The sequence below is a fragment of the Penicillium psychrofluorescens genome (assembly GCF_964197705.1).
Source record: "Penicillium psychrofluorescens genome assembly, chromosome: 1".
Classification (NCBI taxonomy): Eukaryota; Fungi; Ascomycota; class Eurotiomycetes; order Eurotiales; family Aspergillaceae; genus Penicillium; species Penicillium psychrofluorescens.
Window position 1 is genome coordinate 5,786,656 of NC_133439.1, and position 102,651 is coordinate 5,889,306.

Genomic DNA, 102,651 nt, shown 5'->3' on the forward strand with positions numbered 1-102,651 from the left:
GCACCAACTTGCTACTATCGGTCCTTCAACCAACGCAGTCGAAACTGCCGAACTTATGCGTGAAGTTGGCCTCAAATGCATTAGCTTTAACGGCATTCCTCGTACCATCAACTGCCTAAACTCCTTCAAAGCCAGTCTACCCGCTCCCGTCGCCGCTCAGCTTTCATCCACTCCAACGCGTACTCCTACTCCGAACAACATCGGTGCTATCAGCGACCGCGGCCGTGCACTTTGGGACTCGATATACTCTCCATTTGAGACAAAGCTATATCGTAAACTTGCAGATTCGCATCCGGATTTACCTGTTCATATTTTGACCAGTCACTATGGGGCCTTGCTCTCTGATCCGATGCGTGCTACTGGTGCCTCTGTCGGGCGGGTTCTCACCTCTATCGTGGCTGTATCCTGTTTGCGCGCTCAATCTGGCGTTGGCCCACAGGTGACATCTCATATTTTTGGTCTACGAAAAGCGCTCGAGGATGGGTCATGGACGAACGATAGAGAAAATCAGGAGGCCATGCAGTGGCTTGCCAGTGATGAGGGCAACTCCTGGATTTTAAATAGTGTCGATACTATTGTTGAGGCTATCAGTCAAGGCGCTGGGTCGACTTTTGCTCCAAACAGGACGAAACTCTAACATGTACATAGCTTTTCAGGGCAAAGAAATGACTCCATCTCCCAATGAGTACAAAAAAATACCATATTAGAGAATGTCGCCGTTTAAACGAAAGGACAACTCTCTTTCAGCCAATGTTTTATATCCAAGACTTAAAACGGGACTCGAGAATTCCACAGCGACCGAGACACTCGCTCCATTCACCACGTGCCTACACTTATACTTTAGTAAAAAGAGTAAAGTTAGGTCTTGACCTAGTCTTAGAAATGAATCTCAGGTGAATTTTTACTTTCTCTTTGCATTTAATCCCATGGATTAGCTGATGAACTTCCGCTCACATGATCGGAAAGAACGCGGAGCAGAAGGCGGGTCCCTATATGCGATGGGAAAGATTGCTACTCTTGGCCAAAATTTCCATCGCTAGGCAATTAATGATGAGTGACTGGGAAATCTGTGAGTCTATTCAAATGAAGGCCTATTTTTGGGGGGGGGGGGGGGGGGGGGGGGTTGGCGATCAATCCAACCCTCGGCCATAGTAGGTGTAGTGTTGTGTGGGGCCCGAAATTAAGGATGGCAAAAGCCTATGCGGTAATTTGGTTATACGGTTATGACGACCGCTTAGTTCGTTCGATAGGGGTCTGCTCATGTGATAATTCGAGAATTTTATTTGAGGTGGAATGGGTCATGTCGCTTGCATTCAAACGAAAAACAAAGGAAGCCATTTCTTCTAACCGAAACCGTCCTAGAACTTTCCGTACCTGTCAACTCATGATATAGGGCATGACCGGGGTGACAGCCTCAGTTTCAAGCTACTGGACTGTGATTGAAACGCTCCAATGTGTCAAGTTTTTGATTCGACTCGGTACGATGAAGATTAAACCCGTAGACAATTGATGCCAACGCCAACTCTAATCCGTAGAATACAAGGTTGCGGCGAACGCCTGAGCCGCGCCAAGTTGGGGAACTGGGGAACTGGGGAACAACCTTACGCTCAGCGGCCCGAGATCGTGGATCCCCCACAAGAACAGGAGAACAGAGCCTTGGGATCTCTTCAAATGACCACACTGGATGGGAAAATCACCTTGAACCCGTTTTTCGAGACTGCACTCACGGGCATTTATCATGACATTCAACCCTCTCGACATCTCCTTTGAGTTCTTACCCGATGATATCCAGGTTTTGCTTCATAGTTCCTCCAGAAGTAGATAGATATTATTTAATAGAAAACAAAAAAGAACAATCTGACTTGAGAAATGGTCACGCTAGGTTGAGATTTACGCTCTTGGTTTGCGTAAATGATAGCAGCTCGTCCAGCCCTTCCTCTCTCCCCGTGCCGGACTCCTTAACCCCCCCAAACGGCACGCCCAGGAAGTGTCGACCGACTTGGTTGACCCAGATAAACCCGGCCTCAATCTGTGCCACGGTCCGCTGAGCGGTGGTCATGTTTTGTGTATACACCGCCGCGGTCAGGCCGTACGTCGTGTCGTTGACCTGGCGCAGAACCTCCGCCTCGTCCTTCCACTTAAATACCGACATGACCGGCCCAAAGATCTCCTCGCGCGCAATACGCATGTGTGGCTGGACATTGGTGAAAACGGTCGGCTCGACAAAGTATCCGCCCTCGATCGCTGGGTTGTTGCTGGGCACGACACCTCCGAGAGCGAGATGGGCCCCCTCCTGCTTCCCACTGGCAATGAAGCTCAGAACACGTTCCTGGGCGACCTTGCTGATCACGGGGCCCATTGTTGTCGCCATGTCGGTCGGAACTCCTGGCTTGTACATTGCCTGGACACGTTCTAATACGCGCAGAACAACCTCGTCATGGTGCAATTCGTGCAAGAAGACGCGGGAAGTCGAGCCACACGACTGCCCAGCCCAGGTGAAGTTCATCCCGCGAGTGATGCCATCGACGAGCCGGCCGATATCTGCGTCGGGAAATGCCAAAAGAGCGTTCTTCCCACCCAACTCGAACAGCGTGGGCTTGAGGGTGTCGGCAGCAGCACGCTGGATGGCCTTGCCCGTTGGCACGCTGCCAATCAACGTGATCTTCTTCACGAGCGGGTGCGTGGATAGCGACTGGCCACAAGGGACACTGCCGGGCAGAATATTTAGGACACCCGGTGGGAATACATCGGCGAGGATCTCTGCCAGCCGCAGACACGACAAGGGCGCCTGTTCCGGCGGTTTGACGATAACGGTGTTGCCCGCCGCCAACGGAGCAGCCATCTTGCCGCCGGCAAACATCACCGGGTGATTGTACGCGACAATGCGGGCGACAACGCCCAAGGGCTCGCGCAGGGTGTAATGGAACTGATCGCTCTCGCGAGGAATCGTCTCGCCCTTGATCATCGGGATCAGGCCAGCGAAATAGTCGAGGTTGGCCGCAGCCACGTTGGCATCGCTGAGCATCTCCGCGATGGGGTTGCCGGTGTTGAGGGCATCAATCATAGCCAGCTCCGCGGCATGTTTTCGGATCAGCTCGGCCGCCTTGCGTAGGTATCCTGCTCGTTGCGCCGGCGCGGTGGATCGCCAGGCTGGATAGGCCTCCGCGGCCGCTTGAACGGCTGCGTCGACATCTTGAGGATCAGCCTCGGCGACGGAGGTGATGACGCTACCATTGCCGGGATTGAGTGTCTCTCGATACTGCCGCTGGCGTGGCGCGTGCCATTCGCCGCCATAGAACAGCTCGCGATGGCTCGGGAGGGCTTCTGCTGGATCGGGAAGCTGGGTCATGATGGCACCAAATGTCGGCGTTTAATGATATGGACAAAACGCCGTACCTCTCCATCTCTTTATTTATCTGTCCCGCTTGACGGTTCCAGTTTCCGCGCGCTCTCGGCAACCTCTTCAGTTTCCGGATAGCTCACGGAATTGCCATCCGTGTGCTGCGAAGGAATGCGGGGAAGTCCTCTTCGTTCTCGGCTTCCCCCAGTCTGTACCGGTACCTCTTTGGAATATACAACAAATCAATTGCCATGGAAACAATGCACCAGTCTAAACGGCGACGCGTGGCCGTAGCCTGTGATGGCTGCCGACGACGCAAGATCCGGTGCGATGGCCAGCAACCTTGCTGCACTTATTGCCTAGACCATGACCTGTCCTGCGTGTACCAGAAAACACCGCAACGCGTGCAGGTATCGCAAGAGTACCTCAACTCCTTACTACATCAGGTAGAAGAGTTGCGTCGCAATGCTCCCCAGACTAATCCTGAACTGGTACCGACGGTGCTTTCGACCGCCGGGGACGCACTGCCGGCTATCATCCCTTCGCCGCAATCTGTTGAAGATCGCAAGAAAGAGAACAATGAAGAATTTTCAACCGATGCGATGGTCTTTGCAGGTCCGTCACCGCAGGCCGATGGGGGATATTTCGGTAATTCATCAACGCTGGCATTCCTCGAGGTCCTACAGACTATGACTTCTCGCAACGGCACCGCGGTGATGAAGGAGATGCATCCATCACCACAGATAGATGACTTATCAGTACCTGTTATGCCTGATCTTCAGGCCACATTGCTACCTCCTCGGTCGACGGCAGATCACCTCGTCGATACCTACTTTACACGGGTTTCATACCTGTACACGATTCTTCACGAGCCGAGTTTCCGCGCTCGGTACGAACAACTGTGGCAGCCCGGGCCAGACGACCCTGACCGCCTCTGGCTGTGTATCATCAACGCCGTCTTCGCGTTGGGGAGTTTGTTCTCGGATAGGTTGCCTGCGGAGAACAGCGAGGCGACGGCCCGGACGTTCTTCACGCAGGCCAAGGAGCTCCTCAACTTTGACTGTCTCGACTCGGGAAGTTTGACCATGGTCCAAGCTTTGTTGCTCATGGGTCAGTATTTACAGAGTACCACACAGGTCAACCGCTGCTGGTACGTGTTTGGGCTAGCAATCCGAACCGCGCAAGGGCTCGGGCTGCAGCTAGCGGAGGTCAACCAGCGCTATCCACCGCTGGAGCGTGAGTTGCGGAGGCGCTGCTGGTTTGGATGTCTCATAATGGACACAATGGTTGCCATGACCTTTGGAAGGCCACTGATGATCCCCTCGGAGCACTACGAGGCCGTGGTGGACAACGACGACGAGATGCCGGCTCAGGTGGATGATACGTGTATCACACCTACCCAAATCTTTGCTCAGCCAAAACATGCAGCTCCCCCAAAGATCCTTCTGTTTATCTATAAGGCCAAGCTCTATGTCGTGCTTCACCGCATCCTCAAAGCTTTGTATCAGGGAAAAGGCGAGGCGGCTTATTCTGGAGGCGAGATGCTCGAGTTTGACCGACAAATGTGTGCATGGAAGGATAGCTTACCACCATGCTTACGAATGGACAGCTCTGGGAATCCAAATGATGGTCTTGACTCACTCCGTCGACGACATGTTCTTCACGCACGCTATCTCACTATTCGGATCCTTCTCACACGGCCTAGTCTAGCGGCCGTCGCACAGATGGCAAGTGCTAACGAGGGCAGTAAGGACTATCTTCGCCCATTACACGACTCTTTTGCACTCACAGCTGCAGAGAGCTGTATCGACACCGCCACACAGCTGATCGAACATATCGAGCAGAATGTTATCGCAGATGGCCACTTGCTCGGCGCAGCATGGTACAACACGTACTCCGTGTTCAGCGCGGGATTGGTCCTGTTCGCCGCACAGATCATACCCGGATTGCAACGCGAGACGGCCGTGACGGCCTGGCGGGCGAGTAGGGAGATCATGAAGGCGCTAGCCGTGCGGTGCAGCGCGGCGAGGACTTGCGTTTCTATTCTCGAACTTTTCCAAAAGCATTTACAAGGTATGCTCACTTACTCCCTGAGAAAGAAGGCCAGTGCTCATTATTAATTAGGCCTTGAGTTTGCGGACAACGTAGACTTGGCGATGTCACCGTTGGCGTTCCAGGATTGGATTGGGTCCTTGGACTGGATGAATATCGACCAATTTAATGGCTAGTATTAATGGACTATTGGCCTACACATAGACCATACATACATATCAGGTGCTGCGTACGTCTTCGACCTCCTCCGTAGCGGTCTTTGACAACTGTCCTAGCTCCTGCGCTTCTTGAAATCCATACTTCTCTGCGAAATAAAAGTCGATCTCTTCGAGAGACAATCCTTTTGTCTCCGGGAACCAGAAATAAACGACCACAGCGTTGAAAGTGTTGAGAACGGCCAAGACGATGTAGAACCGATATTTGATGTTCGTAATCGCGACGGGCGTGACTTCCACGATCATAAACTGGAAAAGCCAGTAGCAGATGTTCCCCAGTGCGAGACCCTTTTCACGGATCTGCAAAGGCAGAATTTCAGTCGGATACGCCCACGATGGACCCAGCCAGGTCATGGCATTTCCACCGTAGAATAGGAAGAACATCACAACAGCGGTGATGCCAAGGGTGTTCTCGGAAGACGGAGAGGCGGATGGAGCTTCGGCCTTTGCCAGGATGACCGAGATAATCACGAACATGACGAGTTGCCAGACGGCCCCACCCCAAAGGAAGATCCGACGGCCAACGCGATCGATGGTGAAGACAGGCACAAGAGCGCACACCATGGAGGTCAGGGAGCTCAGCCCAGCGATCCAAAGGGATTTTGTGTGGGAAGCTCCCATGAACGTCTCAAGAAGTGTTGGCATGTAATATGTAACCGAGTTGATGCCGCCAAGCTGGTGCATGATCATCGTCCCGCAGGCGAGTCCTAGACGGCGCAAATTCTGCGTAGGACCCATGGTAATCAGAGACCTGTATGAAGATCCTGCGCTGCGCAGCTCGAGGGCAACAGCCTGTTCGATCTGCGCGAGGCGGAATTCAGCGGACTCATCATGCAGACGGCGAAGAACGGCGAGGGCCTCGTTGCGGCGGCCCTTCTTCACCAGCCAGCGTGGGGATTCGGGAAGGAACATAATCAAGATCGTGGATATCATCATAAACACCAATTGAAAGGCAAGGGGGAACACGAAAGCGACCCGCGTAGTCACGGAGTGAAAGCCGTAGTTGATCCACTGCGCAAGAAACAGACCTGTCGCGCTACCCCCCAGGAGCTGTAGTGTCAGGTACGCGCCGCGCGACCGCGGAGGGACAACCTCTGCCTGCCACAGACCGACGGTAGAAGTCATGATCCCCACTCCCAGTCCGCAAACAATCCGGCCGGCCACCAACTCGGCTAGATGAATGGAGAGACACTGGACAATCGCACCGATGGTACAGACCAGTAGACCTGTGAGGATGGTCCGGCGGCGGCCCAGCGGTGCCCCGATGAAGAAAGCCGTCAGGCTGCCCAGGAAGCCTCCAATGTTATACATGGCGCTCACGGTGCCGAGCAGCTGAGAGCTTGGGTTGTTGAACGTATGCAGGAACCAGGGGAGCACGACGATGCCGGAGAAGACGCCATTGTCGTAACCAAACAGGAGGAAGCCGCACGACGAGGCGATTGTGATCATGGTGATCAGGGGGGTCCCCTGAAGCGGCATGGTCAGACTCCGGGATAAACCAGTACGAAAATCGAGGATGGTCTGGAAACGGTTGAAGTGATAGCAATTCACTGGATCTTCGACCAGCATAGGAAGAGGGAGAGGGTTATCCCATACTAGTAGGCCATTGCATGAGGACGGCTAGTAGTTCCGGAGGCCTTCAGAACCGGCCGCTTTAAGCTTTACCCCAGGTTCTGTACCCCGGACCCACTACAAATATAGTACCCGTCGGAATCCTGAACCTTGACTCCGGGATCTCTTGCCGCGATAAGCAACAGGTCGTGATATAACCAAGGGCCTCCCCGCGGAACATCTGCCTTTGTTTTCCCTCCACACAGCAACTTGGCAAATCATTCATTATGTCCAATTTGATTTCCGATCGGCCATCTCGACCGGCCAACGTTGATCTGCAGTGGAACAGCGATGCGATCGTGGAGCAACTCTCCCGATTGGGCCTGAAATACATCGCACTGGTGCCCGGCTCAAGTTACCGCGGCGTGCACGACAGCTTGGTGAATTACAAAGACAACACGAACCCGCAGATTCTAATGTGCCTGCATGAAGAGCACACAGTCGCAATCGCCCATGGGTACGCCAAGGTGACCGACAAGCCGATGGCGGCAGCGGTCCACGCGAACGTCGGACTGATGCATGCGACGATGGCGGTGTACAACGCCTTCTGCGACCGGGTGCCCGTGGTGATACTCGGGGCCACAGGGCCGCTAGACGCGGCGCAGCGCCGCCCGTGGATCGACTGGGTGCATACGGCCGGGGATCAAGGGGCCCTGATCCGGCCATTCATCAAGTTTGACGACCAGCCACACTCGGTACCGGCCGCGATCGCGACTCTCGTCCGTGCGACGGGACTGGCAACACAAAAACCCCGTGCCCCGGTGTATGTGTGCCTGGATGTGACTTTGCAGGAGGAAAAGCTGGCGAATCCGGACTCGGTGCGCTTCCCGACCACAGAGCGGTATCTGAACCTCTCGACGCCCGGAGCAGCGGCGGATGATGTACGGAAGGTCCACGCACGACTGGTGCAGTCCCGCAACCCGCTCTTCCTGCTCGGCCGTCTCGACCGGACACAGCAGGGGTGGCGCGAGCGCATCCAGTTGGCCGAACGGTACGAGGCCCGGGTGCTCACAGATCTGAAGCAGGCCGCCGCTTTCCCGACGCAGCATCGCCTACATGCCAGCGCCCCCGCCGTGTTCAACACGCCGCGGACGTGCGAGCTGATCCGCCAAGCGGACGTGATCATCTCCTTCGAATGGGTCGATCTCGCGGGGACGCTGCAGGCCGCGTACCCACCGGGAGAGGAACCAACGGCCCAGGTTGTCCATATCAGCCTCGACTCGGCGCTGCACAACGGCTGGTCCAAGGACCACTTCGGTCATCCCCCGGTGGACCACTCAATCACAGCAGATGCAGACAAGATCATCTCCATTTTGCTTCAAACCGATTCAGTGTCACCTGTCACCCGAGAATGGACGGATCCCCCTCCTCTCCCTGCATCAGTCCTGGCCGACGACGAGGAGATCTACATGAGCCACCTCGCCCAGGCGCTGTATTCGACCGTGAGCCCCGATGATATGTGTATTATTCGGATCCCGCTCGGCTGGAAAGGCAGCGACATGCGCGCGACGCACCCTCTGGCCTACCTGGGCCAGGATGGGGGTGGCGGCGTGGCCTCCGGCCCCGGACAAGCTGTCGGATCCGCACTGGCATTGAAAGACAGCGATCTGCTGCCCGTGGCGATCCTGGGCGACGGCGATTTTCTGATGGGTGGATCTGCGCTGTGGACGGCGGCACGATACGACCTGCCCCTGCTGGTGATCGTGGCCAACAACGCGTCCTTCTTCAACGACGAAGTTCACCAGGAACGCGTGGCCCGGGCCCGCAGCCGGCCTGTCGAAAATAAGTGGATTGGGATCCGGATCGATGACCCTCTACCGGATCTGAGCCAGAACGCGGCCTCGCTGGGGGCGACCGTGGTGGGCGGGCAGGTGCAGCGGCGGGGGGAGCTGGGCCAGACGCTGCGACGGGCGGTGGACGAGGTGAGGCGAAAGCGCACAGTGGTGGTTGTCGATGTGCAGGTGCGGCCGGATGGGTATTCGGCGGCGTTGGAGAAGGCGGACTAGTCAGATTTGGCATAGATTATTATTATGATTGTTAGAGTAGAGCCCCTAGGAGGTGTATTCCGATCTTCTTGCTAAATTTGGAATCCTTGTTTCTGTCTCACACGATGGGACGCCTAGATGACGATCGTCAATTAGGTTTAAGGCTGAAAGGGTTCGTTACTCACGCGGTGTGCTTCACGGGGGACCCGGTCAGCACTAGTTTCAGTACCCAAATAGACATGGTCTTGCCGACTCTCGGTGCTCGATTATTATTAGTTCCTGAATTCGCAAAACCTGAAAAGTACCGGCATTTACACACAGCTGCTAGAGCGTTGAATCCTTACCCTCTACTGAGACAGTAGGGGGGCGGAGCACCCTCTAGTCTCATAATCTACATTGCGTCACTATTTTTGAGGACCAGATTGATGGAGTATAAGAGGACGTTCATCTCCATATGAAATGCAACCATAATCAGCAATACAGCCTCGCCCACAAGTACTACTCTTTTTGTCTATTATTTGAAAAATCCAAGTCGCGAGAAGAATGAAGACCACTACAGTCTACTCCATTTTGCTAGCTGCTGGCACTGCTCTAGCCGTACCTGCCACGCGAGGTGCCGAAGTTGTCACCATTAGCGGGCTTCGTGCCTCCCAGACCGAGCAGACGGGATATGTCACCTTCCACCTCAACGACCCTAATTACCAAGTTGAGACTCTTGCCAACGTTATCTGGTATGCTTCTCTCTCGTCTCCTCATGTTCGACGGTTAACAAAGATGGCTAGGGATCGTCCAGGAAACCCCCAAGAGAATTCCCGCACCAACGATGAAGCCTACCATGTCCACTTTCCAGGCGGCGTGAAAGATATCTCCGCTTTTGACTTGCAGCTCGAACGGGTCAACGGCACCGAGAAGTTCTCCGTGTGCATCAATGACAACAGAAACGGCCAAGACACCAAATGGATATGTGGCACGGCGAGCGGTGTTGAAATGTCGAAGAAGTGCCACTACGATGGTGACATTACCGTAACCCCTTCCTCTTAAGTATTAATGCCTTTTCATTGTGCTCGAGGTAACATAGGTTCTAGAGGTTTGTGGGTTGTGGGTTGTGTCTATTAATTGAGTCTCGTATCTTACCTGCTTGACATTCACAGACAAATGCTTTACCAAAATACAATTTCTGTTCCTCAATTCTTAGGCTATTCAAGTGCATGAGCATTCCTACAACCATTCCGTGTTCGTCAGGACCCTCAGAGCGAGAGTTTCCAGTACCTAACCTACGCGTAGTGCATGGTTTAATCGAGGTCGAAACCAATTGTCAGCGCACACAGAAATAAAGGTGCGAGGAGTTGCCCTGTTTTCAAAGATCGGAATACGCCAGAAGGTGAAAGACAATGCTCGACAATAAGAGTTATGCTTATTTGACATAGTGCTTTGATACGTAGTCAACGTAGATCCTACTACTGATAGGCGACTACATGATTACGCTAAATGCCGTTCTATGTCTTGGCCAACACTAGTTACTGTTGGTTCCACTTAACTTCCAACAGTTAGTTCCGTCCTTCTTTGTTACACGTTCCCAGGATAACCAATCATGAGATGCAGTCATCTTGGGGGCTAAATGTCACCAATTCATGAACCCTCCCTCAGACTGGTGTCCTTGCACCCAACTCTCATTGCTTCCTATACGTGAGTCACAAGGTGGCCTGCCTAAGCCTGAATATGGGAATAACTCGCTCTGGGTCTCCTACTCAATCTGGGCTTGAAGTTGCAAGACCAGTCGATGGTTTATTCATCTCCCATGGCTATGACCCAAAGCCTCTTTCAACAGGCGATGGTACCGACGCGCCAATACCAGTCAAGGCAGAAATGCCTCCCGAAAAAGCCAAGTTACGCCTACGATATGTCTGGATAATTGTGATAGTTACCGTTATCGTCATAGCTGCAGCTGTTGGTGGAGGCGTTGGCGGGTCAATCGCGTCCAAATCCAACCGCAGCAAGTCCAGGTTAGTGTTTCTTAAATTCACATATCCTTCGACCTTCAGAAACTTATTATATCAATATCAAGCGACTCCACCTCCTCCGACTCTACCCCTCCCTTAGCTGCTTCTACAACGACCAAAAATGCTTCTGCTACAGTTTTTCGGCCCTCGACAGCCACCGCCGTTGCTTCCGACTGTCCTGCAGCAAACGGAACCACACATTCGCTTGAGGACACTACTTATATCCAACTATGCAACACAGACTTTTGCTCTTCTACCAGCTGTGCAGAATCCACAATTTCTGATCACGACCTACCAGACTTTACAGCGGAATCGATCACTAAATGCCTGACGAAATGCATCCAGTACAACAACGTCTTTACAGGGCAATGCTTGGGAGTTACATGGGATGAAAGTGCGCCTGCGGAATCAAACCACACCGGCAGGTGCTTTCTGAAGAATGACACCAGTCTCAGGGTACCGCCTGCAGAGGGGTGGACGGTGATCAGCGCATATTTCAAGAATTGACCATAAAGTTCTCCTCATCTCTGTAATTGCTGTTTTCGATGCATTTTAATGTCAAATCTATCTACTTGTTAATTTTGGAGAGCCAAAAGTCGTCCTAGCAATCCTCTATTGACGTGTATTAGCTCACGCATTAGGATTTTCCTCCGGAATCATGCTATTGTTGTTTCAAAAATCCTGCAACCATCTCCGTAAGTACCGTAGGCAATCAGGCTTCTACTGATCAAGGTGTTCGTTGGGTACATGATCCCAAACCAAAAACAGGATGCGATTTGCTGTTTATGCGATTGGAAGATTGTAACAAGGTGACTTTTAATTCTTCCCTAAACAGAACCAGAAACTATATTCATGGATGTTTGCCCAAGGCATTGTCTTGTGTGTTTGGATTTGCCTGCCCTATCGACACTATTTCAATTTTGGATCATAGTATCTGGGGATTGGCCCAAAAGATGACGAGACGGCTCTCTTCACCAAGATTACAAATTGAGCCGTAGCCCGGTGTTTTGCTTCGGAGACTGCTCGTTGAAATAAGATACAAATTTCTGAAAGAATAACATCAAATAAGCAGCAAAAAATAACGTTCAGAAAGCTAGACATAAGACCGTTTTGAAGTACATTCGCTCCCTGCAACATTCCTTCACTTCCATCTTTTCTCGGAACTACTTCATCTACACGGCGAAGAGTAACTTGGTCAACCAAAGCAAACAAGCTATCCACGATGTGCTCTCAAGTACAGAGAGACTGGCCGCTGCAGCGCTCGGGCTTGGTGACGCTTGGCCCGGGGTTGAACTGCTTGAGGACGCCGTCGAGGAAGATGACATGGATGAGGACATGGAAGATGACATGGAAGATGACATAGAAGATGACATGGGTGAGGACATAGACGAGGACGTCATGGACGGTGAGGTGCTTGCCGTTGTAGTCTCCGTGGTCGTGGTCACGCTGGAGCTAGTCGAAGCCGAGGTGGTAATGATCGGGCCGCCGGGATTGATACTGAGCGAGGTCGTGCTTGTTGCGGTTGCCCCCTGACATTGAGGTGCGCCCATGACTTCAACACACGCCGCACCCGTTGGGCAACAATCCGTCCCCCCGGGGCAGGCGGTTTGCAAGGTCTCAGGGCATACCAGCTCGGCTCCTCGCGGGTGCAATTCTCCAGGAACTAGAGCCGCCCGTGGAAAGAAATCGGCAATGGCAAATTGGTGGAATAGGCAACTGGCCAAAGCGAGGAGCACGGGGCGATACATGATGGTTTGTTGGTGAAATAAAAGATATCAATATTCTGTCGGTCGTGGCAGGTGGCTCAGAATATACCCTCGGTATTTTGTAGAGTTCTTGTTCGGAGACGGCGGTTTGAAGTGATTTTAAGAATACTAAATAGTAATGCGCTTTCTGGAACCCTGCCGCCCCCAGAGATACCCTCGTATCTTTCCCCGCACGGTGATACCGTCGATCTCCGGCCGAAACGTTCCTTAGGTCGTCAGGAACGGATAATCACGACGCAATGCTACTGTACTCCCTGAAACTTGGTTGTTGATCAATAACCGGTCAGCCAGTGGAGGCTTGGCCCAGGCTTTCATTGTCGTACGGGGGTTTGATTTTCGGGGGTGTTACATTATTGCGTGGCGGTCTAGCGCCGTTTCAGTCAAATGTCTTGGACTTTGCACATGGCTATGATGTCATCGGGGACGTGTGCTTTCAGCTGATCGACCACATCTGAGAGAGGAACCCAATCCAGGGTCCCCTGAGCTGTTCGTAGAGCATGTCCGCTGTAAAGGACACGCGCAAAAGCCTGGGAATCAGAGGTTTGCCTAGAACGGTCAGCCTGCCAGGATGCGCTGAATTGCCGATGGGTACTTACCACACTTCGAATGCGATATTGGACCCCATTCCGGGCCATCGCAATTGTTGAATCCCGAGAGCACCTAAAATAGGGCCTATGTCGCCATCATGTACGAAGCTATGCGTGTACACTCGGTCGAGGGCCCCCTGGGCGATTGCCTCTAGTCGTCCCACAATTTCCCGCAGAAAGAGGCCTTCCACTAATTGAATGTACCGCGACGCATTGCGGTTTTGATTCCACCAGTAATTCCATTCCCAATCACCAGCCCGAAAGACTTCGTCGGCGTCGGCAGTTGTGGCACACGCAGAGGGATCCGTCCGACTGCATGGTAACCGGTCTCCGTTACATAGCCGCGCCTGGAAATTATCGGCGAAGTGATCAAATGTGGACATCCAGTCACTATTATTTGCGTCAAAGAGGGTGCCGAGCCGACTCCGCAATGGCTGAGTGATCGCAAGATGCTGATTCCACTCGTCGCTCGACTGGATGATCGCGAGCAGTTGGGAACGGGCAGCACACGAGAACCCTTCATTAACAGTGTCCACAGCCGCAGCTTGCTGGTGTAGTGGCAGTGATCCGCGATAATCGGGCCAGATGCCTCGCAGGACGGCACCAGCAGAATCCTGCGTCAACGCGGAGCTGCTAGATCTAAACCATACCGCGGGCACCTTGGGGAAGGTCGGTAAGAGGCCCATTTTCTCGCCGTACACCCCCCAAAGATCACGGCCATGTCGATAGCCATCTAATACCCCACCGATAGTGAGCTGCGGGTATTGACAGGTGCCGTTAACATAGCTGGCGACAAACGGGTTGTTGGCATCCGTGTATGTCTGCGCATAGACGGGGAGCGGTGAGCGCGACAAATCCTCGTCGGTAGGCCCGGCATACAGGTACGGCTTAACGTCGTCACATTCGTATCGTTGGTCCTTTTTTTGGTGGGTCAGCGGAGGACGATTCGTCTCGAAGATGTATGAAGTACCTCGCCACCAGGAAGAATGTTATATGCTGTGCGTCGCTGGTGCCGCTGTATGTACTCCACATAGACCAATTGTGCGTCGACGGAGTGGTTATGAACAGGAGGCGGAGATTGATAGTTCTTTGGGCTAGGATGAGGCATGGTACAGTAATCATAAGAGCCAGACAGACTCTCTGTAGCTTCTCGAGCGGGTGCACTGAAAATACCGCCAAATGTCCCATACTCCGAATTGGTGATGTATGAGAGGGAGCTTAATGGCGGGTAAAAGGAGCCTTCCGGGGAGATGGACGGTGTGGGGGAGTCGAGCAGAGAGAGGGCCAGCGAGAACATCTTGCTCGGATCCAGAAGGGAGGCAAGTACAAATGAGAAAGTCATCATGCCTAGAGCCATGACGCTGTTACCCACTACTAATGTTGTTTGCAAGCAATTTTCGATGGAGGAAGTGAAGAAAGGAGGCGGGAGTTCAGGCGCTAAGGCAGAAATGGCTTGACACGGGCTATTACCCTCGGCCTCTCATTCGCAGACTACTAGGTATCCAGCCGAAGGTACGTAATATGAAAATTAACATCATCTTCTCTAGGAGAGATGGATGATTCTCAATGAAATGGTTTGCTCTGATAAGTAAACAGTCAGCTCTCCTGTTAGGTACTAGTGGAAGCACCATTATTCCGAGAAAGAATGGAAATATATATTATCATCAGCAGAAATTTTGAACCTGCGTCATTCTTGCATCGAGGTTTATTGATAACACGCAAAGGTTCCAAAAAAACTCGACATATTATTTCCTGAGAGCTCTTTTTTTCGAGCCTGCAACTTTTGGCCCCCTTCTCAGAGTCCCAATTCACTTTGTGCAACAAGCCATGGTGCGCTATCTTTCGCCAATTCCTCGAATCACGACTATTGATATCAAAGAAAGAGTAATATGACCTTATATCTACTCATTTTCACTTGAAATACTTGGAAACAAAATTCAAAACGGCTGTATCAACTTCTGACGCGTGGACATGGTTCAGGAAATGCGCTCCTCCGTCGATGCCGACCAAGCACGCGTCCGGTGAGCCGGTAAACATTCCGATCTCTTCTTTGGCATTTGCCATGGAAAACACGGCATCTTCGGTGCCCTATAGCAGTCAATATTGAACTCCACATGACAGAAAGGGTAGACAATGAGCGCCTTACATGCAGCCACATGACCGGGCACTGAACATCCGACAGTCGGAGATGGAGGCTACCACGCTCCGCAAGGTTGACGGCTGCCATGCGCATACGGCGCCGACCCTCATCTCCACGATAATTGGACTTGATTGCCGTCCTCCAGAACTCGCGCACCTCATCAGGACACTTGTTGAACCCAATATCGATAAGCGCGTCACAGAATCCCAGGTCGGGCTCAAAGTCCGGCGTAGGCTGACTGCTGCTCCACTGGTTGACAAAGCCCGCCAAGATCGTCGGTCCATCCCAGCACTGCAGCTGGCGACTGCGCTCCGACTCATTGTCCATGGATGTTCCTACAGGGATAATACCGACTATCTGTTGATGGTAAGACATGGTTAATTCCCAGCAAGGCACAAGGAATATGGTACCTTCTCGGGCTGCATCAGCGCCATCTGTACTGCCACCCAGCCGCCTTGGCTGACACCCAGCGCAAATGCTTTCTCAATGCCCAGCACATCCAATACTTGAAGGTTCATCTCCGCCGAATCCCAGTAATTCCAATGCTCGCGAGCTATGCGCGTCTGACCGTGGCCCAGTAGCTCGATAGCCAACAGGTTCACGGTATCGGTCAACTTGGAGTTTCCAAATTGCGCTTTGAAAAACTCAGACGACGTGGTAAATGCATTTATCAAGATGAGAGTTGGCTTGGTGCGATCGTATGGTTTCGGTATCTGATAGGCTGCATCGATACCTCCAAGATGGGGGATATGAACGGTGTTGATGTTTGGCATGGCTGCGAGGGAGTTGGTGACCTGCTTCCATATACATGCTTAACTATATACTTATGATTGCATCAACCCCTCACCTTGAACATGGCCCTTTAGGGTTTGGTCGGGGAGTTAGGGATCTCCGGAGTGGGGTATTTAAGGGCTCGATCAGTTCAGTTATACTTCATGTGAGAGCATTGTCGGGGATATCGGATAAAACACAGAATCACGAAGGTCCACTTTACTGACCCTCTGCTAGCTCCACTACAGGTCCCGTAAATCGCCTTTTACCGCCCAGATAATAGTACAACCCGCCGATCAACATCCATCCCATCGTCACGACTACGCAATAGTTCATGTTGACCGGTGTCACTGGCTCCACGGTAGGGAACGTACTGAACACCATTGCTAGCAACAACCATAGGATGGCCATGACGTTGACCACCGGTCCCCATCGCGGGCCCAAGGTGAACGAACGTGATCCCAATTCATGCGTGATCGACGAAGAGGAAAGTCGACCATAGAGTAACATAAAGAAGATTGACGGCAGGTAAGATGCGTACATGCCTAGGATGGCCATAGACAACACGGCGTTAAAAGCGGTCGAGCTACCCAGATAAATCAGTCCGAGCAACATCTGCAAGAAAACCACCAGCACAATCATGCGCACAGGGACCTTCAGCATCGGATTTATAACGGACAGAAAGCTAGATGCAGGCAAACCGCGGTCACGAGCAAATGCTGTGAGGCTAGTTGAGGTGACTCCGGCAGAATTAGCGGCCACGGCGATTAAGGTGACGCAGAGAGCCAGAAGCGATGCTCCAGCAGGCGAGCCCGTCACATTGAGAAAAAGTTGCATAAGGGGAAATTCAATTTTGGATTGGAGCAAAGACTGAAGATCGCCAAGGGCAAATAACAGCACAATGGCATACACCAAGCCGATGATCCCGTTGATGGCAACACTACCAACCGTAGCCAGAGGAACATTGTGAGAAGGCCTGGGGAGCTCTTCACTGAGATGGCATGCAGCATCATATCTAATGAACTTTGTCAGTATTTGTTTTGTTTCCTCATCAAGTTTGGGACAAGCCTACCCCAGAAAAGGGTACACAGTGCTCAGCAGCCCGACCAACCAGGACACGCCATTGTTGTCCCAACCACTGGAATTGGAGAACTCCGTAAACACATACTCTCCCGAGTGCTTACAAGACATAGCCCCTAACACGGACACGATAGCGAGAAAACCAATGACGTGCAATATACCTGCTTTGTGCTCAGTCTTAATCCCCAATAACTTCGGAACGCGAGCTTACCAGCTGCAGTATTCGTGTGCGGAAGAATATTCGACCCCAAATGTTAACCATGCCCGAATATAATGGGCTTCTCGGGCCCAAGGGATTCTGTACCGAGCTCAGCCATGATTTGAACAGTCCAGAAGTAGACAAGGGACAAAAGTTAGTGATACCCCCGGGAAGTCAAGGGGCCGTAGAAGACAAAATCGGGGGGATTTAACGATAGTTATATGCCTGCAGAACAGCAGAGGGGCGTTCTGCAAGATAGTTTATTAGCACTAGGCATCACCACGGGCGGCCTCCGCCTGCGGAATGTTTCGACCGGGCAAACGAGAGCGACATAACAGGGCGTATCTCGTTGCCACGGGTCAAACAAGATATCTCCAGGTACTGCGCGGGTGCTCCCCCGCATTTCGAAGGTGGTGATCGCCTTATCGCGGAAGCAATTCCAGGGCTCCACTTGATTATTACCGTCGGTAGGAAAGGGGCTTTCACATATGATGGCGCTGTCGTATTTGGGCTAAACCATTTACAGCACAGAGTGCGGTCTAGATAAGTGCCTTTGAGAGGCCTGCGAGCTCTGTGTGCTACTGCGTCTACTAGTTCTCAAAGATGTAGGTAGGAAGAGGTCATTTGTAAATATATGTAGCCCGCGATTTAACGATTGTTGGCGGAAAAAGGACATAGATAGCTCATCACTGTCGAGCATTGGCGTTACTAGCCACCACAAGCCACGCATGAAACCTGGTCACGGCATCGTCTCACCCCACTCCACTTCGTTCCGAGCGCATACCGACTTTCCGAGACGTTTGTTTCTAGCAGATAACAATATTAATAATGGACTTCTATAAGATACATTTCCCCCTTCAGCCAGCTTTTGGTATTGGAACATCCATTCTTGCACAATGATTCACCCACTCGCCATCCTCTCCGAGGCAGAGACCAACCTGGCCCGTGATGTGGTCAAGGCCGCCCATCCCGGCACAGTGATTGATTTTCGCGAAATCTTTTTACAGGAACCGCCCAAGACACAGGTGCAGGAATTCCTGGCTCTTGAGCACGCTGGTCGCCTGAGCCCGACTACCGCGCGACCGCCGCGCCTGGCTTTGTGCCAGTACGATGTGATCGGGGCCGACCGTATCCCCCTGTTCCACGAGTCAGTCGTGGACGTGGTCTCGCGCACCCAGGTCAACCACACGGTGGTCGGGAAGCAACACCATGCCAGCTTGGTTCTGTATGGCTTTCGGTCCTCCGGTACAAAAGAGTGTCAACTAAAAATACCTTCAGGAGCGAGTTCGATGTCCTCTTGGACCAATGCAACAAGTCACCCTTGTTCCAGAAGGCCCTATCTGATTTTGATCTGCCAGACGGCTTTGAAGTCGTGATTGAACCGTGGCCCTATGGCGGGTTGGATCTCACGGATGGAAACCGGCGCTACTTCCAGGGCCTCTGCTTTGCCCAGGACAAGCGATTGGGCAACGAAGATTCCAACTTCTATTCTTTCCCTTTGCCCGTGATTCCTGTCATGGACGCACACACCCAAGAAATCATTCGGGTGGATCGGCCGGCTACTGGCGGCAAAGACGACGGGCTGCTGCAACAGACCTTCAAGCGTGATATCATCGGCCATTGCAAGCCTTCCGAATACATTCCCGAGTTGCTGCCCGAAGGAACGCGAAAGGACCTCAAACCGTTGAATGTCGTTCAGCCGGAGGGACCTTCTTTCCGCGTGACGGACGAATCTTTGGTCGAGTGGCAGAAGTGGCGGTTTCGTGTTGGGTTCAATCCACGAGAAGGCGCCACTATCCACGACATATGGTATGACGGCCGCAGTGTGATGTATCGGCTGGCAATTAGCGAGATGGTGGGTGATTGATACCCCTTAACACACGTTTGCGAGATTGACACGACGCCATAGACGGTCCCCTACGCCGATCCGCGTGCTCCATTTCATCGCAAGCAGGCATTCGATTTTGGCGATGGTGGCGGCGGCAACATGGCCAACAACCTGTCCCTGGGCTGTGACTGTCTCGGGGTCATCAAATACTTCGATGCCGTGATCACGCAGGCAGATGGCACCGCCCAGACTCTTCCCAACGCCATCTGTCTCCACGAACAGGACAACGGCATCGGATGGAAGCACTCCAACTGGCGAACAGGCCGTGCGGTGGTCACCCGTAACCGCGAGCTGGTCGTGCAGTTTATCATCACTCTGGCGAACTACGAGTATATCTTCGCCTACAAGTTCGACCAGTCCGGTGGTATCACTGTCGAGACACGCGCGACTGGGATCCTGAACGTCGTCAACATCGACGCAGGCAAGGTCAGCGAGTACGGCAACGTGGTCAGCGGTGGTGTCCTGGCCCAAAACCATCAGCACATCTTCAATGTTCGGATTGATCCGGCCGTTGACGGACCACAGAACTCAGTGGTAGTTGAAGAATCGCACCGAGTGCCCATGAATACCGCCACCAATCCCAATGGGAATTTTTATCAGGTCAATAGACAGACGGTGGATCGTGCGACATGGCTCGATGCCGCCCCGGAACACAATCGGACCATTAAGATGATCAACCCGCACAAAACTAACCCAATCAGCGGAAATCCGGTAGGGTACAAGTTCACTCCGTTGCCAACACAGCTACTGTTGGCGGATCCACACTCGGTACAAGCGCGGCGTGCCCAATTTGCCCAGCATCACGTCTGGATCACTAAGTACCAGGACGGGGAACTCTATGCCGGCGGGCGATATACGTTGCAAAGCCAGAACGAGGTGGACGGAGTCGCGGATGCTGTTCGCCGGGGAGAGGCCGTGATCGATACGGACGTTGTGGTATGGAATTCTTTTGGTATCACGCACAACCCGCGAGTAGAGGACTGGCCCGTCATGTATGTTTTGGCGCTCCGTTTTCCCCAAATCCTAGACTGACAGCCGCAGGCCCGTGGAGGTCTTTCAGCTTATGATCCGCCCCGCCGACTTCTTTACAGCGAACCCATCAATTGACGTGCCTTCATCGAAGAACGGATCGTCACGGTTGGCGGACTCCGAATGCTGCCGCAATTCACATATCTGAACCAGATGGGGGATGAGCTACACCAAAGTGACACGATCATGATCATTGAAGCGATTTAAGCATGATTTTTGTAGCTGCGAAGGATAGGAATCAGAGGCAAAAGATACGACGGTCCGAGCTACTTCAGGAACAAAGCCGACTGTTTTACATTGAATTCCTAAACACAAGACACTGAAAGTCGCAAATGGGTTATCGTGTTAGTTAATCCGCAACGCCCGAGGCGAAGGCCCGTAGTCATTATTATTGAGCCCCCGGCTGTTCGATCAGACGTGGGGGCGACGACCGTGAAGAATCAGTGGGACCAAAGTACTCCTTGAAGGTCTCCTCCATCACCTTCTCGGACAGATGCATGTGCTGGCCGGGCACCGTGCGAAATTCCAACTTGTCCTGATCCCCGAGCTTCTTCAGACCTAGCCAATCTTCCTTGTAGATCGGTCTCTCGCGTAGGGGAGTCACCGTTCCATCGGTGGAATTGACGTCGGCGAACCATGCGCTCTCCTTGGGCACGGCAATAGTATCCTTGTCGAACATGAACATGGCGAAACGGTTCAGCGTTGCCAAATTTGCCGCGTATGTGGTGTTCTTGTGCGCGCGCTCGTTGTTGATATCGGCCAGATAGTTGCTATGCTCGAGATACGCGTCCAGCTCGGCCGGGTCACGAAAGTACTGTGCGGGCACCAGACGGCTCTGCACAAATTCAGTCCACCGGCCTGCATGTAGCAGTGCCTCGGCGCCCTGGCACACCCAGTCGCCTGTCGAGCACGACTGAAACTCCGCTATCCCGTTGTGCTGGCTTCCGAACGTGACCAGGTTGTGCACTCGTGGCGCATTGCACCGCTCCACGTAGCCGCGAAGAAACTGGCCGCCCTGCGAGAAGCCCAGCGCGTTTACCGCCGGTGCACTCCCCAAGATCGGATCTGCCGCCAGCTGCTCACACACTGTGATGAGTTGCTCCGTCAGATTTCCCATGAAGGTCGCTTGTCGGTCGTCGCTTCCCGTGTCCGCCAGCTGTATTAGATGTACGTACGTGCCTGGATTGACCTTGGTAGCCAGTGCAGCGATCTCCTGTAAGCCCTCCCGTTCGAAGTCGTCGCCCAGTCCATGCCAGATCACCAAAGGGAGCTGCGTATCGCGGTCTGTGGCCACCGCCCACGGCTCTAGGAGAGCAGCTGACAAAGCACTGGCCGCCAGTGAAGCCAGGGTAGGAAGTAGATACTTCATTTTGGGGAGGGAGTGGGGGGAGGGCAATGTCAACTGGAAGAGGATGACAAGACTGGAGAAGCAGAGGCGACGACCAGCTGGGCGGACCGGGTGTCACGTGATATATCGTAAATTGGGAGGCGCAAGGAGAGGACATGTGCCAATTAACTAGTTAACTAAGTTGCATTATTGACTAAGTGAACTTACCAAAGAGGAAGGCAGATGGATTACGCTATGGGGCTTAGCACCTTTATTTGGGGGAAACGTCCCCTGTGACGAGGCCTAGCCATGGCAGTTGCGCAAAGCGTCCTCATTTTTCATATTTGTCAAATTTGGTCTACGGCTCGAGTCGTCAATCTGGTCTTCGCTAATAGCCGATTCTTTTCATTATGGCACATCGTACGGTCTAGAAATTTGACTGGTTTAAATATAGAATGTGATGATATGATCAGGCCCACGTGAGCAGGGCATTATGGTCCTTGCAACTACCAATAAAGCTCCATTGGGAAAACATCTAGTGGCTCACAGCCTGTCGCCGTCAATCGTACAATTCGCTCTGTCCGAAGACCCCCAACGCCCGGTACCGTGATAGTACTCTTCAACGTGAACACCATGTTCTCCCGCAGGATGGTTTCGTTCCCAGGGCCAATCCACGGCTGCTCCTCCTCCGGATCCATACCCGTCCCATGGCCTGTTCCGTGTCCGCGCGCCTCGCTCGAGTATTCCTCGTAGCCGGACTTAACTAGTGCTTTCTGGATCACCACGTTAAGATCTGAAGCCGTGATACCCGGACGTGCTGCCGCCAGACCGGCTTCGACGGCAGAAGCTGCCGCTTTCACAATCGCTATCTTTTCCGCGCTCGAGTTGCCGTATGTGAAGCCTCTTCCCCCATCAGCGACGTATCCGCGATAACGGGCGCCTATGTCAGTCATGACCAAGTCACCGGGCTGAACTATGCGGTCAGTGGGTCGAGCGAGATTGTAGGCCGAGCGCGGACCGGTTTGCACCATGGAGTCATAGCCGGTTCGCTCAGCACCCCCGGCTAGCATGGCACGATCCGCAATCAAAGCCAGCTCCCGTTCTGTATGTGGCATGCCATCGGCCAATGTATCGCGGATGGCAACCATCGCCATGTCTGTTAATGCGGAGGCTTTGCGGATTAACCCTACTTCGCGAGCGCTCTTGATCGCCTTGATCTCGGCCAGAACCTGGGTCTCCTCAAGACTGAGATCCCCAATCGATGACCTCACTCTGCGACCGAGGTCTTCTGGGAAGTAGAAGGCACCGGCCAACCCCAGTGTACCGGTTTGAAACCGGGCTGCGAATGCTTCGAGACGCTGTTTCATTTCGTCAAAGCTGTAGACAGGGAAGGTAGTGACTTCCGAGGCGTAGTCAACGCATTGTTTAGAGACGAATAACGCAGGGTCTTCTTCATCAACACCAAGAAAGAAGATCGTGTTGGCGATATCAGATACTCCATCCAGGGGTCGGAATTCCGTGAAGTAGCAGATGTTGGCGCCCCGCCAGCAGTCACCAAAGGAGATCAATCCAACCAGGCCAGCAGACTTAACGGCTTTTCGTACTCTTTGAATGCGTTCCTGATATTCCGCAGCTGGGATGGATTCATCAGACAACACAGGAGTGGTCGTTCCTTTCTTATGCGAGGCTCCGATCATGTTTGCAGTTTTCTGTTCGACAAGGGCTGTGAGATGAAAACGAAAGCAAGAGTACTGGCCTGAGGTGGGCTTTATGATGATGTTAATTCAGTATTCAATTGTTACGCCGATCATTGTGAAAACGAGAAAAGATTCATCTCCGCACCGAGCGGAGGAATCAAGGATGTAGTCGAGAATCACATGTGGACATTAGGTCCTTCAATTCCCGCTTCTCCCCAAAATCCGAGTCATGGATGAAGTTAAGCTCGTCAATTTCTTCCGTTGTTTTGTGTTGCGCGTTGGTGTCCTAGTGGGGCGGAGGGGTGGGGAACGATTTCTGATCGGCGGCCAAAAAGGGGATGGTGACCTCTTCGCCGAAGATTTCCTTTTCCTGCGATTTAAATTCCCGCCACAGCGCGATCAGAAGAATCAAGGCTCCATGAGCATGTGAGCAACGGTTCAAAATCGGCGATCTATCTGAATTGGCACACGATTCTTCGTGTTGTGTGATACTCATTGTTTGTTGAAGTTCATATTCAAGGTACGAGTAAGATTCCCTCTACTGCCCTAATATGAAACCATGGTATCCAGAAAAGCTCAAAGATACTTTTTCATATTGGCCTAATTACTATTATAAGTACTAAAAATTTATGAGCTGCCTTAATGGTATAGAACATGACTATATACAAAAGGTAGAAAGTTTTATGTCCGAGCATCACCACTGACAGGGAGAGAGTAGTAAGTTCCGGTGCCCTTTTTGAAAGAGAAAGTCTTCATTATTGTATATGGAAAGGTATTATACGTGATTAAATGAAAATTTCAGGTCATGACCGACCTTATTCCCTCTTCACAGCATCCTCATCAATGACAATCACGCCCTTGCCCTGGTATTTCCCACGGCGGAGCATGTCGACCGCCTTTGGAATCTCCTCAATACCGTGGAAGATGGTGGTATTTACTTTGATATTATGCTTGACAACAAGGTCCAACATCTCGGTGGCCTCTTTTGGAGAACAAAGAAACGAGCCCTTCACGCAGATGTCGCGAAATATTATATCCTGAAATGGAATACACACTTCGTGGCCCTAGAGTCAACTCTAACGGTCAGCATTTCATCACTTTCGAGTAAACTCATAGAAGGAGTCCAGAAATGGAAGCTCAAGAGCACGTACCACGGGAACATATACCATTGTGCCGTGCCTCCTCGTGATAGCGCACGCGGTTGCGGTTGCAGGTTTAGCATCGCTGACCGTGATAGTGGCATCGACGCCTCTGCCACCAGTGACTTTAAAAACTTCACGAACTACCTCTTGCTTCCCCAACCGCGCATCAAGAACTAGGTCTGCACCAACCGCCCGAGAAAGAGAAAGCCCATCGTCTCGAGCGTCCGTCCCAATCACATTTAAACCTTTAGCTTTGGCGAATTGGACCCCAAGATGGCCAAGCCCTCCTCCCGATCCCACAATCCCAAGCCACTGTCCTGATTTAAGCTCTGTCTGCAGTAATGCTCTCCAGATGGTGATGCCTGCACAAGCAAGAGGAGCGGCAGTAAGAAACGACATCTGATCTGGGATCCGACACGCTTGTCGTGCATCGACCACGAGGTATTCCTGAAAGGCGCCATTCCTCTGGGTACTCATCATCGGGCCTTGCTGTTCACAGTAATGCTGGTATTTTTCTGGTCCTTTGCAATCATCACATTCTCCGCAGCGGTCGAATGTTTGCCCAGCCATTATTCGATCACCAATGGCAAACCGAGTTACAGCGTCTCCTTTGGCGATCACGACACCAGTCCCTTCATGGGAGCCGGTGACAGGAAGAGTACAGTCGAGAGCGCCATTCTGATACTCCAAATCAGAATGACAGAGAGAAGAAACTGCAATTTTGAGAAGGAGGTCATATGGCTTAAGAGTGTCCGGAGTAGGTATCCTTCTTAGTTGGTGTGGTTTGTTGTATTCGAGGATCTGGCATGCTCGCATGGAATCAGGAAGACCCTTGATTGTTGCTTGTCCGCTAGTATTGGCCATTTGGAAGGCTCGAAATCGCCCTCCTGATCTAGATGCACTTTCTGCTGTACCGAAAATCTTCCTCAACTGCGCAGAGAAAATTTAATCGGTGGAATACGAAGAGAGCATGAGAAATCAGCGGTATATGAAAAAAAAAAAAACGGTTATACTGGCAGACATTTACCGAGATTATTCTCCATATTACCTCACTCGTATCTGTCCCTCTTTCCCCATGCTTGGGACCTTAAGCTGGGAATTCATTACTGCAGATTTCTTTTGCATTCTGGATATTATGGGGAGTCCATGATCCATTTGGCAAGCTCACTCCACGGAGTCGTCAGCAATTTCCCAAAATACTCGGCCACTCGCCACAGATATATGGATCTGGCTAGTCCTACCGTATATTGCGTGCCACATGTCAATTAGCAAAAGATACGACGCTTAAACGGCTAAATTTCATAGTTTGTGAGTCCTAAGTACGTGATTTCGGAGGTTCCTTACCGAAATACTGGAGGCGGCAGGCCTTATGTGTCGTTCCGCTTTGCCAATTTCAGCTTCCACTGGTTGGAATCCTCTAGATCATCAGGATTCAGGCAAGGGCATTTTATTCTCACTTTACGAGCCGAACACTGCATCTGTACCATGAGTTCTACCAGGTCTCGGTTCCAGTGGCGAGCTAGCAACACACCAAATGGGTCTCTCGGACTTCACTGCTCAAGTATAACAATGTAATATTCTCGATCATCCCCGCAAAATGATCACAGAATCAACTGAGAAATAGGTCAGTCACGACAGACCGTACCCAAAGTGAAAACTTCTTCTTTTTCACCTGCCCAAGATGTCAGCAATGATTGTTCCATTTGGATTATGGGAAGTTGCTGTCGTTGCCTTCTTCGGCATCATGCTGATATGGCCCATATTAAGCTACTTCCTCGACCCCAAGAAGTTGCGTCGTTTCCCAGCTCCTGGAATCGCTGGATTTTCGAATCTCTGGATGATGTACCATGCATACGACTTCCGACGGCCAATGGCTACTCATGATGCCCATCAAAAACTAGGAAAGGTAGTTCGAGTCGGCCCGAACCACGTCTCTTTCATCGGCAGGCAGGCCGTGAAGGACATATACGGCCATGGTACGCCGGCTCAGAAGGACAAATTCTACATATCTTTCACGGGGACACACGAAAGCAGCCTAGATGTCACGAACCGCCAAGCGCACAGCGATAAGCGCAAGCGTCTTGCTGCTGCATTTTCTCTGAAGCGGACTGCAGATATGGAGCATTTTGTGGTAGAGGACGTCCAAAAACTTCTGGATCGCTTTGACAGAGCAGCTGCCACCAAAGAGCTTATCAACGTGCGTTGGTACATCAATATGCTCCTATTTGACCTCACTGGACATCTGGTTTTCAGCCAGAGTCTGGGATGTGTGGAGCGCGGGGACGACATGATGGTCGCACAGAAGTTGGATGGCACCCTCTATCAGTCCAAGCCGGCAAATGCTCTTCGGAACTCACTGCGCATCGGTTCTACTATGGGATGGATCCCATCACGTTTTGGTCTTCTCAAGCGACTTACCTGGTGGCATCCCGGTTGGAAGGGTGGGGCGGACTTTACATCCATTGTGTTGCACATGGTCCGCACCCGGCTCGAGATGGAGAAAGAGGACGGCAAACGGAACGACTTCTTCCACTCCTTGGTCTGGAACAAGGACCACGAACCGTTGGGCCTAGAGATCGGTGAGATGGTTGCGGAATGTGGCCTTCTATTGAATGCTGGATCCGACACCACCACTATCGTTCTGGTCGGAACCATTTACCTTCTGACCAAATGGTCCCGCGTCGCCGAGAAACTCCGAAAGGAGCTGGATGAAGAGTTGTATGGTGAGGATGGCGTCATAGCTTACGAAAAGGTTAAGAACCTGCCGTACCTGCGTGCTTGCATTGACGAAGCGATGCGCATACGTCCGCCACTCCGCGGTGGTCTCCCCCGGGTCACGCCTCCGGAGGGGATGATGGTGGAGGGAGAGTGGATTGCGGGCAACACCACGGTCTCTGTTCCCACATACTCTCTCCACCATGATCCAGATCTTTTCAAGGATCCGTACACATACAGACCAGAGCGTTGGCTTGCGGAGGATGCTGCCAACCTGCAACAAGTGTTCATCCCTTTCTCTGCTGGTGGGCGAGGCTGCAGTATGCTTTCAATCCCTTAGCCGTATTAATTTATTGCTAACAGCTGTTCTAACCTTTAGTTGGCCGTAATATCTCCTATATGGAATTGCTAGTCGTTATAGGAACACTGATGCGTCGTTATGAATTCGAGTTTGAATCGTCGAGCTTTGAACTCGAAACCAAGGATACGGTCAACGCACATCCTGGAACTATGATGATGCGAATCCATCGGCGATGTCCTCCCGAAAAAGGCACTTCTAAGTCTTGAAAGGATATAACCTAATTATGGTGAGATGAGGTACTCTGGCTGGGCATCAAGTTTGAAAGACCCGCAGAGGGAGGTTGAAGCCGGATTGGGGAAGTACTTATTACCTGTGGACGAGTCTCAGCAACGGCATCGTAGAAGAATGAAGATCCCATTACGATGGCGTTAGCCAATATTGATGGACAATGAACTATTTGACTTTGATCTTGAGCTTTGAAATTGTAGCTAAATTGGAAAGAATCTCTTTCTGTGGTTGATTCACTCCTAATATTATCCCTTCATGTTCATCCCTGCCATCACCAGTCCCATTCTTCCATCAATCCTTGAATCAGCGACTCCGTGGGCCGTGCACTCTCCATTTCCGTGCGCCGGAGTAATTGGAGCAGTAGTTCTTGCTCTGCTCGAGGCCGGTCATGAAACCACGGCCCGCAGGCGATAACCGCCGTGCACGCTGTCAACTGCACTGCGACCAGAGAAGTCGCAAAGGCAATCCCGCACACAGCCTCAGCGTTTCGAAGGACTTCATCAGAAATGCTTTTGCGGTGTTTTTGGTATCCCAGCCCAATCCGAGGTACAACTGGATTGTATACCGCGAGGAACAACTTCGCAATATAGTAGTATTGGATTCCTGTGACTATGTGGTCGACAAATTGGCGATCAGTAAAGATGGAATGAATATACAACAGCCAGCATCTGCGAAGAATGGGGAGAGAGAAATAAAGCCGAAAGCCGAACTTACCATGCCAGGGATGTCCCAGTCGGATTTCCGGAAAATATCTTTCCGCGTGCTCATCACGATCAATGTATAGTACGGGATCAAAAGACTTTGGTCGCGCAAGATTCCAGCGCTCCGTCTTGACCCGGGCAGCCTCCCAGTTGCTATAGCTCAATTGATCGCCAAAACAGAAACTTACAATCTCGGCCACAATCCAAATCATCCGGTTGGCCCATGTACAGTCCGCCGTGGCATTGAATCCCAAATCGAAGGACAAACGCTCTTCCCACCCGGCTAGGTCTACCTTGAGTGGCCTCTGGCTCAACAGGGACATGTAGATATCTTGTCGCACAAAGACCCAGAATGCAGCATGGCCCAAGCCACCCCAGGTACGAAATTCAAGCTGGGCGTTGGCGAAGACTGACGTACCAGTGAGATGCCGTTCAGGCTCGCCGCCCATCTTCGACTCTGTATGTCTCATAATTTAGTGAATCAAAGTGGAAATATGCTTTCGGTGAGAAAGAGCTCCGCACCATTTGTCTCCTCAAATGCTCTGAGAATGACTGCTGCCGCGAAGAGAGTTTCGTCCGCGACAAGATCCTTCTGATCCAGCATTGGAATGATTAAAGAGACACATTCATGATGGTAATGGTCAGCAACCGCCGAGTCGAAACTCGAGATTCGGCTCAAATGCCGAGCGGAAAAGGCCATGAGGGAATTTAATAGCACAGGACAGCTAAGAGCAAGTTCCGGCACATCAACGGCAAAGTGTCGCTGGATGTCTGTAATATCAAGCTGTAACCCGCGAATAGTTAGCATTCCAGGTAGCCCTCGGCCGCTGAAACCGCCGAATTAAAGACCCTTGCGCGGACTAGAAAACAGGAGAACCTACCAAAGCTGCCAAAGATTCCATATAATGATGGAATAGTAATGCTTCTTGAGGAACCTTAAAAGGCAACCGCATCCGGTCCTTGTAGAGAAGAAGACCCACTTTGCGATTAAGTGCTTCTGGACTATTCAACATTTCAGATGAAACATGGGAAAGGCCATCTGCGTGATCGCTGCCATGGGCAGAGGCAAGAGGGATGCTGGCAATAGAGTGGCGTGGAGAGGTTAGATGCAAGTAATCCGGCGGCGATGTGGTTGGGCGGTGTGAGCCAATTCCTCCCAGATCATGGCCCGTCAGGCCGAAGGGACATTCATGTCTGCTGAATCTAAGACTGGTTGCGCTGTGAATGATAGAAGAGCTGCGAGCAACAGCTGGCGGTGAGGTGTCTCCCTGGGTTGCCAATGGAAAGGGTTGCGTAGAAGCGGGCGAGACAGAAGACAGGAGATCTCTGAGAACAGGTGATGTGGATGGACATCGCGAATGGCAGAGTGTGTGCTGATGGCGATATTCTGCAGTTACAATGGGTGTTTCATCGACAAAAGTTACTATGAACGTTCATAGTCAGCATCTGTCCAATCAAGATGAGTCTCTGCATAGCTGCCCTCACGCATTGACGGCGTTGCGAGCCACTGGTGATCTTCTGCGAAAATATTATCGTTTTCTGGATCCTCCTGAAAATCATGTCCACTGTTCCGGATAATGGCAGCTGTGCTGCCATTGCCTCTGATTTGCCCTCGAGCGGCTAGCTTTTGCGCACTTCGAAAGGTCAGCAGGGAGTCTGGGATGCACTCCCTTGCGGTTCGTCGGCAACGCCCACATCGGGGTTTTTCTTCGTCGCATTTGAGGTGCCGTCGACGACATGTCAAGCTGCACATACACTATATCAGATACGAAACTCACACGTGTCGCACAAATGCACTTGCTATTGTCCTCACCATCCAGTCCGGCCCCGTTTATTGATGGTCTGTGCCTCTGCCGTCATTGGCATTGGCAGCGTGGTTGACATCTGATCGTGGAGCAAGGTCAAAGGTCAAGGGTCAAGAGTCGGATGTGGAAACAAAAAGAAACAAGATGGTCGGGGTGATTTGCCAAAAGCGATAATTCTTTTTGGTCTTTTGGTGCCGCGGGAAGGCTTTGGAGATCAGGGTACGTATTCGACTGGAATTTCCCCCGCGGGCGACAATCCCCACCGGTTTCCCCGCTCCAGGGATGCCTCCACCTTCGTGGGGCAAACGTAGGCGGGAGCAAATCCGGGGAACGAGCCAGCCTAGATAAACGGACGAGAAATCCTTGCGACTGAGGGCCCGTGCCGAATCGAGCCTCTGGATATTCTCGGAATTATGACTGACACGAACAATCGAGTTTTCTTCTCTTAATCCTTCTCACGAATTCTAAAGTGGCCACATACGCAAAAAAGGATCAGGGAAACATTGCGTCCATTCTATCAATGTAAAAGCTCATTTATTGGAGCAGTAGGAACGCTGCACTCCAGCAGAGCAGAGTGAGCCAGCTGTGAACCAAGAGTTTGATATGTGGCACAAAAGAAAAGGAGCAGTTACTCGGACTTCATACAACTAATTTATGGAACACTTCTCAAAAAGAATGTTGACGTTTCTCCTGCTCCGTCCAGAACCGCTCCGGTATGAGAGAAATAGAAAGCGCCAAAATGACATCGCCATGATTACGTCTTTTCTTGATGCTCGAAAATTTCGGACGCAAATTGAGAGGGCGGATTGAATCCAGACAAATTCTGCTCACCAGGCTGGATTGCCCGATGGTATGCTCCTTCAATGTCGTTTCGTCGGTCTACAACCCGCCCAGTCTTGGACAAAACTCCACCAGTGATGCCACCCCGCTCAAAAATATGATCGATGTCCTCGAGGCGCATTCCCGCAGTTTCCGGGAAGAAACAGTAGACAACGGGCAAAATGATGCCCGCATTCAAAACCGCAAACAAGATGTATCTGGTGCGTACTTAGAATAAATTTATAGCTTTCAAGCAAGTAGGAAAAAAGAAAAACTCACGTTTTATAGCCGATGTTCTGGACACAGTATGGAGTGATCTGGACAACCATGAATTCAATAATCCACGCACCGACCGAAGCCACAGCTGCGCCTTTGGCACGCAGCCGCAAAGTAGTGATCTCGGCGGGATAGACGAAAGGAATCGTGAGCCATCCAAATGCGTAGAAAGTGTTGTAGCCAAAAATCATGATGACAGCCACGATACCAGCAGCATATCCACCGTCCTGTACGCAGCCCGCTAATACTGCCATCGTGATGATCTCTCCCGCGCTAGAAAGGAACATCAGTGTTCGGCGCTTGAAATACTTGACCAAGAAGATCTGAATGATCGAAGCCACGAAGTACTCTGTGGTTATAATTCCAGACATCAGCAGCGACATGTGTCGCGACATGCCCACGGAGCCCGAGAGAACTTTGGGGAGGTAGTATGTGATGACGCAGATACCGCCAAGTTGCTGGAAAGCATCCACGGCGAAGCAGATGCACATTCGGCGGAAATTCTGTAACTTGCCGCCCTGGAAAAGCTCTTTCATCTTGAAGGGTCCACCCGCGGATTCGAGTTCAATGGTTTTCATAATCACGGTGGACAAATCCAACACCCGTGGGTCGTCGGCCATTACGTCTTTTCCGACCAGTCGCGCAATTACTTCATCCCCTTCAGCGTGACGACCCTTCTTGTGCAGCCAGCGAGGGCTTTCAGGTAGGACCATCGCCAACAGCAAGACAATGACAATGAATACCATCTGGAAACCGATGGGGAATCTCCATTGAGCGGGCCCGGAAACCTGGGCAAAGCCGTAGTCCATCCAATAAGCAATCAGAATGCCAAATATCATCAGGGAGCTGTCGACCGCAACGAGTTTTCCGCGCTCCTTGGCTGTGCTGGTCTCGGACTGCCACACCGGTACGGTCGACGTATTAGCTCCGTTACCCTGTTGCAGAGATTAGTCTTAATTCTTGGGCGTCATGAGTACGCTCGCACATACGATTCCGGTAATAACCCTTGCGGCGTACATCATTCCCCGATTCTTGGCCGCAGTTTGCAGACTCGCGCCAATGAGCATAATGGCGGTTGCGTAAACGATCGATTTCTTTCTACCGAGATAATCACCGACAAAGAATATGCCGATGGATCCAGCCACATTTCCCAGTTGATAAACAGATACAATTAGTCCCTGAGTATTAGCATCGGGATGGTTGAAGTCCTGACCGAACTGGTTATCGGCACCGATGATCCCCGACAATACTCCCTGGTCGTAGCCAAATAGCATGAAACTCATCGAACAGGTGAGGGTGATGAGGATAACGAGGGTTCTCCCCGTGAAGTTGAAGTCAAACATGGTGGAAATTCCTGGTGAAATAGACTAAATAAATCAGTGAAAGGTAGAGCGATGCTGCAAGCCCCCTGCAATTTGTGACAGAAAGTCCGACTCCCTTGGACGAAGGAGAATGATGGCCGATTTGATGGGATTGAGCCTAGAGATATAGGATCCATAATGAGCTAATCAAGGATGATTAGTTTGCCGGCGGCTGGACGCAGTTCTTTGTGACTATCACTAACCCAACCCCGGATTTGGCCCCGGATGGGAACCAAGAGTGGGGTAAGATAGAATTTCGAAACGACCATTTTTCGGTGGCTTGGGAAGAGGCACCCAAAAAGATGTTTCGGAACCTAACAATAGAGGGAAATCTTGACGAAGTCGTGGCACCAAGATCTTGTTCAGAATCTGGTCAATGCGTAGTCCGAACCACTGATCGCAGGGACAACCACGTGCGGGTCACCACTGAAGCGAGGCAAGATTAACCGTTTAACCGCTCTGCCGACAGTCGAGAACGCCGATGGAGTCCTGACGTCCTTCAGGAGGAACGGCGTGCACTGCCGAGTCGAGAAATAACTATCGAACTCGGCATAAATCACTTCTTTCCCCGCATTTCCCCATGAGCGCACTCTCCGCAGTGGGATTTGAAGTATGCTTCCTTGTTTGGATACAGCTGACGATAGTAGATCGCCATCACATATCCGCCACATAGAAACAACCCGATAGGCAGAACGGGAGTACTAAGAAGCATTCGAAGTTTTTAAGGGCCTTGCAGGGCCCAATTTTATCAAAACGTTGTTGTGCGTTCTCTGTATCGTATCTTTCCCCTGTGTTTTATTCCGACCAACTAGGTCAATACCACGAAATGTCCACGCAGCAGCTTACTTTTCCAAATGTCTTCGTTCGAGTGCTATCCGAAGCGTCCACTCGACTGCGTGTCGGCGACTGGTTGGTCCTTCTTTTTCTCGTAACAGCCTCCGCATTTTACCTTGGAGATGGAACGTTGTGGTTCATACCAGATTCTCATACATATCTTATGTATGTTGCGCCGCAGAAGTCTGGTGAACTGAGAGTGCCACTAAAGCGGACCCGCAACATCGGGCAGAGGTTACAGGAAACGGTAAGAGATTTTTGACAAAGTTTCAAAGGGCTGTTTCGATTTGACGTTCTGAATAGGGAACCGATATCGCAATCTTCTGGGCCTCACAATCAGGAACCTCGGAACAGTTCGCTGAGAGATTATCTCGGGAATGGAGGTCTCACTTAGTTCTCAAACCCCTGGTCTCGGATTTGGTTGACTATGACCCTGAGTACCTGGCGACGTTCCCCAAGGATAAATTTGCCGTCTTTCTGATGTCTACGTATGGGGAAGGAGACCCGCCAGACAATGCAGTTAACTTCTGCAGTAGACTCGAAAAGATGCACAAGAACGGAACCAGGCTAGAAAATCTTCGGTACTGCGCCATGGGGATGGGAAACAAGAACTACAAGCACTACAACCAGGTGATCAAAGTATGTCATCCAAGTTTGGCGTCAAATTGCAACAGAAATAAAGTAACTCATAACCTTCAAGGTCTTGGATAAAGCTTTAATGGATCTTGGAGCTCATCGGGTTGGCCCGGTTGGACTCGCAGATGAGAGCACTGGGGCAACAGAGGATAGTTTCATGGAATGGAAAGATGACGTTCTGGAGAGCCTGGGCGACATAATCACATTGCATGAACGTGAAATCACCGACGAACCTAGTATCAGTATAAGCCATGCCAGCGTTGATCCCAGTCTCCTTTACCTAGGGGAGCCGAGCGAGAAAGAGCTTCTTGGAATCAAGGATAAAGTCACCTACAATTCTCAAAACCCTTACTCTGCACCCATTGCACAAAGCATAAAGCTGTCCGGCATGACTGATCGCATCTGCGTCCACCTGGAATTTGACTTTTCTGCGGCCCCGGCGTTACGCTATCAGACAGGAGATCATCTGGCGATTTGGCCTATCAATCCTGATAGCGAGGTAAATCGACTGCTGCGTCTCTTGGATCTCGACGATGAACAGCAACGAAAACAACCAATCACGCTAACTGTCAACGAAGGGTCGATGAGCAAGTGTGGTCTCCCTTCACCAACCACGCGAGAAGCGCTGCTCAAATACTATCTCGAAATCGGTGCTTTGGTCTCGCGCGGCTTTCTTCTTGTTCTTTCAGAATATGCGCCCACCAAAGTGGCGAAGGCCGCTCTATTGCGTCTGGGGAGTTCCAAAGACGTTTTCCGTAGGGAAGTTGCCGCTCATTTTCTCTCTGTCGGTAAGATTATGGAAATGGTCGAGCCAACCACGAAGTGGACAGGGGTTCCTTTCTCTCTTTTGGTAGAGAGCTTCAACCGTGTCCAGCCGCGCAATTACTCCATATCCAGCTCGTCATTGAAACAACCGCGACGACCGTCAATCACTCTGGTCATTAATAGGCGAAATATACCGACCCTGGCATCCAACAGGGACGAGATGTTCTTTGGCCTCACCACTAACTACCTTTTGGCTCACCACTACAATTGCACCGCAGACGGCTCCCCAGGCGACTCGCTAGAAGGGCCGTCATACGATCTCCAAGGACCACGACAGAAACTCGACGGCGGGAAAGTCTATGTTCATGTTAAACATTCGACTTTCAAGCTGCCCCCCAATCCTGCGACTCCAGTCATCATGGTAGCGGCCGGCACCGGTATCGCTCCATTCCGTGGCTTTATGCAGGAACGCAGTCGCCTTGCTGAGCTGGGAAAGCCAGTGGGTAAAATGATTCTTTTCTTTGGTTGTCGTAACGGTACAACAGACTATCTCTATCGAGAGGAATGGCAGGATTATGAAGCCCGTTTTGGAGACATGTTCGTGATAGTTCCTGCGTTCTCACGTGAACAGGGTCAAAGAAAGTGTTACGTTCAAGACGTGCTTCTTGAGCAAAAGAATATTGTCCTTTCCCTTGTCCTTGATCATGGTGCAGCGTTCTACATTTGTGGCTCAACTGCTATGGCAATAGAAGTCAGAACACGGCTGCTAGAGATAATAGCCAGTGCCAACATGCAAAGCCTAGAGGAAGCCGATGCAATCATAATGGGAAAGATGAAAAAGGCCGGACTTTACCATGAGGATGTGTGGAGCTAAGGATGAGACAAACTGGGATAGCATGAATTACACCAACATGTGGAGCACCAAAGCAAGACTGCTTCTTACTTATTCTTCCATTTGCTCAATTATATGGCATAAGTTGTTGCTTAGCTTGCTAGACATTGAATAAGGGTTATAATAAGATAGGTTTGTTCGAATTCCAGCTTTGAGCACTTTCATTACGCGACAATTTATGTTCTCTTTTTGAGCCATTTTTAGCACCCGATGAATCCGAATTTATCTAGCAATTATTTCTCGAAACTGATTTTTCATGGAGCCTAGCTGGCTTTGAGAATATTGAATAGTAAATTATTTTGGATTTCGGAGAGGGTCATATTTGCTTATCCCCCGATTAATAGTTAACTATTAACGTCAACTAAAGTGAGTAATGCTGGTTGGTTCACTCATTGAATTAAAGCTATAACAAACCGAAGGACAGTTCTAGTATCCACACACCTTCTATATCAGCAGTTGACAACATAAACAAAAATAGTGAGACTGTCTGTTTCTTCTGTAGTTTACTGCTGCTGCCCTCGCGAGAGACCCGTCCCGGTAAGTCAAGTATGTTGAAGACCAACATACTACCCATCTATTATAAGTCGAAATAACCACTACTCTGCGAAGGAGATGGCATGTCTAAGGTAAATATCGGTAAGGTATTTCAAGGTCATCTTCTGGCTGATATTGCTAATTATCGAACTTTCCTCTCTGGGAGATAGCCTCGCCTATAGAAGGAACCTGCAGGATGTAACAATCGACAGCCCACAGTCGACGTTCTCAAACAAATCATGAATCAAATCCAAAAGACTGAATAATATTCCCCGCTGCACAACATACTGCCCGATGAACACTCGTTCAGCGATAGTGACTAAATCAATCCCAGTGTAATTTTCACTCAGATCTCCTGGTATCATGAGCTACATAGAAAACACCTTGAGCTCTGTCCCTAACAAACCTGATCTAGAACCGTAGGATGGTGTTAAGTAGGCATACCCTGCAGTCAAAGCACATCATGAGACATCCATCATTTGGCTTGATCTGTCAATGTGCTGACCGCCGACGGGTCTCCGTCTTCGACGCCGCAAACCAATCTCTTGCATCGGAAATGCCCGTATCTAGAGAGACTTGAGAAATGTCACATATCGTTGACCGAGTATTTCAGGACATTCCTCTGCCAGCTGATGGCCATAGTGAAACTCTGCGTATGTCACATTCTCCGCCACACGTTCCATCTGCTTTTTCACCTCGGCGCCGATAAAACTCCCTGCTCCGACGGCCAGCACCGGCATAGCCAATTTGGTCCGCGCTGCCTCGCGGTTCTGCCTAACATTCGTTTCTGTCGCACGATATATGTTGCACATACTCCGAATACCGCCGGGCTGCGAGTACTTGGTCACGTACTCGTCAATAGCGTCGTCGTCAATGCTGGAAGGATCGTATGCTTCATTCTTAATGAACCATGTAAGATACTCGCGCTCTCTACCAATCAGCAACATCTCCGGCACGTCGCGGACGTAGTAGAAGCTGACGTGCCATAGATGTGTTTCGGGACGATCTGGGCGGAATTGAGCCCAGTCCTCGAGTCCGAAGCCGGGAAGGAGCATCTCCTGAAAGACGAGACTCAGCACTCGGTCGGGATAGCGCGCGGCCACTTGATACGCAGCGGCTGCGCCCCAGTCCTCGCCAGCAATATGGAAGGTCCGATGACCCAGCGCGGCCATTAGATCGGCGAGGTCGTCTGCCACCGTACCCATGTCATAGCCATTATCCGGGTGGCTGCTATCGCCCACTCCGCGCAAGTCCGGCACAACGACGGTGAAGGACGAAGTCAGATAGGGAATGACCTTTCGCCAGTAGTAGCCGGTCTTCGGGATCTGTTTTGCACCCGTCAGCGTCTCTGAAGGAGAACACGCGTGGTGAGTCTTTTCGTATAGTTGTCTTACCCCATGCTGAAGCAGCAATGCCGGACCCCTTCCCGCGGTGTAGTAATGGATTCGTACACCCGTCGGCAGGCGGATTCTTCCGTGTTCAACAGGATTCTTTGCATGGTCCAAGATTGTGACTCCCATTGTGGAATGACTAATATGATGGTGCTATATACCCGGAAGCTCGATTACTCTGAAGAAGAACCTGGGTAAGAATTTAATAACAACCATTTATTCCGTAAACTTACCTGGGTAACGCCATCAGCCTTTTACCTTCGTGTCACATATATATATCTGAAGAAATTTCTTGTGACGCCACTAATGGCTAATAATCAGTACCAGACATCCAATGCATGAGCACAGGGTAGCTTCCCCGCTCCTAGTCCCCAAAGTGTCCAATCCGCACAAGTGTTTCGTTATGGTTTGCAAAGAGCCCCTCTAATGGACTCGAGAGATCGGTCGGTCTAATTCTCGAGCCGATCTGCCTTTTTCCCTTGCTCAGCGTTTTAGCTTTTAACCGAATATTGGTATGAACCAGTCGGAATTGATGTCAGAATCTACCGTTCTCATTGGTCAGGACGCTCTGGTCCGCCCCCAACCCGCGGGTCAGCTCTCCCCCTGGCTTTTTCCCCGAAAATGCGGACATGGTTTCTGGGCCGTTTCTGGGGCGACTGTGCCACCGCGCGGCTCAGCTGGACGGACTTGATAGTTCAATTTGCAAGATGTTAATACCGTATCCTACGATGACAGATATAAATACGCGGCCATGGACGATATCCTCTGCACGCAGATATTCCGGCTCCTCGGGCCCCATTTCTCTGCGTCACCCAGTATCTACCCGTGAACATGGCATTCGCGCCATGGAAAAGCATTCCGGGTTGGCTCGTTCTCTGGGCCCTCAACCTTTTCTCTGGAATCGCCCTCATCTATGAGGGTTACAACCAGGGAGTCATGGGCTCTGTGAACTCGATCCCCGGATACATTGACAAAATGCAGATCGGGACCAACGGGAAGATCACCAACGTCACGAAGCAAGGAGGCATCGTTGCTGTTTACTACTTTGGCGCCATGTTCGGCTGTTTTACAGGTGGTCGTCTGGCGGACCGATCCGGCCGCAAGCTTGCTATTATCGTGGGAAGTCTATTCGCAGTCGTGGGAGGATCACTGCAGGCCGGGGCTCAGAACAGCGATATGATCCTCTGCGCTAGAGTAATTGCGGGATTTGGCATTGGTTTCATCAACACGGTATGGGGGTCTTTTCTTTTTAGCATGGTATTCCTTCCGGCAAAGCGGATTCGCTTACGGGTGCGATCAGGTCACCCCTGCCTGGGTTTCGGAATTGGCCGTGGCCCATACTCGAGGAGCCTCATTTGCCTTGGTGTAAGTTCAAGGTGACGACATTCTCCCTATCATTATTCACTGACCCGGCCATCGTGTTTAGATTTTGCGCCAATTATACCGGCATCACCATTGCCTACTGGATTGGCTACGGCTTGAAGAATTATTCAACATCCTTCCGGTGGCGTTTCCCACTAGCGTTCCAAGTGGTTCCTACCGTTATCCTTCTCCTGACTGTGTGGTTCCTCCCAGAATCGCCGCGATGGCTCATGGCCAAAGGAAGACGCAGCGAGGCAGTTGAGATCCTGGCTAAGATCCGTGGGGACGTTCCGCTGGAAGATCCCGGCCTGATGGCTGAGATCGAACAGCTGGACGCAACTGTTGAGTCGTCGAACCACAAACGCTACCGTTTCTGTAATGTCACCTTTGGTCGTCACTCGGGCAAGCTTCACCTGGGAAGGAGGGTCGCGCTGGCGGTCGGCATCATGTTAATGATGGAATGGACTGGCATTCTGGCCATCACTGTCTACGCAAGTACGCTGTTTAGTCAAGCCGGGTACGATAGCAACAAAGCCGGATGGCTATCCGGTTTGGTCAACACGATCGGCGTTCCGGCCACGATTGCGGGTATCTTCACAATTGACCGGTTTGGGCGGCGCATCTCAATGTATTTTGGCTTCTCCATCCAGAGCGTGGCGCTGTTCCTCTCCGCCGGCCTGGGCCGCCTGGGACAACTCAACCCGGACGGCGCCGCCGCGTACGGCGCTGCATCGGTCAGCATGGTCTTTATTTTCACCTTCTTCTTCGCGCAGACTGTCTTGATGATCGCATTCTTCTATCCGACGGAAATCTGGCCACAGGAGATTCGAGCGTTTGGAAACAGTTATGCAGTGTTTGGATGGGCCGTCGGTTGCGGCATCACGGTATGGCAAAATCACGAATCGCGCACCGAAACCTAGTTCTAATCCTGTCACACAGACCCTTGTGATTCCAAGCATGTTTGCCAGTCTCCAATGGAAGACCCTGATGGTTTTTGCGTCGTTTAACATCGCTTGCCTGCCGTTGGTGTACTTATTCTTCCCCGAGACCAACGGCCGCACCCTCGAAGAAATCAATCTCCTGTTCATGGCGGACAGCCCTCTGGTTTTTGCCAACGAAAAAGCCTTTGCTGACCGACTTTCCCAAGCTGGCGGTGACATGGCCGAAGCCGAAAGACGACTGGCGGCCGAATTGGATGCGCCTGAGAACAAGGTGGCTCATGTTTGAATGCCGCGGTTCGTCTTCTATATGTAATTATTGCGAGTGCGATGGCTGGTCTAAAAATCAGGCTTGGCCGCTTCCTCAAAGAAGCACAGGTTAGATATCTCAATTATGAGGGAGGGAGCAAATCATGCTATATTAATCTTAATGCTTTCCCACCCTCTTTGTGTTCTAAGGCTATTTGTTAACGGATTTGAAGGCAATCAACGTACATCCTCCCATCGATTTGTGGAGACCCTTAACTGAAGTAGTGCGACGTGTACAGATATCCGTGTGATAATGGTGACGGTCTACCGACAAGTTAGAACGTTATTTATAGTAACACCTCTAATCTGATTACTCAAGCGCAATCCAGGTATGATCGGCCTGGTCCATGTTCAAGTACGCCCAGGTGCAAATGACCTTTCCAATTAATCATCATTCAGAGCACTTGCTGTACACATCATAGTGTATCTCTAGCGCTTTTCAAATTGGAGTCAACGTGCTCGTATTCCAGTGGCTATTTATACTCTAATTAGAATGTCACCGACGATCTTTTCTTGGACAGTATCAAATGGAAACTGCGCAGAGGTTTTTGGGGAGATTCACAGTGTTTACTGATTCATGGAGTGGGAATCGTAGTCGTAGTCGGAGTGGGTATTTGGCGATTCGTAGGATTTGGACATTAATCAAACTCCCAACCGTACTCTGCGACTGACAATTGATCTCTGAGTGCATTTTTCTTATAGATGTCTCTCTAATAGTGAGTCTCTCTTTCACAACTTTAGGGAGCCAATTTGGGCCGTAGCTCCTTTGCTAGAAAATCATGAATTAAAAATTTGACATGTCCTCCAGCATCCAATGTTCAAAGACGACAATCTGGTTGATCAAAATGGGGAGTTTGTCATTCTGCGAGGAGTCGCTATAAGCGAGGAGTGAAGGGAGTCGTCTTCGTATACAAGGTGTTGTCCAGGCCATCAGCATGGATGTTCGTGGAAACACGTTTTGCCCATTGCATTTCCAGCATCATTACAAGTATGATTACTCTGCGGTGTTGTGCTTGAATGGCCGCATAACTGAAGATTCCTGCACCGAAACAGAGAGGACGGGGCTGTTGGATTATTTTCCGCTTGATGAGCATGACGAAGATGGATGAACGGTCGATCTCTGGGATGACATCTAAGGCTCGCTCTTGAATACCCCATTCAAGCAGCTTGGACTATCAGCAAGCACACGGCTTCATCCTGCCTTCCTGCTAAAACCGAAGGCCTCCAAATTATTATCCTAGATTATCGTCCTATCTTAATGAACCCAATAGTATTATTAATAATAACCGAATCCTTTTACGAGTCATTCCAGGTTACATCTGAAATTTTTTGTGACGAACTCAGGCGACTGGACCCCAAGTAAAATGTTGTCTAGTCCTCCAGATGTTCGGATATTACAATTTTGGAAGTTTCAACTTTTCTTCCAGGACTAGTATGTCTCATCTAGTCGACGAAAAATAGTTCCATAGACAGGGCATAAATGCCATTTTGGGGGCAATCTTAGCAAGCATTAGGACAGGATGGCAGAATTCGTACATTTATAGTTTCCTATTCATCTTAAATGACCACAATTCGATCTAAAGAACGGAATGACTCAAAATCCTCTGCGCACTGTGCACACAGCGATCGTGTTACGCAAAAATGCTTTAATTTGCAAGCCTTTAATTTTTGGTGCCAGTACAGCCCCCAACCTTAGTCGTTAGGGGGGTGGTAATGGAGAAGGTTGCACATGTTAGTGCTGAAACGCTACTAGGTGGTGCTGGAATTCAAGTCGTTCCTGCAGGCACAAGCGTATTTGGGTTGTCTCCACCGACCTCCGCAAATTTCCCACGCGATGGAACGATACGACCGCGAACGGCGAAAATCGACAATCTAGGCCCCGAAAAGAAGACAAGGCTCACTCGGAGCTTACTTGCTCTGCTCCACGGTGCCGATTCAAAGCAACGGGCTGTGATCCGAAAATTCTGATGGAGATATGCCGCATGAGATCGGCGCCTGTAAAGTAGTATTCGAGTTCTATCTCAAGGGGGTTATCTGTGAATCAAAACCTCGTCGCAACTTTTTATGTTTCTTCTGAAACCAAGGCCACCAATAGGCACCAGATGATACTCAGGGATGGCTTTCTTCCCGAACGAAATCACGGTGCGTTTGCGTCTTTTTTTATCGCGGGACCCGCGCAACAAAAATGAATCGTCAAATTAACTGACGGCGGCTTTAATCATATCTGCTTGTTGCGTAACTCGTACCCAGCATTTCGGCCTATTGATGCTGTACTTCGGCCTATAGGTGAGAACGGACCGCAAACGCCTAGTCTTTATGCCGAACGACAATGAAGTTAGGTTCTGAGCAATGCGTCTCCAATATGCGACTAACGCAAAGTCATCTCCAATCTGATGTAGTTACAATGACAATCTCTAGGTGGCATACATGTGTGTGATTTTTAACTTGAAACATGGATGAACAGGGTCACTACTAGAAAGAGCAAATAGCAAATGCGACATAGAAGGAATGGAAGTTCGTCCGCCCAACAGATATCTATATAATAGCCCTGATCTAACGACTTGGTTGTCTACATGCAGACTTTGTTCATTCAGAGCTTCTTACTACTTGTGATTTCTAAATCTTTGGTCTTTGGTGCATTACTGCAGGCAGTAATCACAATGCCTTTACTTAAAACATTTGCGGCTGTGGCAATTGCCACGTTCGTAGGTCATTCTCTGGCCGTTCCTGTCGTTCCCCATCCTAGTGTTGCGAATGACCTTGTCCTTACGCCGGAAAATACTCTCAGCGAGACCAATCCCTACCGCAACGGTCCCCATCGCAATGGCCACAAGATTCCTGCCTCATCTAACTCCGCCGAGGAGCTATCTGTCTCTGTGTACAACAACCTTCAGAGTGATAGCATGAATGCTTATGTCACTGGACTTGATCCAAATGGGATCCTTGTCTGTCTCACACCTGGTGGAAGTTGGTTTGCTCCGAAAGCCAATGGTAGCATCAGTGGCATCATTCCGCAAATAATCACAGAAGACATTGCCATTCCTATGGGTGATTATGGAACAAATACTTCCTTTACCATTCCGAGCTACGTGCAATCAGCTCGCATTTGGTTTGCAGATGGCCACTTGAAATTCTACACTGGATTGAATGCTACGGGTTATTTAACCCTGGTTGAACCGTCTCCATCCAATCAACATGATCCTAGTGCAAACGTCAATTGGGGCTTCGTCGAGCTCACGACAAATTCTGACGGCCTCACGGTCAATCTGAGCTATGTCGACTTCGTCGGTCTCCCGCTTGGTATAAAGGTGCAGGGCAGCAATGGCACCCAAACGGCTCTCGGTGTGCCTGCAGATGCTGTGTCATCGATCTGTAGCGCCTTGAGTGCGCAGGCATCCTCAGATGGTCAGCCCTGGGACAAGCTCTGTATTTCTGACAGTAGCGGCAATGCCCTCCGCGTTATAGCCCCTTACGACTATATACAGCAAAACCCAGGCGCTTTTGCTTCCTACTGGACACGATACATCTCCCAAGTCTGGGCTAAATATAGTACGACGCCCCTGACTATTGACACCCAGGCTGCAGCTGGCCTAGTGAACTGTACAACGTTAGGCAACAGTACTTTAACCTGCGACGGCGATAACCGACCATACGAACGGCCATCCGCCGGCGATATTTTCGGTTGCAATACTGGTCCATTTGCAATTGAAGAGACTGATAACGACGTCCATCGAGCTGTTGTTCCGCGTCTCTGCGCCGCATTTGACCGGTCAACATTTTTGCTCAGGGGAGGTAACGTACAACCGAGCCTCGACTCGAGCCATTACTATACAACATCTCCGACAGACTATTACAGCAAGATTGTGCACGAGCAGGAAGTGGATGGGAGGGGGTATGCCTTCGCTTATGATGATGTCAATCCTCCTGATGATGATGGGTCAAATGCCTCTGGTCTTCTGAATGATCCGGACCCCAGTCTCCTTAGTATCACTATTGGAGGACCGACGTCTTGATTGAACAATTTTGGAAGGTGCTATGTACATATAGGGAATATCTCTTTTTTTAATTTGGTCATATCATACGGTGATCGATAGTGGCCATCGGGCCATAATCAGAGATACACCTAGAGTTACCGCCGTATATAGTGTAGAGGGTGCATTGTCATGCCCCATGGTCCTTATAAGACACGTCTCATGACTAATGTCATAGATCATCGCCCTATCTCCAAGGTGGCGGAGGTGGCGGAGGTGGTGAAGGAAATGAAGAATCGGAGAAAAGAGTGTTGGAAAACAGGCTCAACACGACGCCATGTGCTTTTGACAAGTGTGCCTGCATTCACCAGCCGTTGGCGTCTTAGCGGCTGTTGTAGGCTTTGTATAGTCAGTTGGTATCTTAAGCGGAAAGGTGCGATTCTGCCTGCAATTAACACCCTCCAAGATGAGCCGCACAAACCTCTTTCGGAGCATTTCCTTCCGCTACAGCGTGATATCTTTCAACTGCAGCTGCTTTCAACAGATTTCCACGGATTGCCAATGCATTTCGGCATGCAGATGAATTTCGTCCGCCGCATGCATTTCGAGGCACCACTTGAAATCATCAAGGTATGGATCTATGTTCGTGATGAGCTGTTAGATTGGGATACATTTCCCATGTTGGAGTTGAATACGTCACCAGCAGACAATGGCAGAGATCATGTTAAGTAAGAGGTTCAAAGCGCACAATGTCCTTCTCTACCAATTTCGGAATAGAGACTGACCGATTTTTCCGGGAATGTTTCAAAGTGTTTTGCCAAGAATTAATAGTAATTTAAACCAGTGATATCTTCCTTTGCATCTTCTAATTTTACTCAGTCAAGCATCTGATTGTATAGTTATCGACCTTCGTGGGTTAGGGCGACGCCACTCCAGCACAAGCAGCCACAAGAGGATCTGCTATGCAGGAAACCATTGTCCAGCTCTACTAGTTCCAAAACTGTGTCGAGGCCATAAGTCTTAGTAGTGCAGACACCACCGATGAACCTCATATAAGCAATATCGACATTGCAACCGTCACCACAATCCCCTTCCTACAACCAGGCCCGACCTCTTCTCTTCATGCTGGCAAAGAGCTTGAGCTTCTACTCATCTCGTGGTCGAGTAAAGTACTATATTACTCGACGGGGTACTGCCCGATAGCAGGAAGTCAAATTTGGGACCGGGCATGTTGCAGCGGTGAAAAATTGGGCGTAAAAAAGGCGTGCATTTGAAGTTGCTGCTGTTTATGGATTCCGGGATATGATATAGAGGTTAGGGTTGCTTCCAGATAAGCGGTGGGTCCATTTATTTTCATCGTGTTGACGTACTGATGTGCCTATACGTTCAGGGCTTTTACTGCAAGGTGAGCATTTGCTATCTCGCCTGACGTCGCTTTCAATATGTCCTCTAAAATAAATTCTATGCTGTTTTTGTCGTGGATTGTCGATGGAAAGGTCCTCACCGAAGTAACGGTCTAGTTTAGGATTGCAAAGAAAATATGAAGGCGATTAGCTAAAATATATTTGTGGTACCAGACAAGGGTTGATAATTAAAAAGAAAATGGTTCCAGCAAAATCATTCACCTTGCTAAAGCCGATCTCACCCAAAATCAAGGATAACCAAGTACTTCAAGCTCTGGTTGACTTCTCTAAGCCAGCAACATCTCACACTATCAATTTGAAACCTAAATTTCCAAGGTGAGGGTTTTGATAGAAGATAATTCTATACATCATTCCTCCTTTTCGTCGACCTTGCGCGGCGGAATAAGATGACTCAAGTCCCCGAGGGGAATTTGGTATGGGAACTCCACTGACGCTAGCATAAGGAAGACGAAAACATACCAGCCTGCGATATCGGCTACAAAGTAGCAGGCACCGGAAGCCTGATGAAATGATTACTTTAGCTGCTTTCGAGTCCCTGTCTTAGGTAAATCATAGGCTTAGATAAACTCACCACTTGAAGCCGGTGAGCCATGGTCACGTTTTCTTGGGCAAGCTGCCAATATGAACCAGAAAGTAGAGTGAATCCCAGAACGAGGAACAAGAAGATTAGAAAATACATGATATTCGTTCGCAGGGAGCAGATCATGAAGACAAAAGTCGGTACGGCCATGAACAGAACGGCAAAAGCTGTACTCGCATGAGATTAGTCCTTTGAATCAAAATTTCTAACCAGACTTAGAACATACCAAACGAATCATGGAAACCAGGATTGATCGGATTCGAGGGCTCGTAGGTAGCGGTAGCATTGTACAGCGGAGTCAAGGTAATTGCCTGAGCTATCCACCAGCCACCTATCTGGTGTGTCAGAAAAACATACGGCCATTTAATGCCCCCCAGGTTCAAAAGTTGAGCAATCGATACTTACCATAGGTGCCAAAGGCAACAAAAGTAAAAGTATTGCCGATAACAAATTCGAGCACGCTCGCAACCAACATGAGCACGCCACCCATGCTATACCAGACCCCACTACACATAGCAAGCAGGTCAGTTGTGGTCGAGAAAGGTTTTCAAACAGCAAAGTGAACGTACACTTGCGATGCACTCGTGCCAGCCACCCCTCTCCACCCCATTAGTTGGCATGAAACTGGGCCTAGTGAAACACAGAACCCCAGGAGGCCGCTATTGGCTTCGTGGTCAGTCGAGAGCTTCAGCAAGAATTGTTCGTGACAATCTTACAGCGGCGAGGGGTTTCCAACGGTTGATCGAAGGTGACCTCTGACGCGGTTTTTTGGTTGAAGGTATAACTTCTCAAAAAGTTCAGGGGAAATCGAGAGACTGCCCGCAGTCCTCATCCTGGTCAAGGCTTCTTCTCGACTGTCCGAGGCCTGGAAGTCCCGGGTGGTCTGTTCATTCTGACTAACGTTGTTCTCGACGTCCCACATTGTAAAGCCTTGATAATAGAGAAAATGGTCACTGAAAAAAAAAAAAAGAAAAAAAGTTGATGAAAGGGGCTCCTCGGCGAGCAATATCCAAGCGAAAGGGTCCTGAGAAGCTTATAGATGTGGTAGAACAAAATCACACAATTCTTGCGTCTAGCAGTAACAGCCGGCTGCCTGGCTTCTGGGGGATCCTGTCAAGTTATCTAGTCCCTGTGATGATGCTAGACTATCCCTCTTTCCCTAAGATGAACCAATAATAATGAAATGCTATCCTCATTCACTGCATTTTATTCAGCAAACAATGCCGGGCCTCGGATGTGCAACGAAACTTGCTCCAAAGGGAATTATTCTGTCATGTTGCATTGCCTTCCCCCCGCAATAGGGAGATCAACTCCCCGCAAACCTGTAATCTCTATCGCTGCACGGACCAAGCGAAAGCGCAGCGCAAACGGAAAAGGAAGCTTCTCCGCAGGAGACCCTACCACAGTATGATCTATTCTAAAACGGGAAGGTCCTTAAGAGACTGAGCGAGGTCGCTACCAGGCGGCAACTCAGCTTTTTCTTCCCATTTTGAAGCCAAGAAACACTATTTACCTCATAATGACTATGGTGGTGATTGATCGTCTATGCATCGGTTGCATGGTGGGGAAGGGCGAACACCAAAATCAACATCACGTCTTTCTAATATGTCAATCAACTGACAGAGGGCTCCTGGCTCCGTAAAAGCACCTTGAAGGCAATCGAACCCCATCGTGCTGGTGTTTGGCATACCTCAAACTCCTCGACCAGGCTACGTGGCGTAGGCTACACCAAAATCCACGTTTGGGGACTTTGGACCCAAGACTCTACCCACGACCCATCATGGGTACCCATTGACGCCCCATGAATACCCAACTTTGCATAAAACGTTGGTATTGGCATTCATAACCCTGCTGACTAATCTAAACAAATAACGCAATTTGTCGATTCTAGGCGGTGTATGTGATCCACCACGAATTACACTAGTAATTCCTGAATGTGGTCGAAAATCTCAAGATAGAAGAAGTCTGGCATTCTGTATATAATCTAACTATCCCTTTTATAATACAGTACGCATAATAAGCGAAATGAGCGCACAATGCCAAGAATGTCAAAAATCAAAAGCAGTTTAGTGCTGTACAATACTTTTATCCATGGATCCACCATGCTGGAATCCCGACACAATTCACTAACGTTAGCGAGCCGCCCATCAGCCAGCTACTAATATTTTGGATCGATTTATTGAACAAGGGCGAGACCCAAGTTGATTCGGACACCCCAGTTGACTCGGTGGATATAAACCACGAGAGCAGGAGAGGGCCCATGGTAACCGTACATGCTCCTTCCCACACTCGAGGATTCCAGCTACATCGAAGCTATTCTCATTTACCAAGATGTTACTATGAAGAAGTGATTGTGATCCAGAAGGAACGGCCCTTCATTGCACAAGGGCAGTCGGCTAGCCATCGCTGTAATCTACGATAGGAACATATCGATAATGGCGATCATCCGTTCTGTGACACAAGCAAAACAGGGCGCTCTTACGTAGCCTATGGTACAGTATTCGTCGTGTTTCAAGCCTCTGGCCACGGATTTCAGGTGAGAGGGCGGGATTTGATCAACTTTCATGATAGCTGCTAACACAGTGTCTCATTTCTGTCCAGTCCAGCCGGATATCCCAGCTATAGGAGGCGGAATACGACTTTTGCCAACTTCCGGTTCAAAAAAACCCTATCTTGTCTTCGATGAATTTGATGGTCAGACAGGCATCATAATTATTTTTGTACTCAGCTGCCAACAGTATCTCCCCATTAGGTCGCCTCTGCTTTTTTAGGCTTTTTGATGCATGTTGACAGCTAGTGGCATGAAGTAAGATCCACAAGTCGACTTAGCAATGCTCGAATCCCATTCGCCGGACTGTGAACCGGTAACATACCACACTGTTGGTCCGGGTACGTTGTTCATTCCATCTGCCAGAAAAGCGTAGATGCCGTTTATGAGGGCTTCGCTCACACTTTGAGACGAAGTTGCCGCACACCACGCCATAAATTCAGCTACCGTATAATCGACACCGGAGTAGAAAGGAATCCCATAAGGGTGTAGCTGGCCTTCATACCATATTGACTGCATCTCATAGGTCGTTTCATTGAAAGTGTTTAGCCCTAGCATTTTGTCGAAAGCAAAGGGATATGTGCTGATCCATGAGGTATCCGGGTCACCGTAGTGAGCGATGATGTGGGTGTCGTTGGAGTCCGTTCCTAGCTTTAGAATTACAGACGTAAAGTTCTTCCCAATTGCAGTGTAGTTAGATTGCTCCGTGAGGGCACCGAAGGAAGTGAGTCCAATAGCCGCGTACATTGCCAATATTGTTTGATTCGCTGTTGGAGTAATGCTATCAGTCGAAGACATTTGTTTGGCAGGATATAATCCATTGTTGACCAAATAGTCGGCGAACTTTGTCAGTGCCGAGATATAGGGCTTCACCCACTCTGTGTTTTTGGAAGCTCGTTGGTATGCGTAAGCCATCCAGAGTAGCACAGATGTTTGGTCTACTATGAGGGCCTCTTCCGTGGCAACCGTCTCACCGGTTGCATTGGGATAATCTGGCATATATCATTAGCTACGCTACCAGACCCAAAAGTGGAGGTTAGAAAGGTGAACATACGTTTTCCGAGATCATGAAAACCAAATTCGGCCGGCCATACCAATGAGTACTCCATCAGTGGTTTGAGAAGTAGTCGCATGTAATCAGGGGCGAGCGTATAGAATACCGGGAAGGATTTCGGTAAAAGATCAGCCACCGTCTGTACGTTTCCATCGGTAGATATCTCTTTCATCCAGGCTTTTGCCATGGTCGTATCTTTGCTAGCCTGTGGTATGAGGATCTGGAACCCGCCCCAGCTATTACGAGAACAGTTAGCCGATATCTATATCAAGTATCAAACCTTTCGTAAGAAAAGGACCACGAAGCATACATCTGCCGAATTGTCGACTCCAGTATATCTGAATAGTTGGACGATATTTCAGCTCCAATGTCCGTGATTCTTTTATCCAGTACAATTCCCTCCGCATCAGCAGTAAATGCATCAGCGAAGAAATGATCCACGACGTTTTCAGTGCCACTGATTGTCGCTTGATAGTATCCAGTCTGTGGTTCGCCAAGCCAGTTGAACGCATTGTCTTGTTCTAGGCCGATGGCAAACGTGACTGATGTCGATGATGACTTCGACCTCGGGGTACTTATATGGTACGCAAGAGCAACTAGGTCACCAGATTGGTAACTAGCATACTCGTCATTCAAGGTGCCATTTTCTTTGAACCGGGTTGCGATATCATTGGCACTGCCCGCCTGAAAGGTGACCTTATTAGCTGTGTTTGTGTCCGCAGCCAGGTTAACCAGCCCCCATGCAGCCATGTCGCTGTTTTCCGCCCATGTGTAAGAGCTCTTGCCTCCCAGAGAAAATATGAGCGAACCATTATCGCTTTTGAGTAAGTCGACCTGGGTGTTCGGTTGCTGGGATGTCCAGGTATCATCAATGGCAGTCAGGATATCGATGGTTGACATGCTAGGATTAAGCGTTACATCTATATTGAGATAACTGTAAGGAATGGATTGGCGAACGTAGTCGGTCAAGGAAACTGGAGAGAAAAACTCCAGCAGAAACTGGGCTGACCCAGCCTCCAGAGTGATGAGAGTCCGTGTGGAAGTGAACGAAATGTCTATCTGCCTAGCCATCTTGAGGGCAGAATTGGCACATCCAAATAAACAATAAGCATGGTCGTTTACACGAGCCATAATTTGCCATGTCAACGGCTCGCCAGTCCAGAATATAGGCGTAGCTGAGGGGACATCGGTTGACTGGTTATAACGCAGCCATGCTGTATGTTGTACATGGAGCAATATTAGCCAAAGATACATAGTTTTTCTTCACTCGCTGTGCCAAACCCTTTCAGTCTGATGTGGAGATCTGTGACGTACAGGACAGGTATGGAGATTTCACAGCCTGGTTGGAATAAGTTCGTGATCAGCAATTTAAGTCGGAAAAAAAAAACAAATAGACATGTCAGGTTGAACCAAAAAGCGAGCCCCAATCTTGAGCCTCGAAACTTGAGATTGAATAAAAAAAATGATAGGCGTATATCTTTACCTACCAGAGGATAAGCAGGCAAAGAAATTTGACTTGCCAATGAAGTCACGGCTAACGCAAGTAAACCACAAAGCTTCATTCTGGCGAATAATGCTGACTGGTTTCGTTCAACGCGAGTATTACTGAAAATATGAGAGGAAGTTTTTCAGATTTTGCTATCGCTTTGTCTATCCTAACCATGCCGCATAACTAGTATTTATAATTATATTGTCTTAGCACGCGATAATCATGATTGCAGTCGTGATATTCGAGGAATCAGCTCTTCAACTTCCTGGGGTATGCAGAGCTCGCGGAGCTCGAGAACTGGCAAGAGAGTCTCTGATGAATATCATAGGCAATTCTCACTCCAAAAATGAAGAATGAGCTGTGCATTCATTAACCACGCGGAGCTCGTGGATCTCGTGGAGCTCGCGGAGCTCGCGGAGGTGATGAGTTTCCCTGTAGCCCCCCAGCTACGACGTACAAATTAAATACTTTAAAAAACTTACCAACCTCCCGGTTCGTGGACCGCATGGCGATTGATTTAATGGAAACTACATGGCATCCACAAGGAAATTGTTTAGCCGATGATATAGAGTAATAAGATGAAGTAAAGCCTATTTTTCATTATGGCTCTAGACAGGGTGTTTGGACTAGGTTAGATCTACACTTCGCGAGTGCTAGATTAGCTATTCCTCGTCCTGTAGTAAGCCGAGGGGCTACTCTGCATGAATTCATAGAGTATTCATGTTGAAAGTGATTGCTTTTCAGTTTTATCTTATTTATGACTGCGCGAGTTTCGCTTTGATTTTTCTAGCTAGTGAGGCGGTTCCGTAAAGTAGGATATATATTTCAGTTCGGTGCGCTACTTCGCGAAAAGACAAAGTTTTTTCCTTCTTTATTACCGAGATGGCTAATAAACCCTACCTTCTTATTCAATTAATTTTGAGAGGATTAGGAGCGAATTGGTGCCATGGTGGGTAGTTAGAGTGGAAGAGTGTAAATAGTGGCGCATTTCGCCCTGGGTACACCACTTAGCGAGTTACATTTCATAACGGTACAGCTGCCCTCACGTCGGTTCGATTCAAATCCTGGCTTGGGGGTTGCCGAGGAGAAAGAGCGTCGATTATGTTGATGTCGAACCTGTCGCAAACGGACGTGCGACGACACGAATCCGAAAACTATTCTATCTGTGGTGAACCAGGAACAAACAAGACGGGCAGACGGGCGGAATCGCGGGGACTGGCCCGCTCTCTCGGGGCGCACGCCGCCGAGGTGGTGGTTGGTGGGGGGGTGGGGGGGTGGGGGGGTGTTATGGTAGTCCCTAGAGGGATAATGCGGGAATGGACGCAATGACCATTAGACCAAAAAGTCTGCATAAAAATAACAAACCGCTTGTTATCTTGCCGATTCCACTTGTATAGCTGATTCATTCAATGTTAGGGACTATCCCATAGCAGGGGGCAATCAGACTGTAGAGGCTCTTGCACCGATCGGGCATATATGCGAGAGCTGCTAGTTCGGTTCGTCAAGGTATAGCCACTCCACCGAGTCTTGTACAACAAACGGCTGACCTCACTGTAATCACGATCTGCAGTGATGATCTGACTCTACTATCCCGGCTTCTGCTCAAATAACCGGATCTACTCATAGGTCCAGGCGCAAATAGGATCAACCAGATCTGCTCCAGTAGGTTTAAGAGGCGGAGCGAATCAGAAGAATTGTCTTGGGTCTTGAGAGAGAGAGCGCTGGCAGTAGACATTGTCTTAGAGATCTGAGCCTTTTTCTCCACTAGAAGTCCAAGCAAGACCAAGGACGGGGATGGAATCCGGATCTGCTGCTGAGAGGCATCGGCCGAAAAGAATTCCTAGACTTTTTTATTCAGCCGAGAAACTGCCGTATTTGATTTAAGTCCTGATATCCTTTACTGTAATCTTTAGTGGTAGGTAGGACGGCATAACCGTGAGGCTTGCACACTCATACCTGATATGCCAGGAGAAAGCGAAAATACTCCATTGCGGCCTCTGTTAGGGTCGAAACTGTTAGGGTCGACACGTCGGGCGAGAAAGGGCGGTTGAGGAACGACACAGTTCACATAGCGGAGCGCAGGAGAACAAGAAGAAGAAGAACAAGAAGAAAAAGAAAAACAAAAAGAGGAAGAAGAAGAAGAAGAAGAAGAAGAAGAAGAGGAAGAGGAAGAGGAAGAAAGATGCTAGGGTGGTTAAAGCATCGATATGTCGCGCGTCAATCAGGATCATCAACAAGCTTGTCCGGGGCACGCCTACCGCTGGCCCACGCGTCGCGATTCTAGGAGGGAATGCGCGGGTATAGCCCCTAGGCGGAGGATTTATCAGGGAGTAGATAAGTGGAGGGATTAACTCCCTGTCGAATCTAGGCGGCGTATCTTATCAAACACGGACTAAACTAGTAATTCCGCGACGTGGTCGAAAATTGCAAGATAGAAGAAGTCTGGCATTCTGAATATAATCTAGCAATCCCCTTTAAACACAGAATGCATACATAGTAAGCGAAACCAACGCAAAATGCCAAGAATTCCAGAAACAAAAGCAGTTTAATGCTGTACAAAACTTTTATCCATGGATCCACCATGTTTGCATCCCGACACACCCCCCTATAAGACGCTATGGATCAGGCCGTGAACGAGTGGCTTCAGAATCCCAGCGATTCTAAAAGAAACCTAGACGAAAGCGCTTAAGATGTTTGAGTGCGATCGGTCGAGAATAGGGTGAGGGAAAGTTTAAGGAAACTTCATCGCGGATTCAGTGATGGGGTACGTTGAGACCTCATCGCGGGAAGGTCTTTTACAATCGCGATACACCCCCCTCCCCCTACTAGGAGCAGGCGCGAGGTGATTCGACCGTTGGCAGGGTCGAGCACGTACTAAGTGGGCCCTCATTGAGTGTTCTTCAAGAGCTAGTTAGGTAATTGAAACCTGTCTTGATTACGAAGGATTGTCGGACGGTTAGGGTGCCGGTAGTCTCTTTTTTATCCGGCTGTTTTTAACTCCGAGCAGAATCATCGTTTACCCACAAGCTGATCATTGGTTAGTTGGGAAGGTAAGTCCGACACCTTCGGAGCTACTTACTTTTTGTGAAAGGCACTAGCGTGGCTTGACGAATTGTAGGAGATTGGGCAACATGGAAAAAATCGAAAAAGGGTGGATGTAAAGGTCTAAAAAAGCTCAAATAGATCATCCTTTAATAGATGTATGCAGACGAGTACCCAACATTGATGAAAGTTTCCACATCTTCAAATGGTCACACCAGAGAGGCGTATGCCCAGCCCATGCTATGGAGTAAGGCAACGGCGTTTTCTTCAAGCCAACGCTACCTGTTCGGGCCGATCGTGGGGAAGGAAATCCTGGGCGACCCATCCCTCCATATATAATGAATCGCTAGTTCCTCTCCTTTGGATCTCCTTTGGACTTCCGTAGCCTCAACTTCTACCACCGTCTTTTGAACCTGAATTGGCTTTGGGTATGTACGTTTTCGCTGCGATCGCCCATGCTGCCCTAGCGGCCGGCTTTGCCGCCGCGGACTGCCCCTACCTTGAGCGTGCCAACGCCGCTACTGCGGTGGCCTGCCCCTATTCGAAACATGCAGCTGCCGCTGCCCCGGTGGATGTCCCGTCGCCACGAGCGCCGGCTGAGGGCAAGAACGGCATCTTCTACAGTGAGTAGAATTTCGGAAGCCTGTAGGCGGGAGAAATATTTATGGACTGGCAGTGAATCGTATTGGACCTTCTGGCTCGCAACTGTGGATCTCCAACGCGGATGGCACGAATGCGACCAGGCTGATGGGAGGCCAAACTCAACCGTTTGATTACCACGCCTCGTGGTCACAGGACGGCCAATGGATCGTCTTCACCAGCGAGCGCCGCGGACGGGGGCAGTCGGACTTGTACCGGGTGCGGCCAGACGGAACGGGGCTAGAGACAATGGCAGCAACGGATTTCGTCGAAGACGCTGGTGTGCTGTCTCCGGATGGGAGTCAGGTCGCGTATGTGTCGACGCAGGGCAATTACACAACCAACATTTGGGTTAAGGACCTGAAAACTGGTCTGGCGCGTAACCTGACCGATACCATGGCGACACGCAGCAGCAACATCTGGCCGTCCGGCCACTATCGCCCCTCGTGGTCCCCCGATGGCGAGTGGCTCGCTTTCAGCTCGGACCGCAACACTGACTGGACTGGTCACAGCGAGGGCGTTGGCTGGGAGCACACGCAGAGCCTAGGTCTATACGTGATCCGCGCGGACGGCCACCTCTTTCGCAGATTACACCACCAGAGCGGCTATTCGCTGGGCACCCCCCATTGGTCGCCAGATGGGAAACGTATCATCTATAACAATATGACAAGAGAGAACACATACTTTTGTCACGGCGTCTCCGAGGAGCAGCAGGCCGTCACTGCGCAGATCTATAGCATGGACTTCGCTACGGGCGAGGGTCTCATCGCCCACACTTTCGCTGACTATCCCAAGGTCGGCCAGCAATACATCGGCAACTCGAGTAACATAGGCTACTTGATCAAGGCCGGGCCATTCGAGGGGATCAACTACACCGCCCCCGATAGAACGCACAAGGCATTTAACCGGACTTACCTGCGTGACCCTTCATGGTCGCCAGATGGGTCCAAACTCGTGTACCATATCCCCGACTGGACGCAGCAGGCCAGCGAGCTGAACCTGTGGAGCTTCGACGACGACTGGGAATACCGCTACATGGACGTCTTCCCTCAGCATAATACCGTCGCGAACCGTCTCGCGTCTACACAGAAAGTGCTGGGAAGCGCCAACGGTTCTCTGGTGACCTCATCGCCCCTGTACACGGACCTGACAGACGCGCTCGACTCGTTTGACGTCTACTCTATCAACAATTCCACGGAAGTCGAATGGCTCAAAGAGGGTAACTCGGGCGCATTCCAGCCCTCATGGAACCCATCCGGCACCGAGCTCGTCGTCGGCTTTGGCGCCTGGTTCGAGACGCGTGCCGAGGATCCGGCCGCCATCTACCGCACTTTCGCCAATGGCAGATCCCACACCAACTTGACTAATTGGGCCGACAACAATGGCTTCCCCTCCTGGTCCCCTGATGGGTCGGCCATCGTCTACCGCAAATGGAGTCTAGAGACCGGCGCGCCCCTGGGCCTGCACATCCTCAACTTCACCACCGGGAATACTGATCAACTCACCTGGGGCTGGGACAACACTCCTAGCTGGGCGCCGAACGGCGAGCGCATTGTCTTCACCCGTAACAACAACTGGACCAGCTCTTACGGCGCTCGCTGGTACGCAGACCGCTTTGACATCTACACCATTCGCCCCGACGGCTCCGAGCTGACGCAAGTGACGGACAGCCTGGCCAACGACGCTCAGTAGGCTTTTCCTGAATACCCCTCCTCAATTTCCCTCAGAAGAATTACTGACGTCTCTTAGTGCGGTGTGGTCAAAGGACGGCCAGATCATGTGGAGTAGCGGCATGTACGGGTTCAAAGACGAGAGCGCACTTCAAGACAACACTTTCCAGCCCTACGGCCAGATCATGATCATGGACTACGACGGCGCTGACAAGAGGCTGCTCACAGATAGCCTCTGGGAGGACTCGATGCCTCTTTACGTGCCCAACGAGTACCTTTAGTAGGACTGTACAATGGCTACATACAATATGATAGTATACTTTGATAATTCTACCGCCACCAGAAGTGCTTGGAGATAATATTTCCATGTGTGACGTTTCCTCCCTTCCATCTTTCAAGTTCTATAGAAGGTTCAAGAATATCTCTCTCTTAAACTCTTGGGGGACCGATATGGACCTGGTCATCGCGGAGAACCAAAAGAGAAATCATCTTCAACGGTTTTAGAGGCCATTGTCTCAGGATAACCGCTGGGATTGTGGCATGGGTTAGCTCCTCCGCATTGGCCAAACGTCGGTTGGCTCTCCCTGCGTAATCTACAAAACTCGATGGTGCAAAATAATCTATGCAATTGGCCATCCTTGAATTTTATAGCTCGACATGTCAAGATGTTTAGTTGGCCGATCGACTGCAGTATCACACACGGCACTAGGCTAGAGCCTTTGCGGGGGGAGACCCCGACGTATCGTGTTACTACTGAGTCTTTTCCACCAGTTTCAGCAGTGTTCAGGATAAAATTGGCACATTTCTAGGGAGAGCGGACGAGTTCCATTGAAAGCGATGTCAATCGTCCCCTAATACGGACATTAGGGCCGAGAGTCACTACTAGTACCGTCGATCTACACAGTACGTATGTCCTCAAAATTTCTTTCGAATATGGAAGGGTGGGGGGCATCATTCGTCACCAGCCGCGTACCTTCAGCCTGAAGCTAACTAAGGAATGACCGTCAGCGCAGCCGGAATATTCTCTAGTCGCAAGAACACCACCAGTGAGTATTGTCTCTACCTAAATATCTGGACGCCGGCATACCAGGAAACCACCGATCTCACATCGAAAAACCTTCCTGTCTTTTTCTGAATCTACGGTGGACGCGTCGAGGGTGGCTCTGGCGACGTAAAAACCTACGATGGAACCGGATTGGCCTAAAAAATAATTATTGTTGTGGCTTTCAACTACCATCTTGGACATTAGTCCACTGAGACAATGTGGCTGGGTGACTCGTGGGAAATGGGCCCGATCTCCATGAATCAGCGCCGTATCAACTTCCTCTACGAGTGGACTTCCAAATTGCCGGAGTGGTAAAAGTCACATTTCACGGTTAGGTTCTCTCTTTTTGTTGCTTTTGGCTCATGCCACTTCTTTCCTTTCGATTTCTACACAGTACACAGTTCTATCTAAACTACATACAAGCGCATTTCTATAAATATTAAGATTGTGGCCAATTTTTCAATATTGAAATAGAGTTTATGTTTATCCAACAGAATCTGGAGAAACTTCAGTTTTGATTCAGGCCTTGTCTGGATAGGAAAGTGGTCGCTACACCAGATATAGAGCCTATAGTTATTATAATGGAGATGATTACAAATTAGCTCTGAGGATTCGTACTATAACATTATATCGACCCCGTCTGTCGCCTACGCTTACTGCGCTTACAAAACTGGGAGTGTATTGTTTTGGATGTAACCATGGTTCGTTTCAATCATTGACAACAACAACACCCCATCACAGAAGCAAACGCTCCGGTATCTTTACAATAGTAATCATCACCTCTCAGATGATGAAATCTACCTCGGAGTTCAAACACTCGACCTAGAATGGGGTGTTTGTTGTTACGCCATATGTCTTTCCACAGGACAGGAATCCTCACGGTGACGGTCACGGAGAACATGACCGCGAATTAAACCTACAATATCACCCGCGACTTTACCTTGGAAGATTTCTACAAAGAAATCTTCTACAAAAACCGACCTTACGTGCTAGATTGATCTCACGCCAGGGATTCGTCCACCTTGAGCTTCTCCTTGGACAAAATGAACACAGTTCTTTGTAAATAGATATTTATTGATTACACCGCGAATGATGGCTTTCTGCTATCGTCCCGCTATATACATGATGACGCTACGGCTGTCTCCGCAAGACAGGCATAGGGCTTATGATTGTTCAAATAAAATTAATTTCATCAAATTTAGTGCTTAGCCTGTTCTGTGTAATTGTTAGTACACCATCATACGGCTGCCATGCGGGTCGGCTTACCCTTGTGAAGATCGGCCTTGGTATCGTGAGACTTTTCGTCCTTTTTGTCGACGATAGCATCCTTAGCAGCGGTGGCACGGGTGCTCAGCTTGGCTTCGTCATCCTTTGCAATCTGTTTGTTGGTCTCCTTGGACACCCCGGCACCGGCGCCCTGGATAGACTCAGAAACATAGTTTGCGGTGTTCTATTGATAATCACGTATTAGTGGGCGTTGACGTAAATGTTGAGCATGATCACGAACCTTAACAGTGTCCATCGTGAATGAAGAAAGACTTCGAGGATTCAGAAATAAAATGATATTCGGTTGTGCTTGAGGATTGATTGGAATCCAAACCACGCGGGAGAGAAAGGCTATTTATGCTGGTCGAAGACCAATATCTAAGTAGTACGACGTCATCGTGCCCAGATTCAACAGGTTCCTCTGACGTCATCTGTCGTACCAGTTTACTAACTGTATCTCACAGCCGAGCCGTCAGCTTATCAACTACTTCTATTTTAATTGATTTATTAGACCACCGACGTCATTAATTTCAAAATTCTACCCAGCAGATCTATTAGGACAATGCGTTCTTTTACACTCAGCTTGGTTACAGTTGCAGCATCCTGCGGGAGGAGGGGGTGCAGGAATAAAGGAAGCTGTGGTGCACCGTTTCAGATGTGGAATTCTAAATGAGGCAGTGTTGGATAGCGTACAAGCGCACTGTTTGATTTTTAAACTCCTGATAATTCACTGTAGAGACACTGTATTCCGAGCCCTATTGCAGCTCTAGCCTGCTAAGACTACCAAGACTGCTTGTAGGCATGCGCAGGGCGGCTGTCGTAATTCACTGCTATCTCATCGGTGCGCCGTATGCTGCCCAAGGCATGGATATTATTGGTGCGCTGGAAGTCATCAGAAGGCAGGATGCTCTCCTGACTCTCTTGGCTCTCAACATTTGTAATGCTGATATTGGGTTTACGAACCGGATTAGACCGCGTACTCCGATCAAAGGTAGAGTCATCCTGGAGCTTGCTGGCTCCTTTATAACGGTTGCCGGTACCCTGGCTGTAAGAACCCATCGCACGCCTGCCCAAGATGACTTCGAGAAGAGGCTGCAAGGTAGGAATGCATGAGGCGATTACAACAACGTCTGCTTCAATACTAACGGAGGACCAATAATGTTAGCACACAGCTTTAGAAAATCCCAAGTGGATAGAAAGAGGGAGGAGGTCCTACTTGGTCCACATCACGAGGTCGGCAGTCCCGTCTGGAGTTGAGTCAGTATCATATTAGTTTGTATGAATATCCTCTAGGACTCACAGGTATAGTCCGCTTTATCAGCAAGTCCGTTTAACTGAGTGCATTTGATAATGGCCATGGCGCTAGCACTGTGACGAAAGCAGTCAGTTTATTACTCAATCGAATGGTCAGGTCTGAACTTAGTGACTCACATAGCACCAAGTCCAAGAGCGGCACAGAGGGCCAGCCTCTTCCGCAAAGACATTTGAAGCTTCATTAGCACGATCATGGGGTAGATAGCAAGCCAAAGATCCACTAATGCAGATAGCGCTAGAAACATCAATTAGCTTTGGAATACCGCGTACAAACCAAGGGGTAAACCCACAGCCAGTGAAGATGGCATAGTCTACCAGCATCCAAACGTTTTTGCATGTGGCTCCGTATTCTGGTGCGAGGAGATGAACTTCCCAAAGCGCTTTAGGGGGATCGCACATGGTGAAGAGAATAATTATGCAAATGCAAGAAACAGCAGCGGCAAGCCCAACCAAAAACCATAACCACATCTTGGCTAGCCAGCCCGGATTAAGGATCCGGTTCAACATGGCTGCTACAGCAAGCTTGGGAGCCGTGAATGAGAGAATCCCAAAAAGAAAGCTAACAGTATTTAGCATAATTGCAAGCTCCAGATTTTTCTCTGAAAGTGCTGCGGCGTGCTTTCCAAAGCCGACCGAAATAGCAGCGGTAGTTACTCCGCAGTAAACAAGACCTAAGATCTAAATTGTGGGATTAGCACATTGTTAGTCATATGGTAATATGCAGCATACCATTGCAATAAAAATTAGATAGTCATCGATACCAAAGTTCTTCAAGATTTTGATCCGGATCCAAATTCTGGCTACCACCATAATTGTAGTGAGACCTGTCAAGGTCCAGAGCACTGCCAAAATCTTGGGACCTTTGTCTTGCTCGAGATAACCTGGTGGATACTGTGAAGCCATTGTGAAATCCCAGTGTGAAGATCAGTCTGAGATGGAGGTCGGACAATATTTCAGACAAGGATGACATTGAGGATTGACCGACTGTGAACACCACGTTCCATATATAAGTGGCAATAACAGGACTACCCCTATTTCGTATACAGACATGTCAAATCCTTTTGAGATCCTCTCCCGTCAGGCCAGAGACGAGATGACCGAGCGTGCCACTTCTCTTCCCTGTGGGCCTTCGGTAAAGCCTGCATTGGTCTACAAAAGGCCGGCTGCTCCAAGACAGTGGTAATAGTGGGGCTGAATTTGAAGTTGGTAGACACGAAAATCGTACCGTTGAGGAAAGTCAAGTTGCGCATCATGCGAAAGCCCAATGGAAGCGAGTCGGCTGGATTTAGTTTCCAACATCGAATGAAACGGTCACCCGAATGACAGCGGGCGAGCCGCAGGTGGAGCTGTTAGCATACGATCCACTTTAATAGACGCCGTCTGGTGCCATCGAGACGGCGCTGGATGAGGCCCACTTGAACAAGCGGCACTAAGTACTAGCCTATCGCATCGAGAGGGAGGGGGCGCGTGGAGGGCATAGCGCGGCCGTTACGCCGGGATCACCCAACCCCATTTCCTTAAACGTACTTGATTGAGCGCTAATAAAGAGTTGGTCGTTAAAGATTTTATGACGGTTCGGTCTTTCCCCACTTCGGGCGGTTGAATCAAAATCCTTAGAGCAGCCACAGCATTTTGACCAATACGATTAAGGCCCAGACCGCGATAGTTTCCCTAAAATATTGACCAACTGATTCCACTGCCTAGCGCAGGCTACCATTGCCCCGTTATAGTAAAGTATTGCTTCAGAACGTGTTACGCAATTTCAGACACGTTTGCACGTTTCCAAAACAAACAGATCACAAATGACAATTTTACTGTCTTATCTATATTCTTCAGACTAATTCCTCTGGAATTGAATAGTTTACGCCTCTTCGCTAGGCTTTCTACTTTCCACTAGATAGGCATTTCATTAGAGCATTTGGGAATGGAAAGGGATCATCGGCACTCAACGGCCATGGAGACCTTAACATTGAGCTGTCAGCTCGGGCTATTGGCTCCGACATTAAGGAATATGTAATTACTTGGAAAGTACGGAGAGCATGGACATCCGTGCGCAAATTCATTAGCTATTTGCCGGGCCGCGATCAGCGGTGGTCGGCTCAACGGCCGTGCCCTTCATCAGCGACAAATTTCAGCAATGAGGTTGTTCGTTCCCAATGCTGCAGTATCCTGGGTGAAACGAGACATATCTGATAAAGATTGACGCCACCTCTCCGCAGCTGGATCATGAGTTTCATGTTTCTTTTTGTTGATAATATCACGCATTTCTCGGCGTACCTGATAGAGCTTACCTTTTTTAGGAAGGTTCAAGGGGCCTATCACGGCTTACACCCGGATCCGAGCTATCATGACAAAGGGCCCTTGTTTTCAAACATCTAGCGTGTTATCCACCTATTTAGTGTCTTGTGACCCCGACCAGGGAGTGGGGCGACAGAACTGCCTGCCGTTAGGTATGTCACTTCCATTGCCCCTTTCAACGTGGAAGATGGTAGAGGGCAATAAAATAAAAAGACGTTATACCCGAGCCCCTGACAGTTTTTCCAATTCAATTGCGCCTCGATACCAACCAATATCTTGTTGAACCCTTTGGACTGCAATCCAATTGCTTATAATTCCTTTTCTTCTACAATGACTGTCAGCAAGGAAGACACACACACTAATGGCTCGGCTGCAAATGACCGTGCGAAAAGTGCCTTTGTTGACAGCACCAATGCAGCAGTTTCTCCCAACACCCCGGAGAAAGTTCCTGCTCTCCTTGAAGGGATTTCGTCTTTGGGGAAAAGATTTACCTCGGAAGATATCAAGGCAAGGGCTGAGCTTCTCGATGCTGCTAGATCGCTAGTCTACGCGCTCGAAACTCCCAGAGAGGCTATGATTAGATTTTGCTGGTCTCAGGTATGCTCTTTTTCTACCAAGAGCTCTTTACCACTAGGTACTGATTGAATTACCTTGCTTAGCCAACCTCCTATGCCGCAGTGGAGACCTGTGTTGACCTTAACATATTCGCCCATCTTTCCAAAGATGATAAACCCAAAACTGCTGCTGACCTAGCAGAGTCTGCTGGGGCGGACGCCACTCTTGTTGGTAAGTTAATTGAATTCTAATGCCTTCTATTCACGAGCAAGTTACTGAGTCGTGACAAGCTCGCCTTCTTAAGCACATTTGCGCAGTGGGGGTGATCACCGAGACTGGACCTGACACATACATCCGCACCGGCTTCTCGACCTCTTTGAGTATGGATAGATATAGCGATGCATTCCCTTGCTTGTGAGTACCTGTAGCTCTTAAACATGCGTTGCTGTGAAGACCATCTGACAAATTATCGATTAGAACTGCTTGCATCAATAATGGCATCTTTGCTCTTCCAGCCCACCTAAAGAAAACCGGCTACAAAAACCCCTCCGACGGCAACAATTGTGCCTTTCAACTTGGATATGGGACAGACCAACATTTCTTCGAGTTCCTGAAGCACAATCCCTTGGCAGGCAAACAATTCAACAATCACATGAGCGCGTACCACCAGGGCCGTCCTAGTTGGATGGATGTCGGGTTTTATGACGTGCCCGGTCTTTCTCAAGCAGTGGAAAATGAGTCAGACGTGCTTTTGGTGGATATGGGTGGTAGCTTGGGCCATGATGTGTCGGAGTTCTGTCGTAAATGGCCCGATGCCAAGGGCCGTCTGGTTCTTCAGGACCTGCCAGAAGTCGCTAGTCAGGCTAGACAGCAGTCCTTGCACAAATCGATTGATGTTATGGATCATGACTTCTTTACAGAGCAACCGGTCAAGGGTACGTATCGTTCTTTACGATCTTACTTGGTTGCACGCTAACAGTAATCCGGCAGGAGCTCGTGCGTATTATATGCATTCTATCCTCCACGACTGGGCTGACGAAAACGGCCTGAGAATTCTCAAGAACATTGTACCTGCTATGAAGCGGGGGTACAGCAAAGTTCTGATCAATGAGAACGTGATTCCGGACACTAATGCCTACTGGGAAACCACCAGCTTGGACATTATCATGATGGCTGACTTTGCTTCGACAGAACGCACTGCAGCCCACTGGCACAAGCTTGTGGAGTTGGCTGGCTTGAAAATCACCAAGATCTGGACTGCTCAGCGCGGTGTTGAGAGCCTGATGGAGTGTGAGCTCGCCTGACCTAAGCCTAAACGAGGGGTGATCCTGGAAGGGGGATAAGTCATACTTTGTTTGCCTAGCCCGTGTAGATACTAGATGGCCAGCGCTGCTCTGTCTTTAGTTTTCTCTTCTTATACCCTTCAAGATCTTCGTTAAAAGACAATATTTTCTGTCCAAAATTGGTCCCCATACCCTAGACATGATGTCACTGCAATCGTCGAGGGCGGCCCAGTGATATTCACCCTCATCTCTATTGGTATAGCCGCCTCACCGCTGCGTGGCCTTGCCCGTAGCGCTCCGTCCCCGAATCGGACCAACCAACGACCATCGTTATACTGTACTTTATGCCACTACCTACGACTGTTTACTCTATATTTTGGACCATGACTAGATTCAAAGGATTTTGTTTTTGGCATTTGACTTTGCTTTTACTCACTCCCTTCCTCCCTCACCTCACTAGAATTGCGAGGTACCTAGAATCGATATTGACCCTAACGCACCCCGGACGCGTCGTAGCATAAGAGATGACCACGATGCGGCGCCTTATGCCCCCTCGTACCTTATACCCGCTCCCTCGTGAAAGTCGGGACCTCGTAATAGTCGGGCCCTTACCACTCTCGCTAGTGAGGGCCAGACTATTACGAGAGGGCGGGTACACCACAACGTTGTCAATCTGCCGTCGCTACCGCATATATAGACGCGTATCGCAGTTAAAGCGGTTGCTAGTTCGTTTTTCCTCTATTTTTTTCTCTAGTTCCTCTATCATCTACCTCTTATCCTATTCAAAACTCTTTATTTTTCTCCTCATTTTGAGACAGGAGAGCCATTTCCAATCACTCCAAAGATTCGCAGCGTTGCACATGCAAAGCTACTGGAGAGAGAATATGAAAAGGTGGCCGATATTGACAAAAGTGGGTTCGCAAAGCAATATTGAGCTCCCTAAATCTTGAGAGAGATGTGCAGTTACGCCAAATAAAGTGATAGATCTATTGAAGTTTGGTACTGTGACTCCTTCCCTCCCAATGGATTTTTTGGTGGCAGAGGCAGAAGAAGGTCTAACTTATAAGCTTTCTGTCTATAAAGGTAGTATCTATTACTACTAGTACTATTCAACATTCTCTTAGACTTATACCTCCGCCTATGTCTACCCCCTAGCCTACTATAATAAGTAGGCTAGCTACAATATACTACTATATAAGGTCCTAAGAGGTAAAGTTGATGTATTAAATAAATACGAATAAATAGATATATAGATAGAGAAGTGGGTGCCTAAAGGTAGCTAGGATAAAGTAGACCTATCTAGACCTACCACTACTAGATATTACTAGTCATAAAAGTATATCTAAGTGGTTTGTCGCTGATGATGTGGGTTAGGGACGCGGCCACAAACCTTTATGCATGGTCCACCATGCTAGCATCCCAACAATTTGTTTTGCTTACATTCATGCTGTGGGTGGTCTGCATCATGAATAGACCGCTAGAATCTCAGTGTACAGAGAGACCTGAGTGCTGCGCACCATTCTCGCTGTCAGGCAGGGTTGATTGCACTCTCGCATAGCAGCTGTAACTTAAGGCAAGCTAAATCGGGCAAATGAATACCACCACCACCACCACCACCACTACTACTGCCACTACTACTACTAAGTACATTTTACAACTGGAAGTAATGGCCTAGAAATCATCATATAATAAATAATACGTATAGAAAATAAACTGTGTAGTAATAAGAGTCCTCTAAGATATACTAGTAGCCCCTCAAATCTAACTCCTAAATTTTTACCTCAAATGCTCAAGTAGGATATATGTGATAGTAGTTACTAGCTACTCCCTAGTAATTAAGGAAGCGTAAGGCTCCCTTCCTAGTCGTGCCTTATCAAAAATGAAGCTAATTTCGAATCCCTATAACTATACTCGAATAGCGGGATTAGGGCTAGAAATTTAAAAAATTATTTAATAAAAACAATAATCGAAAAATTAGATTCTAAGCGTCGTCGTCCTCTAAAATGCATACCAGTACTTTCGCTAAATGTCTACCAGGGCGTATAGTCGCTATCCTATACTTGAGTACATCCTAATCTTATGTAATCCCACTAGACCTATGTACATCCTAGTACCCCCTATGGAGCAGAGGTAACTTATTACAAGAGCGCAGCCAAATGGAGTCGGTATGTAATGCATAAAAGCTCTTGATCTAAACGTTTAACGACGAAGTCTTACTGGAGAGCCATGTATGCCAGCAGCCCTGCGGGGAACACTTCAGGGAACAAAGTTGCTGCAACTCTCATTGCGCCAGCAGTTGAAGTTGAAGTTGACCTGCTGGAGCCAGTGCTCGTGTTTCCACGGGCTTGCGCCTCCTTCGATGCGTATTTCGCACACATGCCTTTGGTTACGGTGGCGTTGAACTCCATGCCTTCAACCCAAACCTTGATAATGTTTCTTGTTGCGGAAATATCTTTCGTTGGGTCACCATCAACGAGAAGTAAGTCCGCACGCATTCCTTCTTTAATAACACCTCGGTCATTCAGACCGAAGTACTGAGCGGGCATGATCGTTGCCGCATTAAGAGCCTCGACGGGGCTAAGCCCGACCCCGACGAGATTTTCCATTTCATCATGTAGGCTAGTTCCGAACGGGACCATCGCCGGCAAATCCCCCCCGGAGTTTGAATCCGTGCCCGCGATGATTGGAATACCCACCTTGTGCAAGATCCTTACTGTATCAGCCGCCGGCAGAAAGGAACCCGTTTTATTCTGTTTTGGTATGGCACGCATCATCGTCAGCGTCGGGCAAACCACCTTGGTAGAGTTTTTGATCTTGAGCAAGGCGACAAGCTTGTCATCAATAGGCACGTCGAGTGTTGAGTGGTGGATTTGATCGGCACCGGCTATTATTCCCTGTTCATATGACTTGTAGCTTGAAGTGTGTAATACGACCTGTTTCCCTTGATTGTGTGACGCCATCACCAACGCGGCCTGTTCGGCTTGGCTCAATCCAGGCACTGGCGGGTTCCCACGCAAAGGTGCGCTCCCAATGAGCTTGATAAAATCTGCACCCCCTTTGATCTGTCCAGCGACCCAAGATTCAGCTACTGAGGTGTTGCCGATGAGGAGGTCATCGTAATTAGGACTGATCAGGGCGGCATGCTCACTGCCGCTCACAGTAGCAAAGAATGATGCCGAAAGAAGAGACGTCAGTCCTTTATAGTTGGTTAGGGACTCGCAGATTTTAGGAGAAAGACAAAAAGCATTGACAGAAGTGGTGATGCCAAATTGTGTCATGTTGCCCAAGTCATAACAGTCGGCTGGGTGTGCGTGGGCATCCATCAGGCCAGGAAGTAGCGTCTTGCCTTGACCATCGTAGCTCTGGGTGGTATTACATGTCTCGCCAGAACAAGGACCACCGATTTTGCCATTTTCGATGATGACTGTGCCAGGCGCTAGGAGAGTAGAGCCATCAAACACGCGAACGTTGTTGATGGCTATGCGCCCAGGGGAGGCTTGGTGATGGCTGAGAGCGCGCGCAGCAATATTATTGGCGACTTTCGCATCCCAGTCGACTTTTGAGATATCGTAGCCAGGCTCATGGAATGGGCATGAGCGGGTTGTAAGAATTAGAGAAGATAATAGAGTGACGTAAAGAACAACGCCCCTTATAAACGCCATGATGATGACTGTGGCCCGTGTGCTTATTGAATTATGGAGAAGAGGGTTGAGATTCTTGTGAGGTCAAGTGCGACGACTGCTTTTCAATGAAAAACTGATCTTCCAACCAGAAGGTACGAACATTGCCTGGCATATTTATATTGGCGACCGCGTCAACAGTCAACTGCCGCAGGCATAAGATGAAACGCGACATCATGTCTAAAAAAAGCTTCATCAAAGGTGGCCGAATCCATATCGCAGTAATTGCCTACATTAGGGCGAAGGCCCGGCTAGCTCCAGTCATCATCTAGCCCAGTGACAAGCTAGGTGCGGCGCAGCTCCCGAAAGTATGTGACTTCTAAGGGTATGAAGGGTATGACCTCGACAGGTTATAGATCAGGCCCCCAACGTATACGACACTAGTAGCGCGTTGCGGCCGCAGGTTTTTTCCTAAAGTGGAAAGGCGTATAGGCCAGTAGACGATCAGGCCGATGGATGTACACACAAACTCCCTAGACCATATTGGCTCGTAGTACATTGTCAGTGTAATCTCCAACTAGTAATTTACTAGGTGGTCTCTCTGCCGCACAAGGCTGTGTTCAACGCTCGGACGTAGGCAAACGGGCAAAAAGCGGCAACAGACCCCGGGGAGCCCAACAGGTGATTGGATCAAATCCAGCCGGAGTGCTGAGGCGCTTGCACGCCACGCGGTCATAGCTAGATCCGCCCTAAAGCTCTAGAGCTAACTTGCCATGAAAGCGAGTGAGGTATTGAAGAACTTTGCGATGCCAAGGCGGTGACTGAAGCCCAGCCGCCGAGGAAAGGTGCTCGGTTGATTGAATTTTTGATCCCCGAATCCTCACAACGAAAAGATGATCTTCCCACTAGACTAAGTACAGATTCGTATTTTGGCCTAGTTGGGTAACTCAACTTGCTAAGCTTCAGGAAGTCTACCACTACGATTTAAATACATGTTGAATTCCATGAGAATGTACCACTTCTTATCCGAAGTTGGAACCTAGCCGGGGCTTATGGTGTGTTCACTTTGACCTGTGAAAAATTCGGGGTACTCCATTAATCTGCGTGGTAGTTTCTGCTTACGTGCTGGTCAAGCTATAACCATGTGACGTTGAAGCGCCTCAGCCCTTCGGCTGGATTTGATCCAATCACTTGTTGGGCTCCCCCGAACCTGTTGCCATTTATTTTATTGTTGTGTCAACATTTGGACTTGGACCCAGTGCACGCAGGCTGAAAGATGACAAGTTCGTCAGCCTACAGGTTGCCTCGAAGTCCTAACCAAACTACCGCTACAGGCAGATAAGTACAGAATATTTTTGAAAACGGATTAACCCCCAGACACAGATACTAAATCTCTCATAGCCCAGCTCGGATGGTCCATTTTATAGCAACTCAACCCCTAGCTGCCCTTTCCACACCTGAAGTTACCCGACCTCTATCGTCGCAGGCATTTTTCTTCTTGTATGACACTGCGCATGATGATTATGTTCACGCATAGTGATTTCGAACACGTTGAGGGACTCCCCAATGAGGTGACTCGTTGACCTGCTCATATCACAAGCAAGTGTTATTCAACACAATTTGGAGCCACGTATCCTCCATTGTCACGCATTCTTACACATTCTTATCTTTCCCTGCTCGGACCTTATCCAAAATGCTCCCATTTACCGTGAACTCCCTGATATCCTCCGCGAGCTGTTTCGGCTTCTCAACGGACGAGAAATGACCCCCGTCTTCATGCTCTCGCCATAAAACGATTTTATTGGTCATGCTGGCCTCGGCCCACCACTGCGGTGCGTACATGGGGTCTTTGGGAAAGCTCGAGACGCCGACCGGGATGGTGATCATCTTTGAGAGAGCGACGATGAGCTTTGTCTTGCCTTCGGGGTCCATTGTGGTCTTGTATATCTCTGAGGGCCCTGGTGTGCCATTCAGAATGTAAATCTATAGCAATAATTAGCAGCAGAACAGAAAAGACGTCCCTGCTTTTTTTCGTCTAACCATAGCCCACGTGATAACTGTCTCATCCTCCCAAACGAACCCCTCGCCCACCAGGTGCTCCAGTTTATCCCGCATCCAGCACATCATGCCAAATGGGCTGTCCACGAGCGGATACGCAATGGTCTGAGGCTTCGTTCCCTGGATCTCCCTGTACCCATTCTCGTCATCCATCCACCACTTCATTCGCTTGAGGCGCGTTGTGGTGACTGATGACGACCCCGGCCACCACCCTGTCAAATACCCAAAAATGAGCCTACCAAGCGCAATGGGACTGCTAAACAATGAATGTGTCAGGGCGAAGATCATGTTGATGTGGATGCCCACGCAATGTGCTTTGTGATCCACAGCGAGCACCCGCGAGATAATGCTGCCCCAGTCACCGCCTTGGGCAATGTACGTGTTGTAACCCAGCGCGAGCATCAGCTTATCGAGCACGGCAGCGTGATCGCCGACCTCGAATCGGCGGGCCGGGTAGGAGGAAAAGCCGTAGCCTGGAAGGCTTGGAGCGACGACGTGGTAGGCCTGCGCCGTGGGAGACGAGGGGTGGGTGAGCTCGTTGATGATGGGCTGGACCTCGAGAAAGCTGCCGGGCCAGCCATGGATGAACAGCAGCGGAATGGCATTGGTAGCGGGCGAGATGTGGTGCACAAAATGAATCGTGAGGTCCTCGTCGCCATGAGGAATGAGCAGGGTGTACATTTGTAGCTCCTGGTTCAATCGGGCCTCGACCGTGCGCCATTTATACTCCTTGATCCAAAACTCGCGCAGATGCCAGGCAACGTCGACGGGAAGGCCAAAGGACCACTCCTGGCCAGGGGGTAGCTGCTTACCCGCGGGGAGGCGAGTGGTTTTGACGCGGTCTGTAATCCACTTGAGGTCCGAGTCTGAGATGGCGATGTTGAAAGGTGTCGGTTTGGCCATGTTGGCGGTGGTCGTAGCTGATGGTGGATACAGCACAAGCGCGGGGTTGGAGATGAGAGCCAGGCTTAGACACACGAAGGGTTCAAGAAGAGGTCAGGAAATCCAGGAAGTCGATCAGAAACCAACACTTCGTTCTTCTCGGACTAGCTTGCCCTCGTCATTTAATTTGCTATAAAGGGTGTACTGCTTAGCAGGGGGGCATGCAGAATAGTATCACAAGGTGGGGTTGTGGCATCTGGGTGAGCGGATGTAAGCGCTACGAAAGTCTTTTCGCCGAGTGGTTCGGACAAACAACCCGAAAAGGATCAAACAAAACAAAGTGCCATTATCCTGACACGCCATGCGAGCGGAGATTGATGGGGAAACAACACCTTGTGTAGGGACACCACAACTTATGTAATGAGAGATATGTGTCAGGGTAGTCTCACGATACTTGTGGTGCGATTTGGTATGATTATAATACCAACCGCTATCCTACCCACCGCAATGATGAATGTTCAAAATTTACATCCGCCTCCCAGTGTCACTATCCCCCCAATGCTCTCCATTTCCTCTTGCCTCTTTCCTTTGCGTACGAACCTACCGGCTCCCATCAAATCATTCTCTTTTAATGGTGCTACCCTGGCCTATCGTGAGAGTGGTGCGCCGAGTGCCAACCATGTCCTGGTTTGGATACACGGGCTGCCCCTCGACAGCCGCTTTTGGACGGCACAATACGACCGGTTCTCCGTGTCTGGCTTACATCGGAATTTTTTTGTCGAGTTGCGCGGCTACGGTACTTCGTCGTCCAAACTCCCCACCGATATCAACCTGGATGTGACACAGTTGTACTGTGATGACCTGCTCACGCTACTCGGCCGCCTCCAAATAAAACTGCGAGTCTCATTGGCTTTGTATCCGCAGCACATGTTGCGCTGCGTTTCAGTGCTCAGAATCCTAGCCGGGCAAGGAGCTTAATCCTCATGAACGGCAGCCCGAGGTTCAAGATGGATGAGACTTCGCAGGATTATAATTTCGGCTTTGCACCAGCTGCATTGGAGAAGCTCAGATTAACCGGTCGGGCAAGTTTTGAAAAACTTGTCGACATGGTACTTGATCCCTCAACCGTCTTCCAGGACTTGTCGGCTGAGGATGCGGCCAAGGTCGGGTCTTGGATGCGTGAGATGGCTCGTGATGCCGGAATTGAGACACTGCGAGGTTTTTTCGAAGGTATCGTGAACGACGATGACCGTCACCTCGTTCCTGAGATTGCAGCAACAGGTCTGCTGCTGGTATCCTCATTGGGAAAAGAAGTGCCGACACAGACCGGATTGTACTTGCGCAAAAACCTGCCTCAAGCATTACCTGTCGAATTTCCTGACGCAGACCACTTTTTCCCTGTTACCAGACCTGCAATTGTCAATGAACTAATGGAAGGCTTCTTGGCCACTGTCTGAAAGTTGGTCTCTGGGCACTCTTATCTGAATGGAGAGGAGGTTCAGCAAGTGAGAAAAAGAAATATATATATACAGCATAAAACGTCCGTGTCAAAGATTGAGACAACTCTGAATTCACATTATACACACTAATTCTATGTGCATTCGTAATAGTAAAAGCTTAGCCCGATACGATTTGACCTTGTTTTAAAAGTTTCTAATCGTTCTAACACTTACTCTACGAAGTCTCTTAAGAAGCTATCAAATAAGCGTAGGTACTTCTAATAGCGCTATTAACATTATAGTAAGAAACTCAAAGGGATAAATTGTGCTTTACTTAGCTACTTAGAATTCCGATATGATGAGCTAGCTTTTCGAAAGGGTATCAACCCAGACTCCCAGGGTTATAACGGATGGACACTGTTATCGTGGGCTGCAGAGGAAGGGCATGGGGCAGTGGTCAAGTAACTGATCGCTACAGAGGGCGTCAAACCAGATTCCGAGGATTCTTAGGCACAAACGGCACTGTGGTGGATGGAGAGTATTAGTTACGTACAATGAAGCTGACAATATAAATTGCTACAGAATGTCTTAGCCAGCCATTTCAACGCAATCGTTGCAAAAATTTCCGGACCCTTTCCGTATTATAACAATGATTTGTTACTATTAGCCGATACGATTCCAAGTGAGCTCGGATTGCTGAGAAAGTAACCAAAATTAGATTAGAGTGTTTCAAATTAGGGTTCCGAAATCAATTCGTGAGAGTATTTTGGTATATCTGATTTCGAATACCGCTGTTCAAGGCGCTTGGCAAGGCTGCCACAAACCCATGAATAGGGGGAGAATTTCTTTCCAACAAGCTGTTCGGAGATCCACTTGCGACGCGATGCGACGGTGTTCAGGTGAGGTGGTAGCTGGAGCCTTGTCGATCAGTTCAACCCCTTCCGCGCAATTCGGCCTCACTTGCCACATTCCCAGATGCACTCGACTTCTAGTCTACGCATAGCCAATTTCTAATACATATGAGTTAATAATTCTAGATACAGGTTGAGTTGGGCTCGATTTTCAGCCGCAGCTGGGAAGAAGAGATCAGCGAACTGTCCATAAAAAATCAAGCCAAAAAGAATTAGGGCAAGCGGAACACGGAGCCGAATCCATTTGCAAAAGTACATGAGGGAACAGAACACGGAATAAGTAGCACTCATTGCACCGTTTTCCTGCTGCCTATCATGGTTAGGACAATGCTGTCAAACTAATTCTGAGGGAGATTTCCTCTCCTGTACCTTGGCTGAGATAAACGATTCCATACCACTACAATCATGAATAATGTATGTTGTCTTTGTCCTGTTCTCGTTGCTTTATTCGTCTGGTCCCGGTCACGACAATTGACCGCTATGCTGGCCAAGAACGAATTGACTGGAGAAACCTTTAAGGGTAAGATGACTTTCAGGAAACAAGCAACCGCTTTGTTATGATGGTTATGACTCCATGTCGTTGACTTGCGCGATTTGGATGGCAGTCCAGTAGCCGGATCCCAACGAATCCCGGTAGAATTCGAACCCACTCTCAATAGACCGCAATCAATCATCACATCAAATCGCTTCATTCCAGTTAATGGGTGACAGCAACCGGGCCAACACTTCCGGTGGGCTTCCGGACAGGCTTTACTTCCCGCTGAATCAGTTTTTCAACAACATGACGGCAGTCTTCAGAGGTATAAGGGTAATGACAATGGGTAGATCAGTAACTAGGCTGGAAGCAGCACAGTGCCTCGCAGCTCCTGCAGCCGTGGTTTCGTGATACGTTAATAGATGTTTTGTCTGCCCCAGAACAAGCAAAGAACGGAGTGGTGCCAAAGTTGGCAAGGATGCGTGTGTGCTGTATTCTAGGTTCAAACTAGATAACAATCATGCTAGTATTGTTACTTTTCGCGTCGATAGTCTTGTATTGAATCTAGCTGTGCCCGGTTTCAAGATGGTTGAACCCTACTTGTCCTGAAGTCCTCTCGGATGTTTATTCGTCCTATCAGCCTAGTATTGTTGCGGGTTCGGCCGCATATGGTTTGTTTTGTATCTGAGTATCTGGGAACTATAGCTAGTCGGTCATCCGTCGGCGGGCTGCATTAGTTGGTGGTGCCACGAGTCGTGTCTTGGGTAGTTCTAGGCAGATGCTTTCCCATGACTCGGAGCATTTTTTCCGAACTCTAATGGCACACGAGGCACTCAATCAGTTAAAGACAATGCTGTGCTGGAAGGAGACGGCTGTTGATGTGCGTTTGAAAGGTAATAATATACTAATAATCTGAATCAGATCGGCTTATGGCTGGTGGCGGCCTTTGTCGATGGCGATTACGAGAGACAACCTCCAAGAAGATGAGATCCTACAGTACTCTCATTCTCTAGGAAATCACTGCGTTGAGGGCGTAGCAACCTTTTCCGTTCTCCCTAAAGCACAGGCACAACAAGTGCGGGAATTCGAGGCTTTCTACGATTGCCGGCTCGTTGTCGACGGCGACCTGAAAAATATAAATCCTTCACTATGTTCCCTACGACAATCCCAACTCGGTCGGGGTCTGGATGCCAAGAGATCTCCGTCGCTGTCTGAACTAGCCGTGGCCCGTCCGCCCCATTGTTGCCTAGTCTGGTCCGCAGTCGCATGTTATTGACTGGTTCGTTGCTCTTTTCCCCTTTCCTCTGTCCGTCCGACGTGACATTCACCTTTCGCAAGGCGGACTCTGTGGTAGTTTCCGACACGTCTGATGCCATATCCGAGCTAAAGCTGGATCACCATGGCTGTGTTCCTCGAAGAGCGATCTTCCTATATGAAGGACTGAGCGAAACATCCATGTATAGACGATTTGGCTGTACCTCCAAAGGTATAAAGATGATCTCGTTCCCCTCCACAGAGATATCTAGAGCCAGCGCTCTCTCAATTTCTCTTTATTTCAATAGTCTCGCTTCTCGACTCCGCCCGCATTCTTTGGTATATACTCGAGCACAATGCGGCTTTCATTCATTCTTGGCCTTGCGGCCTTTGCCGCTCCGTCGATGACCTTGCCGACCGACTTGGTCGTTCATGGCAGCGTCCCTGCTGCTGCCTCTGGCTGGGTCCAGGGCGAGCCGGCAGCTGCGGAGACGAAGTTGAGCATGCAGTTTGGCATAACCCAGAGGAATCTGGAGCGTGCTGCCGAGTTTCTCAACGACGTTTCCAACCCAGTATCGTCAAACTATGGGCAGTATTGGGATGCCGAAAGAATTGTCCGAACATTTGCACCCAGGTAAATTGCTCTCTAATACCAGCTGGTTAATTCTGTGGCATCTATGTCAGGATCTGACTCGCCTTAGCCAATCCACTGTATACAAAGTCAAATCCTGGCTGATGCAGTCCGGCATCGCCGCGGACCGCATCTCTCTGACCCAGAGCGGCGGCTGGCTATCGTTAGATGTCTCTGTCGCGGAGGCTGAGAGCCTGCTGAGGACCAAGTATCACGTCTTCACGCATCGTAAGCTCGGCAACCAGATTGCCTGTGGGAGCTATAGCGTCCCGGCCTACCTCGCGAGCTACATCGACGTTATCACGCCGACTGTCCACCTTACGCCCATGCGTCCCTATACCCTCCATGTCGATAGCCCTAGGCCGATCCAGACAACGAGCCATGGAAACTGTAGCAGCCAGATTACCCTAGACTGCCTGCGCAGCCTCTATGGGATCCCGCGGAACCCTGAGGTCTCGCCTCAAAACAGCTACGGAATACCTGAGATGGATGGCGAGGTACGATGCGGCTGTCCGGATGCTCGCGTTCTCGTACTGATAAGATTCTCAGTCCATGAACTCTACTGATCTAAAGTTGTTTCTTCGCAAATACCGTCCTGAGGCGGCCAACGACCAACTCATTGCTAAGCTGATCAATGGTGGCAAGTACCCGTCCTACACTGGCATGGAAGCCGCGCTGGACCTCGAGTACGCCGCTGGCCTGACATATCCGGTCAAGACGACGCTCTACCAGGTCGGTGGCATGATAAGCAGCAATCAAAAGCTCTGGGACACCTTGGACTCGGCACTCTGCAATAGCGGAAAGACCTGTTTTAACGGAACCTGCATTAGCTGTGCCGGCCTGACCAACGTCATTTCCATCTCGTATGGCACGGATGAGGATCTGTTTACGCCGACCTTCGCCCAGCGTCAGTGCCACGAGTACATGAAGATGGGCCTCCAGGGAACTTCGGTTCTGTATGCATCTGGTGACTCGGGTACGCGCGCCCGATGACTGAACAGGATCAAGTCGCTAATTTCAGTAGGTGTTGCCGGCAGAGAAGGTTGCGGTAATAATGGCACGTCGTTCATTCCAGCGTTTCCGGCTTCGTGCCCCTACATCACTTCCGTCGGCGCGACCATGCTCGAGCCGGGTGCTGGCACCAACCAGCCTGAGGTTGCGGCGTTGCAGCCATTCTACGGCTTCAGCTCTGGTGGTGGTTTCTCCAACACGTTCAGCATGCCCAGCTATCAACAGCAGACCGTCTCTAGCTGGCTCTCGAAGCACAAGGATCTCTATGGTCCCGGCGTCTTCAACAACTCCGGCAACAGCCGTGCCTACCCAGATGTGTCTGCCAATGGCAAGAACTTTGTACGCATATTTTCACGCAGTGCACATACTTTCACTGACACACTTCCAAGGTAATTGTTACTAGTGGCCAGTCAACGTCTGTTTCCGGCACCTCAGCCTCGTCGCCGACTTTCGGCTCCGTCCTGACGCTCATCAACAGCGCCCTTCTCAACGCTGGTAAGCCTAAGATTGGCTTCGCCAACACCTTCATTTACCAGCATCCGGAGATTTTCAACGACATCACGAGTGGAAACAACCCCGGCTGCCGCACGAAGGGCTTCTCAGCTGAGCAGGGCTGGGACCCTGTCACTGGATTAGGCACACCGAACTACCAAAAGATGTTGAATGCTTGGATGGACGCTTCGTAGAGATTTGGGTACAATCTCTATCCTATGGGTGATACTGGGATGTATATGTGTTAGGGAACAAGCCAAATGGTATCAATTGATGGAATGTCCTATATATTGTGACTAGACCTCGCCACTACCCGCGGGTATACCCAAACGGGTTACCCATTACCCGCCAAGAAACGGGTAATGGGTAGGGATTGCCTACCCGCCTCTGGGTAATGGGTAGGCGGGTAAGTCCCGTGGGTATTTGGGTAATTCCCGCGGGTATATAAACAGTGCAAACATAGAGAACCTCGTGACTTGCATATTTTATGTAGTTTCAAGCTGTATTTTTCAGTATTTAGCTTACATCTAGATTTCTGGATAGAAGCGAGTTATACGATGAAATGAGCTTAAATTGAGAGGAATAAATGCATTCTGAAATTTAGAACTAGCTAATATTCTACAAATTGATCATCGTCCCGTCTTACTCGTTTTCGACTTCTCCCTGAAACACGCTGTTGCATCTCTGGTAAGGGGTTTGTAGCTTCGTCATCAGATGGAGTTAGATCCTGACTAGGATCCTGGGTAGTAGATTCTCTTGCCCTTGGGTAGCTTGCGTGTCATTCTCCTCACTATCACTAATAGGATCAATTTCCTAGAGTAACTGAGGGTTCTTCTCTTCACGGTCTACCTCGATCTCTCCGCTTGTGAGATATTCCTTCTTTAGAGCAAGGTGGTCATCCTCAAGCTCAAATCGGGTCGCACACTGATACATCATAAGCTCCTGGATTGTGTCGGACCTTAGTGAACCTCGACGATAGTGACAGACATCCCAAGTAGAGTTAAAGAGGCGCTCAACGCCCACACCTGTAGCAGGGATTGAAAGGACATCCCGTGCAAGCCTTGCAAGAACCAGAAATTCATGTTGATGATCTTTCCAGAATGTCCGAATAGATACACCGTTTATAGGACCTATTAGAGCTATTAGTAGAGCTTGTGACCAGCCTAATGAGCGCTGCCTGAGGCGACTGTGCCTGGCACGTGATATGGGTTCTGTAGATAGTAGGGACTCTTTTTGTTTCTTTTCCTTCTTCTTCTTTCCCTTCTCCAACTTGGAAGTCCCGTCGTCTATAGCACTCAATTTGAATAACTACATCGTTTTCTCTTCTGATCTGGCTGCCTGGTCACATTACTTCTAAGTTCCTTCTTTCCTTTCTACCATCGCTGTACAGCTGTACGGACGTAACTTCATCGAAGACTACTGTCCTAGCTCGCCTTAGTGCCCCCAACAACTCTTTCGAAGTAGCTAAGCGACTACATAGCTGCCGAACCAGACGCAAAAGCCGCGATAGTGCTAAACGACAAGATCCACTTTCTTCCTTTTAAAAAACGAACCAGACAACCGATAGAACATGGCTCGTCCGACTAACGAACCCTCTTCCCCCGATGTCTAGCATAGACTAGCTAACAAACTAACTGATGAGCCGTCTAGAAGACGTAGCTCTTTAAAGATATCCTATAACAACGATAACGAAGAAGGATACGAATTTAACGATGCTAAAAGCTTCATGCATTAGTACTAGAACGATCTGGCTACTATATTTCGACTTCTACGTAAGAATGTGCAAGATGCTAACCATTGGGCTACTACGGCCAAAGAACTGATTTAGAAACTCATAACTAAAATCCACGAACTACATGAGACCCTAGCTTCCCTATAGGACGATGATAAGACTTACTAGTGTGCCTAGATTAATGACCTCTAGAAGTAGCTAAAGGATAGGCAAGATGCCTAGAACGATCTTGCCTTCTAACTAGTTTCTACCTAGAGAGGAGGATAGCATACGAGTACAAACATAACTACGACTATAGCTCCGACTAAGCGAAAGTCGACAAAGATGCCTAATCCCCTGATGTTTAACGACGGAAAGCAAGTGCTTTTCGAGCACTAGGTGACTACGATCAAAAACAAACTAACTATAAACGCTGACTATTACCTAACTACAACGCACTGACTAACCTACGTCGCTAGCCGCTATAAGGGACGCGCGATGATATACATTAGCCCTCGCCTCCGTAAGGAATCCACAATAGCGTATAAGGACGCCCCTAAACTTCTAAAACATCTCGAAACCGTCTTTACTGACCTGAATCGATAGGTAAACGCCTAAAAGAAGTATCACGATCTAATAATGCGCTTGAATCAAGACTTTAATGATTTCTTAGCTAAATTCGTCTGCTTAGCCGAAGAAGCAGAGATTGTAGAGGAACACTAAAAGGAAGACCTATACTATAAGATCACCTACAAACTTTAGGATCTCGTGATGGATTAGGTCGATAATGCCATAGTAGACTTTAAGAGATTCGCTTATCACTATTAGAACTGATTGACCTAGATCTCCCTTTAGAATGTTACTACTGCTACACGAGGCTAGGGACGTGGATAGGGAGGCTCTATTCTAACCCCGATTCCCCTAAGAACTACTCTGTAGACGATTACTATCGCTAATAACGCACGTATGAAGATTGAACTAGGTAAACGAATGAATCTCCTCCGCGAAGGAAGATGCTTTATCTATAAGAAATAGGGTTATATTAGATGTGATTGCCCTGATCGAAAGACATTAGGTGTGAATGCTACTACGTTGGCGACTAGTATCTCTATCCCCCCTACTCCGATCGATCTAACTACCTACGAAGAGAACAAGAACGATATAGAGGTAGGAAAAGTCTAAGCCTAAGAGAAGTCTCCTTCCTAGGTAGAGGAATAGTATCTTTGTATGCGCTTAATTTAATAAAGTTGATTAGACAAAAAGATCTTATTTTTAATGCTTAGTTAGTATTTAATAGACACTTAGTTAATATCTTAGCTCTTATAGACACTAGAGCGAACGGTTTCATATTCATCGATATAGACCTTACTATTCTATTAGCCTAATAGCTAGGACTTCGTATAATTCGATTACCTTATAATTGCCCTATAAAGGGATTCGATAGGCAGAGATCCTAGTTAATCACCTATGCGGTAGAACTCACTCTCTATATCGACGGTTGACAACAAGTTTGAATCCCTATACTAGTAGTAGACCTTAGATAGCATAATATCATCCTTAGATAGATGTAGTTTGAACGCTATAAAGTACTCCCTAATTATAAGAAGCGACGTCTAGTCTAGCCAGACGAATGCCCTCTTAAGGATAAGATTATAATGAGGCTCACTAAGACCATCCCCTAGGCGATTCTTCGACGCCCCCTATTAAATCCTATCTATTAGGTAGATATAGATTAACGAGATACCCTTATTAAATAAGAGGACTAGAAATAGGTAAAGCGCTAGTATAGGAGCTCCCCCTAGGATAGAGTATAGAAGATAGAGAGAGCCCTCTATAGCGAGGAATTTACGCCGATACCCTCTCCTAAGGATTCTAGCTAGCGCGTTGAAACCCTAAAGATGGTAAATATCGTAATGATTAGCGCTATCGGTTTTTACTAATCTATAAAGATAGAAGGTAGTAAAACCTTCGTTACTTCGCTCTATAAAATCGATTATATCATTAATAAGAAGTTAGAGCATAAAGAAATCAAGTAGATCATCCCACCCTAATATCACGACTTTACTAATGTCTTCTTAAAGTGCGAATCTGATATCCTTCCGCCCTCTTATAACAACGTCGACTATAAGATTCGCCTTAACGATAAGATGACGCTAGGATACTACCTACTATATAAAATGTCTATAGAAGAACTTAAGGCCGCCTGATAATATATCCTTAACAACCTAGCGAAGGGATTCATTGAACTAAGCTCTACGCTATTCGCTTCCCCTATCATTATAGTTTAGAAGAAGGATAGAGGGATGCGATTATATATAGACTACTAAAAGTTAAATGCTATTACCTAAAAGGATCGATACCCCTTGCTGCTTATCGATGAACTTCTATAGCGCGTCTTAAAGGCTAAATTCTTTACGAAGCTTAATATATAGCAAGGATTCTATTAGATTTGTATACATCCTAATTCTAAAGTCCTAACGACCTTCTACACATAGTATAGGTCCTTTAAGTACAAAGTAATGCTATTCGGAGTAACGAATGGTCCTACGATGTTCTAACGCTATATTAATAGCGTTTTAGGCGAATATCTTAACAAATTTGCTACTACCTTTATAGACGACATCCTAATCTATAGCGAGACTCTTAAGGACTATATACGACACGTTTAGACGATTCTATAGCGACTATGGGAGGCTAGACTACAAGCGAGCCTTAGGAAGTGCGAATTCTACGTCAAATTGACCTACTTCCTTAGATTTATTATAAGCATAGACGGCATTTCCATCGATCCTAAAAAAATAGTAGTAATCAAGTAGTAGAAGCAACTAACGATAGTCTAAAGCATCTAGTCCTTTCTAGGATTTTATAATTTCTACTAACGATTCATCTATAGATATAGTCATGTAGCGAAACCGCTTTACTAACTAACGAAGAAGGATGAAGCCTTTATATAGGGTAACGGCTATAAGCTTGCTTTCTAGGAGTTAAAACGCTATCTTACTTTAGTACCGATCCTCGCCTACTACGATCTAGAGGTACCTACCTAGGTAGAGACGGATGTATTAAATAGAGTAGTTAGAGTAGTACTATCGTAATAAGGGGCTAACGGACTTTAGCATCTAATTAGTTACTTCTTAAAGACGATATAGCTAGCGGAATAGAACTACGAGATCTATAATAAAGAGATACTAGCGATTATTCGCGCTTTATAAGAGTAGTAGGTAGAACTCTCTAGACTACAACGTTCCTAGCCCTTTAAGATCCTTATAGACTACTAAGCGCTTTAATACTTTATAACGTTAAAGAAGTTAAATGGCTAGTAAGCCCATTAGAGCGAATTCCTATCCTAATTCTACTTCGTGATTAAATACTAACTAGGAAAACGAAACACGTTAGCTAATACTCTCTCCTAAAAGGATTTAACGAATTAGAGCCCCTTAAACGAACAAACTCTCCTCCTAAGGTCACGTATCGATTCTATGATCTAAAAGTAGATCTAAGACGCCCCCTCCTCTATCGCTCCTATTACCGCCGAATCTATCGTCAAACGAGTAAAGATAGCGAATTAGAGCTATAAGAGCCTATAAGAGGGAAGGGAGAGAGCGATAAGTAGAAGCATACAATAGATACTAAACGATGGATTGCTACTATACGAAAAACGGCTAGTTATGCCTAATGATAGGGACCTTTGTATAAGGCTCCTTAATAAGATCTATCGCCAACCGTCTATAGCCTACCCTAGATAGGAGAAGCTCTAGAAGCTTATAAGCATATAGTACTACTAGAAGGGCTAGTTAGCGGATATTAATCGATATATAGACAACTACCGAATCTGCAAACGTACGAAGCACTAGTAGGATAAGACGCCTAGACTACTATATCTATTACCAATCCTAGAACGACTATAGTAATACCTTTTAATAGATTTCTATACTTTTCTAAAGGATAAGTATAGATATGACGTAGTTTTTGTTATAGTTGACCGATTCTCTAAGCGCCTAATATCGATTCCTTGCTAGAAGACAATCATAGCGAAGGGAACAGCCTAGATATTCGTCATATATATCTACCGCTAGGTAGGAATCCTAGATTCGATCGTCTCTAACTAAGGAGGATAGTTTATTTCTAAATTCTAGACTAAATTCTGCCGTCTTCCTAGCATTAAACGAAAACCCTTAATAGCATAGCATCTATAGACCAATAGGTAGATAGAAATCATGAACTAGCACATCGCTTAGCGCCTACGCCTATACGTAAACTACAACTAGGACGATTAGTCAGAACTATTACTAATAGTAGACTTCGCCGCGGCCGCACTACCCTAGGATTCGACAAAGAGCTTAGCCTTTATAATTAAGAGGGGATATAAGCCCTACACATCGTTCGACTAGTAGGAGCCATCACTATCTCTATCGCAAGATACCATCGTAGTACGCGACTACGTCTCTTAGCTAGAGAATATTTAGAAAGACACTTAGTAACAAATCGCCTATGCGTAAGAGAAGCAATAACGATAAGCGAACCGATATCGAAGATAAGAGGATTTTAATATAGATGATAAGGTCTTTGTGACTACGAAATACTAGAATATAGGACGCCTAAGCCGAAAACTTATAGATCTATCCGTAGGACCCTTCTAGATCATCTAAAAAGTTGGTAACTCATACCGCCTTGAACTACCTAATTCGATTAAAGTATATCTAGTCTTCTCACTAGACAAATTACGACTTACTACGAAGACAAAGCCTTTGACTAGATAGTACGTTGATCCTCCGCCCCTAGTCGAAGTCGACGACTATAACAAATAGGAAGTTAATAAAATCCTTAATTCTAAACTATACTATCAGAAACTAAAGTACTATATGAAATAGGTTAGGATAGATAAGGATATTTCCTAGTACCTGGCTAGAGACTTCAAAAACGCACTACAAAAGCTGATTGACTTCTATAAGCGATATCCAGATAAGCCTAGACCGCCCGCCCGCCTATAGGAATAGACGAAAGTAGCCCTAAACAATGAATTCTAGGAAGATCATCTAGACGACGACAAACTAGCATCTAGGGACTAGATGCTCCTATAGAGGGGGGTGATATAACTAGCCTAATGAGCGCTACCTAAGGCGATAGTGCCTAGCACGTGATATGGGTTCTATAGATAGTAGGGACTCTTTTTGTTTCTTTTCCTTCTTCTTCTTTCCCTTCTCTAACTTAGAAGTCCCATCGTCCATAGCACTCGATTTGAATAACTACATCGTTTTCTCTTCTGATCTGGCTGCCTGGTCACACCCTGTTATGGGACCTTCGTACGAAGTCCTATTGTGGTTATACTCAGCTGAAGCTTTGTGCGCTGACCGCCTTTCTATTCTGCCATGTTTTCCCCTTACTATGTTTTCCCCTTGTTTCTTCCTTTCTTCTTTAACGAATCCTTCTTGTGTATAGGACACTCCATTAATTGATACAATTTGGCTTGTTCCCCAACACACCCCCTACCTTACTTATATTATATAACTTAGTCTTAACTAGCTTCTTAATCGTCTTAAAGCCGTTCCGCTTAATAATACTATAGAGACAAAGTAGACCGACTAGTAGTCATTATTAGTAAAGGTAAATATATAATACTAAAGACGTAAGATTTGCTACACCTTAACTAAGGTACGCTTCCTTACAATTTATATATATAGAAGCCCTTAGCGCTAGGAGGCATTTTAGAATCTCTAAATAGAAGACCTAAAGCTTATACTAATCTAAGATGTAAGGACTCGATAGAATTCTACCTTCCTAATGCTTTATCACGCAAAGCGGCTCCGTTCTTGCTTTAGCTATTTTTGCGCGGAGTATGACTATAAAGAGTTGCTATTAAGTAAGGAGGAGTAGCGCTAAATTGACTATCTTCTCTATATTACCGAACTATTCTTTCTTTATACACTTTAACCACCTAGCATGCCACCAAAAAGTGCTGAAAAACGCCAGAAATCGCCAGGACGAGAGGGCAGAATTTCACTAGCTTTAAAAGCTATCAAAAATAATGAGATACCTTCTCAACGCCAAGCTGCGGCTATATTTCAAATCCCTGTCACTACACTCTAGGACCGGCTAAATGGCGTAGCCTACATGGGCGGTACACGCAATGGCCGCCATAGATTAACTCAGGAAGAGGAGGATTCGATTACACAATGGATATTCTCTAAGGATGCACGTGGAGCAGCGCCTAGGCCAGCTACCGTTGGAGAAATAGCCAATATTCTCCTCGCAGCGCGTGGCTCTATATCACCACCTACAGTCGGCAAAATTGGCTATCAACCTTTATTAACCGCCGGCTAGAGCTTTGTACGCGATTCTCGAGGCGATATTACTATCAAAGCGCCCTAAACGAAGATCCAAGGCCTTACGCGCGTGGTTTACGACCGTACAAAGCGTTATCGATGAGAACGGTATTTAACCGGAGGATATCTATAACTTTGATGAGACAGGCTTCGCGGTGGGCTTATTCGCTACAGCTAGGGTCGTTATCCGCGCTGAATAATACGGTCGGCGAGCTATTTTACGTCAACTATCTTATGAAATTTACCACTTTACAAACACTTTTAAAAAAATACCTTACATTTTCCCACATCTGACTTATACGACCAAATAAATGTGAACATTATAATCCGGTAGAGAAATCACCGAATTATTATTCCTTTGGTCGAGATTATTACGTCCTGGGAACTTTCAATTCTTGATGGGGGTGCACGATCAGAGAAATACACCGGCTTCACCATGCTATTTCCAAATGATTCAGTTGCTTACAAGCTCATGACAAAATTGCCAGACCGGGAACAAGGGAAGAAAAGAAATGATGTTTTAAAATTGAGTCGGCTCAGTGTTTATCCAAGCACGAGTACCCCAAGAGATTTGTACATGATCAAGGACATCCAGTCTCACAGAATAATCACAAATGACTGATATAACTTCGAGGTACAGACATTTCTGGACATATTTCCAAGCATCTAAATCCCCCGAATAATGTCTGCGGCCCTTTCCGCTACAGCATACACCGTAGCCACCGGGTTTGCATGTGGGATAAGAGGAATGATACCAGCATCGACGATGCGCAAGTTCGAAGTACCGTAGACCGTCAAGTCCTGGTCAACCACGCCACAGTCAGAGCGTGGAAGCATGGCAGTAGTTCCACACGTGTGATATGTCGCCAAGGCCGAGGCACGTAAGTCATTTTTGATATCCTGCAGATCCGGAGCACCCACTGGTTCACTTGGTTGGAAAAAAGGCTTCAGAGCCTCAGCAGTAGTTAGCTCGTGTATGGTACGAACGTGCCGCGCGAGAATCTCAACATCCATTTTGTTATTAAGAAAGCCGGCATCGACTATAGGCAGTGCGTCAAACTCTTTTGATGATATGTGCGTACTGCCACGCGAGAACGGGAAGCTTGTGATAGCACCTAGGAGGGCGAGGCTTGAAGACTTCGCTGCTAGAACAATGGATGCAGACGCTTCATTGGGGCTTTGAATGATTGATCGAATTGCTTTGTGGGACGCACCCTCAAGCTCGGGGCCGGCCTCAAATAGTTCCTTTTGCTCTCTGGGATCTATCCGGACAAAAGCTAGTGCTTTAAGTCCTGGTTCGATGCCCTTTAGGCTTGACTGCGTGTTCAAAGGAGCTGGGATGATACTCATTAAGTGGTTCTGGAGATTCTCTCCGACTCCAGGATGGTCGATCACAACTGGAATTCCCAATTTAATCAACCGCTCTTTACTCCCGATGCCGGATAACTCCAGCAACTTGGGGGTATGGAAGGCGCCAGCTGCCATGATCACCTCTTTGGTTGCTTTGATGGTTGCGGTCTGACCGTTGTAAGTGACTTCTGCCCCAGTGGCAGTCACATTCTCTCCTGTTGAATCAAAAAGAATCTTGTGCACTGTAGCCTCAGTCATAATAGTTACGTTTGAACGGGCAACTGCTGCTGCACCATATTCGTTATTTGCACTGCTGCGCAGGCCAGTGTCTGAATTAATTGTGGCAGTGTAGGCACGGGTGCCAATTGTTTTCTGTTCCCCCAGGATATCAGTGTTAAAGTTGTAGCCCTTGGCACTCAATGCATCATTCCATGCTTGGAGTAGCGGAGATGCGACCTTGTCTTTCAAGGCAGGATATGTAACTTTGATGTTGTGCGCATCTGGTTTGGGCTGACCTCTATTGTCCGCATGCGAAATGCCATTCGGAGAAGTCACAGTGTAGCTCTTCTGAAGATACGGTCGGAAAGACTCCCAATCCCACTTCGGGTTTCCGAGCTTTGCCCAGGCATCTATACCAGCCGGCGACGGTGGGGCGTAGGCCAATCCGTTTATTGCGGAAGATCCGCCCAGAACCTTACCAGCCGGGTGCTCCCCAGAGCGATCGTTGAGGCCAGGCTGGAAGTGAAGCCAGTCAGTTTTCTCTCATTTGGAAACTTTGTGATAGAAGTGACCTGCGAAACGATCTTGAACCCCCAGTCCAGGTCAGAACCAATCAAACTGTGCCATGTGCCCGGGTTCCGGACCTCGGGGTCTTCATTGCGATCGGGGCCGCTTTCCAGTACAACAACGGTCGAAGCTGAACATTCGGACAATCGGCTAGCAACAACGAGTCCGGAAGTTCCACCGCCGACGATGAGATAATCGGCGGTGGACGGAAGAGCCCTCATAGCCATGGCGTTAGGTGTTGATGGAAAAAGAAACAGGAGGGGTCGGGTCGTCAGACGAACCAAATAAGAAGAAAGACATTGGATCCTGTGTAGTTCCATGTATTGTTACTGTATTACAAACATTTGGATTGGGTGGGTGGGGTGAGGCGGAGAGAGGCTCAACTTGGATACGACCCTACTACCTAGAAAAGGAAAAAGGGGTAGTGGGCAGGCAGGCCCTTCGTATCCTCGTCATTGTCATGGATCTGCACGCCGGATAACTCTGTTGGTATATCGTGATGCCAGCTGACGTGAGAGAAAAGCGGTGCGGTGCGGACGGCTGACGCACCCAGGTTACTGTTCGCTCTGGAACGAAGGGCTATAATGGACGAAGTGGATCCAACAAGGTGTGATTAGCGGGCCTAAGGCGGACCGGGAGCCCGGCGATACCCACAAAATTGCTTATTTTGACCATAACGATAGCGCGATCAACCGCCGCTTAAGGGAGCGAAGATATTTCGCAGGTCTCGATTGGTGCTGCGTGTGGCTAACTATGCAGTGCCGCAAGGCAGCCAAACTTTGCTGGAAGCTAAGCATTTTTACCTAGCGATTTCTAGGTCTGGCTGCGCATAGCCCGCGCGGCGAGGTAACTTGCTCGGATCTTTACCGAGCTCTTCCCTCCTCGCCTGTTATCCGTACTTGCCACCTGTCCGGTCTCCAATAAGACAGGGAATAATTAGCTATTCAGGCCCTTAACTGTAGCATATCGGTTCACGTGCTCGGCTCTTAACCGTAAGCATAAGATCTAGACCACTGTAATTGTGCTCTACGTTCTTGGGCACTTGATTTGTAAGCACTGCCCCACGTGTAAAACTACCGTACAGCCACATGTAACGTCGCTATGGTACTAAAATATTTGTGAGTTTTTCCCTTGTGGATAGGCTTCCATTTGGTTCACGTTGTTAAGACCCTCAAGTCTCCTGCTTCCACTAGAATAAGATAACCGCTGCAAACCACGCGGTGCTGTGACTACTACAGTCCAACATATCCTTCAACTTTTCGTTACGTTCTCAAAGCGCAGAGGATAAACGCAGTTTCTGAAGATGACGCCAACTGCCACTGCACGGAAAATCTTCGAAAGTATCAACGCCCTAGATGTGCATACGTTGTCTGCAGATGAACGGAAGCAGCTAGGTACTGCTGCCCTAGAATTGCAGCAGAAGGTTGAGCTACCATGGGACACTCTGCATCGCCTTGTTTGGGTGGAGGTAAGTTTCCGAAGTTCTTTTGGACCCCCAAACGATACTTATTCGGTTCCAAACATGTAGCCCGTTCTAGCGGCTTGTCTGAAGATCTTTATCGACTTGAAGCTCTTCGAAAAATGGGTTGCGGCTGGTGGGGGAGCTAAAACGTCCGTAGAGCTCGGCAGCATGGTCCACGCTGATCCCGCTTTGATAGGTAGGATACTTGATCTTTTTAAGCTCACTTCGTTTCTTGAATCATGGTTAACTGACCTTCCTGCATGCAGTCCGCCTGATGCGTGTTGTGGTCGCTCTTGGCTTAGCACAAGCACCAGCGCCGCATCTTTATGCGATGTCCGGCTTTACACGCTCTCTGGCTTCACCTACTCAATCGGCCGCCATCAGGTACATGTGGGCTCTTCAGCTACCCACTTGCCAGGCGCTTCCCACATTCTTGAATGAGAATGGATACGAGAACCCCAACAATCCAGAGGCGTTGACGGCTTTCAACCGTTCTAAGGGGACAGAAAACAGACTCTTCGATTACTTGCGAAGCCACTTGGATGAACAAAAGGATTTTGCAAGCTGCATGATTGGATACGCTGGGAATCTCACGCCTTGGACTAGTATTTTTCCTACTGAACAGCTTCTAGGATGCGATACCGATAACGTACTTGTTGTTGATGTTGGTGGTGGCGTTGGACATGATCTGCTACACATCGCAGAGAAGCATTCCTTGCCCGCAACTCGTCTCATTTTACAGGATCTGACTGAGGTTGTATCCGCGGTTAAGGGCTCCGATAAATTTCGTGTCTTGGCTCATGACTTCTTTACACCCCAACCTGTGAAAGGCATGACCACTGGATGGAGAACTAGATATACTATACTGACGCTTGCGCTTAGGAGCCTGCACCTATTACCTTCACTCGGTCTTGCACGACTGGCCGGACGCCCAAGCAGTACAGATTCTTTCGCAAATAAAAGAAGCCATGGACAAGAAAAAGAGCCGCATTCTGGTGCATGATATCATACTTCAGCCACAGATGAACGCTCCACTGGCAGCTCAGTCTGATATTCTTATGATGGCGGCATTCAATGCTGCCGAACGGACAGAGGAAATGTGGAAGAACCTTTTCGACCTTGTGGGCCTTCAAATAGTTGACGTCTATTCGCACTCTTCGTCGCCCCAAAAAATCATCGAGTTGCGTCTTGCTTGATGCTGTTAAAGACCGCCCATGCCCTTTTACTCTAGGTATAGGGAAGGATATTCGGTAGCCTCATTATCAAGGTTAAATGTTGACGAATGAATGTCTAGGGAACCAGACGTCAGCCGCGTGTTTGATTTTCCATCGATTATGAGCGGAGAAAATAGATTAAAAAATATAGAGGAATTGACTTACTTAAAGAGGCCACTTTACGACAAATAATCGTACGTAGCTGTAAGTTCTTTCATCGTAGCACAGGATCCTCATTCACGAACCAGAGTTCCATAAGCACGCTAGAGTTCCGTTCACATCAAGGGTACTACTAAATAAGGCCGTTGCTCGAAAAGCGAATTATATTTCAAATAGTTGTGAATGTGACCAGCCTGAGGAGCGCTGCCTGAGGCGACTGTGCCTGGCACGTGATATGGGTTCTGTAGATAGTAGGGACTCTTTTTGTTTCTTCTTCTTCTTCTTCTTTCCCTTCTCCAACTTGGAAGTCCCGTCGATCATAGTACTCAGACTGAATACCATCTTCATCGTTGTTTTCCCTCCTGATAGACTGCCTGGTCACAGTGAAACGTTCAGGTATCGTTCGTAATATGCTTAGTTACGTTCAGCTCAGTATTGTTACGAATTCTACCTTGTCCACTATTCGATGTGCCCCTAATCTTGTTTATGGCACCGTAGGTAACCACGCCCCTGGGGCAACACATCAATCCCAGTCACAGGCAACACCTAATCGAACATCCAAGGTCTTTGACCTTCGTTCAGGACCCTCATTTAGATCGCCTAGTAGGCTGAACGCCAAATGCAGGGGTAAAAGAGCTGCGGTAGGCGACTACCAGTTTCGAGTCCTCAAGACAACCCCCAGTACCCAAGCGTGCTTGGCCCGGCGAGGATCTTTGCCAAAAAGGTCAAATATACAGCGTGGAAGTAAGTACGGGTGTTTACTTGTACAGATGACAGCGTGTCCGATTCGGAATATATGGAAGGCGGTCATGGCTAAGCCCCAGAGTTCATTTCCAGATGAATCATAAAAAAGTGTGACAATTGTGGTTGTGGCGGAGTTGGCCCCTGAATAACGTGACAAGGCCCACAAACTAAAAGTTGACCCTCAGAAAACTGTCTTAACCCGGTGACCGCTACTTTCGCCCTGGGAAAAGGGTAGGCAATACAACCTCAATCACTCGTTCGATGCTACAATGACGGCCCAGGAACATCATGAGCTTCCGCTTTTGAACTCATCGAGGCAGCCTTCCAGAATAAAAGCGCATTCACGCCAGTCTTTGCTCACGGAATGGTTTGACGACTGGTGGCTGTTCGAAATATTTTGCGCCTTGCTTGCCACAACCTGTTTCGTTGTTCTAGCAGCAATTTTGTCACATTACAATGGGAACACTGTGCCGCAATGGGGGGCCGTTTTGGGTGCTTCTATAACCCTAAACACTGTGGTGTCTTTGCTTTCAGTAACTGGGCAAGCTGCCTTGTTGGTTCCTGTTACTGAGAGCATCAGTCAGCTGAAATGGCTATGGTATTGGAATCACGAGCGTCCCCTTACCGACCTGAATATGTTCGACCAAGCCAGTAGAGGTGCCTGGGGTAGCTTGGCCTTACTGCGCAAAGTCCATATCAAGTAAGAGGCCTGGTTTCTCTATACTAGTTGTTGTATTAACGAATCTTCGCGGTCTAAGACAGATTGCCTCGCTTGGATCATTGGTAGTGATTGGCTCCCTGGCCCTAGATCCACTTTCCCAACAACTTGTACTTTACTCAATCAAGGAGAGGCCCGATCCGCACGGGAGTGCTTCTGTGCCTGTCGTCAAAAAGTGGAGTGAAAATGGTGTAAACCAGAATTTGGTTATGACTTCTGCTGGTACGTTCCCTTTGCTCATACACATTTATGAAACACGCCTCTTACATTTATGTGCTTGGCTAGCAAATCCTCAACCCTACAATTTCATCAGCTCTGCTATGAAGGGGGCTGTGAAGACCGGACTATTTAGTGGCACTACAATAGTCGATCACATTGCCCCCAGTTGCTCAAATGCGAATTGCACATTCCCGACTTACCAATCTCTTGCGGTCTGCATTTCATCCTCCGACGTCAGCTCCCACCTGAAGAAAGAAATCTTGACGAACCTCACCGAGGGCGAAGGCTTCAATGTGACAAGGTTCTCATTAGCACCCAACAACTATCTGGAAGATTCTGCTGGAATACCAGGCCTTGCGAATATCAGTACCGCGACGATATCCAATCCTTATGCAGCCGTATCACACGACGCACAGCCACTACCGTTAAACTTCACTCATTCGATAGCCTTCAATAATGCAACGACATCGTCCCCCATCGCTGACTTTTTCTTGATCTACAAAAATGTTGAGGTGAATGAAAAGGACGCGCCGCAAGAGATCGTTGCGGAGGAAATCATATTCGAATGGTGCTTGCAGACTTATCTTACCACTGTCATCAATGGTACTGCGAAGACCACATGTCTTCCAAATGCAATCGCGGGCTTTCAATCGGACGGCGTATATCTTACTCCAAACGAAAACCATGTCTCCAATCCGACATGGGGCGTTGATTTGGACACGCATTATAGCCTACAACGATATCTGTTTAGTCTTTTCAAAGGAGAGGTCACGGAAAACTTTGCCAGGCTGTTCGCCACAACTGATGCAGTGCAAGCCTTGTATGAGCCTTTCAACAACTTGACTGGCAATTCAACCTTACTATATGGCGCGGGAACTGGCAAAGAGGGGTTCAAATTAATCCTTTTCAATATAGCCACAAGCATAACGAATCGCATGCGAAGTGTATCATCGACCAAGACGGATGGATTATCACTAATTCAGGTCATCGTGGTCTCAGTTCAATGGCCTTGGTTTGCCGCACCGGCTACCGTCCTGTTTCTCGGACTGTCTTTCTTTATTCTGGCCTTGATCCAAAACAGCCGCCTTATAGCATGGAAGTCTTCTATCATTCCCGTTTTGCACGCCTTGTCTCCAGATTTGACCCACTCTACCGGTGGAATGTGCTCCCCAAACCATCTTCACGCTCAGGATGGAGTCATGACGGCGAAACTGGAACAAGATGATGATGGTTTCAGGCTCAAAGGCACAAATTACCACAGAGCAACTTCGTCCAATACGTAGGGAGGTAAACGTCTCTCTTATTAGAGGTCATCCCACCTACTCGATGTGTCCAAATGTCTTTGACGAAGGCATCGACATCGCGGAGTCCGCTGGTCAAAGCAAGAAGCGGCAGGAAGCGGCAGGAAGCAGCCATCAAGCGCTTGTCCTTGTATGATTGAAATCTCATGCTAATTTGGTTTCAAGGAAGGGGAACGGTCATTGTTGATAGTCTGGCGTACAATTAATGAAAGATGAAAGCTACATGATAAACGGAGGGTATACATGTGAGAACCCACATGATGTATCTGCGTTTCCCGAAACGCGAAAGAGCTTTTCTCTTTTGCTTTCTCCCGCTGCATCCCGTATCTAGAGTCGACTATACTTGTTTCTTATTATCAATTGTCCCTCCCGACATTCTATTTGTCTCTGTGTATTCGTGAGATATGAGAACTGCACACAATCCCGGGCTAAAAAATGTTTTTTTCTGGAGTTCATAACAGCACTTCGGAGGTGCCGGGTGGGGGGTGGAGGGGCTGTTAGAACCCCAGCACTCCCAAAGTTCTCGGTCACGTCGATTGGTTGTGGCCAGGCTGACTTTTCTTTCCTAAATACACCCTCTATGTGGCTACTATCCTCCTTGTTCCTGGCGCCTGGATTGCTCTGACCTTCTACCGACGATCTCTGCGGGCTCTCACAAACGCTAGCTATGATACTCGCTACGCTGCTTATCCCTCTTTAGACCCAGAGGACCCTTCCGCTACGGACTGCCTGGTGGACACTGAGGCAATTGCAGACACACTCCGTCTAATCACGGAGAACGAAGGCAAAGATGTCCTACTCTTACAGCATTCTTATGCAGGCATACCCGGAGCGGCCGCGGCTGTTGGGCTAGGTAAATCGCAACGATTGCAGGAGGGCAAAGCGGGCGGCATAATAGGGTTTGTGTTCATTGGAGCTTTCATGGTTCCCGAGGGCCTCAGCTGTGCTGGTTTACAAGGCGGAAATCTTCCTCCGTGGATTCTACTCGATCAGGTAGGATCTATGCTTATTTTGGTTTCGACTTCTGGAGATCCCCGCCCACGAGACAAAACACTGACTATGGGTGCTGCAGCCATCGGCCAATTTAAATGTCCCTGACGACCCCATCGACACAATTTCTAGCGCCACCGCTACCCGCGAGAAAGAAAATCACAAGGATTTCAGTACCATAGCGAGGTTACACTTGGCTGGACGGTAGTTTTACACATGGGGCAATGCTTCCAAATCAAATGCCCTCCAAATCAGGTACCCAGGAACGAATGGTGATTTACTAACCCAATTTACCATGTCCTAAGATCTTACGCTTACGGTTATGAGCCGAGAACATTAGCCCAATGTCTATAATGGTTCAAATAGCAAACAATTCTTTGTTTTATTGAAGACTGGAGAGGCGACAAGAACGGGAGGCGGGAAGGGAGAGCTCGGTGAGGTCCCGACAGAGAGTTTACCTCGCCACATGGGTCTAAGCCCAAATCTATATTGGTCAGGAAAATGCTTTAGCTTCTCAGACAAAGTTTGGCCGGGCTCCTGACCTCTTGCTTGGCCCTTGGTGGGTCTACTTTCCTCCATAGCCCCTCGTAGCGCAAGATACGCACTACGTCCGAATTATCACAATGGGGCCACGCTGACTTGGCTTTACTGCTCATCGCTTACCCCTGCCGTCTTTGTAATATAACACGCCTAATCCTGCACCACAACATAATCCTTCTCGGCAGCCTTAATTGTTGTCAGATTCACGTGGAATCTGCCCTCATGAGAATCAAAGGCAGCGGCGTATCCCTTTCTATCTTGCTCCAGAGTCTCACGCGGGTGACAGAGAGTTTACTTAAATCTAATCAGCAGCTCCTGTATCAAGTCTTTTTTCTTTGCCATGACAACAACTTGCGGCGTCGTATACAACGGAGTCTTATTTCCAGGGGTGGTATCTGCAAACAACGCGTTCGTGAAAACTTGGTTTCAGAAGCAAAATTATAATTATATACATAGATCTGGGATACTGATACGCTTCGTCCGCAGCGGAACCAATTGTCTGCAACACCGGCGAGACATATACCACCACCGGCACATATGGAGGATGCTACAATCCATCCACTAATACCCTTGTCGGCACCTCTTGCTCAGGAGCAACCCTGGCTCTTCAGAGCGACTATGTCATGAACTGGTATGAAAATATTCACTCAAGTATCTCTATTACACAATCTCAGCGCTGACAAAGTGCCAACGGCAGTGGGCCCTACTCTTGCGACTCCTATAAGATCTATCCGACGACCGCAGCTCCCAATTCTGATGCTGTGACGTTGTTCACTTGCATAACAGACTGGTCTGCCAACAGTATCCACCGCACCCTGCCTGCACAGTACACCAGCGCGAATGTTACAACGGAAGTTTTGGAGACAAAAGCAGTCGCTACTGCCACCACCAGTGAGTCATATGTAGTGTCACCCTCAAGCGGGAAGTAGTCGTTAACCTTCATCCTATAACTCCAGCTACCGTTAACCGTGCGGCCAAATATGGTGCCGCCGACTCAAAAAGCGCTTCAGGAACCGCCAAACTACCTAGCAAAAGCTCGGGTATATCTACTGGTGCCATCGCCGGTATCGTCATCGGTTGTGTGGCCGCCATCGCTATTATCTTGGGTCTGTTCCTGCTCCGCAAACGCATCCTGGCCTACTTCGGTCGCCGTCCAACAACGGATGGCTCTTGGTCACCGGCATACTTCCCACCGGATTTTCAGACCAACACCGGCACAAATGACGTCTCTAAAACGCTGTCAGATACACAGACAAAAGTTTCTCCTTCCGAGATGTCGGATTTGAACGCTATTCATGAAATGGGATCACCTTGTAACCTGGCAAACCGGCAACCTGTTGTGCATGAGCTGGGTTCATGAAGTGCCTGGTTATAGAAATTTACACCTACGTCAAGTACATAGCTGGAAGTCTCTACTCAGGGAAGGTTCTCTCTCGCTCTTCCGTAGACAAGCTGTGATTACGTTCAAAGCGAGAGTAGTCACTAGGCCAGAAAGAGTATATTATAACTGCCGAAGTCATATCAACTAGGATGCCTAGGAACGAGCAGCCTGCTTGCCAAAGTTAAGACCGTAGACATCCATGAACACCAATTGAAAGGCCTCGAAAAAGGGTATACATATGCTGGTACTGTAATGGTATGTAGGAAGTACTCTTGTACACTGAAAAATCAACCAGTGCTAGTAGAATCAGCCAAGATATTATTCTTCACTTACAGGGGACTAATCTTTAAAGCCGGTGAGTCCTTCCATTAAAAAGCGTCCACGGTCCGTGTCGAGTAGCGGCATTCGTCAGTCAGTCGAGAGTACGCCATCGTATACATTGAGAAAGTACTCCTAGCCATTAGCATTGAGAAACTGGGCTCCCAGTCTCAAACCCCATACACTCGGATAGATCCCAAATAGACGACTGACAGTATGCTTCGCCGTAATTTAGATTTGAGATCTCAGCTGGTTCCACTTTTACCCACCCAACGCCAAGTATATACCTTTATTGATAATTTAACGGTCGAAGGGGATTATATACGCAAACGAAGTGATATTTCAGAGTCCCCGTCTCTTTACCGGTGCCCGCATTGGCATTACTGAGTTCGCTTATTCTCAACCTCATCTGATTGATAGTCGGTACTGTTCCCATTTATTGTTGAGGACCAAACAACGCAAACCAATTAGCTCAATAGAGCTGAGTGGTGGCATCAAGGCAAGGCTTGCCTTGGTTATGAGATGTTCTAACTTTCTGCTTTTCTTTTTTTGGGGGCAGGACTGATCTGCTATGCGCATGCTTTATCATTACCGTAGACACAGAGACGCAGACAAAATAAACAAGGATAAGGGCATGTTTCGCCGAAATAAACAACAAGTTGTCGTCAAGTCTTAACGAGATTGTGGCTTCGATAATCTGAGTTTTCTCCAAATGGGGCCGATCGCATTCAATTGCCCCTGTTGATGGTGCAATCCTTTTGTTTACAATAGCTTTATGCGTTCTTGGTTTCAGCAGTAGGCCTTGTAGCCACGAGCGTCAACCAGTCCGTTGTAGCACTGACTCCCTTCCCCTGGCCGAGGACTTCTTCCTCTGCCTCTGAAATCATTTTGCGTAGAGCCTCGCCCTGTGCTGGGTCCTACAGAAAATTGCATCAGCCTTAAGCACCTGGAGTTATGCCGATTACTTAGCGAATCTGTGAGGAATCCACTTACGGCCGATTTGCAAGACATCTCTAGATAAGACATAAACGACGTCTCAAGAGATACGTTCCGATAATACGGGCTAGGCCTGCGGCGCTCCTCTACCACAGTCTCTAGACCCTGCTCCTCGAGTACACCACGTAGCTCGGAGACCCATGTCTGCCGTGTGCGCAAGTGGACGGGCTTGGCCGTATCATAGGGGAAGATAATGCGCTCTAACGCTGATGATTTGAGGCTGTCGTTAGCTTTGTAGATGCGTGCGCGAGACAGGTCAAATTCAGTCCACTGAAGATACCCTCCCGGCTCTGGCAGTTCAGGTCAGCGGTGTTTTGAAGTTTACATGCACACCAGGCCTGGCCTTACTGATAAGCTTGATGATATTGCAGGTCACCTTCCGTATGTCTGGAGTGACTACAACAAAGTGGCGGATATGAACGATGCTGCAAGGTAGCGCATGAGCTGTGACTGAGCTAGTCGATCGGAGGATTGGACTTACTTAAATGCACCTTCCCACTCGGGGGGCACATCATCGGCAAGCAGATCAAGCTTATGCATCTGCACATTTGGAGGCAACCACTCTTTTGGAGGCGTTTGCACAAGATCAACATCCAGGCCCACGATGGTCGAACCAGGACGTTGATTAGCTACTTCAATCGCCCATAGCCCCGTACCGGTGCCAATATCTGCTATCAGAGAGCCTGGGGTGGTGCCAAGTGAAAGGGGGATCGAGGGATGCACATGCCATCCGAATTGGTTTATGAAGTTGTACTATCAACATTATGGTCAGCCGCCATGGCAGGAGAGTATTGAACATGAGGGCCCTTGGCAAGTAATGGTTGCAGGGGCATCCTAGGATAATAGAAAGATTTGCGCGGGTCATACGTGCTGGAGATTGAGGCTGCAGAAACCAGATAGGTCAGTGTTGAGCATTCCCTTCGCGGATCTTTTACAATTTTCCGACGTACCGGGCCGAGGATAAAGAATCGCGATTAAGATGATATCCCAGGGTGGTATTCTGACTCGCCATGATGCGTGGTAGTAAGAGATCCCGGTCGTTTGAAAGGAAATCAGTAGTATGCAGTGGGAGATCAGGAAGGCCACCGAACTTACTTATCGTCCAAGCGCACTCGTGTAGGCGAGCTAGGTTGAACTTAGCCAACTGCGGTGGGGGGCGCTAGAAGGCACTTATACGTCACAACACACGTCACCAGTGAAAAGCATAGTTTTCCTTGAGGAGAAGAAAGGATAAATAAAAGGAAAATTTTCAGCTTTCATACGAGTGCACCAATAGGAGAGAGAGATGGGCCAGAAGGGAAAAAAGGCAAAGCGCGACCTATACCTTAGTAGCAATCCCATCCGGGCCTAGGTGCCATTGTCGCCGCCCGGAGTGGCCCATGAAATTCCTGGGCGCCCCACCCGCCGACGCTTGGGCCCCCCGACCGCCGGCCCCCACCCGCCCCATCACGTGTAGGCCCCCCTAACGCGACCTGGCCCACAGTGCGTGAGCGCCTACCCCCTGATTAGCCCCCGCCCTTGCCCTACCATCCTTTGGCTACTTTACGACTCGACCGCGAAACACAATCAAACATTTTCAAGCCCAAATTATGCATACCAGTAGTAGTACCTTTTTTCAAAAACATCTTAGAATATTAAATATATATATAATCCCGTTGTGCTATAATGGTTTGTGAAAGTTGATAACATTTTGTAGATTTAATCTCGTGGGAAGTGGAATAGGTAGGGCGCTTAAGATGTTTAACAAATTAGAATTTTCTAGACACGGATCTATCTAATCACGAATTTCCTAGACATAGGAGAGCAGCTAATTGTAAGTACCCCACCTTTAGTAACGTGTCCACTTTCTATGTTTTGGATTCATACCCCTTATAAGCCCTAGAAAGATCAGGGTACCCTTAGCGACATTCTTATTATAGTAGGCGAGAGGCTAGCGTCATGCGATAGTTCTACAACTAAATCTACCACCATCTATTAGGGATCGCACCTTATATAGGATCCTAACATCATTACCCATAGGCATTTATATGTGTTAGGGAACAAGCCAAATTGTATCAATTAATGGAGTGTCCTATGCATAAGAAGGATTCGTTAAAGAAAGAAAGAAAGAAATAAGGGGGAAAACATGATAAGGGGAAAACATGGTAGAATAGAAAGGCGGTCAGCGCACAAAGCTTCAGCTGAGTATAACCATAATAGGACTTCGTACGAAGGTCCTATAACATTAGCCCCCTCTGTAGATGAGCGTAGGCAACGATGATATCGTTGACAACATAAGCTAACGACATAAGCATCAGGGGGTATAAGAGGCCTAAGCCTCTGATTCTCAACTCTCCTTCTTCAACTACCCAACTTTTGAGCAGCCCCCCGCCCTATCTCGCCGGTTTTTTTTTTTTTTTTTTTTATCAAATCAACAATCAATTCCGTTTCCGTGATGGAGCTCATCCCCCGTCACCCGTACGACCCCGCTGCGGTTGCCCCTAGCTCAAATCGTTTTTTGTCGATAATCAGCCGTCACTAAGACTAGGGGAACGATTACTACTACGTACGAATCACCGCATTCGGCAATAAGGCTCTGCGAGACCTCTGCCATACTAAGGTGCAGAGGGAGGTGTGGTCGTGGCCCTCGTACGAATTCCTCGTGCGTGTTGTTCGCCATGAGCCCGTGGTCTAGACCTCGCCACGGGAGTACCGCGGGTAGGGATATTGGCTCCGCGACCGCGGGACGGGTAGGTACCCCCTACCCATTACCCATTACCCATCTACCCATTACCCGTCGCGGGTAACCCACGGGTTACCCGCTAACTACCCGTTTCTGCATAAATAACCTGTTTAGGATATGGCAAGACGTATAATTTTGCTCATCCACCTTAATAAAATACTGTTTTTTATAGCTGTTCTAGTCACATCTACGATTTATAAGGCCTTCTAATTACTCCTCTACGAAATTTATGTATCTAGAGCTATAAATCTATAAGAGACTAGTAGTAATTGAGGAGTGACTAAATTTTGTGCTAATAAAATATTATGTTAGTAGAGTTCGCGTAGCATTGTTCAAAACTGCCTGTTGTCTACTAGAAATATATTTTGATGACAGAAGGGAGTAGATACACTTTTCTGAAATTCTGACTATATACCTAGACTATAGCTAAAATTTAGCTAGCTAAACTACGAGATATAATATCAAATCATTTCGATCTGCTCTATTTAAAGATGAACTTATTTATAGCCTAAACGTCTAAAGAGGGGCTACAAACTGGAGGGAAGTAGCTGAATTCCTTTAGAATCATAAAAAAAATTAAAGGAAAACAAGCTACCTGTGGGTTACCTGTAGGTATATAGGTACTTAGCGGGTAATCTATGAGTTACCTATCAACTACCCATTATATGAGCTAATAATCTTAGGTATAATAGATAAGGTGGGTTAGTTATTTCTTTTTAGTTTTGACTTACAAAAATTACTAAAGTCTACCAATACTACGCTTTCTATTTTCTACTTACCCTCATTTTTCTCACTTTGCCTTTACTTCCCTTCCTACTATGTCTCAAAGCTAAGGATCTTAGTTTTCTATAGCATTATCATCTTACATAGATGCTAATAACATAGATAGTCTTTAGATTATTTAGTCTGATTTAGGCCCTAATCTTTCGTTTAGTTAGTAGAGCTTTACATTAGTTGCGTCGTCAGTCGCTGGTTCTGATTTTCTACGGCAATCTATTCCTCCCCCTCTGATTCCTACCTCCCTACAACCCTAACGCGTCTATCTGGATCGAATCAACGCGTATCTCGTCTACTCTAATATGACAAAGGATGATTTTGTGATCTAGTGGCTCTAGATAGACTTTAGGCAAAGGAAACAGATGCGGTGGGATGCTCGATAGTAGTCTAATGTTTAGAAGCACTTTGACCTAGTGGCTAGAGCCGATGATGGTACACCTAAGGTCATGTGTAAACGCTATAAGCGAGTACTTGATCATCCTTAGTAGTATAGCAATAGCACTACAGCTATGGTTAAGCATTTGAAAGGGATAAGCTGCCGTACGTAGAAGGGCCCTAGGATTAAGCAATTCCTACAAGAGGTAGAGTTAGTCTATGATCTATATATATTCAAGCTAATATTATTTGATTCACTAGGCTATACGCCCTTCGAATGGCCTAGTATTTACCTAAGAGGCCTAGGAAGCAAGCTTACTTCAGTTTATTACTGATTCCCAGCTTCCATTCCAAATCCTAGAGCATCCTAACTTTCAAGACCTGATTCATATGGCCTAGGGTACTCTATCTAGTCCACATATTCTATCTACAAAAACAGTCCGACGTCGTCTAGGAGACACTATGGCAGAACATCAGAGATCTACCCTATAGAAGCTACTAAGTAATGGAAAGCTATCGATTGCTCTTAATTGCTAGACATCTCCCTTCTAGTAGGCATTCATAGTAGTTACTAGCTATTTTATCGATGAAGATTAGAACTATTAGGAGATACTTCTTAGCTTTGAGCTACTTTATAGGCCATATTCTAGGGTCAATTTAAGCGTTGTTCTTCTAGAACTACTCTAGAGACATTAAATCACTAACTAAGTGCTTATAATAACTATAGATAATGCATCAAACAATAGCACTATGATGTCGAGTATTTAAGACTCGATTAGGTGTTAGGGTGTTAGGTGTTAGGTGTTAGGGTGTTAGGGTGTTAGGTGTTAGGTGTTAGGTGTTAGGTGTTAGGGTGTT

The 102,651-nt window shown here is 48.6% G+C and overlaps 25 protein-coding genes across 25 annotated transcripts; 10 read left to right on the plus strand and 15 right to left on the minus strand.

The window, feature by feature from the left end:
* Positions 1-1,873: 1,873 nt before the first annotated feature.
* On the minus strand, positions 1,874-3,349 carry PFLUO_LOCUS2202 (uncharacterized protein; the record flags this gene model as incomplete). Its single annotated transcript, XM_073779317.1, has 1 exon — positions 1,874-3,349. The coding sequence occupies one exon, from the start codon at positions 3,347-3,349 to the stop codon at positions 1,874-1,876; it is 1,476 nt and encodes a 491-aa protein (XP_073636284.1).
* Positions 3,350-5,610: 2,261 nt separating this feature from the next.
* Positions 5,611-7,086, minus strand: PFLUO_LOCUS2203 (uncharacterized protein; the record flags this gene model as incomplete). The annotated part of the gene is made up of 1 exon (XM_073779318.1): positions 5,611-7,086. One exon carries the CDS (start codon positions 7,084-7,086, stop codon positions 5,611-5,613), a length of 1,476 nt encoding a protein of 491 aa, XP_073636285.1.
* Positions 7,087-7,445: 359 nt separating this feature from the next.
* PFLUO_LOCUS2204 (uncharacterized protein) lies at positions 7,446-9,224 on the plus strand (the record flags this gene model as incomplete). The annotated part of the gene is made up of 1 exon (XM_073779319.1): positions 7,446-9,224. The coding sequence occupies one exon, from the start codon at positions 7,446-7,448 to the stop codon at positions 9,222-9,224; it is 1,779 nt and encodes a 592-aa protein (XP_073636286.1).
* Positions 9,225-15,467: 6,243 nt separating this feature from the next.
* Positions 15,468-16,469, minus strand: PFLUO_LOCUS2205 (uncharacterized protein; the record flags this gene model as incomplete). The annotated part of the gene is made up of 3 exons (XM_073779320.1): positions 15,468-15,644; positions 15,703-16,053; positions 16,107-16,469. 3 exons carry the CDS (start codon positions 16,467-16,469, stop codon positions 15,468-15,470), a joined length of 891 nt encoding a protein of 296 aa, XP_073636287.1.
* Positions 16,470-18,642: 2,173 nt separating this feature from the next.
* PFLUO_LOCUS2206 (uncharacterized protein) lies at positions 18,643-20,811 on the plus strand (the record flags this gene model as incomplete). Its single annotated transcript, XM_073779321.1, has 4 exons — positions 18,643-18,971; positions 19,025-19,601; positions 19,656-20,626; positions 20,676-20,811. The coding sequence occupies 4 exons, from the start codon at positions 18,643-18,645 to the stop codon at positions 20,809-20,811; spliced, it is 2,013 nt and encodes a 670-aa protein (XP_073636288.1).
* Positions 20,812-21,051: 240 nt separating this feature from the next.
* On the minus strand, positions 21,052-22,032 carry PFLUO_LOCUS2207 (uncharacterized protein; the record flags this gene model as incomplete). Its single annotated transcript, XM_073779323.1, has 1 exon — positions 21,052-22,032. The coding sequence occupies one exon, from the start codon at positions 22,030-22,032 to the stop codon at positions 21,052-21,054; it is 981 nt and encodes a 326-aa protein (XP_073636289.1).
* Positions 22,033-22,496: 464 nt separating this feature from the next.
* PFLUO_LOCUS2208 (uncharacterized protein) lies at positions 22,497-23,687 on the minus strand (the record flags this gene model as incomplete). Its single annotated transcript, XM_073779324.1, has 1 exon — positions 22,497-23,687. The coding sequence occupies one exon, from the start codon at positions 23,685-23,687 to the stop codon at positions 22,497-22,499; it is 1,191 nt and encodes a 396-aa protein (XP_073636290.1).
* Positions 23,688-24,502: 815 nt separating this feature from the next.
* Positions 24,503-25,693, minus strand: PFLUO_LOCUS2209 (uncharacterized protein; the record flags this gene model as incomplete). The annotated part of the gene is made up of 2 exons (XM_073779325.1): positions 24,503-24,751; positions 24,839-25,693. 2 exons carry the CDS (start codon positions 25,691-25,693, stop codon positions 24,503-24,505), a joined length of 1,104 nt encoding a protein of 367 aa, XP_073636291.1.
* An 817-nt stretch (positions 25,694-26,510) lies between these two features.
* On the plus strand, positions 26,511-28,111 carry PFLUO_LOCUS2210 (uncharacterized protein; the record flags this gene model as incomplete). The annotated part of the gene is made up of 2 exons (XM_073779326.1): positions 26,511-27,864; positions 27,966-28,111. 2 exons carry the CDS (start codon positions 26,511-26,513, stop codon positions 28,109-28,111), a joined length of 1,500 nt encoding a protein of 499 aa, XP_073636292.1.
* Positions 28,112-31,393: 3,282 nt separating this feature from the next.
* PFLUO_LOCUS2211 (uncharacterized protein) lies at positions 31,394-33,077 on the minus strand (the record flags this gene model as incomplete). Its single annotated transcript, XM_073779327.1, has 3 exons — positions 31,394-31,676; positions 31,738-32,669; positions 32,724-33,077. The coding sequence occupies 3 exons, from the start codon at positions 33,075-33,077 to the stop codon at positions 31,394-31,396; spliced, it is 1,569 nt and encodes a 522-aa protein (XP_073636293.1).
* A 1,332-nt stretch (positions 33,078-34,409) lies between these two features.
* On the plus strand, positions 34,410-36,204 carry PFLUO_LOCUS2212 (uncharacterized protein; the record flags this gene model as incomplete). The annotated part of the gene is made up of 3 exons (XM_073779328.1): positions 34,410-34,417; positions 34,463-34,568; positions 34,630-36,204. The coding sequence occupies 3 exons, from the start codon at positions 34,410-34,412 to the stop codon at positions 36,202-36,204; spliced, it is 1,689 nt and encodes a 562-aa protein (XP_073636294.1).
* A 1,118-nt stretch (positions 36,205-37,322) lies between these two features.
* PFLUO_LOCUS2213 (uncharacterized protein) lies at positions 37,323-38,276 on the minus strand (the record flags this gene model as incomplete). Its single annotated transcript, XM_073779329.1, has 1 exon — positions 37,323-38,276. One exon carries the CDS (start codon positions 38,274-38,276, stop codon positions 37,323-37,325), a length of 954 nt encoding a protein of 317 aa, XP_073636295.1.
* Positions 38,277-38,978: 702 nt separating this feature from the next.
* On the plus strand, positions 38,979-40,736 carry PFLUO_LOCUS2214 (uncharacterized protein; the record flags this gene model as incomplete). Its single annotated transcript, XM_073779330.1, has 4 exons — positions 38,979-39,377; positions 39,448-39,512; positions 39,574-40,393; positions 40,449-40,736. The coding sequence occupies 4 exons, from the start codon at positions 38,979-38,981 to the stop codon at positions 40,734-40,736; spliced, it is 1,572 nt and encodes a 523-aa protein (XP_073636296.1).
* Positions 40,737-43,416: 2,680 nt separating this feature from the next.
* Positions 43,417-44,769, plus strand: PFLUO_LOCUS2215 (uncharacterized protein; the record flags this gene model as incomplete). Its single annotated transcript, XM_073779331.1, has 1 exon — positions 43,417-44,769. One exon carries the CDS (start codon positions 43,417-43,419, stop codon positions 44,767-44,769), a length of 1,353 nt encoding a protein of 450 aa, XP_073636297.1.
* Positions 44,770-46,498: 1,729 nt separating this feature from the next.
* Positions 46,499-46,743, minus strand: PFLUO_LOCUS2216 (uncharacterized protein; the record flags this gene model as incomplete). Its single annotated transcript, XM_073779332.1, has 2 exons — positions 46,499-46,651; positions 46,723-46,743. 2 exons carry the CDS (start codon positions 46,741-46,743, stop codon positions 46,499-46,501), a joined length of 174 nt encoding a protein of 57 aa, XP_073636298.1.
* Positions 46,744-49,498: 2,755 nt separating this feature from the next.
* Positions 49,499-51,233, minus strand: PFLUO_LOCUS2217 (uncharacterized protein; the record flags this gene model as incomplete). The annotated part of the gene is made up of 3 exons (XM_073779335.1): positions 49,499-50,271; positions 50,334-50,569; positions 50,644-51,233. 3 exons carry the CDS (start codon positions 51,231-51,233, stop codon positions 49,499-49,501), a joined length of 1,599 nt encoding a protein of 532 aa, XP_073636299.1.
* Positions 51,234-55,294: 4,061 nt separating this feature from the next.
* On the plus strand, positions 55,295-57,454 carry PFLUO_LOCUS2218 (uncharacterized protein; the record flags this gene model as incomplete). Its single annotated transcript, XM_073779336.1, has 3 exons — positions 55,295-55,487; positions 55,541-57,191; positions 57,253-57,454. 3 exons carry the CDS (start codon positions 55,295-55,297, stop codon positions 57,452-57,454), a joined length of 2,046 nt encoding a protein of 681 aa, XP_073636300.1.
* Positions 57,455-60,264: 2,810 nt separating this feature from the next.
* PFLUO_LOCUS2219 (uncharacterized protein) lies at positions 60,265-60,842 on the minus strand (the record flags this gene model as incomplete). Its single annotated transcript, XM_073779337.1, has 3 exons — positions 60,265-60,625; positions 60,701-60,731; positions 60,785-60,842. 3 exons carry the CDS (start codon positions 60,840-60,842, stop codon positions 60,265-60,267), a joined length of 450 nt encoding a protein of 149 aa, XP_073636301.1.
* A 3,461-nt stretch (positions 60,843-64,303) lies between these two features.
* On the plus strand, positions 64,304-64,955 carry PFLUO_LOCUS2220 (uncharacterized protein; the record flags this gene model as incomplete). The annotated part of the gene is made up of 2 exons (XM_073779338.1): positions 64,304-64,586; positions 64,642-64,955. The coding sequence occupies 2 exons, from the start codon at positions 64,304-64,306 to the stop codon at positions 64,953-64,955; spliced, it is 597 nt and encodes a 198-aa protein (XP_073636302.1).
* A 2,192-nt stretch (positions 64,956-67,147) lies between these two features.
* PFLUO_LOCUS2221 (uncharacterized protein) lies at positions 67,148-68,596 on the minus strand (the record flags this gene model as incomplete). The annotated part of the gene is made up of 1 exon (XM_073779339.1): positions 67,148-68,596. The coding sequence occupies one exon, from the start codon at positions 68,594-68,596 to the stop codon at positions 67,148-67,150; it is 1,449 nt and encodes a 482-aa protein (XP_073636303.1).
* A 1,611-nt stretch (positions 68,597-70,207) lies between these two features.
* PFLUO_LOCUS2222 (uncharacterized protein) lies at positions 70,208-71,515 on the minus strand (the record flags this gene model as incomplete). Its single annotated transcript, XM_073779340.1, has 2 exons — positions 70,208-70,537; positions 70,595-71,515. The coding sequence occupies 2 exons, from the start codon at positions 71,513-71,515 to the stop codon at positions 70,208-70,210; spliced, it is 1,251 nt and encodes a 416-aa protein (XP_073636304.1).
* Positions 71,516-72,501: 986 nt separating this feature from the next.
* On the plus strand, positions 72,502-72,951 carry PFLUO_LOCUS2223 (uncharacterized protein; the record flags this gene model as incomplete). Its single annotated transcript, XM_073779341.1, has 1 exon — positions 72,502-72,951. The coding sequence occupies one exon, from the start codon at positions 72,502-72,504 to the stop codon at positions 72,949-72,951; it is 450 nt and encodes a 149-aa protein (XP_073636305.1).
* Positions 72,952-75,929: 2,978 nt separating this feature from the next.
* On the plus strand, positions 75,930-77,901 carry PFLUO_LOCUS2224 (uncharacterized protein; the record flags this gene model as incomplete). Its single annotated transcript, XM_073779342.1, has 5 exons — positions 75,930-76,207; positions 76,275-76,701; positions 76,778-77,180; positions 77,280-77,554; positions 77,605-77,901. 5 exons carry the CDS (start codon positions 75,930-75,932, stop codon positions 77,899-77,901), a joined length of 1,680 nt encoding a protein of 559 aa, XP_073636306.1.
* An 8,506-nt stretch (positions 77,902-86,407) lies between these two features.
* On the minus strand, positions 86,408-88,104 carry PFLUO_LOCUS2225 (uncharacterized protein; the record flags this gene model as incomplete). Its single annotated transcript, XM_073779343.1, has 2 exons — positions 86,408-87,826; positions 87,883-88,104. 2 exons carry the CDS (start codon positions 88,102-88,104, stop codon positions 86,408-86,410), a joined length of 1,641 nt encoding a protein of 546 aa, XP_073636307.1.
* Positions 88,105-97,696: 9,592 nt separating this feature from the next.
* Positions 97,697-98,209, minus strand: PFLUO_LOCUS2226 (uncharacterized protein; the record flags this gene model as incomplete). The annotated part of the gene is made up of 2 exons (XM_073779344.1): positions 97,697-97,840; positions 97,917-98,209. Coding segments are annotated over 2 exons (437 nt in total), but the record flags the coding sequence as incomplete, so codon positions are not given.
* Between the last annotated feature and the right edge of the window lie 4,442 nt (positions 98,210-102,651).